The 144,179-nt window shown below is 41.7% G+C and overlaps 3 protein-coding genes and 1 long non-coding RNA gene across 4 annotated transcripts; 3 read left to right on the top strand and 1 right to left on the bottom strand.

Moving 5' to 3' along the window:
- Positions 1-18,094: 18,094 nt before the first annotated feature.
- Positions 18,095-20,152, bottom strand: ASCL1 (achaete-scute family bHLH transcription factor 1). Its single transcript, XM_032688362.1, has 2 exons — positions 19,325-20,152; positions 18,095-19,119 (listed from the first exon to the last, which is right to left on the bottom strand). The coding sequence occupies exon 1, from the start codon at positions 20,001-20,003 to the stop codon at positions 19,347-19,349; it is 657 nt and encodes a 218-aa protein (XP_032544253.1). The 5' UTR covers positions 20,004-20,152; the 3' UTR covers positions 18,095-19,119; positions 19,325-19,346.
- A 930-nt stretch (positions 20,153-21,082) lies between these two features.
- Positions 21,083-23,869, top strand: LOC116787142. The gene is made up of 2 exons (XR_004357184.1): positions 21,083-21,379; positions 22,946-23,869. It is a non-coding gene; the product is annotated as an uncharacterized LOC116787142 (long non-coding RNA).
- Positions 23,870-29,034: 5,165 nt separating this feature from the next.
- Positions 29,035-67,618, top strand: PAH (phenylalanine hydroxylase). The gene is made up of 13 exons (XM_032688726.1): positions 29,035-29,169; positions 33,075-33,182; positions 43,483-43,666; positions 50,159-50,247; positions 52,370-52,437; positions 55,211-55,407; positions 55,784-55,919; positions 57,211-57,280; positions 58,976-59,032; positions 60,039-60,134; positions 60,465-60,598; positions 63,582-63,697; positions 64,291-67,618. Exons 1-13 carry the CDS (start codon positions 29,128-29,130, stop codon positions 64,332-64,334), a joined length of 1,341 nt encoding a protein of 446 aa, XP_032544617.1. The 5' UTR covers positions 29,035-29,127; the 3' UTR covers positions 64,335-67,618.
- A 2,129-nt stretch (positions 67,619-69,747) lies between these two features.
- Positions 69,748-100,836, top strand: LOC116787627 (tyrosine 3-monooxygenase-like). The gene is made up of 12 exons (XM_032689392.1): positions 69,748-70,076; positions 70,958-71,132; positions 73,647-73,735; positions 76,306-76,373; positions 77,539-77,589; positions 81,288-81,433; positions 87,033-87,168; positions 87,818-87,887; positions 89,557-89,613; positions 92,309-92,404; positions 98,086-98,219; positions 99,813-100,836. The coding sequence occupies exons 1-12, from the start codon at positions 69,879-69,881 to the stop codon at positions 99,970-99,972; spliced, it is 1,380 nt and encodes a 459-aa protein (XP_032545283.1). The 5' UTR covers positions 69,748-69,878; the 3' UTR covers positions 99,973-100,836.
- The last annotated feature ends 43,343 nt before the right edge of the window (positions 100,837-144,179 follow it).

Here is a 144,179-nt window from a genome sequence, read left to right on the forward strand (position 1 = left end):
ATTGACATTGCTTTTCCTGGAATTTCCTTTAAAGGTTCAGTATATTAACATGATGTCCTGGCCTGGGGACTCATTTCTTAGCTGTACCTTCCAAGCTGCTGTGGTGACCCCAAGAATTGAGCTCACAGAACCATGCAGGGGGCCAGCCTGAGGCAGCTGCCTGTGGTGTGAGCACCATGGAGCCCTTCACAGCTAAAATAAAGCCCCAGTAGTGAAATGTGACTGGTGCTTTCAGATAGCCTCAGGTCTGACCAACAAGGAAATACTTTGCTGCCCTTAGCTACTTTCTCCACAGTAGATGGCCAAGGCTAGAGTTGCCTCTCTTGTTTTGAGCAAGAAACTGAAAATATTGGAGAGATGCTATTCATTCTGTATATGATTTTGGGTTTTGACTCTCTGATGAGCTCTGTCAGGGTTGTAGGAAAATCAGAGCATATGACAACATAGTAGTCCTCTTTTATGACCCATAACTATGGAAGCTACTTGGTCGATGAGAGTGTGTTCTTACTCCAAAAGGACATGCACATTTTATAATAATACATCTGTTCCTGAACATGTGTGCCAGTGTCTCCCCAGAGAATAAAATATGGTATACCCATATATCTGCCACTGGCCCTGGAGCTTCTGCATTCCTGTCTGCCATGGAATAGTTCCTGCTCTCAGCTCAGCCTTCAAAACTCAGTTTTGTTTCTCTTTCATCGAAGTACTGTAATTAGAAGATGCCAAATTTCCTCAGTTGACATATTCCCCTGCAGAGTTTGATGTTACAGTGAATGTAAACGGTTTCGTGAAGTGTGAGATTAGGGCTGTTTAAATAATTGTTGTAATTGAAAATATGTGTATTATTATCTCAAGATGCTTTAGATTAAATTAATGAAGTTCACATCTGGAGATATTAACCCTTTATGTGATTCTGATCCCTGAACTAGGTAATCTGAAGCTCAGATTTCTGGTCCAACCTGTATAACACAACTGTTCTTAGGTTTGAAAAATATGTTGTCTTAGCCCTTGATATTTATTCTATTAATCTCTGAATTACAGTGCTTGGCTTAAAGCAAATACAGCAAAACCCAGCAGCTTGGTCTGTGGAAGGTCAGCCTCATAGTTCATATTACAACCAATAGAGTACACAAGATATAGTAGAGATTTCTGTCTTGTTCTGCCTTTGGTTAGCAATTATGTAGCAAAATATTTCAGAATGCCAAGATTATTATTCCTGGAACATAGACTGTTGTGCTTCTGCGTGAGTAGAGGCAGTGTAGAAAAGAGGCATTCATATTCCTTTCTAAGTCTCTCCCAAGTTCTTAGCTATTTTAGCCCTATGACCCCATTTAACCTATCTTTAGCATATAAGGGTGCTCAAATAACTTTAAAAAAGGCATGGAGAAAAGGATTCTCTATAGAGGGACTGATCACTCAGTGCTTTCTATTTATTTAAAAGAGTTAACTTCTAGTTCCTGTCTTTGCAACTGGCTGACATGCATGCTAAATGGGATTCTGTAAGCTGGGCAAAAATTATGGTTTCCAAGTGAACAGAGCAATACAACTCTGGGCAAGCTGTTCTTTTGTGTCTGGGCCTACCTAGAAATAGATGTGATCATCCCTGCTTGCCTGTCTCAAATTACACAGTCTTGACTTTCAAAACAATCCATGAAAATGGTGTTTGCAACTGTCAGCCACTGTTTGCCAACAGCCAGCATGATTGTTTGTTACACCCATTTTGAATAAATGATCTACTAGCTGAGATATTCACTGTGTGTTAGTTTGGCAACTAGTCATTGATATGTATGTCAATGCTTGAAGTAATTCTGGGTGATTCTGGGGCATATTTTTCACCTTCTGTTGCAATTCATCTTCATCTTACTGACATGTGGAAAATGACCCACTTGTCCACATCCTTGAAGCTACAAAATTCACTTTCTCTTTCATCAGAGGAGAGGCCTGGCTTAAGTCATTCTCAGATTCCAAAACACACTACTATATGCCTTGCAGACACATGTAACAGTCTCAAATTTCCCTAAATCTTGAATCCCAACACTTGAACTCTGGCCCTCCAGGAGTGCTGAGCCAGTACTGAAGACAGAGTCTTTCCTCCTGGAACACCTGGAGTACAAAAAGTTGCCATGAATGAAAGCTGGAGTGATTCGTATTCCTCCTGCGTTGACATGCAAGCCATTCTTGGAACATAAACTGAGCCTACCAGTTAAATTTATTGTGTATGCAAACTGATGGTGGCCTCAGTATGGCATGTCCATATAAACATAGCTTCTGTCTCTTTCATACTGCCAAGTCACCTGGTTTCAATAAGAATGACTAATTTTCTCAGTATTTTCTTTAGTGTCCATCCTTACAGTTGTTGCACACAGAGCACAAATATAGGTAGACAAGCAGTACCTGGGATCTTGCAATGTATGAAGTGCCTTGGCATGAGAAATCAAAGGAAAGAAACCTACTCTTTCCCTGCCAATGAATAGTAATATCTGAGCCACACCTCAGTCAAACTTTTTCTGACCGTTGAAATGGTATAAATTATTTCCCCATCTCTCCTGTTTGTTCTCCTTTTTCTGAGTTGGGAAGAAAAATGCCAAAGTGCTTCTAAAGACCGGGTTATAGCATGTTTCTAGTCTGACTGGATCTAAGGTAGTATACTAAGAAACCTAATGGACAATTCATCTTCTCATCCATATTCCAGTTCAATTTGTAGCTGTACATGCTTCGTGTCAAATGTGAAGCTGACTCACTCAGATAACTGGGATTATGACAAAATTCATGGAAGAGCTTTTCAAAAACTGACTAGTAATTCTGAGTATTGAGGGAGAGATACCTTGAAGGAGCTTGGTTTTTGGAAAACATTGAAAATGTCTTTCAAGAAAATTAAATTCCTGAAATGTTCCCTCTCAGATACCCAGACATCAAACTCAGCCATGTTCTCTGAAAATCTCTTCACCATTAGACAACAGTTCAAACTAAGGTCACTAAACACAAGAGACAGAGAGATGGTGACCACTGTGAAATCAGGCTGAGCTCATCACACTTCCTAGGAGGCCGTTGGTTATCTCACAGGAAGCACATCTGACATTTGTAACAGCTGGTTCCAGTAGAAAAATGAAGGACATGGCTGTTGTGGAGACTCTGTGTCCCTCTTAGTGCCATTTTATGCAGAGGTTGGTGAAGGTCTGATGCCCGTGGGGATCCTTGTCTTATTCCCATCCAAGTTACTATCCATATGGATATGAAGGTGCAGAGGAAGTTCCACTTACACAGGAAGCAACTAAAGATGCTTTTGGATTAGCATTCATTTTTCATTGACTTTTTCATCTTTTTCAGAATGACCTGTGGGCTCCCAGGTCTCTGTATAGACCTGCTCTGGTCCTGTTTTTATTGTGTGGAAAGTGCATACTTTTGCTGTTTCCTGACTTCCACGAAGTCAAAGAAGAGGAGTCACAAACAGACTTGGAGACACCATCCATCTGAGAGGACAGGAACTGATTTTCAGAGGCACAGGCAAGGCTGGGAGCTAGAGGTCATGGCATGCTGAGAGTGACAGGGCTCCTCACTGCTGCCTTTGCTTCACCCCCTGAGTCAGGAGAGTGGTTGTTTCACACAGGCCAATGATGCCCCTGTAGCAGCAGGTTTTTGCCTCTCTGAGAGACAGTATCTTCCAGCTACCAAGGATCTCTGACTGTCCTGCTTAACCTCTGCTTTGGGGCTGATAACCACAGGCTAGCAGAGCACCATTGAAAAGTTGTTGACCCTGATCTAGTCCACTCCTTTGCCCTGAAGGCAGTGTCAGCTACACAACTATTCATAGATTAATAGACTTAAATGCACAGCAACACTATCATGGCTGTACAGCAGTGTGCTCACAGCTGATTTTATTTATTTATGTATGTATTTGAGGGAAAGATTAGTTTAAAACCTACAAAACAGTAGGACATCCAGAGCACATAGCTGTGGGTTGGCTCTTGGCATAAGGATGAAAGCCTGTATGAAGAGAGGGGAGGATAAATGCTGCTTTGTTTGAATGTGTTTATAGCTGGATGTTTCTTATTCCTGTCTCCCATCAGTAGGAAACTGTGGTGGCTCTGACTCTTCAAGTTGCCTATTATATATTTCCTATTTTTATATAGTATTAAAAATGTTTCTTTAAACAGGTGCTCTCTAACATGTTGAGCTCTGAAGCCAGAGCTGGGGGGAGATTGCAGTTGCCTACAGTGGAATCAGAGAAAGGCTTTCTTTCCAAACAGCTTGGAGACATCTCAGGCTTCACTCTGGACATGGACTAAACTGTGACACAGCTGCTTAAGCCTGGATGCAGAGAATCACTTACACTTGTACTTAAATATGGAACCATAAAGGCTTTCTACAATCAGGATCTCAGAGCATTACATACAGGACTAGAAGATATCATTCCTCATGAGGACTCAGTGTTATTATGAAGGTTCAATATTATCACAGTGTTTAAAGCTTCCAAGCATTCAATAATAATGACAATAATTAATAATAATAATAATAATAATAGTAGCAATAGCAAAAATAATAATAATACCTATATGATGTACAGGAGGGACATGCAATATGCCCTTCTAGTTCTCATCCCCTCATGTCTACAACAAAATGGAAAACGAAACTAGATGAATTATTTAACTGAATGTGATTGCAACCTGCTAATACCCAAAATCTTTTTGGTCATGACTGAATTATTTGGACTGCGTCTAACAATTAATAATGGAAACAGGGACATAGTTAGATTATTCTAAAATTATTTTTCATAAGAAAACTTCTATCTGGGAGACAGACTCCATCTGTAACTCTGTCCTTACTTCTCCTGTTTACACTTACTTGTATTGAAAAAACTCATAAACAGAAACTAGATTTCCTAAGATGAGTCTCATCAGAACCAATGTTTTAAAAAAAAAAATTTATAAGGAGGTTTTTCTACAGACAGTTTTTAACTAGGTACAGACCCAGTTGAAGTCTATTAATAAATCCTCATAACCTATTCCTGTATAGAAACTGAAATGAAGACAAAGCTTCCACTACAAAATCTGCTTAGATTTTCAGATTTCATTTATGGCATGGGTTTCCAAAGATTAACTTTTCTCTTTCAAACAGCATTAATAGCATTAGGCCTCAATTAATCAGATTCAAAATTTGGAAACAAAGAAAGTATTTTGTCCCTATAATCACTGAGAGGCCATATACTGGGATCTTTTCTTACTGGCCTTTTTAATGATTATTTCAGTCCAGAATTTTTTTTTTAAAGGAACCACTAAAATCTAGGCTTTGAATTTTGTAAATGAGCCTGCTGCCCAACGCACTTCTCAGCAAGATAAGGGCAGAATGGCATTTGCAGAAATGTTTAGCTATCTCTCTAACAATCCTGCTTGGTTGTGGGCCCCTTGGTAACAGCTTGGCAAATCTGCAAAAGGAATGCGACTATATAGTTTGTGTGTGGATTGTTGAGTCATTATAGCCTCCAAATTGCACAGCAGATCATTAATCATAGGCCAAGATAGGCAATCACTGCAGAAACCTGATGAAAAGGCTCCAGAATAATGCCTGCTAAATCATGTTTAACATGCAGACCTTGCCTGTGCAGATATGGAAAGGGGGAGGTAAGGAAAAAAATTATTCCGCTTTTAGGAAAGAAAACTTCTACTTATCTTTGATTTGCATTCAGCCCTCCCTCAATAGTCCTTAAGCCTGTTATTTAATTCATTTTGGTGCCAGGTCCCATCACAAAGCAAAAACCCTAACCAGGACCTATGCAGTCTATGACCTCCAAACCCCCTGTCTTTTCTTGTCAGTTCTATGTCATTTGTGCAGTTGAACTCCACCAATTTGAAATGCTGACCTCTTCCATAGACAACCTTATTCTCCTTGAGTGAAAGAAAGGGCCAAGGCCTACAAACCACTCAAGCGAGAGATGGCAAGAAAAGAGAAAAGTGGTTGACTCGTAAATCAATTTCCACAGCCCACCCAAAACCCACACGAACAATAACGATGGTATTTTTTAAAACTTGTGGTGTTGTGGTTTTCTTAATTGAGCTTATTCTCTTTAGGGAAAGTTTGCATGAAGTAAAATTGTTTGTTCAGAGTTGAAAATTAGACTAGATCCTGCTCATGACCCACTTCAAATCAGGGTATATTTATATCAAACCTCCCTTCCCACCTGTCATCCCCACAGAAAAGGAGCACAGCCTCACAAACAGGTCTTTGTCCATGCTGGAAGAGGTGACGATATCTAAAGAAGGGGAAACATTTGGGGCATGGATGTGAGCTCAGTCCGTGCAATACCAGTATGCAGGAAAAGCGATGGTACCTGTCTTTGTACCACACAGCCTGCCCATGTGGAGGTAGGCGTGCAGCTTTGTCTTTGGGCTCTGCCAGCCCCACATGTGGGTCTGTGGCCTGTACCACATGCACAAGTATGGTCTGCATTAAGCCAAGCACAAGCATTGAGCAGTACAGACATGTAAGCGAGCATGCAGGCACACAAGCCGGCTAGAAACCTGCCACCACACAGTAAGATAAATTTTTAAAGACCTATATTCACTCCCTGGGGGTCTGATTCTGCTTGTGTTGCTCTCTTAGGAAGGTTTCCTACTCCTCAGGCCGTCTCACTGGATTCAATAGCTGTGTCTTTGAAGAGCAGATGCAGAAATTGCCTGGAGCACATCATGCCCCAGGGCCCCATCCCCACTAGCGGCTTTATGTTTTTCAGAGGCCTCGATCTGGCTGTGCTATTCCTTACTGCAGAGTCACATCTCTTGGTTTAAGGCTGGGACATCCTTAAAGAATATTACCCATCTTCCCAACAGGAAATAGCCCCTGTCCCCTGCCAGGCTGGTGTTTCTCAGCCCCATTCTCTCAGGATCATAATCCTAGGGCACATGGGATGACTAGTTAGTCTCTGTCAGCAGACACAGGTCTGACTCTTAGGTTGAACATAACAAATGAATCTTTTAAGTTTTCTCATTGATTGGGCTGAATTTTAAATACACACAAAGGTTAGAGTCACAACATATTTATACAAGTCCATGGTGGAAAAAATCTCTGAGAGGAATTAAATACCATGTAACTGCCTTTGGCTCCCCACATATCTGAAGGTGGTATCAGCATGTGTTCCCCTTTTCTTATTTTTTTTCCATCAACCTCTGACATTGTTCCTTTCTGAACTACTCAAACCTTCCCTTCAGCCTCACTTTCTTGAAACAAAATGATAGTACTTTGTGATCTGAAAATTCTTGGTACCTTACGAGCAAAGCACAGTGTGATGTTATGAAAGTAGGAAAGTTACTCCATCAGAAAAGAAGTACCCACAATGGCAGACTAAATCCTCCAAAGAGCCTGACCTATTGCATTGGATTTTCTCTAAATTACTGTGAAAATGCTGATGGGATACAGTCAGTGGGAGGGGCTCCTCATCTGGGAGAGCAGATGCTCCAAAGGTATTTGCCTGTGGAGCCTGCTCAGCCAACGTGCCCCTGTCAGGTCTGTGCCTGCTTGCCCTGGGGCTTACTGGCTCCAAACCCTTGGGCAGAAGGAGATTTGGAGCTGTTTATCCCACTTGACCCTCCATCCAGATGACCTTCCATCATCTGGGGCCAGCTGATGCTAAGCAGTAAATTAAATTCAGAGGCATGCTGTCTCAGTTCTCAATGGTGTTTTAGTGTGAGCGCTGGAGTCCATAGAGCAGAGCTCATTACACGCTGCTACAGCAGCTGGAGCTGAGGGGAGTGTCAAGCTCATTACCTTTCATAATATGCCCACCGATGGAGCTAGGTGTGCTGTAGATGGATTTGTCAGAGGCCAGCACTTTTGTCTGGGGGTGAAGCATTGCGTTAATCTGACAGGCAAGACTCCACATTATGCAAAAGGAATAATTCAACAGGAAACAGATGCATGTGGATAAAAATTAGTCAATGTTTTTGCAACCTGCGCCTCCAAGTACAGCATCTGTAGCGGTAGAAAGAACATAGCCTCTCCTTCCTCATCTCTTTTCCTCAGCAAACCAACGCTTATGGCAAGCAGTTTGCAAAGTTTGACTCTAGTTCAATTAAATCCTTATGTGTTACTGAAGTTTTCAGCAGTAATTTTGTTGGCTTTCTTGTTTAGCTCTGTGTACGTTGTTGTCAAGACCAACAATTCAGAGATGATTGCAAAGTAATGCACCAAAACCTGTATTTGACTACTCACCTTAGTATTCTAGCACACATTTCCATGCAAAGTTAACCTTCCAAGACCATTTTCTTTGGAATGTATTGCAATGTGTTTCAATAATCAATGTGCACTCACCCAATTTATTCTATTGCAGAAAAAAATGTCACATGCCTGTAAGGGAAAGAAAATGGCAAAACTAGAGAAAAAAACTGGTGGTGCCCAGGCTTCCTGGTTAGATAAGGCATATCTCAAATCCACCCATTAAAATATAGATCGCTGGGGAAAAAGAACCTCAGATGTATAATGATGAAGCCAGAACAGGGTCTGCAGGGAGTTCCTTGCTGGTTACTGTCCATACAGTATAGCAGTGGACAGCTGAACTGGCAAATTCAAGAACAGCCCATTTGTCAACACAGACTCTCTTCCTGGGAATTTCATTTCTTAAGATCTTTAAGGATAAGAAGGTGTTTCTGAAATTCTGAGCTCATTATCACTTATTATTTATGGCCACTGAGTTAGTGATGGTGTACAACATCTCTGCTAGAGGATCAAGAACACTTTACAGAGATAGGAGGAGCGGGGCTCAAGGGAATGCACCGACATTGTACACCTTGTCCTTTCAGTGCCCCTTGATTCACATTTCACACATCCCTGTTAGAAGAAGTAGGCTGCTGTATCACAGGTGAGAACCTTACACAGGCCCATCACTGAGGCCCACAATTTTAATTTCCTGTTTTCTTAGAAAGGTAGATGGCCAGGATATCTGTGAGTGATCTCAATTACAGCAGTAGCAGCTAGCAGGCATGCATTTAACAGTGGTGTTAATAAGGCACATGCTCCTGGTTGTACTTCTCACAGAAGTAGTTGTTCAGTTCTTGTTTCTTTTCATGCTGTGGTGTCATCTGGCACAGCTAGATCCTTGTTTGGGTTATTTAATTGCTTCTTTGCCTGCCTTATGCAAACTACATTTGTAGCTGGGTCTGACGTGGGCTTTTGGGCACTCGGACCCATGACTGCACTGCATTTAGTAAGCACTGTTCTCTCTGTAGGCAGTATTTCACATAGTCACCCAGTGACTTTATTCAGTTTGCTGGTCCCCAACGTTATTGTCACTCTGCATCATTTACCAATACAATTTTCACAAACAAAATTAGTCATTGCAATGTAGGTGTATGGAAGCTGTCCCATTCTGGAAGTATTCATTAAAATTCCCATAATAGTCTCCTTGTCAGGAGTCTTGCCTGCTGTCTGGGAAGTATTTCAACAAGTCTGTCCTACTGTTGTGTTAATTAAACATTGTTCTATTTATAAATGCTCCATTGGTCAGTAACAGTTCCCCACACAGAGAGAGAGGAGTACTGGTAACTAAAATGAAGTGCCAAGACAGGCTTTGGCCATGCAGATAAGCCAAGGGACAACCCAGACTGAGGAGACTGCCCCTCGTGGACCTGTCATTGTCCTCATCACCTGCTCATATGGCTGTAGTGATGTTCTGACATGAAACTTCGGAGCAGGGGAGGAAGGGAGGTGGTTTACTCACCACTTTCTCCAGCAGCTGTTTTATTTCTGTTTGTCTGTACATCATAATCTCTTAACAGCGATTGCCACAGGATGTTGTAGGAAGTGAAAATGTATCTGGGTTCTGAAAGAGACCAGATAGGTGAATGAAGGATAAAGCCATCATCCTCAAGCCACTTGCATGAACATTTCTCTTCCGACATATGCATTAACACAAGGAGAGGGACCTGTGGGAGCCCCGTAGTGCTGCTGGCTGCTATGGGATAATCTCCTGGGCCTGACACTGCTTGGGTCTCAGGAATATCTGCCCAGCATTGCTCTTTCTAAACGTTTTCATTTTGCTCATCAGCAACCCTGCTCTGTGCTGATATTCTGCCCAGCAGTACATGGCACAGCTGTTTGGTAGGGACCTCTCTCCCTTTCGTGATTTCTGTGACTTTTTGCCACAGCATCTTGCACTACATCCTGTGACACTGTAGGTCCATGCCATCCTCCCTTCTGCACATATAGAGACAATTGCCAGCATTTTTACCCATCTTCTACACGCTTGCTGGCCTTGGAGGCAGGAGAAGTTGTCCACCATCCTCACCAGCAAGTCCCTAAGAGTCAGAAACCCAAATTTTCAGTGAAGACCATGGGGATTTATATTCAGGTAGGTAATATCTGCAATTAGATGTTTCTGAAGATTTTGTCTGTGCTTTCTTCTTGGTTTGCTGGTCTCCTTCCAATCAACATTTGTTCGCACATTGTGGTAGTGAGAGATGTGTCTGCATGAAGATGTTTGTACCTGGGTGTTTACCCTGGAAACTGCTGCAGCCCCAGATAGAAGAAGCAGGAGGCCAAAGAGGTCAAGAAGAAGGAAGCAAAAAAATTGAGAGCAGAAAGCAGTGCTGCCAGGCTCATCCATAGACTGTCTAGAACCTTAACTGCTGCTAAATCACAACTTCAAATCATTGAGCATGTAAAATCTGTGAGAACCACATGAAACTCTGGAGTTCATCTGAGGGACAACACAGCCAGGAGGAGATGGAAGAGATACAGCTGAGCTTTTTTTTTTGATATGGCACTGTAAATGTCCTTGCTATCTCAGGGCTCATAGGTGGGTAGGTCCATGTGATGTGCATTAGATCTAAATGTGGTTTTCTATAACAGTTAAAACAGGATGAAGCAAAGTGTGTCTCACTGCCTGTTTTTCAGACTTTTGGATCAACTGCTCCAAATGGAGTTTGTATGGCAGGGAAGTACATATATACAGATATTACTTAGAAACTTCAAGTAAAAATCTTGAGTCTTTAAAGAACATCCTTTATCTGAAAGTCTCAAAGGATGGTTATTAATTACCAGTCACCCTTTTCTTGTAGATCAACCATCTGGTATTATTATATTATTCCATTTATTGTTTTACGGCTCTTGCTGTCCGACAGTGACACAGTAGTGGATGTAGGCAGGACTGTAGGTTCTATGTCAGCCGGTTCTACCACCATTTGCTGCTGCATCCTCAGAGATGAAAAAGTGAAGATCTCTGATACAGAGAGACACTAAAGTATGGGTTTAATTGTGACTGACATTTAAGCAGGCAGGCTGGCTTCCTGTCTTGCTCAGGGAAACCCTCCACCACCCTCTTGCAAGTCCCTGGCAAAGCAGGGTGGGGAAACTCTCCGTGCTATTGCCCAGGCTGTGTTTGTCCTGGATGTGATGCAGGACTTTGCTCTCTTGTGCTGTCAGTCGGGTGCCTTTCAGGAGCACCATGTTCACTTCTACAAGTGCACACATGAATTATTGTTTACTCAATAACAAATCAAACAAATTCCCTCTCCTATTCAAAGCAAACCGCAATGATAAAAGAGGGCTGACTTCCACTGTTATCAGCACCGATTAATGTCTTCCCTTCACTTGATTGTCTTTATTTCACATACAGATAGGGTTTTTTTCTTTTTTTCTTTTTTCTTTTTCATTTGGAAATGTCATCACCACTTCATTAGCAATGCGTTGTTACCTGAAAGTAAGAGCAAGCCTATCTTAGGCCATATGGCAGGGTTTTAATCTGCACTGTCACGGTATAATCCTGTCGAAATGGCTTCCCTTTTCAGTCAAAACTGCATTTCACACTTTACTAATATAGGGCTTTTCCTTTCCTGTTCCAGAGTAATATAGCCCTGCCAGTGCAGCAAGTGCAAATTAAAATAGCCCCAAGCTGTGACCAGCAGGAGGAGGGGAAAGTGAGCAAGAGAATGGTGTGACCAGTGGGGAGGGAGGAGGACCCCATCCCAAAACTGGAACCTGTGCTCTTTCTGTGATCTGCTTCTGTGAAATTGGACCAAATGAGTTTGGGCTCCATTTCAGAAGACAATCCCCACCCGTATTGCAAAGGTCGGGATTATGCCACTGGGGCTGGTTATAGGGGTCTTTGTGAAGTTTACCTTTCCTTCCCCAGTGCTATTGGGAGTTTATAAAAGCAGAAAGCAAGAAAGCTACATGTTGCTGCAAAGTAGGAGTGATCAACAGAAAACTTTGCAACTTGACTGCCGTAGTTGTTTACAGGGTCTAAGAGAAGATGTAAGCACATGACCTGGTGGGTGACATTTTCAAAGGAATTTTATGCCAAAGCAACTTCCAGGTAACATACAGATGTATACTCTGATGTCTTAGGATACATAACTGTCCCTTTCTAGGTAGCAGGTGAAGAACAAAAACTGGATTGAATCTTGTTTGAAGTGGGATAAAAGGAAACATGGATTGTATGTCCCCCAGAAAAACAAGGCAGACTATTAATATGCACTGGCTCTTCCCAGAGCACCTTGCACAAGAGAAGAGTCTGGATCAGAGATTCCCTCTGTTTTGCCAGTTTTCTCATGTTTTCAGAACACTGCATATCCCCAGGCATCTGAGAGGAACTACTTATGGTCTCTGTTTAGCAGTTGTGGATCTCAGGCTAAAGTGGATTGAGTCAGGACCAAATCATAGCCAGTAATGAATCTAGATGGTTTCAGTCTATGATCAATGCCCTTAGTCTCCCTTCTCTGCACTTTTACCCATCTTTTCCCTCTGTAATTAGAATTAGGCAGCCAGATAGAGGAAGAAAAGGGATCTCTTGAAACTTCTCTCCTACTGGTTGCTTGTGTTTCCCCAGGAGAGAAGTGTCAGAGCCAATGAAAGTCCCAGTGCCCAGTGGGGCTTTTCTTTTGCTTACATCCTTCTGGGGACACACTTGGCTCCAAAGCCACCAGAAGCACATACGTTCTCTGAAGGAGGGCAGCAAGTATCTGGATGTTATCTGGATGTACTGTGCTGCTCCGAGTGTGCATGTCATGGAGGATTGGGGATCCCATCCCCAAGGTTAGAGTTTCTTCCCCATGGAATATGTAGGAATCACACAGCTCTCTAACCATAGGCAAAGTCTGAACCGTGTTGCCGTATCCCTTTACAGATTTAATCCCCTAAATACCCCAGATGAGGTTTGGAGCTACTCCTTTTCTCAGTCACTTCGTATTTTGCTGGAATTTTATTTTTTTCAACACACACATGAATACTACAATACACAACAGTATACTGTTGTATACTCTCCCCCACTCTTTACCACCCAGCAAAAGCCAGGCTACAGAAGCTGCACAGTGCTGATGCGGTCCTTATCAGATATTAACATATATATGTATTTGCAATGAGACAACAAAGGCAACAAGAGCAAAAGAAAAGAACTATTTAAGTGATGGTCTGAGGTTTTGCTTACAGTAAGAGAAGGACCAGAGCTCTGTTATTTAAATAACTGGTAAAAATCTGTGCTTCAGCCGGGAAAGTCAGTCTGAATGTTCACTTACAGAAATGAACATCAGTGCAGGAGAAGCTTTAAATATTGTAGTGTCTTTGTCCCATAGGTATTTAATAAGGGAAAAGGACTTGAGCATGTGGGTAGTGGGTCTGGCTAGTTAAAGGTGTACATTTGAAACACACTTTCCTAAAAAAATCCAAAGAGTAAGATAGCTCTGGTGTTATACATGAGCACAGCTTCTCTGACATGAGGTGCTTTAGCCCAACTGCAGGTCAGCCACACTGGACATCTGCATGGCCACAGACATGGAAACTTTAAAAGTGAGACTTTGGAGGGAGAAGGAAGTGAAAAGAGGTAACAGCTCTGCTGTGCTGCTGTTTCACCAGGTAGCTCGTGTGCTTTGCAGGACTGATGCAGGAAAGGGCTGAGGATGCAGAGAGACAGTGTGAGTGTATGTATGCGATGGTCCTGAGAGAAAATATAATTCTGGAGCATGAAACAGAAGGATGAATATCAAGTGAGAACATCCAGCTGCAAGTCCTTTCGCCTTCTTTTTCCAGCTTTTGGATGAACTGCAAAGCCGAGGGGGACTGTTAGCTGCCTGGGCCTGTCCATTTGTCTCTCTCTCTTTACTCCTCTGTCCCCAAACCCCCCTCCCTCTCCCTCCTGCAGCTCTGGAGGGTGGAGGTGCGATTCGCTATGCCCGTTTTTTATTTCCAGCACGCTTGACAGGCTGGGCGAGGAAGGCGTTAATGTTTTCTGACAGGCCCCCTCTAATTGTTGGAGCTTTTCTTCTCTGCCTTTTCTGTGAAATTCTGACTTAGGCGAGCAGCATAACAAAATGCTCTGGCATTGAAATGTGCGCTTGCACTACACTGGGCTCGGGGAAACAGCATTATTCATGAAGATTTTCAGCTGTTTTTGTCTTTTAACTAACCTTTGAGTTTGATCAGAGGCTAGCCGGGCTCCCTTTCTCAAAAGGCGGTCTTGGCAACCCCACAATGGAGCCAAACTGTTTTCCCTGTTAAAGAGATAACTATGCCGTTGAGTTGGTACATGGGGGAAATTAATCTTCAGGCGCGTACAAATGATAGCTTTACCTCGGTCTGCAATCGCCTGCATGGGATTATTAATAGGACGGGGTAAGGAGCAGAAGAAATTCAGAGAGGGGCAGGGAACTAAAAAAAAAAAAAAAAAATCCCAATCCCAAACCCATCATCCCTTTTGATTGTATAAAGCCTGCGATTGATTCTTCACCACTTGCCTTTTGCAGCAGGAATTAGCCCCGCATTGTGCGGGCTGCCACGCTAAGAGCGAGCCCGCTTGGGAGCAAGAAGTTGCTGCGCGCTGGGACGAACCGGGGTGGCGGCCGGGGGGGGGGACACGCTTCTCCCGGCTCCTCGCCTCTTGGAAAGGGGAGCGGGGAGACGCAGAATCCCCCACACACTTCAAGCCGGGCTAATCCCTGAATGCACCGAGTAACAGGCGCTGCATTATGGAGCAGCGCGCAGCGGCGAGCCAGGGCGTCCCATGTGTGTGTATGTCATCCCGCCCTGCCGCGCCCGCCTCGCCTTGGGCAGGTGCCCGCTGTCCTCGCGTGCGGGCCGGGCAGCGCGGAGCGGAGCGGGGCGGGCGCGGAGCGGGGCGGGCGCGGAGCGGAGCGGGGCAGGCGGCAGCTGTGGAGGGCGCACGCCGCCCCCGAGCCCGGCGGGGCCCCCGCCGCGCCGCCGCCGCCGGGATAAAGGCTGAGGCATGACACGCGCGGGGACAGCGCTGCCCGCTGCCTGCCCGGCCCCGGCGGCCCCCCCTTGTGCCCCTGCGAGCCCGCACACAAAAGGCAGGACCTGCGCCGAGGGGAGGGGTGGGGGGAAAGAAAAAAGGAGAAAGGAATGGAAGGGGAGGGGGGAGGGGGGATGAGCAAATAAATAAACAAATTAAAAAAAAAAAAAGAAAAAGAGAGTAAAAAAAAAAGATTTTTAGAGGAGGGGTAGAGCCACGGGCTCCCCAAAGGCTGCTGCTGGCGCCTCTCTCCCAGGGGACGGTGAAAAAGACGGGCTAGGACACCGGGAGGCTCTCCGGGGTGCGCACATCTCTTTCCGGGGGCAGGGCCGGGGGCGCTTCCCTCTCCACTCTTACCTGCGCGGGAGGAGGGGGGACAGGGCGCGAAAGCTCCGCGGGGCCGGCGCTGCTCCCGCGTGCGGAAAAAAGTTTGGGCAGAGGAGGGGCCTGTGGGGAGTGGGCAACGGCGCAGCAGGCATGAGGAGTGAGGGGATACCCCACGTCGGCTGCCCCCCGGCTCCGAGGGCGCGGATCTCGCACCAGAGGCGGGGGCAGCGCTGCCCATCGCCCTGCCCAGTGTGGCCGCCGTGGGTGCCTCGCCGTGCTACCCCATCTCTGCCCGAGGGTCTTGATTTGGGGGAGCAGTGGCGGGTGCACACACTCATAGAGAAGCATTTGTTAACGGGGCACCTTTCTAGCACTACGATAAATAAGTACATAGGTAGTACATGAAATAATAAATCCGTGGCCCAGCAACCTTCATCTGCACACACCCCTCTCTCCGCTTCTCTTCCCCCACCCCCCACCAAATCCTGAGTAGTTCTAAAACTTATACTGCACCCAAAGAAGTCCCTGATTTATGGAGTTTACTAATGCTAACTGAATACTGTCTGTCAGGCAGCGCTGAAAGGCTCTCCGCGCTAATACAAGAAAAGGCTTTGTGTTGCTAAGCGATTAGAGCAGATGTAATGAGATTTACCCCAATCCTGCTTTGCCCTTTCCCTATCTTCAGTAAAATTGTGTGTGTGTGTTTTCTTTCTTTCTTTCTTTCTTTCTTTCTGGAGGGGGCTGAGGGGAAAAGGGAGGGAGGAGGTGGTGAATTTCTGAGCCTGTCTTATACATTGTAGCGAACAACAGCGTAACTTTGCCTTTAGTTTAATGAGTCTGGATATTTACTATTCAGAAGTGAGCAAAAAAGAACACCTGTCTACACAAGGAAGAGAAATTTCGCCTTTGTAACAGAATGAAACATTATCCTAATGTTATATTCATAGCTATAAATTACTCGCTACACTTTCTTTGCATACCTTATCTGTACACTTGCAAAAGTGGGTAAATAAAAAGGGAGATGCTGTAAAGGGAGAGCGGATGGCGGCATATAACGGTTATTATTTTCATAACTAAACATTAGTTCCACGAGCGGTTAAAACAAAGAGTGTTTGTGCTAAAGTAATGAGGGATTTCGTGACCTCAGCGTGTCCCGTCCCCTCCCGTCCCGTCCTTCCTCCCCCCCCCCCCCCGCGATTAAATCACGTATTGATCATTTCAGGGCATGAGGGGAAGAGGCGAAGGGGCAAATGTGGGTACACTTTTAAAGCAATGCAGGAAGGACTATGCATTGATATACACATGTATCAATGTCCGTGTGTGCATATGCATCTGTACATATACATATATAGTGACACATACACACACATACACACACACACACACACGGAAAATTCCGGGGTCCTCCACCAAAGTTTTTCCCTCTTCTTTTTTAAAAATAGCGCATCCCTCGCAACTCGATGGCGCATTTGTAGCGGAGCTGGCTAGATTATTTTTTTTCTTTTTTAGCTCCATACACCACACTGGCTCTCCCCGCTCTTTGTTGCTTTTTTTTTTTTTTTTTTTTTGTAAGATGCATTTTGCACTTTGCTTTCCGCTTGGCTTGGTGCACGCAAACTGAATTTGCAAGTGATGCAGGAGCCAGGCGAAAAGAAGGCGAATTCTGGTCACGTCCTTGCTAACTGACAACAAGCAGGCTAGCCAAAAAAAAAAAAAAAAAAAAAAAAAAAGCGGGGAATGGGGGGAAGAGTCCAATTTCTATTTGAGTCTTGGTAATTGGGTACTTTTACAGGCAGATCACGCTATTTGGGTAGAATAACAAGCTTAGAAAGACCAATGTCTCTAAGCTGCCACCCATTTCTACTACTTTATTTATTTATTTATTTTTATCTCCTTTCGCCTCTCGCTTCCCGTCTTCCCCGCGACGGTTTTATTTACCCAGCCACTATCTTTGCAGCGGCAACACAGCAGCCCGTGTTTTGGGTGGCAGCGACTGTGCTATCCCCCGTGTTTTTCAGCCCCGTTGGGTCAGAGCCGTGGAGCAGGATAGGGTCACATCGCCGAAACGCGGGATGGAGCGCCCTCTTTTTTTAATACTTGGGCTTTCGGGGGAATTCTTTAATGTGCAGTGATTTCAGGAAGCACAATGCAATCATTAATCATTCCCTCGCCTTTTGAATTGGATACACATTTGCAACACAGAAGGGCAAGAAAACAATGGTGATACCGCTAGATCTTTGCATATTTATATAGAGATAGATAAAGATATATATGTTACATCCATCAGATACAAACACTTCATATGCAACTTAGCTCCGGTATAACATCAATTAACATTCTGTCCTTACATTCATGGTTGTCAATGGCAGAAAGAAAAAAAATTGCATGCGGTAGGCAGCTGATAATTTTAATTAAAAAAAAGTTTTATTACGAAACTAGTTTATATAAAACAGAGTTATACAGGACCTTTGTAAGTTTGTAATAAAACAGTAAGAAAAGGCAGTGATGTAGGGGTTTTGTTTGTTTGTGTGGTTTTGCTTTTTTTTTGCTTTTTTTTTTTTCAAAAGGCAGCATATAAAAACAAATGGCTACCGTTTTGCGTTTGGACAATAGCTGCATAAACTTTGTTCACTTTGAACATTGTTTAATAACATTATTAATACATTAACAAAGTTTCTATAAAGTAAGACACGTTGGTGCTAAAGTACATCTGGAGGAAATCCAAGTCCTTTACAAAACCACATACAAAAATGGCAGTTGTAAGGTAACGTCGACTACAAGTCTAAACATGAAGAGGTAATAAGCATTACATATTAAAAAAAGTATCAAGATATACACATTTTAAACCATTTGTACAAAACCTCTATAAATCTCTCTCTCTCTTATGTACAAAAATAGCTTAATATATCCCCAACCGGGTTAGGATAGATACAAATAGATTTTCTTATCATAAAAAATTCACAAAAAAAAAAAAAAAGATTGGAAGCATTCTATGATGGAAACGAGAGGAAAAGCTTGGAGCGAGGGGAGGGAGAGGCGCAGGGAGGTGGGGGGTAGACGGAGCTCCAGGGACTTCTTTGAGTACAGCATAGCTTAACTTCAGCATCTCCACAAACATCGGGAAACTAACTTTGTCCACAGGTGATGAACGCCAGTCTCTGAAGGGCCGCAGCGGCGGCGAGGTGCGGGGGGGCCGCCTTTCTGCTGGGGAGGAGGAGGAAGAAGAGCTCCTCCGCCGGCCGAGGAGCGCAGCGCCCTTCCCGCGGCCCGGGGCTCCCCCGCCGGACACCCTCTCCGCCGGGGCGCTGTCCGTGGCAGTGCGACGGAGTGCAAAGGCCGGCCGGGCTCCGGGGGCGGCCGCCCCGACCGCCCCCGCGGCGCGCAGCGCTGTGCCCGCCCGCCGAGAGACGTGCCCGCACCGCCCTCCGACGGCGGGGGAGCTGGAAACGCGACAGGTTCTTTTTCTGGGTGGATTTCTGTCTCTCTGTGTGCGATCTGTGTTTGTGTCGGGTTTGTTTGTCTGCTTTTTGCTTTGTTTTTTTTTTTTCCCTTTTGTAACTGTCCTGTAACAATAAAAGAGAGAGGAGATCAGAGCCGCGCCGGGACCAGCGCAGCACCGGGCCGCGGCGCCGCCCGTAAGTACCGCGGGACACGCGGAGCCCGCCCGCGGGGACACCCAGGCTGCGTCCCCTCCCCCGGTGGCTGCGCCCCCGCCGTCCCGCGTCCGTCCCCTGCTTTCCCCCCGGCCCTCCGTGGGCGCGTACCCACCTGCCGCCGGGGCGGCCGGAGCTCAGAACCAGCTTGTGAAGTCGAGCAGCTCCTGCTCCTCGGGGCTGAGCGGGTCGTAGGAGCCCTCGTCGGAGGAGTAGGAGGAGACGGGAGAGCCCGCCATGGAGTTCATGTCGTGGGAGTAGCTGGGCGAGATGGTGGGCGAGAGGACGCCGGCCTGGAAGGCAGCGCTGACGGCGTCATGCTCGTCGAGCAGCTGCTGCAGGGCGCGGATGTACTCGACGGCGGAGCGGAGCGTCTCCACCTTGCTCATCTTCTTGTTGGCGGCGCCGTTCGGGACGTGCTCCCGCAGCGTGGCGAAGCCCAGGTTCACCAGCTTCACGCGGTTGCGCTCCCGCTCGTTGCGCCGCGCCACGGCCGCGGGCTGCTGCTGCGGCAGGCTGTACCCGAACCCGCTGAAGTTGAGCCGCCTCTTGCAGCGCATCAGCTCCGGCGAGGCCGAGCGCTGCCGCTTGGCCGCCCGCGGCGCCGAGGGCTTGCCGCCCGGGGAGGGCTGTCCGCCCGCCGGGCTCAGCTGCGGCGGCGGCGCCCCCGGCGGCGGCCCCGGAGGGGCGGCAGCGGCAGCGGCGGCCACGGCGGCGGCGAAGAAGCACGCCGGCTGCAGGAAGGGCGGCTGCCCGGCGGCGCTGGACATCCTGGCGGGGCTGCCGCTGGCCATGGGCGCGGGGGCGTCCTCTGCGAGGCGGGGGCGCCCGAGCGGCGGCCGGTCCCGGTGCCCCCACCACCAAAAAAAAAAAGAAAAAAATCGAAAAAACGAAAAGGAAAAAAATTTGCGACGTTCACTTAAAGGAAAAAAAAAAAAAAAGGAGCAAGGCGACGGACGAACGGCAGGGGAAAGGGACGGCGGCGACCGAGGGGAGCGGGCGGCGGAGCCGGGCGGGCGGCAGGTACGGCGGGCGGCTCTGCCCGCCCCCCTCCCTCTCGCCCTCCGTGCCGCGGCCGCGGGGAGGCTCGTGGCGCTCGCGTGTGCGCAGGCTGCTTTGCAAAGCCCCTTTTGCAAAAAAGTGGCTGAGGATTGTGTCTCTTATAAGGGGCGGACGGGGCTCGCCCCCCCTCCTCTCCTACACACACACACACACACACACACACACACATACACACACGCACGCATGCAGTCTCCCCCCGCCGCCCCCCCGCGCTCACACACACGCACACCCTGCACCTTGCGCCTTCCACGCTCCCCGGCTTTGCCGGCCGCGAGCCGCGGAGCGCCGCCGCCTTTCCAGCGCGGGGGGAGCTCGGAAGGGGGGGGCGGGGGGCGCGCACGAACACAGACATATACGCACACATACACACACACATATACACACACACACATAGACATACACCGCGCACACACCGCACCCCCCCCCCTCCCCGCTGCCCCCGCCACACACGCGCTCGCCGCGGCGCGGCCCCGCCTCCCCCCGCCGCCCCCCGGGGCCGCTCCCCCGCCCCCGCCCCGCCGCCCCCGCCGCTCGCGGGTTTGTTGTGGCAAGTGCGTGCGCCCGGCGCGTGCCGCGCTCCCGGCCCTGAGCAAACACCCGCCGGGGCGCCGCGCGGGGCGGGAGGCGGCGCGCGCGGGCCGCCAGCGGGGGAGGGAATGTGTGCGGGAGAACGGGAAAGGGGGGAGCCCTGCTCGGGGACGGGGACGGGGGACGGGGGGGGGGCCCGAGCGCCGTTCGCTGCCGTGTCTCGCCGCTCCCCGCGGAGGTGGGGGGCGAGCCGGGGCGCTGCTGCGGCGGGATGAGTGAGAGGGAAAGGGTGGCTCCCGGGGCAGCCGGGGGTGCGAGCGGTACTGGGACGTGCGGGGCATCCTCTGCGCCGGCTGTCGTCGGGGCGCTGTCGGGCTGGGGCCACCTTAGAGGCACCTGCCGGAGTTTGGAGAGGAGGGAGAGCCGCGGTGCGGGAAGAGTGGGCGCGGAGGCGGCCCGTGGCGTGGGCAGGCGGGCCGGTGCGTGCCCACGGGAGAAGCGCCCTTGCCATTGCCGGGACGGCTGGGAAGAGAAACTCTGCGTGCGGGACCACGGAAGGGCGGTTTTCCCTTTTCCCTGGGTAGCACCGGGATTTCTGGTATCGCTCCCTTGGCTCACAAGCCCTGCCAGCCTGCTGCGACCCTCCGCCCGGGGGCTGTCGTCCCCCCCGCTTCCAGCGGCCGGAGCCGCGTGTGCCCGGCACCGCACACGCCCCGCGGACGGGCTGATGGCTCTATTAGCCAGCAACAACGGCGGGTGAGCCCGTGTGGGTGTTAGGAGGAGGACGGCTGCGGCTGAGAGCAGAGCAGGGCAGAGCAGGCTTCTCGACCCAAGTCACCTCGAATTACCCCTCTGGAATGCTGAGTGCCACGGGGCGAGCTTGTCTGGAGAGAAAGAACAAACCCCTCTTGGGCGCGACCCAAGTGGATGGTCCTTGCCAAGGTCCGGCACGAGAGGGAGGAGGTTTGTCTCGTAGGGCAGCATAAAGTATGGATATGTTGGGCAGAGCAAGCAGGTGTGAAGTCAGCTCACCCTTCACTACCAGATCCTATTCCCAGGACCTTGCTGGCCCCGGGGAACTCACGGAGCCCCTGCCCCTCCCCTGGCACCCTGCAAAGTGGAAGCAGGTCCAAGCGGAAAATGGCATTTGCTGGGGAGTCAGAATGGACCTGGCATATGCAGGGGACATTAGCCCTGCTTCCAGGTGAAGTCTCAGTTGTGGCTCCAATGTGGAAAAGGGACAAATGTGGAAAAGCGGGGCTGAGGTGCTGAGAGCTTGAGGCTGTCAGGACTTGGGGGTCACAGCGACCCTGGGGGCTGTGGGAATATAGGCAGCCTGGGAGACGCGGTGAGGCTGAGCATTGAGGCGTGCTGGTGGCCCTGCTTTTGGCAGGAGCAGCAGTGAGGACCCTGGCATGGCCTTCTCTCTTGCCCTCCTGCCTTTCACATATCCAAGTATTTCTGGAAGCTTTAACATGTTTTCTGCCTTCAGCTCTGTCTCATCTCCACTTCTCTCTGTACCTTTCCATTCTGTAAACTCAGATGTGTATGCTCTCTAACCAAGTAGCAAGAACAGAGCCATGATATGACAGTGTCACCATGGGTAACATTATGGCTCTAGGAAGTCTCTGATAGGAGGAGTTAATCCCTGGTGCTCACACCAGCTCTAAAGTGTGGAAGGAGGGGACCTGCACAGTCCTGTTCAGGTTTCAACGGAAATGAGTGAAAAAGTAAGCCCTGCTCTGCTGCTGACCTCAATTACAGCAGCCTAGAGCTGTAGAAATCACTTCTTCTCATCTGCCACTGGACCCCTGACCCTGGTTTTGCCCATGAGTTTAAACAGTGATGCACATGAGTTTAAGCAGCAACATTATACAGGAGAACCTTAATGTGCACCTGTTAGCTAGTATTTTAGTAATTTTTTAACATGGCAGCTTCTAATGCACTTGTGATGAGAAAGGTGAAGTAGTTCCATATGGTCTAACCTCTGACACGCTTATATCAGAGCCCTCTTCACTGGCCACTGAGTTTGACTTTCAGCCTATTGTCTAACTGCATGTGAAATGTTTCAAATTATTTTATTCTCTCTTAGGCAGGACAGCCAAATCTAAACAGGATAAAATGTTTGCTTTTATTTTCTGTTTAGGAAGATCTCCCTCTTCATTTCGGAGTCTTCTGAATGGTTTGTTCAACATCCCTTGTCTGACGTCAGAATTGTCTTCGCTGGAAATAGTTGTTGCATTGCCAGCTCCATGTTGTGACTTTGGGAAGTGGTAACAGAAAAATAATTGCAACCCTGTAAACTATATGTATATTTAAGCCGTGTAATTATTCTGGAGCAGCCCACTTCCAGACTGTGTGGAAATACCACGTAGAGACATTCCTGCCCTTTTTCCCTGAAATGGCAGAATGAGAATGGAGTCTCTGGGTCCCTCCTTCTCTAGTCTCAGAGTTCTCTAAAAAAGACAAAACTCATGAGTTCCAGAGGTCATGAAGTGTAACTCCCATGTAATTTTGCCTCTGTGGTCCTGTACCTGCTTGTTTACCCCGACTCCAGGTACATTTGTGTGTAGGGAAGGATGGGGGGCAGAGCCTTTTCCTCCCTTGGCTATGTAGGGTCCTTTTCCATCCACTGCCACCGGGGAACAAACTTGCTCCTCTGAGTTGTCTGAGGTAATACCAATCTTGCCAACTCCCTTATTTACTCACTGTGCAGAGTAAGGGGTCTGGGGCTGCCAGATTTAGAGATAAATATTGTTTCAATGTTCCCCGCCTCCATCCACTCGTATGCACAGTCCTGCACCTGCACTTTGAAATTCTTAATTCTAACATAATGATAAATAGCCCTTCCCCTTTTCATTGGGCTTTTTTTTTTGTCTCTTTTTTATTATTATTTTTTTCTAATCTTGAACTGTCGTTACTATATAGTGACTTTTGTGTGCGCCTAAATCGTAGCCACACTCATGAGGTCTTTTGAAGTCCTTGCCTTTTTTTTTTTTAAAAAAAAAGCAAACCAACTTTGGTATGCCTTTTTTTTTTTTTTCCCTCCACTTCTTTTCTTTTTTAAAGGCCATTTACGTTATGATTAAATGCTGTCTTGGAAAAGCAGAACGAAAGTCGTTAATCTATATAGATCTTCAAAGAATCGATACATTCGGGACTTCTGTAGGATTTGTTACACTCCATTTTGTTACAGTAGGCAGCTCGTCTGGATTTGGGCACATGTGTTTCTCTCTCTCCCCTCGCCCTCCCCCTCCCTTTTCCAGCTTCCCCCCCAAGAGTGAAAATAAAGTAAAAGGTCTTTCATGGTAAACAAAACCAGCTTATTCTCCACATAGAACACATGAATAGCTGGAAAAAAAACTTACAATAAATGGTGCATTTTTTTCTCTGCTGGGTATAGCATTCAAGATCAGTCCAGTATTCAAGAAGCAGTCCATTTTTTGCTCAGCAAGAGAGTTTAGAAAAGAAGCGTGGGGTCTATTCAAGGATCTTTTCCCCCTTCACAATTGCTGGGCTTTATGAAACCTATCTTCCATGCCTTGTCAGAGTATTTCTGGGGACCAATTAGTGCTTTGTTGCAAGGCTTCTTTGCTGAATCTTTGAGCAGCAAGAAAAAGCTCTCTTGAGTCTCCCCTTATTTTGACTATTTCAGTCATTACTCAGTGTAATAATTAATATGACAACTGGACGCTGAAGTTTGTATAGAAACACCTCGGCTGCAGGAGAGAGCGTGCAGTGGGTGGTAACAAGCTACAGATCAGACCGAGAAGCCACACACACAAGGAAAGGGGAAAAAAAAAGGAGGGAGAGAGAATAATGAATGAAAAGAAAGAGAGAAAGAATAAAGATAAATAAATAGTTGGTGCAGCTCGAAGAAACATAATACAGACTTGTAAGGAAAAAAAAAAGGCACTTAGAAGGGGGGGAGGAGGGAGGGGTGGAGGGGCGACCCCAGGGAGGTAAACTTATTTTGAAACAGTTTTTATGTGAATATAATTTTCAAAACTTTGTTAGTTTCAGAAGTCAGGAAAATTATTTTCTCCTGACAGTTGTTCCTTCGAGTAAGTAATTTTCAAGGAACATCTGTTTACACTTTTGCATACTTGATAAACTTTAACGCCTCTTCCTAAGCGTCCCCTTATGGAAAGAACTTAGAACATTAAACCGTATTCGTGAGTAATTGTTGCCCATCCTACCCAGGGTGGAGGGAGGCTGGTTCTCGGGATAGCAAGTTGTTCGAGTTTTCTTGGCGTTGTATCATCTATAAGAGGAATAAAGCCTGTGCTCCGACGAAGAATTAAAAATGACGTTTGACCAGGGACACTGCTGAATTCTCCTCGAAAGGCGTCTTGGGATGAACACTCATCACTTTGCAGACATTTCTTGGGCTGCCAATTAGGGCATAATAAATAATTAGAGGTTTTAAGCATATTAGATACAGCTCATGCTAATGAGCTACATCAGGTCTTGTGCTAACCTGAAGTGACAGTTTGCATATAGGGCTGCAAAAAAAAAAAAAAAAAGCTATCCGCCGAGGCAGCTTTTCCCCCCGCCCGGGCCCACTCGCCTCTCCGCAGCTTCCGCGGGTTTCCCCGGGCGCTGCCGCCCGGCCCCCACCGCCCTCCGCGCCCGCGGAGCGGAGCCCTTCGCCCGCCGGCCCCGCCGGGTGGTCCCATTGTGCGGCCACGAGTCCCGCGTCCGTCACAGCCCCGGGGGATAAATCACACCGCCTCCCCCCAGCGCCACTTCTTGGAAGGCTAAATTTTGGGACCTAGGGGGAAGGGGGGTGTTTGTTTCCGGCGCCTCCGAGGCGGCTGTCCCCTGTCGGGGGTGAGAGAGGGTTTGGGTGATGCCTGCGGCAGCCTGGGAGGCGGATCCCCCTCATTCCCGGGGAGCGCAGGAGCGGGGACAGCCGAGGTCCCCCCGCTCCCGCCAGCGGTCTCTGCCGTGAGGACACAGTGCCACCTCCCGGCCACTGTCGCCCCGGAGGGAAGGAGCCAGGGGAAATCCTCCGGGAAGGGCATAGATGGGGTACATCCAAAAAGCATTAACGTTTTGGGCAGCCTGGGTCTGTAATGAGAGGGGATATGGCCGGGCGGTTTTGCAGCCGCGATGCAGACTGGGGTGTGAGGACATTCAGCCTGTCTGGGGAGTAAAAGGAGAGCTACAGCACCCCGAGACCTCTGGTAAACGCATATAGGATATCGAAAAGGGGGGCTGCCCCCTGCCATGCTCATACACAAATCGCCTGAGATACCCACGGATTCCTAATCTGGGAATGTTTCGTGAGCTTCTGTTTTCATAGAAAATGTCCCCTCCCCCCCTTCCCCATTGCTCTCTCACATCGATTGGGACATTCTGAACCAGCAGGGAGAAGACAGATTGCGTCCTTGCACAGGAAGGGACATCCCTGCCCACATAAAACTCACAGGTCTAGGGAAGCCACCACTGTGCAAATACTGGCTAATGGCAAAGGCAGGAAAGAGCAGTTTGAAAAGCAGCCAGAGTCCGTGGCCCTTTGAACTTGCATTGTGCTGGCCAGGGGAGCCTGCCAACTTTCAGTGCAAAGAGCCCTGTTAGGCTGAGCAGCATATCCAGGAATGGATGCATGTGGTGTGTTTGTGTGTGTGTGTGTGTATGTGTGTGCAACCAAAGTGTGTGTTTCTGAGGGAAAATGTGTGTTTTTAGGTAAAAGCAATGTGGGACATCAGTGCATAGCTGAATATGGTTGAAAGGAGTGGGGTTGAATGATGCTGCAGCAAGAGCCCAGAGCAGGATTGGTAGACTCAAAGCTCAAGTGCTCACACAGGGGCCACCGCAACTTGAAACCCAAGTGGGAATTCACAGTTAGCAATGTCATTGCAGGGGGATGAACCTGTGCTTGGTGTGCTGAACTTCAAAGTACTTCAAAGAGGACAGGGAAGCTCTAGCAGTTTGGACTCTGAAATGGTCCAAGGTAACCAATTCTGATGCAATTACCTGTTCCTACTGGAACAGCACTGGGCACACACTCCCACACCCCTACACACACCTCTTTGCTCCAGAAGAAGAGAATTTGGGAATTCCTGTTGGCAGGCAGGAGCTTTGCTTCTCCTAGCCAGTGTCTTTTGCTACCAGGTAGCCTCTGATAGTCCAGACAGATTAAACAGTGAACTGGTGGCTATACACTGGTGATACTATTATGACTATGTACCAAAAAGGGATAAGATTGCAACATAAGTAGAAAAAGCAGGGGGTAGAAGGAGGCAAAATAAATAGTTACCATAAGCTGGGAGGAGCACTACTTTGCATACCTGATGTTTCACTTTTACTTGTCATTACCATCAGGTAGAGTGAACATATATAAGAAAAGGAATGGAAAAAAAAGGGGGGAAAAGGGCCAAAAGCATGTAGAAGCTACAGAGAAGTAAAAGAGATAGATCGAAAATTAGTGAGAAGAGAAGGAATAAAGAAAGAGGAAGGCACAAACAAATGACAGAAAGAAGGGTTTATGATTTTGGATGCCACAGTTACTTTGACCAGCCAAAGGACATGCATTTGATTTTTTTTGAAATCTCACTGAAAAATATGCCGAGTAGGAAGCTTTCTCAGGGTGGCCTTCAGCATCCCTATAATGGATAAGACTGTGTCTCAAACTGCACAAACACAGGACACAAAATATGGGCTACTGTAGTGAATTTATTGGCTGAGTAGTTAAAACCCAGTAGTTTTATACTGCTGGCAATTACTGAGGATAATCTCCCTTTCCCCTCCTGCTCCATCTTTCCTTGTCCCCTGCTGCTCCCACAATGCCAACAGGGCCCAGTGTGTTATATGTGCTTCACATTTGGCTCTCTACCCTGACCTGCCAGCCCATACCATAGGCTTGTTGATCATTTCAGAAATTAACTTTCTACCCCTAAATGCAACTTCAGGATGTAAAAAGAAGCAGCTTTCCTGAAAAATGTAGATATTTACATCCAAAGAACTGAGTTACTTCAGATGCATGTTATACAGTTGATAGTTTCAGTAAAATGGATTCTGACCCCACTGTCATGGGGTTCAACATGAGTTTGGACTAAGATCCCTGCAAATGGCTCTGCTCAGTTTCCCTACTGCAACACTGATTGGATTTAGCAGTTATTGGATTTTGTAAGTACTAACAATTCACAGTAAGTCTTTTTTAGTGTTCACCAATCCGAGTTTATGCTGGTGCATGCAGTAGAACTTCCCTCAAGGCTAAAATTACTCTGAAGAGAATTTACCTTCATTACAAAAATATAGCAAGATTACCTGCCTTGACATAGTTTGTTAGACTTGATCTTCCCAAATGGCAAAATAGATACTTGCCCAGCTACTTAATTTTTCCACCTACTCTCCCATACTGGGGTACCACTTTCCAGTATTCCCTTTACACCTTTGATGACTCTTTCTAAACCAAATCTGGGCTCTTTCATATCAGTACTTTACTAACATTTTCTGAAATAATTTATGTCCCACACCCTGTCTCCCTTGTTGCTTTCCATGGCTTATGCTACATATAAGAGTACATACATCTTCTACATCCTGCTGCCCTAGAGCTCTGACCTAGTCTTTCCTTTTCCTTTTCTTCCTTTACCTTCTTCCCTTTCTCCATGTTCAGGCTCATATTCCCAGTGTGAGGTTCATGCATCTAAATCCTATCTCATGCTTCCCTTACATTGGCTATCTCTTTCCAGTGTCTAATGAGTGATGTCTTCTGCTCTCTGACCTCCTGGAAGCACTCCAAAAAGCCCCATTAAAGGACAAATCCCTCAGCTGCTGTGCTGCGGCAGAGCCTAACGTGCCTGGCATTTGACATCCAATGAATAGATCCTGGAGAACATCTGATGTCTGTTCAAGCAGAGAGACATCCAATGGGAAACCCACCTGAGGCTGAACACACACGCTGCAGTGGGAATGGATGGGCTGAACCGAAAACGATGTGTTGAAGTGAAGAAATGAAAACAGCTGATGTTGATCAGCAGAAGGAAGACTGTTAATTCAGAGCATGCTGCTCGTCCACGTTGGGTGCAGATAGAAACAATATGCTGGAGAGCCGCTGTGCGCAGGCGTGGGACTCACAAGGGGTGGCCGCGTGGAGCGGCTTGTTTGTGTGCCGGGGGTGGGTGGGGTGGGTGTGCAGGGAGAACGCCCCCTTGGCATGTTGTCCAGGGGAGGGAGCTGGGGGAGGGGAGGGATGGCTTTGCCTTGCTTGCTCCACTTTTAATACCTTTGCACAGAGTTCTGTCCGCTGCAGTTAGGTCAGAAAGCTTCACCTGCTGCAGTGAAGGGGCCTCCCAGTGTGGGCATCGCTGCCTCTGCAACATGGACTCACAGCACTGCAAAATGAATGGTGACCCTTTCCAGGTGGGTGATGGGGTCTGTGTGCCTGCTTTTTGCAGAGGGGTGCCTGTCTGCCTCAATCCTGTTTGCAAATCTTGTCCCCCACTCTCTGAGAGCCAGTTTGACACAAGATGGGAGGAATCGACATGGATTCTTTTGATGCTTTGTGGTGTCTGGTTGCCACTGTGCTCTCTTTGGGCAGCCCCCATCCTTGTCTGTTGTTAATTGTGCTCACAAAAGTGCAGTAAGAATGCAAATAGACATTGCAGCAGTATCCTTGCATACATGGCAAAGAGAAGAAGAAGCAGAAAAGACCAGCAGTTATTAGAAGTCTTAAACCTGCGTGATGAAAGAAAGCTGTCTTCTTCTGTTAAAGAAAAACAGATGAAGTTATGTGTCTTCTAGTGGAGCTATTTGTTAAATTTTGGGACTCTGATGTTCCCCTTTTTAATGTTTACTGACTGACTTTGAACCTTTTGCTTTGGGAAGTTCAGGAAAGTCCTGAAGCCCATGCCCTTCGATTACCGGAGCTAATGTTACTGCAGGGACAAGTGACATAACCTGAGGCCAGCATGGTTAATTATTAGGACCAAATTCAGCATGTGTGTGTCCTATGCAATGCTCCTAAAGCCAGAGAAAAGCTGTATGAGATGTGCAAAAAAGGGCTTCAATTTATACAAACCTTTTTAAGAACTGCCAAGGAAGCCTGTTTTTCTACTGCTTTGTGTGCTGAGGCTGAACTCCCACAACAATTCTATAGGGTCTCACCTTGCTACTTATCCAAGTTGTGTAATTGCTTGGTCCCAACAACATCTGTGGGAGATCAGCATTTAAATGCCTTAAGAAACCTGACTTGGAAAATAGTTCCATTTTCACAAGTAACTTAGAAATATTATTTCATTTGAAATTATTTTTCACTTTTTTTCCCCTAGAATTTTGTATATCTAGTAAGTCTGGACTTTACAACACAGAGGTTAAAAATTTTGTGTCCCTGAAATTGCAAGAAAAACTTTCTCTGGATTTAGCAGTGTTGGAATTCACTCTGAAGGGTTTTATCTAAACATCTCATAAATGGATTAGAAGACTGACGAGATTACGTTGTTGAGCTCCAATACTGTCACAGGTGTCAGAACAGCAATGTCAATCTATGTGCAGAGTGGTTAACTAAAATGAAGATATGCATGGTGCTCAGGTAAGCCTGTCCTTACATCTACACATCACTTATCTTTGTGGTTGTACTGGGTCCAGGAATGGTTGTTCATGCTCATCAAATGATTCTTATTTTACTGGAATAAAAAAGGATCTAGAAGAAAATTAGAGCTTAATTTATTCCATTCTACATTTGTATATGTGTTGTTTGATATTGTCCTCAGTGTGTATTGATGGACATTGCCTCTATATGTATTGATAAGAACTGGGTAGCAGGAAAACAATCATTTCAGTCTTCTTTCCCTTTGAAATTAAAGCAAAGAAAGCCTGTCTGTGGGCAGAACTCAGGCGTGAAATGATGCTTGTAAAAGACCTTCCAGTGAACTGAGTGCATATGGGGGAGAAGTTAAGCAAGTATGATGCTGTTTACAGCATTGGTGCCCACTCTCACTGCGGTGTGTCTTTCTTTTAAGCACCAATATAAATCAATTTACAAGAGTGGGAAAATAACTTGGGATGGATTGAAAGCGGCTGATCTCAACACATGAAGACTAGTGACCAATGAGTTTTTTAAGGCATTTTTGTGTAATCTTATCATATAAAGAGATCAATTATCATCAGAATTACCTTGCAGGACTTAAACCTTGCATTATATCCCCTGCAAGTATCCAAACCACAAATTCTTCATTTGTCATGCAGATTCAAGTCAATCTGTCGTATGAGTTGGTCCTCACAGCATGACTTGGCAAGAGTACTTTAAATATATAACTGCATGTCTTTTAAAACAGTTTCATTTCAGACCATGAAAACCAAATTCTCAATCCATCGGGCAGACACTAGTGTAGCGCAGTTTTGGCTTTGCTGCGTGAAAACAGAAGGACAAAGCAATGCACTGACAGTATTTAAAATTACAGTTTTGGTTACATTATCATAAAATTTCTGTACTACAGACATTTGTTTTGACTTTTACCAGACTCCTGTCATTGTTTTCCCTTGTGGTTGCTTGAGGTGTAAATGGGTTTCATTAGGCAGCTGACACACCACTTCCAGTTGCTTTTCCTTTTGGTCCTCACCATGTAAGAGCTGGGCTGGTTCCCTGGCTGGGTGAGGACCCAGGAGACACAGAGATGCTGTGGTAAGTGTCACAGCTGAACAGATGGAAATCTTCTTTCCGGTGCGTAAGGCCAGTACTTCTACTATAGTTCCCAATAGAAGTTCCCCATAAAGGTAAAAAACATTTGAAAAACCTTTGCAGCCTCTGGAAATACAGCCAGATAGAAAAATGTGTTGCCAGTCTCTGGAAACAAAATCTCAGGTTAGCAGCAGCCTTGGAGGCAGCCTTGGAGACAGCCTGAAGAATCAGCAATTATGTACTTTACAAAAGAAGGCAGTTCTCCATAGCTCTGGAAATGTAGTCCCACCAAGAACTTGATGTCTTCAGGGCAACTGAATTTGCTTATTAATTTGTCTTCTACAAAGGCTATTTTTTCTGAGGACAATATTTGGGAATTGAGACTCTTTACACTCTGATTTATATGTTCAATTAAGCAATAGTTATAACGAGGACAGGCTCTGACTGAAAATACGGATCTTCATAAAGTAAAATTAATTGGGTACCTTGAATCAAGTTTTGGCCCAGGCCTTGTTACACCAGGACCCATCTGTGTTGCAGATGTCTGGTGTGATCTTTGAAATACCAATCAGGGGCAATTTGCCCAAGGCCAGTAGAAGTTAAAAATAAATGAAACAAACCAGCAAATAAGACATTAATGTGACTCCCAAAAGTTTGTGATGGTTGTGCATCAAATTTACTCTGACATCAGAAAAATTAATTGATTCTTGAAATCTCAGCAGGCCATGTCAAATACCCAGATAGTTTTGAAAATCTGGCTCCCCTCTAGGATTCAGTTTTCTATTTCTTAAGTGATGAAATAACTCTTCCCTACTTAACAGGGCTTTTGTGAAAAGAAACACATGTACTGAGGCATGCAAAGACATTCTAGTAATGAGAACCATGAAAATAGTTAAAATAAACATTCTTCTTTCTTGAGAACACTGGAAATTGCCTTTTGTAATTCGCAGAGCAGAAAATCAATAAGAGAAAGAGAACAAACATAAATGAAAACACATCTTGACTTAACTGAGTCTTTACTGACTGTGGGATTTAGGGAAGATTTAAATGTTTGTTCCAATATTTATTCCTTTTTTGTTTCTTTTACTTTCTTTGTTTGATGTCATTATCTTGTTTTTAAATCACCTTCTATATACCTCTTGTGCATATGTCCTCTCCCCTGGGGATACCTGGAAGGTACAAGGAGAAATGAAATGAATCATAGATCATGGTCTGCACCTCTGCACAGAGCTTGTCTACATTGCTCCACTTAATCCTGAGTGTTAATGAAAAGAAAGCCTGAGGGAAGGACTTTCCACTGTAGCCGAAACCGAAGTGCAGTAATGTTTCCTGTCATCCCTGAGCTTGATATACCTGACAGATGAAGCCAGGCAGAGATGATATTGGGTTCTTTTCATGTCCTTTTTAACTGCCTTGCTCCCACAAGGACCCAAGTTTGAGAGAAGGGATTTGTGTCTCTACCATCGTGAATCGGAGCAGCCTCAGAGCTGCTCTACTTCTGGCACCAAAGGCACCTTGATTCCCACTGAAAGCTATTGTATATCCTCTTTACATTGCTGATGCAGTGCCAAAAGGAAATGGAGAAAAGTAAAACTGACTCCCAGTGTAAATCTTTCTTGTTTGCGTGTTTTCTTTTCTGTCCTTTCAGGAATCTATGTACATTGAAGAGTCCCAAAATAAAAATGGTGTGATTTCTTTGATCTTCTCTCTGAAAGAAGAAGTCGGGGCATTGGCTAAAGTCCTGCGCACATTTGAGGTAAATATTTTCCTTCAGGAAACCTGACTAGGTCTTTACAATTTTGTATTACAGTAACATTTTTTCAGGGTATTTGAGATCACGTTTGTTATTCTATTTCATTACCATGCAGCAGCATACATTTCTTTTCTGGGCTTAAAATCCCTTAAAGTCTTGGAGCAGAAGTAGCCTTTCTAAGTTAAAATTTGATTTCAAACTTCTAAATTAAAACCTCTACCTTTGACATGAGAGTGGAAAAAATATTCCACTGTAATTGCTTGAGTAAGAGGTAGGAGTGAATTGGCCGCGACCTAAGATTGACTTATAATCAAATAATTTGCCTTATAATTTATAAGGCAAATATAATATGCATGTGAGCCATGTGACTCACACTACATGTTGCATGAAGCATTTCTACTGGGGGCAGCTACTGTCCCCCTGGCTCTTGTCCACCTCAGTAAATCCGATATAAATAAACCCACCATCTCCCACCTGTGAGAAGTACCTGTACTTCTACAGAGTCAGTAGAGGGTACCTGCAAAATAGCATCAAAATTACAGTACTTTGTTTACACCAAAGAGATTTAACTTTTACTGACTGATTTGGAAGCTTTTGGGGAAACAAGGAGCCATTTACCTTTCAGGACATTGTGTGCCTATTTGTTCTTGTAGAAATATTTCCCAGATGTCACGAATGCTGTTTAAAAAGCACGAAATCCCTGCAATTCCGATGGTTGTGTTGCAACACACACAGCTGTGTACTCTGTGCTCCCAAACAAATACACTGTTATATTGGTTCTGTGGCTTTTTTTTTTTTTTAGATCCTCATATAATACTGGTACCTGAAAACAGCAATTTCTCTAGAACACTATAAGAATGTGTGGCTTGCTTATTTTCCATTCGTAAATTGAATTTACTAGGAAATTAAAGATTTGTGTGTTATTGGTAAAAAGGAAAAATAATTATGAGTAATAGGACATATTTGATTCATTAGGATGAAAGGAAATTCATGCCACTGACAGCAGAGCTAGTGTAAATCTGTGAATTGACCACTGTAATACAGTCCTGTAAAATGTCTGTATGTCAATGATGTGCATGTCTGTAAGTGAATTAAGAGACTGTTGATATTTGCTTATTTAATGCATTACTGTCTAATAACAAAATTACTGTCAACTCTAAAGAAAAATCTGTAGGAGAGCTAGTATAAAAAAGAGAGAAGTAGGCAGTTCTTGGATGTGACTTTTCTTGCCCCAAAGCAGATACCTAAACTAGACTGTGAGTCATGTTTTTTCTCAGTGACCCTGATGGCAACTGAGGAGTTGGGACTCGGCTAAAGGTGTCTGCATTGTTGGCTGGGTGGTTTTCCATCCCAGTGAAGCTAACTCTTTCTGTGCTAACTTTTAGTCTCCTCTAGCACCAAGGGTTGACAAGAGACCTGTACATATGTGCTCTTGTATCAGTTTTACATGCTGTTGACAATGTAGTGGAGAAGTGGATATGTGGCTGGAACAAAGGGATTTAATGGTGCAAGCCTGACCTGCCACTTCAGCTCCTCAGGGCTATTGTTAGTGAATTCCTGTTGTGTAAACCAGAGCGGCCCTTGGGCTGTTCTAACTCAGTTCAAAGAACCTCACCCTCTGCACAGTGGTGCAAGACATACACATGCACAGGGTAACCTCCACCCTTTTCTACCTGGGCCATAACTGTGGTGCCTCAGAGACACAGACTTTGTGCTCATTGACATCCTCAGCAGAGACAGGGAAAGTTGTAACATGCAGATGAAGAGTGGGAACAAGAAGGAAGAGCTTGAGAGAATTTTTTCTTCTTGTACTCCTTCACTGCTTTAATAACATCAATTGTGAGATGCTATGGGAATTCAGACTCTCTGTTGGTGGGCTCCTCTGAGCAGGGAGATACCTAGCCCTGTCCCCAGGTTTCTGTCACCAGCTTATTTGCTGGCCTGAGGAAATGCAGTGGGTTTGTCCCAGGGGGACATCACAGGGAGAAGATGTGAGGATGGCTGCTGTCTGTCATTGCTTCATGCAACCACATGAAGTAGGCAACAAGGAAAACAAAAAAGCCACAAAATATGATCAGGCTGTTCCCTGGAGCAGATGTGGCTCTGCAACTGTTGACCCCCATAGAGGGGGTTCACACCTTGTGCAGATGCTGGTGCCAATGACCATGTGTGGCATGTTCAGAGACCCTCTGTTCCTTGCTGGGGCTGGGAGCTGCCCAGAATGCTGAGGTCTCTCTGGGCACTCATTCATAGGAAGGCAGGCAGAGAGCACAGCTCAACTCTCTCCTTCTCCCAGCTCAGATTTGAGAGCGATTGAGACAGTGCCTCCAGCACTGGCTTTGAGAACTTTGCCTCTTCTTGAACCAATCTATAAAACTACCCGGGGACATAAAGGGGGGAGAAGGTGGGTTGAGTGAGCTGTAAATATGAAAGACTTGAAAATAAACCCTCTCTCATGGGGAAGGAAGCATGGAAGCAAGATCCAGACTGAGATACAGGGAATTGAGGGGATACCTAAGAAAGGAGAAATCTTGAGGTGCCATCAGCACATGGACTGCCTTTCTGAAAAGGTGGTGTCTATGTGGACCTGGAGAGGTTCATCTTCTCCTTGGTTTAAGAGCTGAAGAAAAGAATTCTGTTATTCTTGGTGGACTGTCCAGTCACTCTTGAGTCCCTTCTTGAGATGCAGAAGCAGTTTTTCACTCCCAGGTTCACATCCTGCCCATGTTCTACTCCTGTGTTGTGGTGAAATTTGGCCAGATTTTAGCTCCTGTCACAGCTTGTTCTACACAGGCAGCAAGAGCCCAAAGGAGCTGTGGTGTGCTCTAGCCTCAGTGTGCCCCTAGATATCATGAGGTCCAGGACTGCTCGCTCATCAAGCATCACAACTGTTTCCCAGTCCAGATGTAATCTGGATTTATCCAAAAGTCACATCACCCAGGGAAGGAAATAGTGTCCAAACACAGACCAGATGAACTGGATAAGCCCCCATTGTGGAGGCAAGGTTGAACTGAAGGTAGGGGAGACTCATTCATAAAGGGCAAGGCCAATGGCTACAGAGTGCTCATGGCACAGAATTGTGTCCTTTAACTGAGACACCAAGTTTAAGAGAATATCAATGTGTTTTGTGGAAACAGTAATATTTGTCCTACTGAAATGTCCCTCAGGTTTTCTCATGCAGTTGACAGAGTATTGCTCACTCTCACATATGACTTTTGCTCAAAGACCCAAACTCTAGTTTTCTGTTCAAGTCCCAGTTGCACACAAGTATGTGGCTACAGTGACAACTGTTGTTTTTCCTATGTAGGTTGAAGACTTTTTTTTCCTGAGGAATCTCCTCTGTATACTCAGCTCCTTATGTCTGCTGTCTGAATGCCCAAAATGTACTTGATTGTTTCTACTTTTTTCTCATGTTTGTTCTCAATTCATATTCTCTTTCACACATTTCAGAGTTAGGTCAATGCACAATGTCCAAAAAGGGCAAACAGTCTGCATAGAAGAAAGACAGTCACATATTTAAAGAAAGACTATATGCTGAAAGCATTTCTGTCTCTAAAAGCAAACACAGACTCTGTCTATGGAAGAGTTTAACAACCATTTTGAGCAGGCGGGGAGTCCTTTCCCAGTCTGACACGCTAACAAAAACCAGTACTTGGGAAGACCCCTCCAAACACAAGACCTCAGCAGGCACCTAAGCTTTTCTGACCCCTGGTTCTTGCCCATTCCCTGGTTTGCAAATCCTTGCCTGACTGCATGAATCTGTTCCTCCCAGACTGCTCTGTGGCACTGCTGACAGTACAGTCTCTGCAGTCTCTTCACCTTTCCTGTGGAAAGACGTGTCTGCAGGACCAGACTCTGACATGTGCTGTAACATAATAGCAGCTCAATCATGCCCTGCAATAAGCAGATTTTTAAAACTGAATCCACTTTGCTTCCACGCTAGATGCTCTGTTTCTATACTGGGATGTGGCAAACATTCACTTTTTGCTTATCAAACCCAATTATTTTGCACTTGAAAAACCTATTTGTTCATAATATTTATCTGTTCCAGCATGCATACAGCTTCCTTATGGGCTCTGCTGGGGCAACACCTGAGTCCTCATTACAGGCTTGAACGTGGCTGTCAAGACAGCATTAACCCACCAGCAGGGTGTTTACAACAACATATTTTAATAGGACCTGCTATACACTGAGGTACTCTTTGGTGCAGCCATGTGCTGTTTATTTGTGTCATGCTGTTACAGAAGATGATAGCTAGGCAGCCTTGAATAAATACCTTAGCCTGAAACAGAACATCACACATAAATAATATATCATGCTTAAAATAAGGAAGACAGAATAACCATTGTGAATTTATGTTTCTTTTTTGATTCACATCAAAAACTTATGGAGTAAAAGTGAAGGTCAAGAAAAGACAGAAATCTTCCACGTTTCTTGTTGAAACTGAAAAAGCAAACCTGATCATTTTGGGTTAACCCTTGGTAGAAATGCTTTTTTCTCTGTAGTGATAAAAGCCTATTGAAATCAAGATCACTTTTTCCATTCCGAAAGAAAAAAAAGTGAAGAAAAAAAAAGTTGTTCTTCCTAAAATTGGCTTTTCCATTGTTAAATTCATCATTAAAAATATCAGAAATAGGCTTTTCCATATGTAAAAAGGATTACTTTCAGTCTTATCTGCAGATTTTCCACATGAATTTGTGAATACATTAATCTTCTCTTAAGTTCTTTTTCTGATGGAAAAAGTAGCAGGAGATCATCAGCTGTATTAAGTGGCAAACATTGGACTACAGTACAAGTTTGCTCAACTCATTCTCAGAAAGGAGCCTTCTATCTTTTCTTCACTGATGGGACCTTCTCAAATACAGAGCAGGATTCCAGTAGAAGGTCCAGCCATCCGTGGTTAGGGCTCTAGCTCAAAAGCAGCCCCATTGATTTGCACAAAGTACTCCTGCTCCCAGAGTAAGTTACTGTTTCACGGGAGTAAGAGTGCTCCATGGCAGGACAGGATGGGAATAACAGGCTGGACTAAATGAGACTGCACTTCAAGAGCCAGCAGAGATGACTCTGCTCTTTTTCTGTTTAGGAACTTCACTAAACAGAAAGTCCAAAGTGACTGTTATCTCTTTGTCTCTTGGGAAGGTATTACCTCTGCAGTGGTTTGGGTTGTTTCCAAATCAGGGGAGGAGAGCAGTCACTTTGGCCAGAGGGTGTGTTAGAAGTGTCTACAATGATAGGTGAACAGGCCAGGCATGCCCCTACCACGAGACCTGTTTTTTCATTATATTGTACATATGCACAGCTACGATCATTTTATTACACTGCTCCAAAGGCTGGTCCTCAGTCTTATCTCTCCTCTTCCTAGGGGCAGGAGAGCAGGACTTCTTGATCTAGCAAACCAACGTGAGTTTAAAGAGAGGAGTACCCTCTTGGTAGGTGCATGTGCAGTGCCACATATTTTTGGTTTGTCCTGCTCCATGTGTTCAGCTAGATTGTGCTGAAAGCCTCATACCAAACTTCAGGGTTGGAACAGAAGTGCTAAGTGATGGACACCAGGGGCTGCTCTGGGGCCAGCTGCCTTCTGGAGGTGTTTGCTGGCAGGGATCTGCTCTGGGTCACTGCCTCCACAAGCTTGGAAGGAAGACCCTAGCAGATGTGAAGAATACGGAGAAGTGCTGTCTTCATCTGAGAAGCAGCCCCTTGGGCAGTAAAGCTGAACCAGATGGTTGCCTTTGGCTTCACTTTGGGAATCCATGGCTGAAGGCATCACTATAACTTCCTAAAGTTCCCTGATCTCCTGTGAAAATTAGGCACTGAGCTTCTACTTGTGCTTCTGAAAGTGTCCTCCTCCAGAAAACCCTGAACTACCCCATGGCAAGGATTAAAAGAATGTCACCTTTTTTTTGGTACCAGAAAGTACCAGCAAGTCCTTGTTTTGGGAAATTTCACCCAAATTCTCACTGAATGTTGATTAGTGGCACCACAGTGTTGTCAACAGTTCTTCATCTGGTAACAACATGGGGTCTCCTGATGAAACCAAACTTAATTAATGGCAACAGTCATGAAAACAAGCTACAGCTGGACTTAACAGCTGTATTTAGTTTTAGAACCATGTACAGGAGCATTTAGTAATGCATAAACAGAAGGACATATAAATGGCACGGAAATTAGTAGCCCATTACTTTCCCAAAGAGGATCCATCCCTACTGGAAGCTTTCCCAAGTAGCTATGAAAATGCAACTTTCCTTTTCCAATGACCTGGTCATTAAACTCTCTGGGGGTGTGACTAAATTCTCTCATGAAGTGGCCTCTGCAAGACTGCCTATGTAGTGTAACACCAGGCTGGTTTCATCCTGCTGGTGTGGGGCAGCTGCAGTGTGGAAGATGCTCAGGATGGCATTACTGAAATAACTGGGGGAAGGGGCTGGAGCTGCTTCACAGCCTCTGAGAGGGAACCAAGGCTGAGATGCAGCACTGTGAGGTAAGGCAGGCATAGGCAATCTCCCCCCTGCATCCATCATTGTCCATGTTGTAATTTGATTTCTGTATCACTGTCCCCTTCTAACTTGCTTAGAACTAAGTTCTAACTTGATTTTTGAGCTCTGAGAACGTGTCTTGAGACTTCTTTCTATAATCTCAATCCATAGGCTCATGTGACTCCTACCAGCTCTAAAATAGGAAAGGCAGAAGAGACCAGTGTTACCTAGTTCAGATGTGAACCCAACCTTAAACATATGACATCCCAGATCTTCCAAAACCAGTTAGGTTAGGAATTAGGTTCCAGCAGGAAAAAATAGCTCAGAAAACTGTAAGAACTTTTATTAACTGACTTTCTCAGGTAGCCATTTATCTCCAGAAGCTGGAGCTTTAAATAAAGCATCAACTACTGTGAGAAACCTGACGCAATTGCAAGATTTGCCAATATCAAGGATACAAAAAAGTTCTGAACAATGTGAAATTATGAAGATTAAACACTAGATGGAGTAGTTGGACTAGAATGAAACTGAGATTTGTAAAACAACTCTAGTAACAGAGTCACTGTAAATATTTTGAAATCAAGGGCTTAGTAGCAAGGCACAGCATATGAGAACACATTTCTCCAGGAGTGCCAGTTCAGGGAGTTGGATGTACGCTGCCAAATTCTTGCTCTGAAAACAGTCACCAGAAGGGTTCTCCCTTCGGCTTCTTCTGTTGTGAGGTCCTGAAGTCTTGGCAAAAAGAGGTAACAGGTTGGCTCTGCACATTGTTGAGTGGCAGATATCCCTCAAATAAATAGCAAAGCATCTTGACACTCTACATGAAGATGTCCTGCTTATCTCAGGCGTAAGAAAGGAGGTCACTCTCTCCATGAGCTACTTCCTACCTGTCTTCCTTTTCCCCCCTTTTTCCCACTGTCTTAGGTTGTGGTCATAGTTTGAGAGACATTAGTGGTTCTGCTGCTACAAGCATACCTTGTGCCCTCCCTGCAGCTTATCTCTTCATTCCCAATCTATGCATCATTCCCTTAATTTTGTGGTCACTGCTGCCTGTGCAACTGCTCACTGAGCCAAATTGGAGAGCTGGTAGAGAGGAAAAGTCATCTGGTCAAAAAAAAAAAAAAGATACAGGTATCTTCAGTCTGGAGAAGAGAAGGTGCTGGGGTGAACTTATTGTGGCCTTTCAGTACTTAAAGGGGGCCTATAAGAAAGATGGGGACAGACCATTTAGCAAGGCCTTTTGTGACATGATATAGAATAAAACTTTAAACTAAAAGAGAGTAGATTCAGACTAGACATAAGGAAGACACTTTTTACCATGAGGAGGGTGAGACACCAGTATGGTTTGCCCAGAGAGGTGGTGGCTGCCTCATCCCTGGAAAGATTCAAGGCCAGCTTGAATAGGGCTCTGAGCAATCTGATGTAGCTGAAGATGTCCTTGCTCATTGCAGAGGGGTTGGACTAGATGGCCTTTAAATGTCCCTTCCAACCCAAACTATTCTATGGGTCTGTGATTCTATGATCTCTCAAACAGCTCTGCTGTCTCTGGGGGAGGGATGTTGAGGCAGGGATGAACAATTGTGGGTGGAGGAGGGAAGCAGGGAATAACACTCACTGAAGAGGGGTCCATGTTATCACAGCTCTGCAAGATGTAGAAAGCCCAGTCAGAGCTTAGGACCCCATTTCCCTGTGAATCTACACAGAGACAGAATACAACACCCCTACACACCATTGCAAAGTGAAAGTAAAGCAACACCTCAGTGTGCCTGCGATGAGCCTTTGGCAGGTGGAGGTTTTGCAACCACTCTCCACCTTTCTGAGTGTCTGTGCAGAGCAGCTAAATGCCCCAAGCTCCAGGTGCCAGACCATGCCGACACGCAGTGCTCCACACATCATGGCCATGGCGGAGGGGCCAGCAGCCCCCTGCGCCTGCTCTCTGTCAGAAACTCCCAGTGCCTCACCAAGCAGAGGGTACAATGTGCAGTCTGTTTGTGAAATGGGGCTTTGGAGGCCTAAAACAAATTGTCCTCGGGGCCACGGACAGTGGCAGCCATTCTCCCTCCCAGGCAGCCCCTTGAGGAGGGATCCACCCCCATCATCTCTCTAGGGCAGCGGTTGGTGAATGCGTTTTTGACCTTTTCAACTTATTGTATTGGTATCTAGCCAAACAATTTAAGTTCATCTGTAGTGTGCAATGCTCAGAAACAGAGGAATGACATGCATGTTTCCTACCAAGGAATAAACTGCCTTTTGTGGTGGAGTAAATGAGGCCTTTTCCGCTGATGGCCAGATGCCCTCCTGTGCTGTGCAAGCACTGAGAGGAGCAAAGAAAACCTTAAAGGATTTGAAAGGCTCAAAAAGAGGGTCATAGAGATAAAAAAGGTTCCCTCTTTCTTCCTTGTAGGTCACAAGTAGATCCTCACAGTGTTACTTCAGGGATGAAATCCTGACCTCTCTGCAGCAGGGGGTTGACATTGACACCACCAGGGCCATCACTTCACCCCATGTAGTTTGGGGTGTTCTTTAGCTTGAAAGAAGCAAAACAAAAGCTTCTCCAGGGCTGCTTAGCACCATGTGTCACCTCTTCTGACTCTTCTGTGGTAATGATTCTATGATTCTGTGATCTTCAGGCCCAGATTTCCTCCAGGGATATGTATATTCCTCTCGGGGGACAGAAGCCCAGGCCTGACCCTGTCATTCCGCGTCTTCAGCTTCAGTGTGAGACTGACAGGATGGTTGGTTGGCAAAGTCAGTGCCCACTGAAACCCGTTTAAAAGGTTTTTCTCAAAAAAAAAAAGTGCAATATTTTCATATTCAAATTACGATGCTCAGGAAAACATTTGAGTTCAGCTAAACTGATGTAGATTGTCCCACACTTTTGCTTAAGTGACTGGAAAAGTAGGATTTTTAGCTACTTATTGCTCACACAGCAGCATAGTGGCGTGTCTGAGGTTGGGTTCCCACTGTCTATAGTCATCAAGACTATACTTGCCAATGAACTCTTTCTTCAGAGCTGGAGGACACTACTGATGGTCAGACAGAATTCCAATTTCCAAGCTAAAGAAAATATTTTCTGTGATTAGATCCTGGAGCAGTACCAGAGATACTGAGGAGTCTCAGAACTTGACTGGACACAGCCCTGAGCAATCTGCTCTAGCAGAACCTGCCTGAGCAATCTGTAGGACTAGCTGATCTCCAGAGGTCCCATCCAACCTCAGCAACTCTGTGATTCGGTGACTTAAAACACCCATGTTTTTATTTGCACAAATGTCTGCTGTCTTTTTTTTTTGGTGCAGATCCATGTTTCCCATTGGATCCCTGCCCAACAGCTGCTCACAGCCCTGGAAATTGTGCAGGTGGCTTTGCAGGTGACTGTGCAGTGGTTTGGCAGAAGCTCATCTCACAGGGTGCACAGCTGCTTGCCTTTTCTTTCAAGATGCTCATAAATACAGCATTTAGTTTCTCATGAGAGGGTACTCTACAGGTGGAATGCCTGCTTCCTGTGTTGATCCTTGGGAAATGTCCTTGTCGACACAGACCAGACAAGGTACTGGAGTCACCATTTACAATACAAAGCCTGTTTACAACTTGTATCCTGCTTCCACCTTCTTCTAACCTTTATGAGGGAGAATCCCACATAGTTTTCATTCTTCCTTTTTGTCTCTCTCTCTGTTGTGAAAATCTTCAGTTCAGTAGCCCCAAAAGGTGTCTACTTTTGAATTATTTGGATTGCAGAGTATGGTTTGTTGACTGACACATGTGTTTATCTAGCCTTTGTGTCATATTCCTTCTCCCAAATCCTGTGGTAATAAAATTTCTTTTTCTCATAGGAAAAAGGTATAAACTTGACCCATATTGAGTCCCGACCTTCCCGTCTCAACAAAGATGAGTATGAGTTCTTCATTAACTTAGAAGGCAAGAATATCCCAGCACTGGATAAGATCATCAAGTCCTTGAGAAGTGATATTGGAGCAACAGTCCATGAGCTTTCACGAACAAAGAAGAAGGACACTGGTAAGGATACACTGACAAGGTTAACGCTGACAAGGAATATTTGTGTCACATACTGAAATTACTTATTTTTCCCATAGTAAAGGAGATCCTCTTGGATCTTTGTGGCTACATTTCCCTGTCTCTGCCTATTTTGCCTATGCTGCAAGCTTTTTCATCTGGAGATTTTCTGTCAGTGCAAACTGCCATGCTTCATCTTTTGCCATGCTTCTGACTAGGTCTCCTGGGAAACTAAGGAGACTCTGCCACCCACTTTAGTGTGAGCAGGACTAACTCTCTATTACGGTAACAAATCCCAGGGAGGTCAGTTGCAATTCTGCTCTTGGAGGGAAATAAGGAAAATTTTGTGAGTTGTTCATGCTCCTAATTCTCAGAGATTTGCTAGAGTTGAGGCTGCCTGGTAAGGTGGTGGCTGCCCGGCAGCTAGTCCGAGACATACTTAAATGCCTCCTCAGATAACAGATGTGATTTTAATAGGATTTCAGACTTTAAATACTTTGGGTCTGGATCTTCCTCTTCCTTCCTAGGAACAACATGAAAGGACTTTAATACCTTCATGAGATCAGTGCTGGTAATCCTTTTACCACTTCCTTTGTGTCCTAGCCATGACATTACATTTGAAGATGAAAAAGAAGAAGTCAGATACTCTTTGGAGTCAATTCTCTCCATTCATGAGATGAAGGGACAAAAGGTTGATTAGGTGATTTATGATCACGTCAAATCAAAGAGGTTCACTTTTGGGAGCTTTTTAATTTCCAGAAGAAAGCTACAGGACCTAGCAGGGCTTAACATTACTTTTATTTTTCTAGTTATTATGAAGAAGTAAATAATAAACCTTATTAAATAATGAAGTTGTGTATAAGCATAGGCCAGAGTCAGATGGAGATACAGCTCTAAATATCATCCAAGAAAGTCTTGTGTGTGTAAATTCTGACCTCACAGAAATCAAAACTCCTGTGGTCAGCTGTAGGATTAGGATTTCACTGCATATTACTGAGTTGATCAAAGGGTTTTTTGAGTTAGATTATCCTGTCAGTGCTTCAGAAAGGGACTTTATCCCCTTCTGTCTGAGAGGATAACTTGTGTTTGTTAGTTTCTGTAATTCAGAAACAGTATAAAGTGGGAGCAATTTATTGCTGAGGAGACAGAGGAAGATTGATATTTCTTTTTGCCCTTTCCCTTTTTTTTCAGTTTCAACTCCTCTCATGAGTAGTAAGGGTCCAGTCAAACTGAAATCCCCAAAGAACCGTATTTTGAAAGGTCAAACTAGCCCTGCTTAGGGGATGAACTGTGGGTGGCAAATTCTGGGCTGAGGCAGCTACAAGGGCAGACTGAGATCAGAACAGCCCAAACTGTAGGAAGTGTGGTAAGATGCTGTCCTTTATCAGTGATGACATTAACAAATAACAGGCCTTGTGGTGCCTTTTAGGCCAGCTTGCCTTTCAAATGTGTCCTCCTGGCAAATCTGGTCATAGTCCACGGATATGCTTATGTGAAATCATATTCCCAAAACATAGAACGGGAACAGTATGCTCCCAGGGAGCAAAATCTCAGAAATATGGTTTATGGGGATATTGCCACACTCCTCTCAGTGGGCAGGTAAAGGCTGGGAATATTTTCTTCTGGAGGCAGTCTGGGATCCCATGGGACTGATTCTTCTACTGCTGCCTAAAGACGCTCTCATTCTTTCCCTGCTAAGTATTCATTTTTCTCATACTCATGATTTGAGAAAGAAAAACCCTATTTTGCTGTTTCCTGTAGGAAGCACACAGTACCATTTTTGGGGCACTGCTTTGTGGACACTCAGAGGAAATTTCTGTATTCTACCCCTTCTGTATAGTTCAGTGTTAAACACGTGTGTGTGCTTTATTGGGCAAGAGATAAACGAATGGCTTTTTCCTTTTTCTTTTTCTTTCTATTTTTTTTTTTTTTGGTCACTTTAACTGCTTTTAGGTTTATTTTTCTTTAAACTAAATGCAAAGTATAATCAACATATTCAAATAGTCACAAATACCAGATTTGGATCAACAGTGTAACTTTAGCTGAGAGCAGGCCAGCAAAATGCTCTAAATCCAAACGTAGCTTTAGAGTTTCAGATGAGAAGGGTTGGCAGTTCCTGGGCCAAAAGCCCTTTCTACAGATGGAAAGATTTGTTGTGCAAACACAGTGCATCTCTTCATGGCTCTTTTTGGAAACAAGCTGGCTATCTGCAGTCCACTTGGAGCCCATGAATAAAAAAAATTAAATATTATTCTGTTGCAGCATTAGGGAAATGTAGACAATTTATTGCATTTCTAAGACAAGCTGGGAGCTGAGGTTCTGTAGGGGCCTTGTTTGCTAAACCCCGAGGCTGGCTAAAGCATCTGAGACTGTTTAAAAATGGGCTAAACCTGGGCCTTGAACTGCTATAAATTGCATAGACCTGTCTTTGACCCTCCTCACAATGGTCCAAATGGAGGAGTTCTGCAGAAGTCCTCTCTGCCCCTGCTTTGCTGCCTCTCATATAAATGGCTTATTAGCATTCTGCTAAGCATTTGACCCCACGATAATTTGGTCACCACTTGGGTGTCCAGCATGGTCCCATAAATGCTGCCGTTTCACTTACAGACAAATCAATATTTATTACTGATCAGCCCACGTTTGCTCCTCAGACCTTCACAGAGACCCAGTGTTGCAACAGCTTGCCCTGGCAATTCATTAATCTCTGTGCAGACAGACAGTGAGTCTGGCAAATGGGCTGGAGGAGGATGTTGCAAACAAAATATGGGATAGAATCAGCCAGGGGGTAATTTGATTTGATCTTTTAAATAGTTTCTGGGAGGGCTAGGGACATCTCCTGGCACTCCACAGCTAGACAGAAGACCCAGTAGCCCTTTTGCACCCTGGTCCCTGATACAAGGGCTGTATGGACTTGATGCTGTGTTTGCATCAAGTCTGTGCTCAGAATCTTTGATTTCCATAAGAGCTGAGAAGGCTCAGGACTTTTCAGGACCCAATTTAACATCAGTTATACCGGTGCATGTAGCACTAAACATCCTTGGGATTTCCCTTTCACAATCTGCCACTTTCAGCCAGCTCTGCAAGCTCAGAGCTGCTTTCTTTTAGCTACTGCTGATGTTTGGGTAGACAGGATCAGTAGATTTCCGCCCTGTAGGAGCTGCACGACAAGAAGATAAGGTGTTGCTCCTGCATAGGTGAAAAACAAGTCGCCCATCTCCATACCCAGAACTGATACCAAATCAACCTGGAGTCAGTTTTTTGTAGTTTATTGTAAGCTCCACACAAAGTACTTTGGCAATCTTGAGAAAAAAGTGCATTTAATGAAAGTAAGCCACTATTTTACATCCATTTGAAGTTTCAATGATTCAAACCCTACCCCTGAGACCTTTCTGATTCAGGCCAGCAAAACCCTGCAGACATCACTGCCAAAATCCACCGCAGACTTCAGCCTCCGCCAATTTGTCTACACAGCTTGGACCCTTCAGTTCATGGTGTGTCCCTGAGAAGAGTGGTTATTCACTCTAACACTGACAAATCCTTTACTGTGGGAGTGCCAGGCAGCTTTTTTCCCAGTGCCTAATCTAAAAACATTTACCAGTGTGCCTCAGCCCAAGCTGATAGTGGAGAGTCTGAAGCACAGTGGAGCGAGTCCCCCACCATCACACAAAGCTCAGGGATAGAGCCAGGAGATAAACCCACATAAAAACCAGGCTCAGGAAGGCTACCTGTGCTCACCCTACACATGGTGTAAGTAGTGACCCCTCTCTAGGGATCAAACACACCTTTTTCTACTCCCCCGACTAGTTTAACTCAAGGGGTTGGAGGTGCAGGAAAGTTTCTAACGACAAGGCGAGAGAGTATTTCTTGAGCGACTAAGAGAACTAGCGGTACATCCAGCAGCAAAGAAACGTATGTGGGGAAGATCTTCCTGAGTCTGCTGCTGCCATCTAGTGACTTGTTCAGGTCTAGTTTTTAGGGTAAAGCAGAAGGGTGCATCTTGGAGAGAGTGGACCAAATCCCACTTCTGCTGAGCGGGAGAAGGAAAACACAGCTGGAGCACCGCTGAGCACCATGACGGGTCTCCGCAGCCCGGGGAGCTCAGGAATCTTCCTGGCCAGCAGCCACCAGCTGCCTGTTTTCCATGGCCTGCCTGAAACAAATATGAAGGCTCCCAGGTGGGAGTGCTCATGGAGCCAGGCTGGCCCTGGGACAGTAGGTGAGGGACAGTGGGCACTCTGCATGGGGCTGAGCCAAAGTGTGACCTGTAAATGCTGTTGCTGCTCCGGTGCCTCTGTGCAGGTGACTTGTAGAAACTCAGTGCCACAAGTGCCCTCCACACTGTTGGGCTCAGCAGAAATCACGACTGAATAGTCCTGGAGACAGAGAGATCCTCTTATCCCATAGGTGGTCCGTCAGGCCTGGGATGAGCCCCATCAGCAAGTCACTGATGGGAAGTCCCATCAGCAAGTCCCCATCAGCAGGGAACTGATTCAGCAGTAGCTGGCTGGGGATCGAGTTCACTTGGCACAACATACCAAATAAGATGGGGAGGTATCTTGAGTGACAGTGCTCCCAGCTAAGCAAAGAGCCACAGAAGGGAATGAGCTGTTTTCCAAGCTCTGGCTGAGCAAGCAAGGCCTATTTGTGCAAGAAAGTCACTAAATTAATTGCAAAAATTTTATTGATAGTCTGCCCCTTGTCTTGGATCAGAGGATCTTTGGGTCATGTTAGACTTTAAATATGTGTTGCTGACTTGTACTCAGTGTGGGGAGCATGTGGGACATGATTCCATGGCCTGAGCATGGTGTACATCCTCAGATGGAGGTCTTGTGCCCTTTCCACAGAAAAAATAGAACTGGAAATGGTGCAGAGGGAAGTGATGAGAGTGCATGAGATAGCCCATGGTTTCTGTGCCTAAAATACACAGGAAAAGCCAGGAAAATGGAGAGTAGATGGAGGATCTGACAGAGAGATATAAATTCCTAGGTGGCCTGGAAAAGGTGAATGACAACAAATACTGCTTATATGCAGGATATTAACAACACATGAAATAATCAAGTTTAAAAAAACCAGGGTAGTAATTTTTAATGTCACATGTAAAGAAATAATAGATATAAGTGCTGCAGAGTTTCCTGGAGACAGATGTGTATCTGGGCTCAAAGAACAACTAATTGTATTTGTGAGAAGTTCATCACAGTCTATTAAATTCAGGCTTGACAACTGACTCTGACTTGGACAGAAGGAAAGGGAAAAGATGCAGGCAGCTCGGATCAGAGGGCCGAAAATGTAAGAATGAGGCAACAGAAGGGAGACCCAAGCAAGCTGAACACAGCAGAGCTGGCAGCTCCCAAGATATGCCCAGTCGCCAGTGCTACCTAGTAGTGATACTACTGATGCACTTCCCAAAGCAATGCCTGGGCAAGGGCCCACAGTTACTGTGCTTCCTCCACTGAGCTCTCCTGCCTCAGCATTGCAGAGGGATGGGGTGGCCAGGCCCAGTGGTGACCTGGCTTAATATGCAACTGGATCATCTTGGAGGAGAAGGAAGAGAAGGCTGCAGCCTGGTAGAACCACCGCACATGTGGTGGGCCTCTTTCTCTCAAGGGGATATGTGTCAGGAGTCTACCTAGACCACTGGGTGAATGCACTCCTGGCTCTGGGAAGGAGGTTGGACCTGGGATAACTGCTCTATGTACCTAAGAGATGCAAAGAGCCTTTCAGTGTTGCAATTGCCATGAAAACATTTGACTTCCTCTTTTCTCTGTCTCAACAGGCCACATCTGAAAATCCTTGTGATTCTTCTTTGTCCTTCACCTTATGTTCTTATTTAAGGGGAGGGTCCCATGGACATTGCATGCCGTGTAGTCAATGTGGTCCCTTTCCACATTCTGGCTGTGCCACAGGCAGCATGTATAGTGTATGAGTTACAAGGCAATAGAAGACAGACCAACAATGTTAATCAAGTGAATGCATTATTGTATAATGACTGTAGTAATACAGTGCTGATTTGGAGTATTACAGTGCCATTTATCATTTTATTTCAGAATCCTTGTTCAAGAGAGGTCACCACATGGGTCTTAGAAAGAGATTTTTAGAGCATCAAATAATTCTGTACCCCTGTTGTGGGGTTTCTTGTTGTTCCTTTGAAAGGGGGAAAAATTCTAGCTATTGTGAAAAATTCGTACATTTTGGTAAGCCAAGAGACCAGAAGTAATAAACAGAAAATCATAAACATTACAAACCATCTCTGCACCAAGGGTTAGATACTCTTGATGTTCTGTATTCTTCCAACAGTGCAAAACAGCCACAAGTTCAAGACAACTTGCACAGTTTGTTCTTACTTTCTACTAAAGGAAAAAGGATTGCTGCCCAAAGAATTTAGCCCCTTGCATATATTTCTTTATGTTTATGGTGAATAAATAGAAAGATCAGAAGATAGTCCCAAACCAAATTACAAAGAAGCATACCAGTCTCTATTTTGTTTTTGTTTTTCAGTGCCATGGTTCCCAAGAAGCATCCAGGAGCTGGACAGGTTTGCCAATCAGATCCTAAGCTATGGAGCAGAACTGGATGCTGATCATCCTGTAAGAGCTTTATTTTTTTAAGCTTTTTTCCTAGTTACTGGGACAGATATCTCTCTCATTTACATTTGTTCTGCTTTAGTACAGATCTAGTAGACTGTGTCTCACATGGTACAGGACAAGGGTGGTACCACATTTCTAAGGTTAGAATTAACCTAATCCCTGGTTATGCTTTAATTGAGCAAATACCAGGAGACCCTAAAAGTCATCAGTGGTCATCAGAGCACAGGGCCACCAGAAGGGTACATCTAGTTTTCCCAGATGAGTCTGGTGTGGTCACTTCAGACTCATTTTGTGTATCACTAACAAGAAAAATTTAAGAAGCAAGGTATCATAGCCCAGAGATGGGAAGACTGGTTTTTCATCCTTGATTACATACACATGATTTAGCTTAGTGTCTTCTTATGCGGTTGTTAAATCTGATGTGGTACTTGTATAGTGAGACACAACAAAAGAAAAGGTTCTTGGTTCAAAACGTTTGTGGTTTAAATGGTAGCATCGGAAAGTTTTGTTCATTGACTTAGCTGATAAAAAAATTTGTTTTGTGGTTTTTCAGTTTTTTCAGATACAAGAATATTTTCTGCCTCTATTCCCTCTCCAAGCAAATAACAACTTGTTTTCATTGTCAAAACACACTGACTTCCATGCAGTGCACCAGAAATTGCTGCTATTAGTTTAATTGAGATAGGGTGATTATAAATAAATTACATGCAGCGCAACAAAAATTGCTGCTATTAGTTTTATTGAGATGGAGTAATTAGTCATTCACTACCTATTGCTTAATTCAAGATGTGTTATGTACCATGTACAATGATTCATGATGTTCAGTGTGGTCATATAAAAGGCAGAATGAAAGGATGTACACTGAGCCAATGGCCCCCTTGTGTGTCATGTGGGAATAGACCAAGACTGTATTTGAAAAAAGAAAAATATATTAAAAGGAATGAAGCATCTTTCCTCCAGTTCCTAGAATTCGTTGGTGAGCACTCCTGCCTTAAAAAAGAAATCCAGCTACTGGGGTAAATAGGTGTGACAGTCCACAGAGTGCAGGAGAGAAATTAAAGAAGCCTGTGTTTTTAGTAGTTAAAGTGATATATGATATTTAATCACAGTGATCTCTATGAAAGGTTAATCTTGGCCATTGGCTGCCTCTTTTTGATTCACGCTGAGATTTACACTCTGCTTCAGCCGTCTCCTGTACTTGGTTGTGTTTCATGGCCTCTCAGTCCAGTTGTGCTGTTCCCCACTAAGAGACTCATTTATGAACGACCATGGTGCCCAGTGAGCTGTTCCCATTTGCCCTGTGGAAGTGCATCCTAACGTGAAAGGATGTTTCTATACTCCGAGTGCTAAAGGCATTCCTAGCACTGAGGAACTTTTAGTCTAAAAAAGCAGGCACACTGGGGTAGGAAAATGGTTATCCTAGATGAAGATTTAGAGGTTTTATTTCTTATCCTTGGTTTTATTGGTAATTAGTTGCAAAGGTCAAGCTCCCAACCACGAGGTCTATTAGACATTCTTTGTAGTCATCAATTCCCTTCGAATGATTGAATTTGAAGTACAAATAGGGCTTTTTGGCCTGCTAAGTGCCTACTGTTCCTCTAGCAGTTTGAAAATGAGCACTTTTAAGTGTGGTTCATGCTGAAAATCTGCCTAAAAATCTGATTGAGTTGATGAATGTGTTTCTAGTGTGTTTTGATTCTGCTCCTCTGGAGAAGCCCAGCTGTGCCAGGAACAGCAACAAGCTTCAAGAGAAACCAGAAGGGCATGGTTATCCAAGTGCTGTTAATTCTGTGTAATGCTCTTGCTGGGAGCGCCTTGTTGTTGCTGTAAAGGAGCATGTTTCCCTATTTTGTAGCAAGCAGAAATGGGAAAATGAAAGGACCTGTGGGGTGAGAGGTGCTGTGAGACTGTGACTGAATGGCTGTTCTGGTGGCTCTGCAGACTGGGAAGGAGTGGTGCCCTTTGTGAGCAGAGCCTGGCAGAACGGAGGCGGCTTTCCCACTGCACTTCCTGCACTTCTCAGACTACACCAGCCATGCCTGAGGGTGCTCAGTGGGAGGAAGGCTGTTGCTGTTCACCATTTGCACTTATGCATGGATTGACCGTCCCTGTTTCTCTTCAGGGGTTCAAAGATCCTGTGTACCGGGCCCGGAGGAAGGAGTTTGCAGATATTGCCTACAACTACAGACAGTGAGTACCCAGTGCATGGGCAAAAAGCAAACCCACATCTCTTGCCCTCTCCTAGGGTGCTCACTCTGCTGGCAATCCCTGTTTTTCCGTAAAAATCCTCCTGGTGTTGGCTTTTCTCTACCATGTGTTTAAATCTTACTGTTTGTGCATTTATCCCCAAATCATGACAAAACAAAAGTAAATTGTTCCAGGCACATGTTCAGAAGAGAACATCACCTCCCTTCTTTCCCCTCAACACCCCTCTTCCCTGGCTTTGTTGTCTAATTGAGCAGCAGAGTCTGTTGCTACTACAAAGACCTGATCATTGAATAAAGATGCTTCTGGTATTCTCCCCATTAAACCAGGGCTGGGAGAGGAGTGCCTGTCATTAACATTAAAGCAGGAGCTGCATACACTCTTAAAATAATGAATAACTTACGGTTCTGATGCTAATCCAGTGCCTGATACCCTACTTTTATCATGTCTGATCCAGCTGCAGTCAGCAATTTGGGCTCTCATTTCCCACGAAAAATGAATGGACGGGTTAAATTCAGTTAGAACAGGCTTGGTTGATTGCTTTCAGTGATCAGATCTGGAGGAGAAAAAATTCTATTCCCAGAACCACTTGCACATATAGATAGATTAGTATTACTAGGCCTGATTCTTGCTGGGACTGGTAAAAATTGTGGTTGCAAAGAAAAAATAACTTATATTTTACATTTAGGGCTCCACTTTACACAGGATGAAAAGATAGCCCCTAAGCAAAAGAGCTAATAATCCAATCACAAAATGAGAAACAAAACTGAAGTGATTCATGGAAAGTACAAGATATCAGGTAAAAAAGTCAGGACCTCAGTTCCCAGCTAGGAAATTTGAATAAGATATTGTGTCCAGATATAAATGGTTCTAATGTGTGCTGATAGATATCTCACAAAAGATATACCTTTCTTGCACAGTAGATAGCAAATTCTATTCTCCAGTTTGTAGGCTTTCACCAAATCGTACACTGAAATAAAGCAAAAAAGTTAACCACCCCTCCCTCCAAGATTTGAACTAAACCAGTATGTTCCAAGATGTAACTTATTAATATTTAGTCTGTTATTCAGATCTTCAGTTACTTTGGAAACAGAACCTGTATAGACCTAGACTTAAGTCCCAAATGAACCTTTTATGTGAAGTTCTCAGACTTTCCAATTAGGTCTTTCAGTAAATAGGGTGTCAAAGCCCATGTCTGGGCTTCTGGGGCTCATGGAAAGAAGGCATGTGGGTTTTGTGACTTTGTGTGTTAATTCAGGAAGGTACAGATGGATCTATGATGTCTTTGCCTTGAGTGCTACACCACGACATACCTTTCAGGCTCTCCAGTGGGTAGGAGAGGTCAGAGGTTGTCTCCAGCATAGGGGGACAGAGATACAGAGAAGCAGGCAGGAGGAGAGGCACAACCAAAGTTTTTAGGCTACATGGGAAGTATATGAAAAGGCAAATGTGCTTAGCTTGCGAAGGTGCTACCCAATTGCAAAGGTGAGATGGGTCAGCAGTTGTTTGTGTTGTACTCTTCTTCCCGTCTTCAATTCCATTCTTTTCTGTATCCCTTTTTTGCACCTATTTTATCCTCTTTCTTTATTATGTTTGCCTCTACTTTTCTTTGCTCTTTGCCTGCTCTCCTGATAGATTTACCCATTGTTTTTGTTGAATGCCTAATTTCCCTGACTTCTCTTTGCTTTTAGCTTGCCTCTTCCTTCTGCTTTCCTTTACCTCCAGCCCCACTGATCTTAAATTTTTTTAATTGAAATTAATTGAAATTGAAATAACCCTTGAAGGTGTTTGAGGATTACTTGGGAGTGCTATAGGAACAACAATCTCCCAGAAATCCTCATAATTCAACAGGATGTTTAAAGCTCCACAGATCAAGGAGGGCTGATACAGAGTCAGAAAATTATGGTACTCCAGAGGAGCTGCCCTCAGGCTCAAGAAAAAAAATGAGGGAGTAGGAGATTGTAGGGTATCATCAAGAGTTTAACAATGGGTCTCTGGGGTTTGGAAAACTCCAGCATTATTCCAGCAGTGATGTTAACCCTATTAAGTTCCTTAAAACCCTTTGATTTTTCAAAGCTACTGGATTCACCTATGGCCCTAACATTATTGCTGAGGAATTGGCTATTCACAGGAGGCCAGACTGCATTGCTTGTGATTGTATGATTCCTGTTAGCTTCAGCATGAGCTAAGCACATGGAGGCCTGAGGGTGGGATTTGACTCAAAATTGCTCATTACAATTATAAAAAGTCAAGTTAGCTGGAGTCTGCATCTGTTACAGCATAAAGCACAGATCAGAATTTCTCTGCCACTCCAACAGAGTTTTATTTAGCTGATGGTTTCTCTGTTGCTACAAAAACAATTAATATAATGCACATTAGAGCAAGAAATAAAGCAGATACTTCATATCTAGAAAAGCAAAAAAGAAGAATACCTTGATAAAACAAATAAGCACTGATTTATTTTTAACACAATAATGCAAGGAGCTGTCTAATGGCCAATATCTCAGCCAAGGTCAGTAGAGTCCTTTCCAGCCAGTGCCTAGGGACAAGTGAGGCTCCTTTTGCATCTACATGTCAGACCAAAGGCATCTTCCCTCCTACACCAGCAGCTCCTGGTCAGCCCAAGGAAACCTGCAATATGAAGCAGAATAAGAAAACTGTTTTGAAAATAGCAAGTGTAAAAGGAGAAAGAGTGTTGTGCTGGTGGCATATGACATCTTCTGTGTCGCTACTATGGAAGGTACCGTTTTCTTTCTAGTGGCCAACCTATTCCTCGTGTCATCTACACGGAAGAAGAAAAGAAAACATGGGGCACCGTCTTCAGGGAGCTGAAGAGTCTCTATCCAACTCATGCTTGTTATGAACACAACCATGTGTTCCCACTGCTGGAGAAGTACTGCGGCTACCAAGAGGACAATATTCCCCAGCTTGAAGATGTTTCAAACTTCTTGCAGAGTACGTTTGAAGCACCTAAAAGAACCAGATGAAATTAAAGGCCTCAGCTATCAGTGGGGGTGATGCTTCCAGAGATGTAAAAACAGTCTCTCTGCTTTACCATAGGCTCCCTATGGTATGACTTAACCTGTGTCCCAGGTCCCTCTCTAATGCTTCCAGGGGTACAGTTGGACAGATGCTCAGACACTGTGCTGGTGGTATATATGAGTAACAAATTCCCCGCTCTTTCACAATTAAACTCTCTTTAACATAGGGAGAGAAAAAAAAAACCCCAACCAATCCCAAAACAACTAACAAACTTCCCCTGCGAGAAGTCTGGATATGGATAAATTGAACACATTAGCTGCTTTTAAGATTCCATGTTTTTTCCCTTCAGGCTGCACTGGATTTCGCCTGCGTCCTGTTGCAGGCTTACTGTCCTCTCGGGATTTCTTGGCTGGGCTGGCATTTCGAGTATTCCACTCTACACAGTATATTCGCCATGCGTCCAAACCCATGTACACACCAGAGCCGTAAGTACTTTGGCACAAAAAGTGTGTAAAATTGCAGCAGACTAACAGCAGGGGCAGTCCAACCGATAATAACCATGTGGGAATCGGGAGCACTCCTGGGAACAGAGCTAATGGAGAGCAGCCAAGTGACTACTCTCTTCTGAAAACTTTTCCAGAACATTTCTAGTCTTTTTAACAATTTTCATCCTCTTCTGCAAGTTCTTCTGGGGCAAATGGGATGGTTTTGCTACTGAAGGCATGCTTCTCTGGTGGCTGGGATGCAAGAGAACAGTGTACTAACACATTTAGCTTAGCTATTAACACCCGAATAGTGATGTGAAATCTAGTGCAGGAATGACTCAACATGTTGCAAGCAAGGTTCTGGCAGCAAGATAGGGGAAGCCCAGACCACTGAACCCATCACTTTTTCAGTTTTACGTTGGAATGTTTCTCTCTGTCCCTGTCCACTGTCCTTTTCCACTTGCCGTTTTCAAAACAGTTTTCTCATTCTGCTTCATATTGTTGCAATTCTTCCTCACCTCCCTTACTGTTTCTTTTCTCCTTACTTCCCACAGCCCTCCTCCCTTCTTTTTTTCTAGTTTCATTCTTCTGATTTTACTTCCTGCTTTTGCTCACCCTCTTCTCATCCTGCACAAAGCCAGGCTGAAATGTTTTCCACAGTCTGGCCTTCTTGAGAGCATCTTATGCCTCTCCCTTTTCCATCTCACCAAATCACTTCTCTGTATTTGAAAAATCTAACAGTCCCTAGGTGAGACATTTGCCTGTCCAGCTGCCAACTTCAACTAGTGATGAAATAATCCTACCTATTTCACCATATGTAGCTTTCACCTCTCAGTGGGAGGCTGTGGGCCTGAACAGGGACTGGAGTTGAACTCTTGAGGTACATGTTGACATTATGGTGAGTTGTCTTAGTTGCCTGAGCTCCATCTAAAAATGTTTCTTGTCCTTGAGACTGAAACATCTATGTTCTCTTTAGTGTGGTGATATCTTTCTGGGCTTTCTTGAGCTGGGTAGGCAGTTAAATGGATGGTTTTCTTCCATAAGGAAAAACAGACAGTGTATCATCCTTCTGCTGAGGGATGTATGATGAAAAAAGCACTGAAAATTCTGGAGTTTGCAAGTATTTCCATTATGAGAATAATCTTAGAGCAAAATGTTTTCCTTGGAGCGATATTTTCTTGCAGGAGCAAATGCACTACGCTCTTGCCTATTTGCTGACTCTAGGGCGTTCATCCAGCATTGCTGGACTTTTCCTGTATCACAGTAATTCAGATGTCATCTTTTCCTGCAGTGATATTTGTCACGAGCTCCTAGGACATGTGCCTCTTTTCGCTGACCCCAGTTTTGCTCAGTTTTCCCAGGTAAGTTGCTCAGTGGTTATACTATTTGTATGATTGAACACATGAAAGACTAGGTAATTCAGAGAATGATCCAAGAGCTATGAAGGGTGGTGTGGATTCACCTTTAAGCATACTGTTTAAGAGTGTCTGATATTATTTATTTATTGCTCGAAACTTAGGTGAAATCAACTCCAAATATCGTCTTGTGTGAATTGGTTTTTTACAGGCAACCCCTTTGTGAAGCCATCTTCTGAAAACCTTTTTGCAAATGTTGATCCTTCTGAGCAAAGTTACTTTGAGCAAAGGAGAGTTACTTTTGAGCAAAATAGCTCTTGAATCAGATGAATTATTATCCCACCATGATCTTCAAATATTAGGGAAAGTGAGGATTTTTTGTTTGTTTTGTTTTCTGTCGAAGCCACATAGAAGGCTGAGTAAAGTGAGGAATTGTCCCAGCTGTAAGCATGGGAGAAGGCTGGAGAGGAGCTTTCTTTTGATAGTGTTAATGTCTCTGGAAAAGAAGCCAAACCTTGATGGAGTAAATTTTTGCCTGCCTCTTACCAGAAAACATGAAAATGCACAAACATAGAAAGGCAGAAAGGCAGAGTGAAAGAGGGAAAGAGAGAAAGAAGGAAAGAAAGAAAAGAAAGAAAGAAAGAAAGAAAGAAAGAAAGAAAGAAAGAAAGAAAGAAAGAAAGAAAGAAAGAAAGAAAAGAAAGAAAGAAAAGAAAGAAAGAAAGAAAAAGAAAAAGAAAGAAAAAAGAAAAGGAAAGAAAGAAGGATGGAGTATAGAGGAAGGAAGGGAGGGAGGGAGGAAGGTAGGAAGGAAGGTAGGTAAGCAGGAAGGAATGCAGGAAGGCAGAAATGTGGAAGGAAGGCAGGAATGAGGAAGGAAGGCAGGAAGGGAAGGCAGGAAGGAAGAGAAAATGGACTTCATGTAGCATCTCAGAAGAGAGAAGTTGCTTTGATCTAGTTAGTAAGTTCACAGTATTGCCTACAGGTTCTGCCCTTTTCCAGAACTGGGGTTTCCTTCAAGACAAGTCCTCTTATATCTTGGCTTACTAGGATTTGACATGGTGACAACTGCTCCAATGTCTTTGGAGTGTGTGTGGGAGGCCCTCTGATTTTGCACTATGCAGTCCTCACTAGATAAAATAGAGAAAGGAACCTGGTCATATATAGTCTTGTGTGTCTGCCTTCTGGATCTGACTATTACATGCCTCCTGGAAAAGTCTCCATTGTTTCCCAAGGTATGAATAAGCTCTTTCAAATCATGCCCTGTCATTCAGACAAAATAGCTCATTCAAGGCTCCAGGAAAAGTCCTTTAATCAGGGCCCATCAAAACAGAGAGGAATATATAAGGTGTGTGGGTGTGATTGATTTACCTCCTTTTGTCCCTATCATTCTCTCAGATGTGCATTTTAGATTTGATCAAAAGCCTGTCAAAGCAAGAATAAAATATTATTTGACCTCAATGGGCTTTGTACCAGGCACAAAGGATCATGCCTTGTAAATGACATTTGGACAAGACCCTTTGTTCGTTTTTGGAGAGATTTCTGGTTTAAAATTGATCTTGCATGATAGGAACATGTCCTGTAAACATTTGTGTGTGGTAGTAAGCAATGGTAACATTTAAAATGTGAGCAATTACATAATATGGGACAGGAAGAATGTTTGCAATAAACAGCTTGAAGAATAATGGTTTATTGTTACAGGAAATTGGACTGGCATCTCTGGGAGCTCCAGATGATTTCATCGAGAAACTTGCTACGGTAATTTAATAAATGAGGGCTCATTTTTCCAAAGCACCCTGTGTTGTCTTAATTCTGCTGCCACTGAAGTCACTGATAGAACTCCCATAGAGTTGAATGAGAACAGAGTGAAGACCATGATTGGAAAACCCCACCCTGAAACAGTTGCATTAAAGGAAAATAGCTTTGGCACCCCTTATTCAAAGTGACAGTTGTGATTAAACACAGAAGCCCAGACAAGATTTCCTCCAGCACAAACATATTGGGCAAGAAAAGATGGTACGTTACTACATCCCCACAGGAAATTTCAGGAGGCAGCTTCAGTAGCTGTTCTAACTGCAAGCATCTCTTCCCTTCCACTCTGCCAGGCAGATAATTTCCTCTGCAGTCAATGTCACTCACCTGAATGCTACTCTGAGACTACTGATACCCAGAGTTGCAAAGTTCAAATAAAAGCAAGGGTATTCCTGTGAGATTAGTGTCACCAGTGCAAACCCACCTGGGCAAAGCATTGCACAGCTTTGATGCTTCTGATAGATGAGGTAGTTCTTTTGAGCCAGGGCAGGCATCCCTTCAAAGTGACAGACCAAGGAGTCAGACTAGACCACACACATTCTTCCTTCACTATTGCACTAACAACCTGCTCTTCCTCTTGTTGCTGCAGTTAGATGTCTTCTGTGCGAAGCAGGACACAAACTTTTATAAACTAAGGTTGAAACTTCTACGGGGTTGACCAGCCAAAGTAAAGCTTTATTGCTCTGATTTCTTTGCCTCTGCTGACAAAGACAAACACAGTAAAATACAACTGTGTTTGTCAGGGAACTGAACTGTTTCTCAGGCACATGGAGTCTAGCTCTGTGCCCCTCCCAGGAGAAGAATTTCAGTTTGAGGGGACATTTATTGCATTTATACATTTGAATTTGACACATGACAACATTTTAAATAGAAATTCAAACTCCAAATGTATTTATTTAGACATACCAGTTTTGATCAAGGAATCATAATTTCTGTCTAATTTTTTTGCTAGGTTTACTGGTTTACAGTGGAGTTTGGACTGTGTAAGGAAGGTGATTCACTGAAGGCGTATGGTGCAGGGTTGCTGTCTTCATTTGGGGAGCTTCAGGTGTGTTCTAGAAAACATTCCGAATATGTTTATAATCACTAAAATTTCTCTTCTAAATATCTTCAGATCTTCATTTTTGCTTCATACTTTGTGCATAGAAATAGCATGAAATGTCGTACTTCATTGAAGAGCTCTGCTAAGTGTGTAGGTGTATGCAAACACAGGGAACTCATACCTGTTTCTTTCCTAGTAGGTGGCATTATCATTATATACCACAGAAGCAACTCTTTCCTGTCTGAGGTGGGATGGCATTCAGTGGGTCTATATTTCTTTCACAGCACATTTAAACACTTTTAAACAGAAATAAATTTATTATCTTTTTGTTCATAGTATTGTTTATCAAGTGGACCTGAGATTCAGCCCCTAGTCCTGGAGAAGACTTCTGTGCAGAAGTACCCTGTTACTGAGTTCCAGCCTATCTACTATGTTGCTGAAAGTTTTAAAGATGCAAAAGAAAAGCTAAGGTAAGCCAGTCATTCCAGAGAAGATCCCATTTCTTGTCCATTGCAAATACAGTGCATCCCATTGCCATAATGGATCTTGGGTTGACAATGTTTCAAGAGGCATTAGAAAAAGATGGTGCAAAGCTTAAAGAGGCTAATCAGTTGATATCTTCAGAATCTTGGGTAAAAATGAGCAGTAATGGGAACATACCTTATACATGAAGCCAAGAATTTGTTTTTAGTGTAATAAGAGTCTCATCTAACTAAAATGCAACAAAAAAAAAATACCAGTCCAATTGCAATGATACTAATACTTAGGGTCAAAGCTGGCTAATTAATGCAAAACAGGTTCTTTTAGCATTACTAGAGTTAACAGTTCTTGTAAAAGAAAAAAATCTCCTAGCATCTACTCCTTTACCTCTGAGGTTATGCTCACCCTTAAACTTTGTGTTGTGTCTTAAGTCAACAGTTTCAATCTTGTGGTGCGGGTGGCGTTGTCAAGTAACAAGCACCTTGAGGTCTTCAGAGCAGGACTGTGATATTAATGAATGGAGTTCCCCTCTCTTTTGCGAGGAGATGGGCAGTATTGGTGCTTCTTTGCTTCTTCCTCAACCTGAGGACCATTTTTATGTTTTCAAACATGCTTTATCTCTTTCTTTCCCTACATTGGCCTCCAAATCTGTGTTACTTCTGCATTTACTATTTATGCTAAATATTTTTGTCTTTATCCCCTTGGTTTCCTCTAAACTGCTTTTTCTCCACTCCTAAGTTTGCTTTACTGTGAATAATTGACAAGTGGGAGTTGTTGTTGATAGCCCGGGGACCAGCAGCATCATGCTTGAGCCTTTAATGCCTCTGTTATCAGCCCATGCTGATTCTCCTTTATGTTGCATCATTACTTGAGGGTCAGACTTAGTTCACTATATACAGTATAACTATTTGTTATTTCTGCCTATATAAAAATTATTAACAGTAGGCATTATAGCTCACAATTATTCAGAATTAAGCAAAACTAAAACAAATTAGGTAATAGCTCCATGGTCATTAGACAATTGTTATTACAGATAAACAAAACTTCAAGCAAGCCTAATATCCCCAATCCTGAGGCCTCTGTGGTTAGCTTAATACAAAGCCTCCAGCTTGTTACCAGCAGTGTGTTTACAAGACTACAAGGCTACGCAGTAAATCTTTCAGTCATCTGTGACTCAAATACAGATTCAGTTCCAGTTCAATAAGATTTTGAAATAGTGGTCCAGGTTCAGTTCTGGTTCTTGAAACAAGAATGGCTCAGACTGTGTTTGGAGTTCAGCTTGGATTTCACCTCACAACAGTATTTCTATTCCTGTTAAAAAAACCACCACCATATTTCTGGATGTTAGTCAAGCCACTGGGGGGTTAGCCTTGGTTCACACTCAACAAATTTTTCGTTCGGAGATGCCACACAAGGACTTGTCCCAGACCTGCAGTTTCTTATCTTTCTCTCTACCATTCATAGATAAACACATTCTGCTACTCCAGAGTCCTCAGCTCCAAGGTCTTCCTAGCTACCTCCCCTGCTGCTTCTTTAGTCATCGTAGGCCTGCAGCTTCCCTTTTGCCCTTTTCTCTGGGATAACATCTAAGAAAGATGTCCTTCTGTTCTGATCTATGTTATTAGCATTCTGCAGGTAGTTTCTATCTTCTCTATATCTATCTTCTCTGTTTCTATCTACTTCTATCTATTCTGAGTAGGAAGTTCCTTGAGGAAGATGCTGCCTTACTTAGTAAAAAATATCTTGAAGCTTCTTTTATTTGTTTCAAGGACCAAATTGAAAAAGTGGTTAAATTGAAATAGAGGCTTGGGTGTTGGTCGAGCGTCTGTGTTAGGGGCTTGCACCTGGACATGTTGTTTATGTGTAATAGAAATCATTTCTGAAAAATTATCCTGAGATTGACCTAAAACTTTTCAGTTTAAGGCATTCATCTTCTGATTAGGATCTTATCTTCAGCTGAAATTTAGGAAGACCATTTTCTAATGTGATCTCCCCTCTTACAAGAACTAGACTGATGCCATTAAATTCGTCATAGTCAACATAGAATTTTTTCGCTGTCTTGCCTTGTGGCCTGCTTGCACTGAATTCTGTTTGAGACAGTGCCCTTATCTGATAATAATTAGGTCTAAACTGAAGAAACATTGTGGGGGTATGTAGCATATTCCACTGTTCTGGGCATTTGAGATTTACCATGCTGAGTCACAATCTGTATAGTGCGGCTTCATAATCAACTCCTGCGTGCTTTCCTTCCTCTTTCAGCAATAACTTCAGTAATCCAAAGCAGATATATAAGCCAGTATCCTGCTGGGGTCTAAAAGGAGCCTGGAACAATAGCTCTGACTGTCTCATTCCATTCAGAGTCCTTCTTTCCACAGTTCTGTGGTTATGCAAATTAATATTTTCCCAAGATACCAAGATCTTAATGCTTCTGCCATGGATTAACTATTTTGCAAAAGAGAACACTGCAAATAAGGGGTGGAAAGAACGCTGCTTCACTCCATTGACTATCTGCTGTCTTTGAAATTACCTGGAAACTTCTACCAACCATGCCAGAAGTTAGCTCTCTGCTTGCTCCTTGGTATGCCAGGATGGCATAGGCACTTGACCTTATTTTCCCAGAAACTACAGACTTGGATCAGAATCTCTATATTTTACATCACTTGAAGGAAAATGAGGTTTTAAAGTTTGGCAGATCCCAGTGCTACATAGTTGGCCTGTACCAGGAGCAGTATTGCCATGCCAATAACTTAATTAGTCCTGTTCAGGAAAAACTAAAGGTGATAGGGACAAATGCAGATTCAAGTGTGTTGCAGGATGCTGTAGGGTCTCAGATCACTCAGCAGGAATTTCAGTTATTTCCTCTGATGGATTTTCTTATCCCCCTGATCAACAAATTCATACACCAAGAAAAGAGCGAGTTAGTGAAAAAAATAGATTTTCAACTTTATATTTGTTAACGTATTTTTTTCTCAGGAAATTTACTCAAACAATCCCTCGTCCTTTCTCTGTTCGGTATAATCCCTACACCCAGAGGATTGAAGTCTTGGACAATGCAAAGCAGCTGAAGAACTTAGCTGACACTATCAGTTGTAAGCAATTACAGATTTGTTACCTTGAATTCTTCCAAACTTGGGTCAGAAATAGGAACTGCAAAGCAGATTCTGTCTGTTTTCATTTAATGTTCTGAGCCTGACCAAGATAAAGCAGCACACATCTCCTTTCTCAGGCAAAAAATAATTATAGACAAACTTAACAAGCATTTCCACTTGACTATAGCTTCTTTAATCTGAAATACCCAGTTTTAGTGGAGGTGTTAGGAAAGGTCAGATGGCCTTGAGATGAATTCTGATGTGTGGCTCCAGCTGTTTTCAGTAAAGAAGGAGAAGCTGGGCTTTAATCACACTTCCTTTTGCCATTCTAGCCTTTTTCCTGATACATTTTACCCCTCACGTTGGCTAGCCTGCCAAGAGCCAGCACCTCTGATACTGTGAGCCAGCCTTTTATGGCTGATGAAGGCAAAGGGCTGACTCTGCAGACCTTACTCCAGCAATAAATGTGTCCAATCCAGCACTTCTTTACTCACCATATTCTTTCAGGGAATGGATATGAGGGGCAAAAATATACAGGGGTGTTAGAAATGTGCTAGCTCTAGAATTAACTACTCTGATTATCTCTGTTGCAGGTGAGATTGGACTCCTTTGCAATGCCCTCCAGAAGATAAAATGAAGATTTGTTGTAACTTGCTAATTGCTGACTACTGGCTAGAAGCTGCCATGTGCAAATGTCAGTCTTCATCTAGCCTCAGTCTGTTATATTCCGGTGTACTGCATGAATGCTTATGTTATATATCTTAATTATTATAGATTAGCAGAGATATAGGCATCTGCATGTGAGCCTTGACTTTTTTGGCCTTCAGACACTAATCTATTTTTTCTCACTAATGCATAAAAATTACCTTATTTCTGGGAATCTGGGGAAAGCCTCCATATGTCTTGTTCCAAAGATTAGCCAAAGGAGATCTTCGCCATGCAGATCTATAGTCTGCTGCACCTGTGAGATTGCATTACCACTCTGGGACCAGGGAGAGGATGTCAGTGATGAAAAGATTAATCCTCCTCTCTTTCTCTCACAATCACTCTCCCCTCAGTTCCTCACATTTGTCCAAGGTTCCTATGGAGTCTCAAACTCTATACCTTTCAGGGCATATACATGTTCTGCTTGGCCCTCTGTACTTTTACTTCTACACACAAACACGTCTATACTGAATTGGGTTTTTTTCTAAAAATATGATATTACCATTGATCCAAAGCACAGATGATAGCAGAAAAGATAGTAAGTATGGTGCAGCCTCATTAACAAAGATTTATCAGCTAGTATAAATATACTGTATTTACACAAGCACCAATCTCAAAAGATCTGTGCAAGTCAAGAATACTGCATTCTGTGATGTGTCATTAGTCTGCACAGTGGAATCCCTTTGCTAGCCACTGAGCCTGCTTATCCAGAACAGTCTGTGCCTCAATAGAGTATCCACAAAAAAAGCCCCTTCGGAGGGGAGTTACCTAAAGGCAACTCTGTGTGGCTTTTTGCAGTTGGATGTGAGGTCAGTTCTGTGCAAGGAAGAAACCATGCAGATGTTTTAACAGGGCTTCATTACTAGTCCAGTCTCAGAGCTGTGCTGGCTGTAATGTTGTGCAACATCATGAATTCAGAGCTGATTCAGGAACTGTAATTTTATGGAAAGGAGAGATCTCTCTTAATAGACATACTCAACTACTCACTGTGGAAGGCTGACTGTGAAGGTTACCTTTTTCTGTGACTGTCCTTCTCTGAGACTACCTTATTCAGTATGAGGTGCCTCCTAACTTTCTGGACTCATAATCTAGAAGGTAGATTACCAGCACGCTGATACCAGCACACTGGAAATGGAGAAGAAGTGGTTCTTTCACTAGAGTCCCCACCAAAGCCATGGAAAACCTGGGTTACTTGTTTCCTAGTCTGACTGCATTCAAACCCAAATGTCATTTTTCAAGACAGGTCCTAAGTCATGATACCTTTTTGAATCTTAATGTCCCATTTGAACTTTAATCTCCCTTTTGTTGGTGAAAGCGGTTTTATTTTTCCTGGAGTACATCTCAGCTGAGTCAGCAAATGGAACCAAAGGTGATTTCAGCTTAACCCAATGGCTGAGCATGGAGAGAGATCTTTGCTGTTCAGGAAACCATTTCTACATTTATCCAATAACTTTCGCTCAAATCAGCTAAAAGACTTCTTGAACTGGTCTACATTGTGTAATGCGTCGTAGCTCCCTAGTTGAAGGAGGGAGATCAGCACTTGTAAGTTGGAACAGAATGGAGCAAAGCAAAACTGAACAGTATTTTTCACTTGAAACAATTCTGCATTATGATACTAACACAAATCAAGGGTCACATTTCTGTTAGAAGATTCAAAGATGGAGAGGGATTTGAAAGTCCATGAGTCTCATACCTTCTGTTGTACTTGTTTTGTATTTGTAGTTTGAAAATCAATAGAACTTCAATGTGAGCATCATCCTTTAGGAAGATAGAAAGTACAGCTGTTTTCATTATATTTATGGTGCGTAATAATATCAGCCTAAGTATACCAGCTGGAACCCTTTTCAATTGACATATACTTATGCAAAATAGTATAATTTTGATGCTTTGAAGTAACCTTTTTTATCTCTGTATCTTTTTTATTCCTTTTTTTTTCTCATGACAATGTCTGTATAGATTTTTCAATCCTGCTTGACATGTATTTTCAGTGTGAAAGTAGCCCACATTTTTCTCTTTTAATATAATAGGACCCATAAAGTGATTGTATGCCACAAAGAGCCAATTTCATCCCACAGGTAAAGACTTTCAAACTAACCTCAGACAGCTCTCCAAGTTTCTCTGCTTCTGGCTGTTGTTATGAGTGATGGCAGCAGTAGGTCTATAGTGATATTGAGAACCCAGGATTCATGATTGTCTTTTATGTGCAAGCAGAATAGTTAAAGAATATTGATGCCACACGTCTGATTCTGTGTCCCTTAATGCAGGTTTAAATGATCAATAGCTCCAGCCAAAGCAGCATAACATGGCTGTTCAGCAAGACTGAGAGATGAGAAAAAGTTAAATGTTCGGTATTTAAAAAGCAAAGGAAATGTACAGAAAGCAGATTTTCTCACAGAACAAATTAACTTGTGCATACATGCTTTAAATAGTACTCCTTAATGTATGACTTCTTATTTCCATGCTTAAAGAAAATTAAAGCTGTGTAGGAAAATGCCTTTTGCATTATCTGACCAGTGTAATTCCCCCTTGTAAAGTAACCACACAAGTCAGTCAGAATTAAATACCCAGGTAGGAGGGAATGCCCATCTGAGGTGTGCTCCAACACAAAAAAAGGCTCTCTTGCACTGTTTGACTATCACTCATCTGGAAAGATCATGAAAATGATGTAAACAAAAAAACCCTCTCTTAATGCGTGCAATTACCTAGAAATGCACAACAAAGCCTAACTTGCTCTATATTTGTATACTCCATAAATCTTTGAATGTTACTCTAACTAACCTATCCAAAGCTAATCTTTTAAGTAACACTTTCTCTGTTCTGTTCTACTATGATCACATTTCTTGATGTTCCCATCTCCAGCTGTTTCAGGTGATCAAAGAAGCCCTTTCATGAGGCCCTTTTCCTTTACAGTGACTTTGACCAATGTCAATGATTGTGATGAAGGGGGATCTTGTTGGTACAGGTTACACAGGGAGGTGGACTCCTCTGGGTGTCTTAAGATGCCTAGATCTGACAGCAGCTTGGAGAAGGGTCACTTTATTCCCCAAAGAATGCAGAAATTATTGAAAGAGGGATTAAGCACGGGAGCACTCTGCAGTAGTGTGTTCTTTTTAAACCTGTCTCTTTGTGGCTTCAAACCATGCTGACAGTTGTCAGAGATGATGTTCAAATGTAACCATGTAAATTTATCTAAATAAACAGAAATATTAATGCTGCTTCTGTCTCAAATGAGTGGCACTCTGCTCATACAGGGTGGAGATATCTGCAGTGGTAACAGATGAAAAACATACAGGTAATTTGTGCTGATCAGACATGGCCTTTTAAAGAACCGACTCAGGGGTTCATGAGAGAGGGTGAGCCTACTCTTGGGGTGAGAGAGTTTCACCTTCTGCAAAGAGAAGCTGCCTGTCCCCACAGGAAAGGGTGACACACTGTACTCCAGTCCATCTATAGCCCTCTAAACTACAGTATTCAGCCTGAAACCTCTTCTCCTGCACTCCTAGAGGTCCCCAAGAATGCTGACAAATGAACTCTGGTAAGCTGAGTTACATCGCTGGTGAGGTCTTCCTAGACCTGTTCAAGGCACAGATTTGAGGTGTTATTGGGATGTCCACTGGTTGGGCAAGGACTTTTCACCACCTGGAAAGCCAAGCCTCTCTGTCCTACTTCTACAGAGGGATACAAAGCTGTGTCATAAGCTGTGCTGCTCCAGCTGCCACTCTGGCTGATGAGTCCAGTCTGCCTCTATAGAGAAACCTCGATTCGTACACAGAACCTGATCAGTGCTGTGCAAACATACAGACATGGGACTCTGACACTAGAGCATAAAGACAGCCACGGGAGCCTGATGTCCCTGCTCTGACAGTATTTGTGGCCAGTGCCTTAAACACACATCTTGAGCCCTAGGGCTTTTGCCTACATGTCCACGTGGAGCTGGAATAGAAGACCTTGTGCCATTTCCTGTTTGTGCCATGCCTGTGATCTGGATGTGGGATGCATGTACCCACTTTCACAAGGAAGGCCCAGTTTCAACTCAGATAATCAGACTCAGCTCGGTTTCTTCTCCTGTGCCTAGCCTTGCCACCACTGCTGGGGAAACATGGGAGTGGGAAGAAATTTTTCCCCCTTAAAGCCCAGTTCTTCTCTGCCCAACTCATTCAGTTTGCAGCTGCTTTTCAACCCCCTCCCAGGCTGGCACTCACCACACCCTGCAAAAGCCACAGTGCCCAAGGGTGTTCCTCAGGAGGATGAGATATGCCTCCTGGGCACAGTGCTGCAAATTTCACCTTGGATTTGCCTGTCAGCTGGGCAATAGATGGGGAAATCAAGACCTTCCCAGTGCTCTGTCTTGCGTCAAGGGGAAACATGGTGCTATCATGGTCCCTGGAGAAAAAAATTTTGTTATACTCTTTATCTTCCTTGGCCAGAGAGAAGGCAAGAGCACTATAGCACTTGGGAGGTTGACCAAGCCAGGATAAACTAGGGAGCACATAAAACATTACTCCATCTCAAAGGGAGGACAGAGGTATGGTCTTATCTCTGGACCTGCAAGATGATTTTCACAGGAGGTCTGGCACACTGTAACTTGGAGTATGAATATATGGGTACTCATATCCAGAAACAGGTTTATTGATGTCAAGTGTTAGGGAAGGGAAGACATCCCCTGTTGAGAGCAGAGCTGAATCCCCCTGGAGTTTGCCCTACCACCTGTGAGAAAGATGTGACCCTGGTCTTTTTGAGAGTCTATTTCCCTGGAGGTAAAGTCATGACAGAAACAAGTTCCAACAGGGGTACCTAGCCTGGAGGCAGCACTTATCTCTTGTAGGGCTAAGGTAGAAAAGTTCAGATCCTGAGGGCAAGAAAATCTCATAAGTAGGCAATGAACTCTGACTCTGGCTGAGGTCTCTTTGTCACTTCCACAATTATGTCAGTGCAGAGGTGACAACTCTTCAGTTGGGCTAGGGTTTTGGGGAAGAGCCCATTTTATCACTGGAGGTATGGACCATGCAGACAGGGTTCCAGTGAGGTAAGAGAGAGTGGGGTGGAAGGACAATCTCAGATACATTGTGCAGGGCAGTCCGGACTGGGAGATGTAAATGGAGCTCAGGCTAATTGCCTCTCCACAAAGAAGCCTATCTCCAGGGTTGAACAGCTTGCAGACACCTTCAATCAGAGCGGTAGGACCGCTCTTTGAAGCTACCTAGGGGAGGAGGGTTATCCTGTGCTCTTGCGCACATCCTACGCAGGCGGTTTCCCTTGATGTGTCTGGCATGGCCAACATAAATGTCCCTACACCTAACACAGTAGCAACCAGCGTGCCTCACTGCTGTCTGGCAGCTCTGATCTCACCACCCACATAGACACTGCATCTCCAGTCCCACCAATTCCCCAGGCTATTTCTCTGGGAGAAGCATTCACACCCTCAGGCAGTTTCCACTTAACATCTGGCAATTACAATCCACTCCCCTATCTTCCAATGAAGACTGACTTGGTGGGCATTTCAGGCCTGAAAGAAGAGGCCATCAAGGAGAAGGAGATGTGTGGCATAGAGTCATTGAACAGCCAAGGCAGCCTGGACTCCAACAGGGAGGATGACAGAGCCGCTCTCATCCTGACCTTCACACTCTGCAATGTGAGGAAGATTGAGCTCTCTAAGGCAGCCAAAGTCTTTGAGGTACAGACCTCATCATTCCCTTCCTTCACTGAGCCCTCTCTTCTACTTCTATTGCTTTCACATCTCCCACTCTGCATCTCTCCCTCTCTCACCCTTCTGCTTCCTGCCTGACTTATGCCTTGTCCTGCCTTCCCCCTTTTTCTCATTGTCCTGGTTTTGTTACAGCTGCTAAGAGAAGTTTTCTGGTCTCATGGGTGAAGAGGGAGAGTGCTCTGGAGGGAGGGAGTATCTGGGCACAGTCCTTTAGAATCAACATTTTATGTAAGGGTGGTTTAGAGGACATACCAATCTATTATTTCTTTCTAGCAGTTGTGGTGGCCGGCAGAGGGGTGCGCTGTGGGGATGTTAGAAGCCAGTGAATTTTCTCTGCATATTTGGCAGGAGATACAAAGAATATAAAAGCTGTAAACCACATAGGCGTTATGTAGTCTGGGCAGCTGAAGTACCCCTACCAGGTGCTCACTCTCATTTGGGAAACTGAATAACTCAAAAGAAAAGTATTTTATTTGTTACTTATTTTTAATAGTTCACCATTATTTAATGATTATAGTGTTATTATACATCAATAGATCTGCTTTCATGCTGCCAGGGTTTTGAGAGTTACCCAGCCACTCCTTTGTTATTTCAGCACAGATAAAATTCTACAGTCAACAGTATCTCATCTTTCATCTCCATCTGTCTCTGCTCAACTCTACAGTGTCTAATTTTTAGCCCTGCCTGTGTTTTAGCTCTTTCTAAACCAGATATTATTGGACTTCTTTGCTTAACGTGCACTTCTTGTTAATACCTCTTTTAGTCACCTTTTAAAGACATCACAGAAACGCATGTAGACTTACCTGAATTTGGAGAAGCTTCATCATATGAACATTTGTCTCTTGCAGATGTTTGAAACTCAGATCTATCATTTTGAAACCCGACGAGCCAAAAAGCCCAAGAAGTCTGCTGATGATCTTGACATTTTCATTGAATGTGAAGTTCACAGTGCTGATGTTAGTATCCTTATCACCTCCTTAAAGAGAGTAGCAGAGGATGTGAAAACTAGCAGAGAAGAGAAAGGTAAGAAATGTATGCATCTGTTAGTGTCATTCTTTTGGATGAAGTTGTTTAGATTTAGCTTCCTCTTCATAATAGTAATTTAATTTGTCTGGTAAGCAGGTGAATGTGCATTCATTTTTTGTCACTGCATGACTATTTTCCATTCTCATTGATGCAGAATTAGAGGTACTTCATCCTAGCCAGTGGAACTGAGGTGAGAAAAGTGTTCCAGTGAAAAGGGAGATGAGGAGAGACCAGCCAATCAAAAAGCTGAGGAGAAATGAGAAACTCCTCAATGACAGGAAGATTGTGTGCTGAGAACTGAGAGAGACTGTGCAGAGAGATTGCAGAGATTGTGTGAGAGAGATTGTGGGCAGAGAACTGATTGCTTCAAGACAGACACATACACTTGATGGGGATGCGATGACATAGCAAAGGGTCTGAATGCTTCATTTGCTTGTAGTGTATTGCATTGGTTTTGATAAAATAGTTTATGCCTGTTTATGGTGTCCTGGCTACTGCTGTCTGTGTCCAGTAGGACTGTCTGGAGGCACATTGTTTCTTCACTGGAAAGACCTAGATGCAACAAGCTGTGAGAGGCTTGTAGAGTGCAAAAGGGAAAGGGCCAACAGAAAGTCTGGCCGGGTGCCAGAAGGTACCGGTCAGGTTAGGAGAATCAAGGAATGAGTTTCTTGAAGAGAACAGCCCTGCTGCCATATCTGTAGTAACAGAGCATCAGGCATTTTTCCAGGTGCATGAAAAGCTTGGAGGTTTGGAGGTTGTGCAGCTTCACAGGTTACACTTCAGGAACAGAATTTCATCTGGCAGAGTGCTGGAGTAACAAGCGGTTACTGCACTGCCTGTGGTCTATTGAGCCACCATCCCTACCAGTCATCAGGGTGTTAAGTGAGTTTGCCAGAGGCAGACGGGCATTTTTCCTGTTTACAGGCAGGCAGAGGATGGGTAAGTACAACAAGCTGATAAGAGACCTTTAATACAATTCTGAGGATGACAGAGGTGTCCCTGGCAGATGAGAAGGCTGAGGGTTCAGCTCACAAGTTGAGTTCTCTGAATACAGAATTAGTATGGGTTTTCCTGTCCTTGACAAGGCCAGACAGATATTCCCAGAGTGCTTTTAACTAATGCAGTCTTGTTTGGGCATCTTTGAGTGTTTGAAATTCAACTTCAGGCTAGTGGTAAGAGGCAGCCCATGGCAAGCTGTACTCTTGGGACTGGGGGGATATCAAAAGGGCATCGCTATTATCAGGGGAACTAGAGAGCCAAAGAGGGTTGCGGAGATGGAGAAGCATTTCTTTAGGATTTCCTTGTGACTTGAAAGGTTTAAGGCATGCCAGGACTAGGAACTACAATCAAAAGAAGGAACTGTTAGAAAAAGGTGTGTTTATGTTTAGTTCCATAGGGAATAGGCAAGATGTGCATGGGGACATGGGATGGAGGAGATATGTATGATCAGGTGTCGGTTTTGAGCAGATATGACTATAGATGGTAGGATTATAATCTTGCATGCAGAGCCATTGATACAGCCAGAGACAAAAGCTCAGAAGAAAAATTCTGGGTAGACATAAGAAATCTTTCAGACTAATATTTCTGACTTCTTATCACAGAATTGGCCATAATGCATGGAAAAGCTGTAATTTCCCAAACCTCAGTGAGTATCTGTAGCTTTGTACTTTTCCAAACTGGTTGTGCCTGGGTATAATATAATATGGCAAAAGTTAAATTTACCATTAAGTATAGAGATGTCTGGTCTCTTGTGAAGTATGAGGTTAAGATAACCCCAAATAGACCTTTCTCAGCTGTAACAGAGGAAATTTGATTACAGTCTCAGTCTGACCTCAGAAAGTGATATTAACCTTGTCTTTTTTCGATACTTTTCTCAGTTCATTGGTTGTAAATGCTGGTACTTATGTTAAAATTATCAAACTTTATTTTTATTTTAGTCACTGGAAAAGGTCCCTACTTCATGGGAAAGAAGCTGTTTGGAAATTCAACTAAAGCTAGAATAATGTTGCTAAAAAAACAAAAACAGCCAAAAGGAAAAAACTTGAAGTCAGGATACTTTTTGGTCTGTTTTATTTCTAGGAATTTTAGAAATTTCATGTTTTCCCTTTAAAATATTTTTCATTTTCAAAGGTATGAAAATGTAAGACTACTTTTTAGACAAGATCAAAACATAGAAATAAATTTGTTGTCTTCTGTCAAACAGAACATTACATTTGCTCTAAAAAAAAATGTTTTTGTCTTTAAAAATTGCATTTGCTAAGTAAAACTGAGAGAATATCTGCAACTTAATTTCAGATAATTTTTCATCCAGTCTGCTGCTTTGGTCAGCCAACAAAGTCAACTAGTGGCATATATGACAACTATAGTGACATGTAAATATGAATATTCTTAGATATATTCTTAGATATTGCTGAAAAGAAAATTTGTAATCTTCAGCACAACTTTTATTTTCTGTGTCTTTTAAAAATTATTTGATCCTATCTCATTTAACTCTCCCTGCTTTCTCTCCAGTACCCTGGTTCCCCAGAAAAATCCAAGATCTGGACAAGTGTCACCATCTGATCACTAAGTATGATCCCAGTTTGGACCATGGTCACCCTGTAAGTTTAACATTACTGTCATTTCATTTTTAAAAAAGAAGTTCTCTGTAAGGAGATTTTTGTAAGGAAGATTTCAGGAGTAAAGAAATACCCATGAAAGAACAATAAAAATAAAGGGATAGATAAAGGCTGATCTTCAGTGAATTTAGAGACTGTATGAGTCCCTACATGAATGGACCAAAAAAAAGGTTTTACTCACAAGCTTCATGTATGTACTCTTAGCTTCATCATAAGCACAAACTCTAAGAGAAGGAAGAGGAAAAATGCACTGTAGAGTCCTGTTCTAGTGATAATAATAGTAAGGCAAAATACTGAGAACAAACTAACAAACAAACAAACATTTGTTTCTCATCAAAGTTTTCAAGCTTTAGTACAGATGAGATATGAGTTAGATGCAGACACAAAACGGGCTCCAAAAGGCCATTTGCAGACTGACAAGGTAGGTCCAGAAGTGTTATGTTCTGTCAAGCATCACATAGAAGTGATGCATGGCAAAGAAAAAAAGCACATATTTTGCTCTGAAAAATGTGGGAAAAATTTAGATGGGTGTCAACAGAATCTACAAGAAAGATTTTGTCATTCCCTTCTCTACATGTCTGAATTCTACTTAGGTCTTATTGTTAACATACACAATGTTATGTTGTGAATTATGTACAGTTATGTGTATCACAAAAAAAAACCCCTTTTAAAGTCTACAAGTGTCTCTTCTATTTTTGAGAATCACTTATTACACTATAATTCTCTGGCAGAGCTTCATAACCTCCTTAACCAGGACATCTTTCATTCTTCCTCATATCTTTCTGAAACAGTCAAAGTATTTATAGTTTTCCTGAGCTAGCTCTGAGGCTGTTTCTCATTAGATAAATGAACACATATTGAGAATTCTTTGAACTGGACTAAGCTCCCCTCCTACTTTGCCAAAGAGAAGGTATGAGCACTGAAGAAGATGAGAGAAAGCAGCAGTGGTGCAGAGTTACCAAAATATTGACTGGGGATAAATTTGAACTGCAGAATGCAGTGCAATTTGGAAATCCTTGAGTTGAAACAAGTTACCTCAGGCACTGAACACCACTTGTCTGTGGAAGGAGAGAGCACAACGTGGGCTGATTTACTGTGCTTCTGAGCAAGGCTCAAAAATGGACAGGTTGGAGGAAAGTATCAAATAAGCTGAGGTAAAGGTAGCTCAGCAAAGGTTTTGCATATACATTTACTATCAAATACACATTTTGGGCTGTCTATATCCAACAGCTTCATCATTTCTTTTCTTACTTTCTCTTTAATGGCAAAAAAATCAAACTGTTGTAACTGTGACAGCAATTCCTCGGGCACCCTGATAGTGGCTGCAGTGGCCTCCCAGAGAGGCTCCTGCTGCTCAGAGGGTGGGTACAGAGCCCTTGGAACAGCAAGGGCAAAGCTGATATGTCACAGCATCTACGTGAGTCTGTCCCAATGGCTTTTCATGTGTTTTGAACGGACTTGTTATGGTGGCATCTGAATGAACACATTATCCCTAACACATGACAAAACAAACGTACTCTCAGGATCCAGCTCTTTCCTCAGATTCACACACACAATACTCACTAACTGCAGCGTTACTGGTATTATTGCTGCACTGAAAATTATGTGAATAAACCTAAGGGACATATTTGGCTTGTAGTACGAAAAGTGATTCCAGTAAATTCTGAATATTTTAGGATAATAAATATTTGCACAGTGATGCTGAACAACACTGTTTTATGAGTTATATTAGTATACAGTTCCAGATTTCAGATTTAATTCCTGTTATGAATGATGTAAAGTTAAAAGGAACATGATTCCACAGCTCTATTCATATTCAATAGCTGGCAAAAATTGCTTGAAATTTAACTTCTAGTAAACACTGAAGGGGCAGAAAGAAAACTCTGGTATTTGATGGGTAAACTTCCTCTTTAAACAGATATCACTGAATCCATCTTTATCGTAACAGAGTAATACATGGGCAAGGGAGAATTGAGTGCTCAGCCTGTACTTCTTACAGACTCAGTGGTGGTTTTAATGATTTCTAGCCAGTGAGGGACTGTTCTTTGCCCAAAGCACAGGGTATCGTGCAGGGGCAGTGTACCTTCTCTGGCAAGTTTGATAGGCTTGGTGCCATCATGTCCATCACAGCCATATATTGCAACCTTCGTGCTTAGTGAAGGAAAGAAGTGATTCAGATTCAGCTCTTGCCCAGTGTAAGCAATAGCCCTCTTTCTGTCCCATTTTTAATGTGATTTGCATCTAAATTGGATGGTAAGTGTGTGATGGTAAGTGTGTGATTCTGCAATGAAGTGTTTATATACTCCAAAATCTTCCCACCCACCCGTGTTACTTTCCTTTCTAGTCACAGCCCGCAAATCTCCATCAAAATGTTACAGATATAACTGATTGCAGACTTTGGCTTACCCTGTACATGAGGCTCAAGATTCATTGCCTCAGAGAAAACAACCTATTTGAGGCCTAGATTTTCTGAGTGCCTCTGTTAGCACATTTATTTATGACCACAAATCTCTCTTAATGTAAAACTTTTTTCAAATTATTTTCTAACTCAGGGGTATGCTGACCTGGAGTATAAGAAACGGAGGGCATTCTTTGCCGATCTTGCCTTAAACTACAGAGTGTAAGTACAAGGCTGCTGAAGAGATAGTTCAGTGTGTGCTTTCAGACTTCATGTGGAAGAAATATCAGAGATATAATCTTTTGTCAGTGTATCAATGAGGCCACTTTTTAGAGAACAGAATTCAGCCACAAAAGCTTTCACTCCATGTGAAATAGACTTTTGTCACAACACAGCAAATGTATCTTAAATAAAAATCTTAAGATTGCATTCATATCTCCTTCAGTGCTGCATTTTGTCTTAGCAGAGGTGATTTCAATATGACTCTTTAATTTCAGTTTTGCAGGTCCTTTCAGGACTAGGTTCTGAGCTGAGACTAATCTTTTTCAAGGAAATACAAGGAAAATATTTAGGAACATATTTTTGACAATGAAAAGCAATTTACTATTTTTGTTATTTGCTTTACTAAATGCCTCTGTCTATGCACATTAGCTACCTAAAACCCTAAAAACCTCTCAGTTCTTATGTAGGTGATTGAAAATGTTTCTGCCTTTGTGTCTAAACAAACCTTCACCACAATTACACTGCTGTCTGACAGAGTAAATCAAATGTATATGTAGAACTGGTTGTGGATTATCAGCCTCATGATGTCCAAGAACTGGTGAAATCTCCCAAGTCTTGTGTACATTTGAGTACAGTTTTCTCTCCGCTATCAAATATCACACCCAACACAGCTCAGAACAGCACAAAACCAGACACTGAACAGACTCAGAGCTACTGAAGAAGCAACAGTGAGGAAGAGGAGGGAAGACCACCTCTCAGAGAAGCCAGTGATAACCACACAGTATATGCCTGGGCAGCTCTCTGCTAATGAGTTTATGAATGCTTCTCTGTGATGGTACTGTGCTGGTGACATCCTCCAGGGATGGACCCTCCAGGCACACACTGCATTTTGGCAGGTAGATTACCTTCAGCAGAGGTAAGAGAAAGCCTGAGAGTCTCTTTTGCCTTCTGTAAAGCAGAACACAGCTCCCTTTCTTACCATATCCTTCTGTTTCTTCCCCTCATTGTAACAGAGGAGAGAATGCACACATTAGAACCTACCAAGACAAATAAGTTGTTAATTATTTACTATTTTGCTGTTTCTGTCTTCATTACAACGAATATCCATATATCAATTATACCTGGACCTTTGTTAGACATGTCTTATTTCTTCTCTTCATTACAGGGGAGACCATTTACCTCTCATCGAGTACACAGAGCAGGAGACGGCAACTTGGTGAGTTTGGTACTTAGGGTCCAACTCCTGGACCATTCCACTGCAGTCCCAGGAAAGACATGCAATGTGAGACAGTTACAACGTCTTAAGACTGTATTTATCCATCTCAAATTTTACTCCTCGGTCAAAAATCATCTTCTGGTCATTTGTTTTGTGGAAAGCCCTTCTCGGGGCTGGTCTTAATTATTCACTTTCTAGAGCAAAATTCATTTTCCTCACCTTCTCCCAGCCTGCTGATCCCATCAAGATATCAGAACCCAGAAAACACTTGGAGCCTATAGCATAACTTCTAACTGACCTCGAATCTACCACAGCTGTGATGCCTACAGAAATATCACCTTTCTAAGCCTGTTACCAGGAAAAAATGCCCACTAGCAGTATGGAAGTTTACTCACAGGATGTGGCTAATTCAATATTCACAGGACAGGAGAGCTTTGCTTATTATCCTTCAAGTATTCATTCCTGTTAACCTGAATATATATAATTCTCTCAAAATGAAGGTAAATTCTGAAGTACCTTTCCAGGATACTTCATTTACACTGTAAAAGGGCCTTTGATACCATATGAAACGATGGCAAGTTTTTTACAAGGGTGCAGCATTTCTTTACTGGGGCTTTGTTTCTCCTGAAGATTCGCCACTCAAAAAAAAAAAAAAAAAAAAGACCCCCAAATATCTACCAGAGAACTAAAAAAATTAAGCCAATTCAAAGTATATTTGTAAATATTATGTGAAGTATATGGCAGATTTGAAAGAAAAGAGTCCTTATTTCACATCCTTCTGTTTCCTCTTTCTCCCACTAACTAACAAATCTCAGTAAGCAGTAATAATTACACATTTGTATGATACTACAAAGCATAAATATGTCCAAAATCTCAATTAAAAGCAGAGTCCTGGGATTGTGCAAGGTGCCACATGTGCACATAATAAGAGAGAGTCTTTGTTCAGAAAAGTTTACAATTTAAATGGAAAGACAGCCTAAAGGTGGGGAAAAGAAAGAATGAAGACCCCATTTCATAAATGTGCAACTGAAAACACTAGAGCTTAAGTGATTTGCCCAAAATTATGTACAAAGTTTATTTCAGTGCCAGAAATTAAATCCATAGACTAGATGTCTCTTGCCAGAACCTCAACGACGCTTTCATTCCATCTTTTTCAATGCTTACTTTATTTTAAATAAAATCTACTGTGCCATAGAAATCCACAACCGCATATAAACCTTGCATCCAATTCATTCAGGAGGTCACATTTTTATTAAGCTCGAATAGCTTTTTATAGCATCTTTCAATAGTCAAAGATTGATGGTCGGTGTCATGTTCATGATTGCTACCACCAGCCAACAACCTTGGCATGAAATGGTGTGTGTGAATGTCATTCTTAAGAAAATTTAATTTTGTGTTCTTTCCTGTTTTGGTCTTTTTTTGCCAACCTTCGTCATTCCAGCTCTTCTCCACCTAGAATTAGACCCATTGTGGTAACTAAATAGACCTTCAAAGGAGTATCTGCCCATTTCCCCATACAGCCAGCCTCAGCAACCCAGGTTGTCCTGTTATGTAAAACTGTTTCCAAAATTAGAGTTCCCAGTTGTTCTCATGGTCCCCTGAGGCTGTGCCCTGAGGTCAGGCTGCATTACAGCACAACTTAATTGAGCACTATGCAATTGAACAGGAAATTTGTACCACAGACTAAATTCCCTTGGTGTCACTCTTCAGAGTTGTTGGATGCCTTAAGTTTGTAGCAACATGGTTATAAAAATGAAAACTAATCCAGCGAAGAAATACGACTTTCAGAAAACAGAGGGTACAGATGATCTGAGTTTTTGTTTTCAAAGCAACTTCTTGGAAGGTCCTGATACTAAGTAGTCATAGAAGACATCTTATGGGTAACAGCTGTATAAGAAAAATGGAGAATTCAGGACAAAACTATGGGGATGCACCTGTCACATCTTCATAATAAAGCTGAACAGTGCCACTTTTTTCCTAAAAGAGCGATGAAATTTATGTTAAATAGGTTATTACCATCAAAATCTTTCCAGTGGCTGGCTTCATGCTTCATTATGAGGCTCCTTTCTAGAGTACTTCATAGACTGTGCTTTCAGCAGTTCCTCTTTCCATCTCTGAACTGAAGTACCATCAAGTAGCAGATTAATGGTCCTTTGAGTGAGAGCACCTCCTTACAGTAGGAATTACAACTATTTGAGACACTACATTAGGGCAAGCTAAGTAATTGTCTGGAAATATCTGCTACTCTCTTGACTTTGGAACATCCTTAGATGATTGCCTTAGAGGTACTTAGAGAGGAGGAACACTTAGCTTTGGATAATTCATCACTAATCTCTCAGACTGCCTACATTTCTGTGGTAGTCAATGTTTGGACACACAGTAGAATGACACTTTGATAAAGGGGACCATATGTGCAGAATTGTAAACAAGGCTGCTCTCTCTAGACTCCAGAACTGTGTACTGGTTCAAATCCCATGCAATCCCACTGAAGCCGGTAGTATTCTGTGAGGAAATAAGCCAGGGCAACACTTGAACTTTAGTCTTCATTTTTTCCTAATTCTTCCATGGAAATGACCCAGTCTCCTGTGGTTTTTGCAATAGTGACAGCAGACAGCAGCCACTGTTCCCCTCTGTTCTTTTAAACTAAGGGGGTTTTCCTCCCCCCCCTTACTTCTGGTTCATTACTCCCACACCATGTAAGACATTCATACAAATTAAGAGAACCATTACCAGGGACTGGCTATCACCTCCATAGCAACAATAGCATCACAAAAAAACCCCCCAACAATACAAAAACAACAAAAGGTCATTTCCCGTAGCCAGCATTTCCAAGAATGATCTCAGTTTTCATAAAACAATGTTTATAAAGTTGCTAACACCCTAGGGCCATGTGTGAACAAAAATAACCATTTCTATAAGGTTCTTTGCCATCCTATTACTACTTGTTTATTTTGCAAGATCTAAATATATTCCAAACCACAGCTCTAAATCCAAGCACCATCAAGTTTGGGACAAACTTAAAGCCCATGCCCAAATCTGGTTACATATATTTTATTTTGGCTGGTCTCTTTTTGCATAATGGGCTAAATGCTTCAAGAAACTTGCATATCTTTGAAATACATAGCCTGTGCCCAGGCATTTTGAACTGCAAAAGCATGAATCTTTTTGCCTGTCCAGATACTACTCTTCAGTATCAGATGTGCTTTTTAAGGAGGAGGTTTACAAGCGACAAACATAGGCTAGGCCTATGCATGGAGAAAGAGGGACCAGCATTTCAAGTTGTACCCCGAGGCAGAGAGGGAGGGAATATGTGATTCATTCCATTCCTAAACTGAACAACAAAGTATCACAGGCTCAGCTCTCTCCCTGGGATTTCCCTGGTACCTCCAACACTCTGAGCAAGAAGCAAGAAACACTTCTGTCTTGGAATTAGAGTTCTGTTACATTAAAGGAGGGTGTAGGAAGACATAAAAAAGGATTTTCTGAACAGAATCCACCTTCTGAAGGAAAAGTGAAACAAAAACTCCTTCTGGTTTGCTATATCCATCCACTCATCATCTTCCAAGAACCAGGTGTCCCAAGTGCAGATTTTTAGACCATGACATGTACTGAGGTTTTGCACCTCTCTAGACCTGTAGACAGGACAGATAATACTGCTTTGTTAAGGTGGGTCATGCTATACAGTTTTTACTTTTCAGGAGGGAAGTCTACAGGAAGCTGAGAAGCCTTTACCCTACTCACGCCTGTACACAGTACCTGGATGCTTTCCAGCAGCTGGAGAGGTACTGTGGCTACCAGGAAGATAACATACCTCAACTTCAGGATGTCTCCAGATTTTTAAAAGGTTAGTCATTATAAACCATGGTTTATTCTAGGATTTCCTGCATATATCTGTACATCACATACAGGCACAAACCATCTCCTAGGACACGAGCTGGTGTGCGGAGCTGATTAGTTACAACATTCCCTCATGCAAGATGAGCTGTAGCACAGGACATTCCTACCAGGCGTATCTGGGGACCAGGTGGTAAGTAAGTTTGTGCGTGGCTGCAGTTGGTGTGGCACCAATCAGTTGATCCCAGTGCTAGCAGCGGTACAGTCACAGCTGCACACTGCTCAGCATGACTTCCACACACAGGGGTTTTTTATGCATTTGGCTGTGTTTTATGTTTCTAAAAGCCATGCTGCTAGTGAGAGCCAAACACAAGTACAGGTACATACCTCTTGAGTATATTTTTTTCCAATGCACGAGACAGGATGGCAATGTATGCTAGAGAAAATTATTTCCAGGTGGTCCTGCTTACCAATCAGCAGCTGCCTTGAAACAGCTCTGCTTCTTTCTGTCTCCACAGCACCATTTGCCACACTGACCTCTGTGGTACCTACTAGGTGGCTGACAGAAGAGCACAAACGCTGTGGTGGTGGTCTGTAAAGGCATAAAGAAGGAACTTTAGATCAAAGGACACACAAGATTGCTAGGCTGACCTGCCTGCTATTAGCTGGGGTCTGACTAGCAAAGAGCAGAAGAGGAAGGGAGCTTGTATTACTTTTGTGAGGCTACATGCTGCATAGATTCCCAAGGCCAGGTACTCTGTGCAAATCACTTGATTATCAAGAATGACTAAAGAAAGGTCACCCTTAAAACCTCCTTATTCCTTCTTAGTGAAAAGAAGATGTGCTAGAGACAAGACAGCTAATCTCTATGATGAAATAAATAATAAAAAATATTGCTTAACTAGCTTTAAATAAATTATATTTAAACATACTATTCAGGAGATGAAGTGACCTGCTACATACAACAGTAGGGGATGCTAGTAAGCTTGAATAAGCTTTCTGTTGCTGAAGAGTTTTCTAAGATGTTGCCATTTCTAGAGAAGATTAAGCTGCTCAATGGTAAGGTTTTAATTGTACCTCTAGTGGAAGGGAGGGGAGGGTTGCCATATGAAAAGCATCTCCCATGAGCACCATCTCACCCAGCTGTACACACATTTTTATGTGTATACATTATGTATTTTCTCATATGTTTTCCCTTCTATTCAGATATCCATCTTACTCCTCTCCTATAGTAACTGGGCTGATTAATATTTTTTCTCATGAAGTAGTTGATTGTGAAGGACCAGGAATCCTTTCGGACCATGAGAGTTGGTCTCATCTCTTTTCATTTACACAGTAGGTGACAGCAGGGAGCTCCAGAAATCATGTGATCCTAACTTGATTACCACAGATATTCATATTCTTTAAGTGAAATAGATGATTTCAAAGTGGGAGAATTTAGGGTAATGTAAGACTACTCTGTCATAATACTATTTGTATTGTTCATGTTGGCTGACAGGATTTGATTGTCTGGAGTCTGCTCACTTCTTTCATAGGTTCTGGTTCTAAATTTTACCTGTGTCATACAAGTTGTCATCTGAAAAAAAAAAAAAAAAAGCAGCAATTCTCAAAAATCTGCCAATAATGGTTGGGAAGATGTTCACAGGTGACTAGTGTAAGCTAATCGTCTGAACTATTCTGATCGGGAACAAGAATGAGGCATTTCAGAGGCATTTTATTCCATGCTGGAATGGATGTCTAAGGAAAATGGAAAGAATGGCTCTTGGGGCCACTGGTCCTACCCTCCTTAAACTGTAGATAAAACTTGAATTAGTTCAGCCTACAGATTATGCATAAATAGAACAAATTTTTTTCAAAAGAGTTGTGTTAACAGCTAGACACAATTAAAGTGAGGAAACTATTTTAGTCCCATTATGTGAGGCTTTGAACTGATATCTTACCTAGCTTTCTTCTAATAAGGTCATATCACTATGTAGAATAGTTTCTAGATTAGTATGAATATTGACATTATTGCAAGGCCCCTTTGTAACAAACAGGTTGAATCAGAAGCATTTGCAAGGTCTAAAAATCTGTGTTAAAGACAACCTCATGCCAAGTAGTCACTGGCTGAGGCATATGATTTATAAGGAGTTATAAGTAGTGATTTATTACTAATTTGGTTGGCTTTTACTACCAGTGTTAGCAAGACCAGAATTTTTGCTCCTTCACAAGTCGTAAATCAACTGTGTGCTTAGGCTCTTTCCTGTGTTACAATTGTGCAGTGCTCAACCAACCATAGCTTAACCAAAAGTCCTTGGCATACAGTGCACATATTTCAATTATAACCTATGTGGAGATGCATAGTGCAGTTCCTCCTGTCACTGGTGAACTCTGAACTGTCCCATGTCCCATTCTCCCATTTAGGAGATAAATCCCAGCACGAATCTCTGCTAAATACTGCCTTAAAGAACTGGAATATTCTTTAGCATATGTGATGATAAGATGTAAATAGAATAGAGTAGAATAGAATAGAATAGAATAGAATAGAATAGAATAGAATAGAATAGAATAGAATAGAATAGAATATTTCAGTGGGAAGGGATCTACAGTGATCATTTGGCCCAACTGCCAGGCCAATTCAGGGCTGACCAAAGGTTAAAGCACATCATTAAGGTCATTTAATAAAACACTGACAGGCTTGGACCATTAACCACTTTTCTAGCAAGCCTATTCCAGTGTTTGACCACTCTGCAAGTGAAGAAACATTTCCATTCTGAAACTCCTCTGGAACAGCTTTGAAAATAATAAACTACAGGAATGAAGAGAAAGAGAGAGAGAGGGGGACAGAGAGAGAGAGAGGGATATAGCAGAGAGAAAGTGATCATGTTACAACCAGCTCACAAAGCCAGATTAAATTTTCATCTTCTCTTTTACTCAGCAATATCTGTGAACCTAAGAAAGCAATTGCTTTTGTCTTCAATACAAGATCTCTCTAGTGTTACCAGGCTGTTAGTGACATTGGTTTGAACAGAAATGAACTGTACATCATAAATATTTCATAATTAGTTAAAGAGGATTTAAATGGTTAACCATGGCAAGTGGTTTGCCATTTAACATGGCAAGTGTTTTTCTAAAGGGTTAAGTAGATGAACCTAGGCACATCTTTCTTTCTAGGAAAGATGTTTGGATTTAGGCAGTCATTGTCCTCCACAGCTGGAAGACATTACAGTCAGTGAACTCAAGCAAGCTCATACTACAATGCACAGGCTGCATGTATACACTAGTTTTTAGGCCAAGAATTAAGCCTTGCAGATCACTTTAGGTCAACTACTCAAGATCTTCTTTTCAAGTCATTTTGATTTCACAGATCTTTGGGCAGCAGGTTCTACCAGCCACACCCCTAATTTTCTACTGATTGCTTGTTTTATTGTGCAGTAATGAAATAGAAGTTCAAATTTTGCAGATATTACCTTCAGCAAATAACTTTTTCCTATGGTTTTCAAGGCAACTGGCCAAGTCTGTTCCATCAGCAGACTGTCTGATACACTGGCCTATATTTAAAAGGGCATCTCAAGGAACACAGGCTGTAATTTTCATTTTCCCTCCTGTTCCTCCAAAATGGATCCTACAACAATATAAATTTCCCTAGATTCTTTCATAGTCCTTCCAAAACTAAGTTACTTAGATCTTGGTTTTCAGCTAGTGCAGTTTTCAGTTCACTCAGACTCAGAATTCAACTGAAAGATTACTGCATTCTGAGATTTTCACATTCTTCTGGATTGGCTTAGTATGGCACCAGCAGCAAGGGATTACCTACCCTTCTTGTGTCAGTTCCTGGCCAGTACTTAAGGAGACATAGTTGCCAGTCTATTTCCCCAACCCCCTGCTTTCTTAATTGAGGAGGGGGGAGAATACAACCACTTCTGATTCAGTAGTTCTGTACCCATTACCTTTGAATTTAGTGGAGTAACAGAAGGTAACTGTGGCAAATGCCCACCATCTAGTCCATCACAATGTCAGGTAGAAGCACTCCTTGCTGTCCCCTCATTTGTGTATTGCTTCATATGTTTGTCACTTCTAATTCTTTGAAGCATCCTTTTTCCTTTTTTTTTCTTTCTCTCTCTACATTTTTTCTTTTTTAATGAGAAATAACCTCATAGAGTAAGACAAGAAATTCTGAAAGAAACATTAAAAACCAAATCAAAACAAATCTTGTAAATGGCTTGGTTTCTGGGTGGGATTTTTTGTTTGTTTACATAAAAAAAATTAGGTTCCTGGCTTCATGACACAATAGAATATGGGTAGAGAAGGGAGAATAAAGCCATTTCTGTTTTTTTTTAATGTAGTTTTATGCTTTAAAGAAGTTGAAATGTCATTTATGGGAGCTGAGAATGCAACACAGATTTTGAATATAAGACTTCAAAAAGATTATCACTGGCTCACTTTGAAAGCAGTGATTTTCAGTTTTCTGAGCTTTGCAGACCACCAACATGTTTCCCATGGAAATGTAGATTGTGTGTTCTGTTGACTATCAGACCTTTCATAGTAATGCAGGGTGTCCTGGGGTAACACTGGTAGCACAAGCTGAAATTGAAGTGCAAGACTATGGCATTGTTCTGTCCTGTTCTATGGACATATGCAAAGCAAAATGCATATGATCGCATCACTGGGAGGCTGTGTAGTTCTAGACAAACATCATGGTAAAACAAACAAACAAACAAAAAACCAACAAAACAAACAAATAAAAAAAACCTGGGAAAAATAAGTGAAAGCGATCTTGGAGATTCTGATATTAAATGGTTAAGGGCTAAATTCCAGGACCCTTATCTCTGATGATGACCCATTGCTCTTTCTCCTGTGTGTTCCCATTCTAATGAAGTTCAGGCAGAAAGACAAAATTGATACCAGGTTTTGACAGTGCCCCACTAGTTATGTGGAGCATGCACTGACAAAGGGAAATTAAATGGAATAGTATGTTCCAATTCTACCTCTGGGTTATGTTGAACTATACCAACAGAGGAACAGAAGAATTACCCTAACTAGAACAGACCCATGATCCACCTACTTCTGTCTTCAACAGCGCAAAGTACCGGGGGTTTCAGTGCAGGGAAGAAGAAAGTTTTCAGGAGAGGGCTAAACAGTAACCTAGATTCAGGGAAGAGCCAGGTGCCCTCAGACAAGGGTAGGAATGGGTTGTGTCACTTCTCTAACTCCTGTTTTAATTTTACATGTGCTATACAGGAAGTGAGGGAGATAATCCAAGAATTAATAGACAAGCCAGAACTGAAAATGCAGGTTCCGTTTCCTGCTTGATCATAGGGATCACGTGTGACCTCAGACACACCACTGCCGTGTGGGACATAGCACATAAATGCCTGTAAATGTGCTAAAAAAGTGAACTGGGATAGGCAGTACTCCCATACCTCATATCACGGCTGTGTGTATGTATATAGGATGGATGGCTAAGTGATTTGATGCTGCAGTAACTGGTCCCATAGCAGTACAGGGGCAAACCAATAACGATAAGCTAGGGTTTACCTACCATGCTTGCTGAAGGGACATATTAGGTCCCTATTTCTAGGGCAGTTAACCCTAGAAATGCCTAAGTTTGGTCTCCCTTCCCTTTACAGAGAGAACAGGTTTCCAGCTGAGACCAGCTGCAGGACTGCTGTCTGCTCGTGACTTCCTTGCCAGCCTGGCATTTCGTGTCTTCCCGTGCACACAGTATATAAGGCATTTCTCTTCTCCTATGCATTCCCCAGAACCGTAAGTTTGGTGCCCTGGAGTAATCCCATCCTTCTGAATGTGTTGGGGATCATTCTCTTGGGAATGGCCCTGGTGCTCTATCCAGTAGTCCACAGAATGAAACAATTTAGGAAACTGGTAGCTGGAGAGTTAGAAGGGGAAGTCATGCATGAAAGGGTGTGGTTCTCTGTCTCTCTTGCAAAGTTGTCTGGGGAAGGAAAAGACTGGAGAATATCTGGTTTAATCTTTTCATCCTGCCTTCAGTTACCATCTGCTGGGGTTTGATTTCCTGCTGTGAAACTCTCCCAGTAAGTGCTGGCCAGACAACAGCAATAACATTTCATGAGAAATTACAAGTTCACACAGACGCTTTTGTTGTATCCTGGGACAAAATAGGGGCCTTTCAAAGATGTTGTGACATAGAAGGTTGGTGTCCATGCCATCCCAAGTGAAACAATAGACAAGGTAGCAGGGGCAGCTGGCTTCCCATGGCAGAAGGGAATGTTCTGTCACACTCCTTGTAGAGCCAAGACAGGTATGGAGGCATTCACTGCGAAGCAGCTCTTGTACTAGCTTCCTTTGGGGTCTGTTGGCTAAAGTTCTTCATGGGAAGTTAATGAAAGGCAGAAAAAGAAGCCTTTAACAGACATGAAGGTCACTTATTTTTCAGAGACTGTTGCCATGAGTTGCTGGGTCATGTTCCCATGCTAGCTGACAAGGAGTTTGCCCAGTTCTCACAGGTAAGAAGCTTGTTCTGCTGGCTGTTTAAGCAACTGCTCTGGATAGCAGGCCAAATGTGCCTTAAATACATGCAATTTTAAGACTGGATTGTGCCTGAATCACAACCTCCAGGGGTGGTGGGCTAGCAGCACTCTGGGAGACATTTACTCCAAGGGAGTGGTAGCGCTGCTCCCTACGGACATGGTGTAAAAGGAAGGGCAGGGAGTGCTTGTGGGACTTCTCTGTGTGGGAGGGCTATGTCAGTCCAGAGAAGGATGTCTCTGTGGTGCTGATGGTGGAGCTTTACTGACAATGTTGCTCTCCTGGCTTCCTGTCCTGCACCACATGAACCTAAACAGCAACAGCCGCTGAGCCCCCAAGCTGGTTCTGTCTCTGGATATATGTTTTTATCTCACACGAGACTTTAATTGTGTCCATCACCACATCATTCATCAGAGCTCTTTTTCCTTTTACAACTCACCAGATTCTCACAGCATTGCTCACACTGGAGAGGAGGCTTCAAAAAGCAAACCAAGCTTATTTGTACAATAAGGGAGTATTTAGTATGAGGAGTCAGTGTCAGACCCAAGTGAACTCAACAACCTTGCATAATTAAAGACTTCAGAACTATGAATGTTGCTCAAAACCATAATAGAGGGAAGAAGGTAACTCATTTTCCGGGCTTATGGATCAGTGGCTAGTGTGGAAACTGGCAATAGGATCAGAGGGGTAATGTGATGAAGGTTCCTGTCAGAATATTTTGAAAAGAAAATCAGTTCAACTCATCTAATGTGGTTTCCAGTTGTATCAACTTGAATACATGGCAGTCACCTTTTTGATCATAGATATTGGTTATTATCAGAATCAGAGGAGTAGTGCTTTAAATATCCTAGACCTCTATAATTTATTCTGGAAGAAACCTCTTCAGTTTAGTTCAATACCAGAACTCAAGACACATTAGAAATAGAAGTTTATAGCAATTTCACAGCTTTCAGTTTTCTCCTTTTCCCATCAATAACACAGACTATACAACATGGGATCACATTAAGTGAATTTTCACATTTCACTTTATTTTTCCCACAAAGTGTTTTCACAGTTGAAATTCACCCCATGAAAATTCTTTTTTGTTCCATTCAACATGAGACGATGAATGGTAAAAGTGCCCTAATTTTGTTTGTTTGCTGCATGATATGGCTTCTGGGACAGCAGAAAAGAGACATCTACAGATTTCTATTGTGAGAATAGCATTTAACTGGAAGCACAGATGAAAGTAAACAGAACCCTCCCTACACAGATCTGACCCACTCATAAGGGCTCGCAGAAGGAGTGAGAGACAGAAAGGTAATGACAAAGATAAAACCCACCTTGCTGTCCTTCCTTCTCTTGCCTCCCTATAAATCTCTGTCTGGGATAGACAGTCCAGAATTAAGCCAAGAGACGGTTAATTTTACACAGAGAACACTGAGGATTAAACACTCATCTAATGTGGCTCCCAGTGGTATGTAGCTGGGGGCCAGGGAGAGGTAGGCATCCTGGAAGCCATAGAAGGTCATTTTGGGTGACAAAAACAATGAATAGTTCATGCTATTCATGCTCAAAATTATGTGGTCCTCCCCCTTCCCCTCTTTCTCTCCCTTGGGCTGAATAATCACACTAGTGTAACACTGCCTGCTTGCTTACTTGCTTTAGGATATTGGACTGGCTTCTCTTGGATCATCTGAAGTGGAGATTGAGAAACTGGCCACAGTAAGTAGAGATGGCAGTTTAATATTGGAGACAAACCCCAAACGATTCACTGCATCTCCCTTACTATGCAGGGAAGGCTCTTCTTGTGTCTCGGGTTAACTACACAATGGGAGCATCAGCAGGATTATCTCCTCCTCCTCCACAGGTCGGGAAAGTTCTGGAGCAGAGACTGGAGTCCCTCTAGGGGAGCCCAGAAGCATGTAATTCCACCTGAGAACACACTTACACTTCTTGATTTTATAAAAACATATTTCTTAAGCTGAGTTTTTACAATTTCAGCCACAGGATGGTCCCAACTCACTTTCCAGATTTACCCAATAGACTAGATAACAAATGTGATACCTGAATTTTCTCCTACACAAGGTGCAGAGAACCATCAGAATTTGATTCACCTCATATTTATTAACCTCACAGAATAGGTGAGCACTTAACAGCAATTTTAGAGTAGGTACTGTCATTCCGTTCTTAGTCACTATACATCTGTCAAAACAACTCATGAAGTCCTTTACTGACATTTTAAACTGTTCTGAAAGTCCTCTGGAGGCCAGTGATTTTTTTTGAATAATGACATCGATTTACCAGTCTTGATGACTTTTTCAGAGGAGGAATGGAGCCACCCACCTGGGTGAGATTCATTTAGAAAAGGTAGTGAATGGGAGGAAACTAACTCCTGAAATTCTCCCAGTCCACAGCCCCACTCAGGAAGGAGATTGTGGCTCACCTAAAACCCGTCTGCACAAAACCATCCTTAGGTCAGGACTAGGTAAGACTAGCCTTATTTTTAGAGTTTGATGAGCAAAAGGTACCAGTGCTGAATTTTTCATAACATCATACAGGCCCTGGGCTGGTGACAGTGACAGTTCACATTTCCACTGCAATTTCCACTCTCTGGGTCTAGAAAGGCTAGAGTGAGATTAAGGTCATACCTTTGCTAGGGTGAAAAGAATTATGAGTCCCAGAGAGCTATTTTGCATTGTTACATAGGTCTTGGTGAGATTGGGTTAAGGCTGGTGCTTCATAAAGCATTTCCCTGCAAGCACCCCTCCCTGATCCTGGACTGAATAGGACTAGATTAGAGATACGATTTAGATTAGAAGAATAATGGGTCTCATATCTGAAATTGTCATAGTATCTTCTAGGGTTTGAGGAGGTAGAATAAAGGCATCTTTCTGAAAGGACTACCTGCAGTTCAGAGTCTGTGAGAATACAACTTTGTGTCATTTAAGTATTCTGAACAGCAAATATATTCTGGAATAACATCTAAATCCTCAAATGTTTAAAATTTATACATCTGATCTAGGCTCACTGTTTGAGTTTCCTTTTCTAGAAAGTGGAGATAGAGAAGAATCTAGTGTATTCATTACCCTGACATAAAAATCTAATGTGAATTATCTGATAATCTCTGGAAGTCCCTGTCATTCTCTGTTCATTATAAAGAGAATGCAGGCAACTAGGTTGGATGCTATGACAACATTTAAGATAAAAGTTCCTTTAAAGAATCTCAACTTTGCTTGTTGCTATGGTCGATAACATTTGTAACACAAACTTTGAAATGCCATTATTTCATTCAGCCCCATGACTTCACTATGCAGGTGGATCCACGCACCAGAGATGAGAAACTACCAGTGTTCATGTCATCCACAGAGTGCCGCTAGCACCATTTCTTGTAGCCTGCTAAAACAGTGAGAGCTAAAAGAACCTCACTAACTGGAATTCAAATACAGGATATCTAAAGAAACAGTAAAAAAAAATTCCTCCTCCTCCCATGTCTCATTCGGCAGTCAAAAAGGCCTCCTGCGAAATGAGCAGATACTCAAAAGACTTTTTGTTGTGAAATAATAAGAATCAACATTATTAACACAATAAAAATGTGTAATTATTAGCTGAACTGTAGAGAAAACAGCTCGGGATTCTGCAAAAAGAAAGATCCTATCATGTTGTTTCTTTAATGATAAATTTTCAGGCTAAAAGCAAGTCATCAAAATTAAAAGGTATATGAAAAAGGGTGAGAGAAAGAAAGAGTATGTAGAACGAAGAATAGACAGAATAATACGGAGTTTCACATTATTTTACAAATTCTCTGCAGTTCTTTAAACAGGGTCCTGAGAATGCAGTACTTATGGCTAATCCAAAGCCAAGGTCTATCCCTGTGTATGAGGCAGTAAGTGCTGTGTGTCTCTAAAGGAACCTTGAAGAGTTGTGATACAAAGCCATATTCTTGAAATGCCTCATTTACCATGTGTCCAGAACCGTTTCCTTAAATTTTATAATAAGGGAAGGACTAAAAGTTTGATAAAGCCAAGAGTTGCTTTTATCCCACTACTGTCCAGCAGGTAAAGAAGTATGGTCCTAAACATGCTTTATCACAAGAAAGGCACAGAGAAATGTATCTTTATTTTCTACTGGAGCATGACAAAGATGTAATTGGTGTAATCTTGAAGGGTACTTTGCCACTAATGGATAAACCATCCTTTTCTTTTTTTTTGGAAGTGCGACAAGTTCTGAAAATATATGTGTAACATTTAGTGTGTTTTATATGTTAAGAGAAAAATAATTTTCTTAAAATATACAGCTATAAAATTCAAAGATACAAATATACTAAAGAATAAGGATAAAAGACAATTAAAGGAAAAATGAGAAGCTTAAAAATCCCTCCTTTTTCAAACTGTTTTTCACAAGCTGTTCTTATCCCCAGCTCTATTGGTTCACTGTGGAGTTTGGTCTCTGCAAGCAAAATGGATTGATCAAAGCTTACGGGGCAGGACTGCTTTCATCTTATGGGGAGCTTATGGTATGTGTCAAATGCAAAGTGTTGAAAGATTTATATAATCCAGTTTTCTGAACTCTCTGGTAAAAGCAAATTATGTTCTTCTGCATAAACTGGTACAATTTATAATTCAGATTTTTCTTTTGCAAAGAAATTAATTCTCCCTTCCCAGAAGCTACTGAGTAGAGGAAAAACTACTGTGGTACCTGTCTTCCATCTAGAAATGAAATGCAATGAGAGCAACCATCCTTTAAAATATTAGACCTGCAGTAATGCAGTTGACTTGAATGTAAAACTCACGTACCTTTCTGAATTACTCACTAGAGGGCAATATTATGCCTACTATGAACTCAGCTGTTTCATCCATGCCATTGACATTCACACAGATATGAACCAGAAAGGCACTGACTGACTGGACGAAATAAAGTGCAAAGAAACTGTAAATAGCATGGACACTTACAAAAAGAAAATGCTTTAATATTTTACATTCCTAAATAAATTTCAAAACTAATTTCAGCTCTGTTTTACATAGATGAAAATCTGTGTACACAGGTTTGATAATGCCCTGCTTGGACAGATTAGCTGTGGAAAGAGGAACTGTACACCTTCACAGAAAGTTTACGGATTTCTCTTCCTTTGGACAAACAGCAGTTAGGAGAGATATTAACTTCTTAGTTTTGCAGAGCAATGAAGCAGGTAAAGATTTTTTAATTGCAAAAGCTCTAAACTGGTATCACTAGGTCTCAACTGCTTCAGGTTGTGCAGGTACTGGATGATTTTTTTAAATTTGGTAAGAACCAAAGGAAAATAAATAAGACTCTTTTGAAGCATTTTTATAAATCAGAAACTTTTCTTTCTTTTTTTTTCATGGGAGACATATCTTAAGCTTAACACATAAACCAGCAGCCTAACAGGGCTACATTCACACGGAACAATTGCTGAATTAGCATAGCTTGGACTCCCATAACTGGAGATCTTTGGATTGTTATGACAATAAACATATTGCAAAACTGTCCTAATGGTGTACAGTCAGCCCACTTCCCATGTCAATTCAAGAATTTCTTTCCAGAAAGGGTGATCAGACATTGGAATGGGCTGCCCAAGGAGGTGGCGGATTCTCCGTCCCTGGAGATTTTTAAAAAGAGACTGGATGTGGCACTTAGTGCCGTGGTCTAGTAACTGCAGCTGTAGTGGATCAAGGGTTGGACTTGATGATCTCGGAGGTCCTTTCCAACCTGGCTGATTCTATGATTCTATTATTCTAAGACATTTAAAGTAGGAGTCCCAACAGAGGGGCAGCTGAAATTAACACAGAGAAAGGGGAACTCTCCCAGACATCAGCCGTCATTTTACCACTTGCTGAGTTAAGCATTGGTTTTCTCCCAACACTTGCAATTTGGAGATTTTTTGTGAGCAAAATCTGTAGAGAGCTTTCTCTCTTGAAAAGCTGAGAGATCTGCATGCTCGTTAGCCCTCCAGAGAAATAAACATGACTTCCTTTCTACACAGCAGCCTGATCTTGGCCTGGTTGCTCATGAACTTCAGTGTGCTAGCACTACTGTAGCTGGCATCTGTGGAACAATGAAGCGTATTGCTTTGAAACAGCAGATCAATAAGCTCCCCTAACAATTAGGCTCCAGTGCAATTCCTTTTTGTTTACATGCCTGTCTGTTCTAGAATAAGGCTGAAGCTACTGTTTATTTGAAAATCCTTCAGTACTTGCTATTTTCACTACCAACAAACAGGAAAAATAAACTTGCATTTATTTACCTGGTAGAACCATAAAGATCCAGTGTCAAAGCACAGTTCAATGCAACATTTATTATAATCTGCTTATCTTAATATTTTATAGTTTTAAGTCAAATTTATTTACATGTTAAACAGGGTACTAAAGGGCGCAGGTAATCATATTGCTGATACTTATGTAGCTTTCATAGCAATATGCACCCCAGAATCTATCTGTATGATGTTGCCTCTTTTTTTCTGTGTAATTTTGACACAGATGAAGGTAAAAAAGTCTCATCATAAAATGCTCGCTTTTGGAGAGTCTGGATTTCAGTGCACCAGATTTGTGCTCTCTCCCCTCTTTTTCCATCCTTTTCTTCCCCAGACACCAACAAACTCTTCTGCTTTTGATTAAAGCAGTAGGCAAGAACTGCTTGTGCACAAAACTGTGCTATATAACACAAAACTACAACTGCATCTCGAACTCCCTACCTCCGAGGCTGACAATGGAAGTCATAACTATCCTTGGGTTGATAAATGGCAGTTTCCTTTCATTACTTGTATCATTAGTAGTTGTTGGGTAAAGCTACTGGATAAACTTTTGATAAAGCTGGGTCCGCCGGGGTCTTCATCCATCATATTACTGAAAATACATGCAGATGTGATGGCATTGATATTCAGTACGTAATGAAGAAGAATTATCCCCCTTTCAACAATGTGTTCATCTTGTACATAACACCTAATTCTGAAGATGGGCAAGTAGTTAACCAGCAATGCTGTTATGCACCCTGTACAATCCCTGTGTGAGCTCTGCAAGTTCATCACTGTGTAGCTTCTGGGACAATGTCTTAGTGGTTCTGTGCACTTCACCTTGAGCATCTGAAACTTTTTATGTACAAGTTAATTATATCCATGGCTTTAGGTGCTGAAGTTTCCTTCTGTGGCTGACTGATTCATCTTTTTATTTAGAACCAAACTGAAAAATAGAAATATTTCCATTTCACCCCTGTATTCTGCATAAGCGTCTGATTCTAACTTCAGTGTAGACAGTGGCAGTGCGAGTAAAGCAGTGAGGTCCTATGCTAGCAACCTGCAAATGTATACCAACTTTTATACCAACTCTTTTATGGCTGAAGAGAGGAAATATGTGTAGTGCAGTATCTATTCATAGAAGATTTTTTGTTTTTTAGAAATAAAGCAGAGGCTAGACAGATCTGTTTGAGAAGATGAAGACTGGACTCATGATAGACTTCAGTTTCTTGCAAAACACAGTTTGCAGTTTTAGACTGGCACTTGGGAAAGCTCTAGATAAGTTTTGTTGCTGCTTGGGAGAAAGCCATTTTCCATGCTAAAAATTATCTGCCACTCTTCTCAGTATGGGCTCCGAGGTAGGCTTCTGCATGGAGTTCCCAGACTTGATTCCCTATCATTCAGCTGATCGACATATTTGGCACAGGTAGTGAAGTTTTTGGCGCTTTGTTAGCAGTGAATATAACAAGTACTGTAGGATTATCACTGCAGGTCATGTGTTGGAGGAGACACACTGCAGCAGCCTGTGCAAAGGAGGGTTTTCCTCATCACTGAAGGCTTCTAGACCAGGAATAGCAGGATGATTTGGTCATTGAGGAGGCAATAAGGGCAGGAGTTACTGAGGTTAAATGGTTAGCTACAAGAAGAGAACACCTAAGCAGCTGAAGAGGGTGAGCACCAGTACATCCAGCTAATGTGGTATGAGAACTTAGCATCACCAAGAAGCCTGGGAACATCCCTGAACTGCAGCCTGGACTGACTCTCTGTGGGTGTGTGACTGCAACCCAGGGAACCACATCCTGACTATGAAATCTTCAAAACATTTCCCTTTGCTCCACAGCACACACTCTCAGCAGCTTAAACTCAGCTTCAGGTAGATATTTGCTTTGGATGAACTGATCCTGCCCAAACTCAGGGCAAAACCTGGGGGAAAGGCAGAGGATGAGAGGTAGAGCTAGACAATATCTGCATGAGTCTTGCACTTGAATCCCTGTTATCTAACAAATGATTTGGTAACAGCAGCTATATATCAGAGGGATAACCATACCCGAGTCTAAACTGAACAGTTGTAATGGGTCTGACTGCTGGCCAAACTTGCCTCCTCTGAACTGTAAGAATTCCTCCCCGACAGCTCTCAGTATTGCACTGTTTATTTCACTATATTCTGTCAGCTGTTCTACATTATCCAAAATGCTTCTTCTGTTAACACTCAGCTGGACTCTGTCCTACATACTGTAAAATCTTATGGCTCATACCGCACTTCTGGCAACACTCAGTGCTACATATGCTTTTCTTGCAGCACAACTAGTACTTAACTTTTAGAGGCCTTTAAGGCCATCCAGTTTCAAGCTGAACTTCCACTGAAATCAATAGGATTTCAGTTCTGCTTCAACACTGACAGCATAGCGGGACCCCTGTCAGGTTTTGAGTTTCTGAAATCTTTTCCCATTAGTCCCCAGAGGTTCTAAGATTCTAAGAGCAGCCTCATGTTTGTGTATGCACCAACCATCTTAGATTGTATGAGTGCTCTCCAAAGTTTATTCTTCAATTACACACTGAAATGAAGAGCAAGAAAAACACTGTCTTTTAGCATTTTATATTATTGTTCTTTTTTTTTTTTCCTTTAAAGCCATGTATGTATTTCTGCACCAGTTCTGCAGCACATCGGTCACCTGGTTAAGGCAGGCCTCCAGTGATGGAGAGTTCAGGCCTGGTTCAGTGAAATATCAAAAAATAGGCTTAAGGATACTGTCTGAATTTTTCCAGTTAGCAGACTGAACTGAAAGTCTTCTGCTGTGTCACCCACTCTTACCAGTTATTTACAAGTACCATAAGAGTTGGCATTTGGATTATAAAATAGCGAAGGGAGCCTTCTGAAGGCTGAGGAAGGAGAGAAAAAGGCAAAGAGGCAGATATGAAAGAAGGGGTGGGTACTAAAAGACTGTCCTAGGTGGATGAGACAGTCTGAAGGTGGACAAAATGGGTTTAACATTGACTGAGATGGGTTGCCTTTTTCCTTTTTGTTTGCACCCAGGACACTTCACCACAGTGTCTGTGGGACACCAACCTGGCCAACTAGAGGCACAACCAGCTTTCAGGCACATCTATGATGCAGTTTAAATGTCACTAGAGCTGAGCTAGCTTTAAAGGACCTCATTTGGGTTTCAGGGGCAGACAAACTGTCTAGGAACTCACTTTAAGCCTGACCTGTGTTGCCTTCCTAGGATTCTGTGATGGTATTAAGCTGGTGTCTGGTTTAAAGGTATCTCCAGTATATGTAAAAAAATGATAAAGATGTGCCTGTGGAATGCAGTGTCGACAGAAGTGGCTTCCGTAATCCTCCTGTTTACCTGAGGGACAATGTAAAAGAACTTGAGAAGAACATATAAAAGAATCTCTGTGGGTCCAAAAACACAAACACACACACACAGAGGATACTGCTTATTTATATTTTGGGCTTCAAGGAAGATTTTAGGCTGCTATACTGACCTAGGAGCTGTGCATAAAACACAGAAGCATTCTATCTGTTCTTCAGTACAGGAAATGGGAGATTTGTGACAGGGACAAGGGGGCTTTGAAGTACTGCTGCGCAGGACTGGGAATCTTCTATGATACTAGTTGAAGAAAAGTAGCATGATATTATTTTCTTCCAGATACTTGTATTTTGGGAAGTGCCATAGGCTTTCCCTTTCGTGTCTTGGAACATGGCTCTGGTATCCAGTAGTCCAACAATATAATATAGAAAATACATATTTCTCTTTTTTAATTTATTTTTTAATATTTATTATTTGGTTTATTATGCTAATTATGAAAATCAGCTTTGACCTGTGAAAGAACAGGACTTGATATTACCCCTAACTATTCCATGAAGAGAATTTCACAGTCCAGCAGGGACTAATTCTTTCTCTGTTCATTCACCTGCTCTAACCTGTGTTGTTCCTGCTACAAAGTATGCTTTGTCAAACAAGCCAGAGTACAAGCCTTTTGATCCAGAAGTGACTGCAGTTCACCCCTATCAGGATCAAGCCTTCCAGCCTGTCTATTTCATAGCAGAAAATTTTGAAGATGCCAAGGTCAAGCTTCAGTAAGTAAAGTGATTGTGGGTATTTTCATTGAGGGGGTCACACTGGCTTGAGTCTTAATCTCAGATACATCTACCACTCTTGCAATAACCATGCCAGGCTAACTCATTGCATCTGCTTAATGGCTTTTTTGCAACAAAATTAAACATGAGCTTGTTTATCTCAGAAAAGCTTCATAAAAATTCAGAATTATATCTTGCTATGCCCTGTCCCATGCTTAATCTTAACAATGCTTCATTTTAGCAACTTCTTAAGTAAAGTCTGTAACTAATAGTGAGAGTGCAGTCCCACCCTATGTGCTAGTCCATACAAATAGGAGGCCATGAAGAACTGATTTACCCAAGGTCACACAGAAATTTTATAGCAGTCTCAGGAATTAACATGGATCAGCAGGGGGCTTAAAAACAAGATTGCTTTTCTCCTCCGATTATATCTGCACAAGAATGCAGAATCATCATTCACAGGCAATATAATTTCTACACAGTAGCTGACTGCAATCCAAATGACATTATTTCAAATTAGCTCGAGGTGGTTCTAAACATATTTCTTTAACTGTATTATGCTATGCAGTAAGGATTTTTTTTCTTTTTTCTTTTTTTTTCTTTTTTTTTTTTTTTTTAAAGTAAGCAGAGTTTAAATTCTGGCCTTCGTCTCCAACAGTTAGAACAACATGACCAATTCTGGCTGGAGGCTGATTGTAGAGCTACTGGGGAGCATGTAGGAGCTGAAATGAGGAATTTATTAGAAGAAAAGAACCTGAGCCAGACTTCTTCCCTACTGTCCCCACCTCTTCCCCAGAAGCACTGTCTGCTGGGGCTATACCAATGGCTAATTAGGCTCCTCATCTTAAATCTGAATGTTCACATTAAATTTTTAATATGTGTAAAAACGTAGGTGAGAACTTACTGGCAGAAGAGAGAGGACTTGCAGAGCATTTGACTCAGGCAAACCTGGAAAGAACATACGAGGACAAGGAATACACCATTCTCAGACTTGAAGCTTTTTAATAAGTTTTTTCAAGACAGTTGCACAGCCAAAGCTGCTCAAAATAACCAAAGGCACAAGAATCTGTCAGCACAGAAAACATATGGCAACATCAGTACAGGGGGTTCCTACCAGCGTGTACTTAATGAAAATATTGTCAAAAATGGCAAGCAATCATGTTTTTTTTTCTTTTAATAGAGACAGAAAAATAGAGGATGCCTAGTATCAACAGGTTTTTAGAATTTTACGCAGAAAGAGCTACTCCAGGTTATTTCTTGGAAGTGAAGGCGGCAGACATGCTGTGCTCCTGCATTCCTCAGCTTGTGGTTGTAATAACTCTGAATTGTGTTAGTGTAGAACTGTGAGAGCACAGACAGGTCTAAGCCAGCCACACTGAAAAGAAGGCACTGCAGATCTTCAGGGCTGCAAGTAGTTCTGCCATGGGGAGAATGTACTGCACCAGACAGCATTAAAGAGTATCGTGAGGATGTGTCAGAGCAGCCTTTGCTCCCCGATAAGTCCATGACCATGCAGTGAGAAATTAGGTCCTGCAAGTTTTACACTTAAGGAAGTGCCTTTTGAACTAGAAGCTCTGTCTTCTTCCCCCACAGAAACTACACAATGAAGATCAAGAAGCCTTTTGCTCTGTACTATGACCCCTTCACCAACAGCGTTGAAATTATGAACACACCACAGAAAGTCAAGAAGGCACTCTGTCAGACGAAAGAGGAACTAAAAAACCTCTGCTTGGCCCTTGAAAACATCTCTTAAAACTACAGCAGTTCATCTCACCTGTCACTGAGATACTTGAAGGTGGTTTCAGCACTTGAAGAGTTAGTGATGAAGCTGTAGTTGTATGCAAAAATCTTTAATGTGAAAACCAGCTCAGTTTATCTAATCTTTTCACTGTAATTTATGCTGCTGACTTAAACACATTAGTCAGTTCCTATTTAGTAAGTTCCTATTTAGTATGTTTCAATGACACGAAAGACCAAATATCACCTACCAATTTTTGGTAGGTGATATGAGCTACATCTGTTTGCAGTGTATTTATTTGTTATTGGACTTTATTGGTTTTTTTATTCCCCTGTCATCTTTTCAAGTTATCTATCACAAAATAGCACAGTAACTTTTCATCCACACAGTCTTTTATTTGCTGCCTTCATGACATGATCACAACCACTTAGGTTGGCTAGCTGCCTACAGTTAGCAGTCCTTGCAGCTAGCTCATTGCTGCTAGCAATTATTATCAACTACTGTGCCCGCAAACTATGAATGGTTCCCTTACAATGTGCAAATACAAGGCTTTGTAGGAGGAACACTTTACTTCTGCTCACTATTTATTTTTTAAAATACTCATCACATTCAGTAGCCTTCAAATAAGACAAAAAGATTTCCTGTCGCATTTCAGATCACAGAATATTTGTACTTTGGCTAAAAGAAAAAGCAGAAAATAAAAGGCCCAAGATGCTCTGGCCCTGTCACATACGAGGGTGCTTAATTTGAATAAGAAATTTGAATTCTGAGGAGAAGATTTTTGTGTAAGGAAAGATTTGCAAAGAGGTCTTTAAGAGATAGGCTTCTGTTAGTTTTTTCATGGGATTCAGATTCCCCAGGATACCTTTAAAAATCTTTGCTTCTTATTGATGTCATGATGATTGTAGTAATAATCGAAAGGTCAAATACATGGAACACCTAGTGGAAAACCTGAGATCAACCACTAGCAGCTGTATAGCCTTGCTATGGAACAAATATCTGATATGTGCTCCAATTCATCTTGTTTGCCTCTCCAGCCCCTCTCTGAGATGTTCCTGAAATTTATCTACAATCTGCAGGTCATGTTTCCTAGAATCAATCTAATAAGTGCCTATTCCAGAGTTTCATGTTCTTCATGTCCCCTTCCTTCCTCTACTATTCACAAATAGAAAGTTTAGGAAAAGAAGACAATGCTCAAGACAGGAAGGATTCCATCTCCTCTTAGCAGCAGTACAAACAGATGGGGTTGATGCAGGCTACAGGTATGGCATAAGCAGGCAAAATGTGGATCTCATGGCTCAAGCTGGGTGATAGTGATCCACGAATGTGATTCATCCTGTGCAGCTTAGAAGCTCTACTCATTTATTCAAAAGTGTGTTTAGCAAGTGGCAGACAGCTACCCTGTGCACTGCTCCCCACCAGCTGCCAGTGTACAAGGTCTGAACTCTGAGGTAAATGTGAGGTGGTTTGGCTCTTGATGGAAAAGGAGTTATCATCCCTTCCTGAACTGGTTGCTGTGGGATAGGAGCACGTACACAGACAGTCACAACAGAGCAATCCACATGCTGTTACTTCATGCAGAGCTTATCTCACTGTAATTTGTCCATGTGCCAGACTCTAAAGAAACTGTCTTATTGAAAGTTAACGGAATGCTGTCTCTTAAACCTTCATGTCTACAAGCACTTCAGCAAACTTTCCCATGGGTAGTAATACTCAAGATCTGGGGAGCTGTTGCAAATGCTTGATTTTATTAAAGTGTGGTGATGCCTGAAAAATTTGGAAGTATCTTGACAAAAATGGTTATGAGACTCCCTTTCTCTCAACAGCAGGAGCATCCCAAGCTTTTTTTTTTTTTTTTCCAAATCCAGGATTCTTCTATTCTATTCTAGAAGAACACTTGCATATCATAAACCCTGTTTTGCTAGAAATTCAGCCAAGGACAGAGCTGAAGTGAGTTCCTTTCCTTCCAGTATATTTCTGCTGTGATGGAGGATGATCTCTCAGCATGCTTTTATGGATTTAATTCTACTTATCCTGCTCATAAACACACACACACAAATACCATTTCTCCTCAGAGCAATTTCTTTCCTTACATATTGTAATAATTTATCTGTCTGCTTCCTGCCAATTGGTGCATAGGCAAAAATGTTTGATAGCTCACAACAGATTGTTTTCAGAAGTATTATTTTCATCAATCAGTCCTTTTACAGTGAAAATTGAATCATGTGCTCCAGCTCTGTGTATTTTCTTTTTCTTTCTTTTTAAGTGGAAGATAATGCCAGAGCGGAAGAGCTATCAAAATATTTTCTATAGACGGATTCTGTAGGCCATAGGGTCTTTTTCATGTATTCCCTCTGAAATGGTTGAATGTGGAATTTAGACTTGAGTTTGGCTATTACTCAGAACAGACCTATATTTGGAAGAAATGAGAGACCTGATGGATTTGTTTTGCCCAAGGCCTCACACTTTCCTTGGAGGGACTCCAGGCCCGCCCACACACCCTTGTCTTTTCCAGTTCCTGTAGCAAGGAGAGAAAAAGAAGCCATTTGGAGCCAGATTCTCCCACCCTTACACACGCTGAGTAGTACCCAATCTCTCAAGCAATCCCAGTGACAGTACTGAGCTTGTCTAAGGTGCTGTACACAGACCACAAGAGTGGGATTATCAAAGCCACTGTGGGTGTACTTGCATTTTTTTATTGTCTTAGTGATAGTCAGCTGGCATATTCGACTAGGGGAGGCTCCTCCAGTGAAACTTAGTGGAGCTGCAAAAGTAATGGATTTGGCTACTTGAACTTTTAAGATGTGTAAATGTTTTTCCAAAGGAGGTAAATCTTTCCCTCCTTCCTCAGGCAGAACCTACCCTAGGATAGCCATGTTTGACACTCCCCTCTAAGAAGGTCCAAATTCTTTTCTTTTTATTCAATGTAGTGACAAAACAAAAGTCTTCAGGGTTACATCCTTATGAGTTACACTAGTCATTCTGCTCTTCCAATAGTCATTCTTTCACTTCCTCACAGAAGCCAAGAAGTACCTCATACTCCTGTCAGCCTAAAGCAGCAGTGATGGGAAAGGCAGCAATGGGGCCTCCTGATGAAAATAATGGCACAGAGGAAAAAGCACCAACCAGTAAAAATATGTCTTTTTGTCAGTTTGCATTTCAGCAGTTTTGTATTAATCTTACACAAGAAGGTTCCAAAGCCAAGTAAAACACATCTTGTGACTTGAAACTGAACTGATGAACTCCCCATGGGTCCTTTGCTTATCCTGATAAACTTATTTTTCCTAGATGGAGTGCATTTAGAACAAAATAGTGTATGTTATTAAATCTGTACTGTGTTGTTCTGTTATACATGGGAGAGTTAGTAAATTCAGTTTGTGGGTTTGGGTTTGTTTTGTTTTTTGGTTAACCAAGTCTGTCCTCTACCAATTTTGGTCCACCTTCAAGTCTCCAGCTGCTTCACTGCTTCCCTGCAGATTTGCTAGGGATGCCAAGGGTACCACTGTGTAAGGAGAATACAGAGTTATGCAATTTGGGGAATTTGGCAGGACAGGAAGAGGAAATTTAGGCTGGCCTCCCACCCACTCCCATGAGAAACAGCGTTGTATTACAATGCAGAGCTGTCATCCTCAGAAAGACCTTCTCAATCATTTCCCTTTTGTTCCCTTAACATTTTGATCTTTATAGTACCTGGTGAATGTAAACCTTATTTAACCACTTCAAGAAAGGCCAGCAGGGGGAGAAAAAAAAAAAAAAGAAAAAAGAGAAAGACTTTCCAAGAAGAAAAACTTCATTACCCTAAGTCTTCCTTATCTCTGATGATCTGTGAATGAAGAAGAAAACAAATCAAAGCAAGCTTCCATGGAAATGATAGCATATTCCTGAAGAAACCTAAAACATTTAATTCTTCCATGTACAACCACACGAATGAAGATCTCCTTACACCCATCACTGAAATGTCATCATTTACCCAGTAAATCATAACCATCAACTAACCATACATAGAAGTGTTACATGACTTCTTGAGTCAGGAAGTGAAGCTACCAGGAAAAACCCTCCAGTAGCTTTGCCTTAAACACATACTGCAAAAACATAAGGCTCTCTGGAGCCTGCTTCCGTAGATATCCTACAGCATGGAGAAATTCCAGTTGGCATAGAAACAGAGGGGTATATACATACATCCCTGGTAATCTCACCCACCACTAATCAGGAGTTTATACATGGGCTTTGAGATTCAGTTAGAAGACATTACTTTGCAGCATTCTTCAGCTGGTGCATGATCAGAGGTTGGCAGAAAGGGTTACTGGCTGTATCGTATTAAATATACATTAAGTTTAGGTAATGCTGGTGGCTGAGGCCCAAAGTGAAAGCAAATCTCTGGCACCCTCTCCCACCACAAAAATTCCTCAGGGGAAAGAAAGACAGACTAGAAAAAGAGTCTGGCTGACAACTGGCAGAGCAAAGGGATGAGGAACCTAAAGCACCGGTGGATAGGCCTGAAACATGTTTGCTTTGCATATGCTGTTTCGTTATACTTGAGAAACGTTTCTGTCTGAAAGGGAGCTTTTTAGTGTAAAGGAAGAAATTTGGAGGAGTTTAGGTTAGTTAAGACTTTTTAATCATGCCTGAGGAGTGCTATCCTTATCTAAGGCATTTACTTTTAACATGGGGTGCAAAGCTTGGAAAGTAGAAAAGGCATCTTTGGAAAAGAGTTTTTTACATGGTGAGTGGAAAAGAACACACCAGAGAAGAGCAACAAGACTTGTGAAGGGTCTGGAACACATTTCTTGTGAGGAACCACCAGGGGAGCTGGGTTTATTTAGTCTAGAGAAGAGGTGGCTCAAGGGCACCTCATTGCTCTCTACAATTACCTGAAAGGAGGTTATAGCAAGATGAGGCCAGTCTACTCTGCTGTGCCTGCAGTGAGAGGACAAGAGGAAATGGTCTTAAGCTGAGACAGGGGAGATTCAGATCAGATATTAGAAAAAAAATTTTCACTTCTAGGGTAGTCAGACATCAGAACAGGTTGCCCAAAGAGTTGGTGTTCAAGCAGCACCTGGATCTGGTGATATGGTTTAGGAGTTACAATGGTAATGCTGGGTGGGCCATTGGATTGAATGATCTTGAAGGTCTCTTCTAAACTTTATGATTTTATGATTCTATGAAAACTGAAGCTGACCAGGCCTTGCTGCCTTGCGAGACGTCAGGGTCCTAAATTTTGAGAAGGCTGTCTTAGGAAGGAAAAGGGAACAGCTGATCAAGCACTGCCCCTCAAAATGAAGACTGTAAAATTTTTATTCCTTGAACCGTATACTAGGTGCTGTCTTCTACCCTAACTACTTTGTCAAGAGTTTGTTTTTAACTTTAATTTAAAATTTTATCTATTGATCCCTTCAATTTGTGTTTGCAAATGGGGAAAATTAAGCCACTGAACAGGAGAAAGTTCAATATTATTTTCGCAGGGGTCAGGGTGAAACTTGAGCACCACATGGACACTTAATTTTAAACCGGGCCCTTGCCGAAGGCAATTAAGACCTGGCAAAATGGTTACACTTGGGTAAAAGAGGTGACAGCTACCATCTGATGTATCAAAACCAAACCTCTACTCCCATCCACAACCAGTGGTGTTAATCTTCAAGGTACATCTTTCACAACATTAACTGTGATAGATTTAAACATAAATTACTGAATATAAAACATAGCACCTAACACCTGCCAGGTACAGTAACTAGAAGAATTCTCCAGTTTGGAAGTTGAGTGGCTGTTTTATAAAAATTTTAGATACCATTTACAATGATGTGGCTTATTTCATCTGTCACTGAAGACGTGGAGTTTGAGCATGGTGTGCAATAAAATAGAATACACTGCTGACTTTAGTGAAGCCAGTTTGACTTGATCCCACAGAATCAACAGCTAAATTTCTGTTAGCGGGATAATAGATAAAATTCGGAAGTAACAAATAAAGGATCTATTTATAGTTATACCACTGTGCAGCATTTAGTACTTTCCTCTTATATTTACTGACAGAGAAAAAATCACCAACTGTCAGTATGATGAAATATTCCTTGAAGTGGTAGACTGGCACACTTTAAAAACTCTGATATAAACAGACAATTACAATGAACTTGCAGAAGGAAAATATTTATTAATTTTTTTAATTATCAAATGTTGTCTTCAATAACATCTCACAAGATGACACAGATGATCATCATTATGTTTTGTACAAGACTGTTAGAAACAGTCTCAATAGAACCCATTAAAAAAGCCTGCTTTTAAGTATTTCCTGAATGAATCCCAAAACTGATGGGTTAGAAATGGAATGTGTGTTGGATGACGATACGAATTTTGTACAGTGTTTAAGTCTTGTACTTCAGACATTTCATTTGGTTCTGACTCTTGCATTAGTTCATATTTCTTGGTTTAAATCTGAGTAAACAAAATTATTTAACTTGATTCCTGCATCTCTAGTATCCTACAAAGGCAGGCTTTGCAACTGAATCTGAAGTTTTGCCCCTTTATGAAACATTGTGTTAGCTGCAGAGAGGTTGAGAAGGAAGGAGTTTTTACAAATGAAAGTTGCTAGCCAGTGTTACTTGTTATAACTTTCTTTCAATTACCAGTCTTTATCCCTGGGCAGAAAGCAAGTCAGAATTTACCAGAATGGACTTTCCATTACCAATCTATCATCCAATATTGCTACCATGTACATACACAGTTTGGGAATAATTCCACCCCATCACTATTTTGGTACTGGCTTTCTGATGATATTGCCTGTTTGGGTTGTGGGCAAGCCATTCAAGCACAATTTCTCTGTGTTTTGTAAGTACACCATTTGTTTCTATATTGCTATATTACTCGATTAAATGGAGTTAAAGATAGATAGATAGATAGATAGATAGATAGATAGATAGATAGATAGATAGATAGATAGATAGATAGATAGATAAAAATATTTTCATGGAGAAAATTGACTTTCTATTACCTTGACATCTCTATTTGTCCAGGAACCAGACTGAAAACACAAAGCAAAGAAGCAATGATGTCATTATACATAGAACTAGAGAACACATCACTCTTTACTATTTAAATGGAAAAGATGGTCTGTACAAAGTCTTTCCTGACTAATTTCTAAAAATTGCTCCTCACATTCAAGCAGTTTACCAAAACCTTTAAGTGCTAACAGCTGAAAAGACTAAATTTATTACAGTGGACTGCAGGGCCCGTATGCTTCCTACTGATGGCTTAGTTCTGTATTCTAAGCTGCTAAAATATGTAGTACAACAGAGTTTCAGAAGAGCTATCTTAGGCTGTGCTTCATGGTGTACTATGTCGCCTGAGAATTCAGGAAAGGAAGTTCAGGTTTTTTGCTTTCTAATATATCAGTTTTGATATTGTGGAACCCTGTTTATATTCGTGTGCAAGACAGAGCAAGGTAAATTATATTGTTTAGGAAACATGGAGCAATAGGAAATATTTTTTTACTTAAGGACCCTTGTTCAAAGAAGTGAGGAAGAATGTACTCCTGTAGTTGAGGGCACCACCAAAAAACACCAAGAACTGTTTTACTCAGAATTCTTCCTACAAAACCATCACAAAGTCTTCTGCTAGCAATTTCTCTCCAGAGAAACAGGTTCAGAATTTGTCACATTTCCAGACTTCCACCCTCAGTAAAGAAGTTATTTTCAGTATTACATGAAAAACATTCACTAGCAAGATCTTGGTAGATGAAATTAAGACTAAGTTCAATAGTACACAACATGTTACTCCACAGCAGCTCTGCTATTTCACACTATTGGTCAGTGGAAGAGAAAAGCAAAAGGACAGTAGGTGAGAAAATATGGGGGAGTCCTGGATTCACGGCAGTCCTGTGTAGCGATTTTGCTGTGTTTGAGACAGAATAAGAGGTGAGTGATCTAATCCTGAATTAAAGGATCGCTCTTACACAGAGCTGGAGTGGAAGAGCACCTGCAGTGCACTTACTGTTCCTCATGCCCTTGGCATATCCTGTGCTTATGCCACACAAAAAGATAATATAGACTTTGGTCTTTTCCATGTCCTTGTAAGACAGAAGCTGGGGCTTGAGGGGAGCTGTGATGTTTCAATAAGTTTCTTTGGAAAACAGTAGAAGTAGGGCAGGGAAAAGTGCTGAAGAGAGCATGAGGACTCACGTCCCACAAAAACTGTGGGCTGAATGTTATCCTGAAAGTGGAATCAAGAGACAGAAATGTTTTTCCTCTCTCTGCCAAAAAGGGAACAAGAAGTTGTATGTAGGAGCATTGGAGGATTCTGTACATGTTACTGTACAGAATCAGAGAGTTTGGAAGGGACCTCTGGAGATGGTGTAGTCCAACACCCTACTCAGAGCAGGGTTAACTAGAGCATGTTGCTCAGTATTGTGTCCAATCAGGCTTTGAATATCTCCAAGGACAGAGACTACACAACCTTTCAGGGCAGCCTGTTTTAGTGTTTGACCATTCACAGTATTAAAAAAAAACACAACCCTTTTCACATTTAAACAGAATTTCATATATTTGATTTTGTGCCCATTTCCTCTGTCCCAGGATACTGATGAGAAGGGTCTCTACCTTCTTTATTCTCCCCATCAGGTATTTATACACATTACTAAGATCCCACTGCCTTCACTGTCCCAGGCTGAATAGTTCCAGCTCTCTCAGTATCTTCCTGTATGTCACATGCTCCAATCTATAAATAATCTTCACATTCCTTCATTAGACTTGCCCCAGTATGTCTGTCCTTGTCCTTGTGGCTGCAGCACTTCAGGTGTGGGTTCACCAGTGATGAGAAGAAAGGAAGGATCACCTATCTCCATCTGCCTGCAACAGCCTTTCTAATGCAGCCCAGGGTGCTGTTAGCCATCTTTGCTTCAAGGACAGATTCCTGGCTTATGGTCAATTTGTTGTCCACCAGTTCTCCCTAGCCATCTGGCCTTTTCTGCCAAGCTACTTCTCAGCTGGTGCATCGCCCTACTCTGCACTGGTGCATGGGGCTAATCAACCTCAGGTGAAGGATTTTGCATTTCACTAAGATTCCGGTTGTTCCATTTCTCCAGCCAAGAAGTCAGTGAGTTCTTCAGTCTTTTTCATGATCCCATTCAGCAGCATGCCTACATTTCCCCCACTTTTTTGCTCTAGATACACTTGTAGAAGCCCTTCCTGTTTTCCTTTACATCCCTCACCAGATTCAACTCCAGCTGGACTTTGGTTTTCCTAACCTCATCCTGTAGGATATAATATGTCTATATTCCTTATGGGAGATCTGAAACTAAACTCATCTCTTGCATGTTTCTTTTTTTATGTTTCAGGTTTGTCTGGAGCTCCTGTTTCATCTATGCAGGCCTCCTGCCATCTTTCCTTGGCTTCCTGTCTGTCAGGATGGATCATTCTTGAGCTTGGAAGAGACAATCCTGGTAAAAATGCTCAAACTGTCTTATGAAAATGTAGAGGATGGGGGAGGTGAGACAGAAGGAAAAGCAGAAAGAATGCTGCTGCCTACCACTAAGGCAATCTGTAGTCATGTTAGAGACCCAAGTTCATGTGCTTACTCCAGCAGACATGTAACTTACCACATGAAGAGAACTACTCTAATAGAAGAACAACTGAGAAAGGCTTGTTCTGTAATGCCAAATTAATTGGGCTTTTTGGATATGTTCTCTGGATGTAAAAACCTTGAGTAAGATTTTGCATCACATCAGACCACAGAGAGAATTTGGTATTAGTGCAAATCTGGATCTCTAGCCTGTTGACTAACAGGAAACTCAGTCCCCAGAAGCTTTTACCTTCAGCCAATCATAGAGTCATAGAATCATTAAGGTTGGAAAAGACCTCCAAGATCATTAAGTCCAACCTTTGATGAAAGGCCACCATATCAACTGAAGAGTAGGACTAAGTGCCAGGTCCAGTCGTTTCTTGAACAATTCCAGGGAAGTCTTTGGCTTTTAACAGAGATGTCAGAGCAACACTTGTTTTCCAAATCCTTCTGTATTCCTGTGTGAGGAGGCACATCAGACAGTACTTGTAATTGTGCAGAGTTTCAGACATGCAGGGAGATTCCTTCAGTTTTAGGGAAAAGGAAGACAATGTTTCAAATACAGCTTTTTCTCTTGCAATCTATTAAGTGCGGTGGGGCACTGAATTCTGACGGGATGAAGAGGTTGCCAATAATATTCTTAATTATAATATACTCAGTAACTGAAGTTTTAGGTGGTTCTCTCATTTCTATTCTTCCCTGAAGCACAGCACTGAAATGCAAGAGAGTTGCTGTAATCCCACCATGTGGAGAGAAGAACAGAGAGGTGTTGGGACTCCAAGGTAATACACTGCCACAGGACTTGTCTGATGAGTTAGCAGGTGGAAGACAGTCAAGGAACTTGTAAGTAGCTCTGAGGTTTGTGGTTAGGAGCAGGCAGATCAGAGGAATTTCTTATATAAAGGCATTGGTACTCTAGTATGATAGGAACATGATTTCATCCTACTTGCTTATTTTTATACCCTAGAGGAGAACCAGACTGTCACATCTCTTTGAAGGGTACCCTTCACCTGCTATCACGCTTCAGAGCTCCAGCAGATTTCCACAATCTGTTTGACTTCTGCTGGCTGCCCAGATCTCCAGCTGTCTCAGTCTGGAGGATTCAGACTGTACTGTCCTTATCAAGTGGACTGCCCAGTCACCTTCTCAGCCAGCGCCGTGTTTACTCCACGCGGACCCTGTCCCTGAGTGTCGAACAGCTCAGCGCTATTTACCTTTTGCCCACAAGGTGGTAGCGCAGCATCAGCATTAATGTAAACATGGTGCTTGGCTGAGATCCTGCCCTGTAACCCGATAGACTCTTGCTGCTGGACAAATACTGACAATTTTCTTCCTTTTCATTAACTTTCTAATTAAAGAACAATGTGATATATTAGGCCAAAGGCAAATACACCGGGAGAGTAAATATTTGTGAAAAGAGAGATACAGATTCCATGCCCCAAAGGACTATGTGGAAAGAATGAGTGATAGGGATATAATCATGTAATGCCACTTTGAGATTTTTAAACCTGTTTCCAGAACTGGGGAGGCCAGATATTATCAAATACTGCTCAAGGGAGATGAACTACTCTGGGCTGCAGTGGTCCCTATCATCACACTCAAGTGAACCTCTGGCTGCAGAATATGGCATGGTAGAACTTGTCCTTTCAAAGCCTACCAGAACTCATATTTAGCAGCTTGTAGAAAAATATGTTAGTCATCTCTTTAGTGAAATATGGGAGCTCTTTTCTGAAGCTGGTTTAAGTGACACTTTTACCCTTGGCACTACTACTACTGCTTGTGTCAGACAGTCCTATCTAAAATCTTCTCCCACTTTCCACCACTCATTGCTGCTCACCATACCTGGCAGCATGACTGACAGATTGGGAAACTACTTTCCATTATTATTCTCTCCCTTACATACTGCTTTTCCTCAACCGGATTTCAGAGGTCTAGTTCAAAACGCAGACTCATGAACAGTTGTGCTGTCACCATCAAGAAGGCATTGTGCTTGTAGCAGAGGGTTAGGAGTGAGAAGGAACACATTAAATGAGAGTTAAGCCCATAGATCCATTTTATCATGGACCTATGCTTAGTTTCCCATGGAGAATGAGCTCTCCTGCCAGGATTAGTGTCTTATCTTTCAGTCTGTTGTACCAAATGAGGTAAAATTTCCTTTAAAAAATGTAATTCACCTTAATGTTATGGAGATAACTACTTAGAAAGTTACTTAATAACAAAATATCTCTTAATTTTCATACCATTATTAAAATACAGACAAGCTAATGAACACCTCATGTGGATTCATACATGCTCAAATCCTTTTCATAGTATTAGGCCATAAAATAAAAGTCAGTATTAAGAGTTATTTTTGGTAGTCAGTCTTTTGTTCAATAGAAAATCAGAGCACACATATAAACCCTTTCAGCTGACATCCTACCCCTAGTGAATTGTGCTCAATCCTGGGATATGTAACCTAATCAGGTAGTGACTTTTGCTGGAGAGGAAGAGGTAGGAAGAGAGCTTTATCTCCTAATTAGTATAGTCTCGATCCTCATATCACATAATAGTTAGGGTTGATTAATTGGGGCACTCTCTAGGCGGCCTAAATTGATATCTCTTCCAACAGGTTACCAAATGAAATGGCTCTAGTTTCAAAGCCAGGCTGTTAGGCTTCTTACACAGGGCTGGAAGGACATAGTGTGTTAGTGTCAAAGAGATTAAAAGAAGGTTTTCAACCTAGTTGGTACCAGAACCTAGTACTGGAACAAAATTCCCTTGTTTGAGTTTATTTACCAGTAATTCTAGGTGGTCTCCCATCAAAGTGCTGGAAAGTCCTCCTTAGAGTCATAGTGACAGCCCACAATCCTTACAACCAAGACAAAATGTTGCACAAACTACGCAGGCTCCTAGTTCCCAAGAGCATTACTACATACCATGGGTCTGACTACAATTCTTCATCTGTTACTGTAACTGTAGTAGGAGGCCTTTATTTATGTCAGAGTACCCTTACAGTGTGCTGATAAAGTATTATGAAGTATTCCAGGGAATGGACATAGCTGTCTCCAAGAAATGGAACTGCTGTTCCAGCCTAGTGAAACTATCTAGTTGAGTGAAAATACTTGTACTGATAAAACCAGTTTTGTCAGTATGCTCATGCCACTGTTGGAGATCTCATACTCTTGACAGACAGAGCCTGGCAGGAATTTGGAGCGTAGATGGGGCCTAGATCAAATGAACAATTTGGAGTTAGAATCATATAGCAATGATCATTTCAAAATGCTTTTATTTACAGAAATCCTCAACTGAAATAAAGTCTCTTAACAGGAGGTCTTGATTACTTTTCCATTTCCAAACCACACATCATAATGGGGATGGAATGTGGTTACCATAAATTGTTGGTTTACAAATCATCACTGACTTGTTAGCAACGGCTAGGATGTTAGAGTTAGAGCAACAGTTTGGATGTGATAAAATAGCAAGAGCCCATTTTTCATGGCGTCGTTGGAATGAATATAAATGAATTCTTCCCAGAGATTCATTGTGGTGGTTGTGGTAAATAACAAACTGCATATTTCCTGCTGATGTTGAAATCAATGGGAGTTTTATTATTGGCATCAGGAGAGGCAGGATTTGACCTTAACAGAAAAGAGAAGAGGAAAAGAGAGAAAGATGAGGAAAAGAGAATAATGAGATTGAGAGTTCTAAAATGACTAGAGATACAGTTGCCTGGGTGGAGGTACTTCAAAAGGAGTCTGAAAAGCAGAAAACTGGGGCCCCTTTTCATTTGGATTGTCTTCCAAATTTTCCTTTGAATTCTCGGTTTGCGAACATTGAAACTGAGAAATAACCAATACTAGTCACTGCTGAAAATGCAGATTTTCAAATTTTCCTTTTTCTTGGAAAAGCTTCTTTCTCTCTAATGGCACTGAAGGGTTCTCTTTTTGGGTTTTGGATGAAGCTTATAAAAATCAGCAAAGGCATTCTGTCAGAGAAGCCAGCACAAACTTTCTACAATACTTATATTTGTGTCATGACATAGATCACTATCAGACATTTAACCTCGCTCAAGCAAAATCCACATCTGTTAATAGACAGAATTAGCAACCTTGCCTCTGTCATACACGTTAATCTTTACAAGAGAAGTTCTGCATTAAAAATAGGGAAACTAAGATGTAGCCCAAAAGAACTTACTACTCCTGCTCAACTGAAAGATTAAACTACTCAATTTATGTATTTCTCCTCAAGTACTTTAATAAAATAGACTAAACCAAACAAAATAACAATCTTTGCATTCTTACCACATGGAACAACACATCACAAGCTTACTTCCTTTATCATACGTATTTAAAGCACTCACCAAGGTCACAATTCCTAAATATAATTGTTTAAACATTTGAAAGATCAAAACCTGGTCCTCTAACAATAAAATTTTCAATTTTCAATTTCACAGAGACTAGAATAGATAATTAGCTGAGTAAATCAGTGGTGCTAGGCTGATCTGCATTAGCTAAATATTTAGTATTTGCCCACTTAGATTTGAACAAAACAAACATATAAGCATCATTCCCAAAGCTCAGATGCCCTTAAAAATAACTACTGGGGGTTGTCACTAAATATATAAAGAGCAAATCCAAACAATAACTTTTCTGCCCAAAAGAAGTATTTGTCCATTTGATTGATGTTCAATACCCCCAAACCACGTCCTGGAATACAAGTCTATATCCAAGGACTCTGATCCTTCAAGTTCACAAAGCTATCTGTCATGCAACAATGCAAAGCAGGATCAATTTAACCCTTGCTAACAAAAGACTAAAATCGCTGTATACATTAAATGGACTGTAAAACATGGAGAGAGAGAAACCAAGTCCAAAATCAACACAATTTTTTAAGAATAAAGCGTTAATGGAGTTCATTATTTCCTATCTGACAGTATTTTTTTGTTATCTATCCAAAAGTCTCACTAGTTGCAAGACAGTCCTCTAAGCAGCATATGCTGTCCCATTCATACGAGGAAGGTTTGTAAAAGAAAGTTGTGTCTAATAAATGTCATTTTTCCTTAACAGACTCAGACATCGTTGAACTCTAACATGTAAGAGCAGATGATCCAACTGAGATTATCACAGGAAATCCAAAAGGAATTTAATCCAATTCTTTGAACTTTCAATAAGATTACTTAACTGTGAAGTACACAAGGAATTATGTTGACTATTGTCATATTTGGCTAGAGACTCCTCATTTTACCAGAGCATTCTCTAGAAAATGATCCTTTATCCCCAAAGTGTTTCTGATGTTGCCTAAAACAGACAGCAAACACAGTTGAGACTGATTTTGAAGGAAGTGCTCTTCTTAAAGGAAATGTTATGGTCTAGAAAATCCTAACCTGTCAAAAAATTTCCCCTCCCCAGATAAAAGCTTGTTGGAGCTTTTCAAAAGATGCACTGAAATTTATTAGCTCCGTTTTTCTTTTGCCTGGACAACTTATCCCAAATCTAATCACTGGAGTACACAAGGTCCCTATTGAAGAGGTAGCCATTGCCCATTTCACTCACGTAATAAGTTTGTTTTTCAGTTCCCCAGAGTGGAACAGAGGTCTTGGGATGAAAATAGCAAAATACATGCATTTCACAACAAAACAACTTCATCAGTGCACTGCTCTACAGAGGATTTCAGAAAGAAGCACTTCAGTTTCACTGCTTTCCCCTGACAACTGGGATGTTTGAAAGAGAAGCATTCGAAGTGGTGTCTTGGAGGTGTGTGGTCTTCCTTTTTTGGAAATGGATTTGATTGCACTAGTTTGAATTAATTACTGTGACTATTTAAACTCTGAATAAGTCTGGACTATGGTTTTACTAGGTGGTACAACCTCCCAGACTCATAATGAATAAAGGTACTGCTATTAGAAGAATTTCAAAATGTTTCAACATTTCTCTACGTGGCAGACAGAATGGTTTTGCAATATAAACTTATCTAACCTAAGCTGCCATGCTTGCACACCGGTAGCTGACTCACAGCGCCAGCAAGGAGCTTAGTAAGGGCTAATTTGCCCATCTTGGGAGAGTTTTGCAGCCTCTGCTGAATTTCCTACTCCCATGACCAGACTCGCCCTGCTGGCAATCATCTGCAGCTAGAGGCCAAGTCTGCCACCTCCACGTTTCAGTGGAATCACAGCTCACTCAAAACTCACTCTTATGATGTCCTAGTACATGCCATAGTAATACCCTAATAAAGTACTTGCCTGACCTACATCAGTTTTGATTAAGAGCAGAACAACCCAAAAAACAGACTTGAGACTCCAGAAATCATGAACCAGAATATTTAGAGGTTGTGCAGACCTTCCATGGCAGACCAAGTTGTCTTTAAGTGTACTAAAATTCAGGCATAACAAAGTAATTTTCTCTATCATGGTGTTTACATCCAGTCTGTCCTAATTCTCTACTTTTCATGTGTGTATTTACCAGTAACAGAGCAGTTCAAGTAATGACATTATTTCAGAATTACCCTTTTATCCATATGCACTTTCGAATCCCCTTTTTCCTTGGACTCAATTCTAGGTTAGAGACCTTTCATATTTCAGCATTCTGGGGCTTAAGAGAAATGTCTAAGTGCTTCCCTAAAAGCCACAGTTAATACAGAGAGCTACTCACAATCAAACAGTAGACTGGGAGGAGGGTTCACTGAGACCTCACGTTTGGGATATGCCCAGAGAGGCACTGAGGGGTCTTCTTAGCCAGCACAATCCTAAGGATGCCCAAGAAGCTGACAGACTCTGTAGAAACTCCTGTGGAGATCAGAAGATGCTTCAAACTGAGTGCTTCTTACATCCTGCTTGATGGATATAATAGCAAATGTTCAGGCATCTGGTAGCCTTTGGCTATGTGCTTCCAAAAGAGCGTGTAGTACTGCATACTGGTTAAAGAGCACAAAGGCTGCTGGGTCTGTGGTTTATAAACAATACACAAGCCAGAATGTGGTATTTAGTAAACTGATGTGTTTCTAATGTATGTAGATGTTTTTACTGATATTTAAATTATAAACCCATCACAAGCACAACCTTCCAAGCTGAGTCCAAAACACCTATCCTTGCCAGGGACAACAAAGTAACCCAAATTTGGAGTTTCTTGGTCAAGATAGTTTTGAGTCATGACATTTCTTTAAAATAAATATCATGAAATTGTCCAAAAAGTGAGATCACCCGAGTTTTTAAAATATCTTTCTATCTCCCAAATATTTTGCCTAGTATCAGTCACATTTTCCTGGAATATCGTAGTCTAATGTAGAAGTTTGCCTGTGCAATTTCAGGTGGATTAATTTCAGCTTGAAAAAGTCAGGGTGGGGTTCAAAATCAGCCTGATAATGGAAGATCTTGCATCAAACTGAATTATGGAAGAAAAACCATCTCCATTTTGTGTTTTCTCTCAGCCAGCTAACAATAACTGTGCCTCTGTGACTGAACATCTGAGCCAAAAAACCAGAAAGACAAAAGCTAAAGACAAACCAAAAGACAAGAAGCAGAGACAGCAAAGAAGACAGAGAAAGAAAAAAAAAACTACCTCGCATACAAACCTTGCTTGAAAGCTCGAAGATAAGAACAACAGCCTCTGTAAAAGTCAGTGTCAACATTAGGAGATGACAGAAGCAGCAGAGACGGCAAAGCACCTGACCTGACCTACGGTCAAGAAAAGCTAATGAAAAAAAGATGTGAAATATATGGGAAGCTTGTCATTTAAAAGGAAAAAGCAATTTTTAACACTAACAGTATGCAAACCAATAAAATACTCAGATGTTGGACCAGGTCCATATCAAAGTAACTCAGCCTATAATTACATGAGAGTGAAAAAATGTCAAAACAATAATAAAGATACTGTGCAGTGCTTTGTCTTTTGTGAAGCAAGCCCATTCATACCGCCAAATAAGGGGAAAAAAAAAATAGGAGTTTGGCATGATGATTACAAAAAGGGAACCATAATGGATGGGGATGGGCAGAAGCAGGAAGGAGATAAGAAAAAAGGTCGAAATTAACAACAGCAATGAGTGAAAAAAGTGAGGGAGCTCTGTACTAGACACACATCTGAGAAAAAAACTGTAACAGATAGTCACATTTTGAAGAAATCCCCATATCTAATGTTTGCAGAGAAAGATAGTATCTCCCAGCAGTCCCACTAATACCATCAGAAAAAAAAAAAAAGCCTTCAGAAATATGGACCAACCTTCAGATATGATATGGAAAAAAGGATTTTAGATGCCCCAAAGTTTGTTTGAATTTCCAGCGATATAAATTGGAGTAACAAACATTCCACCACTTCCAACAATATTGATTTTGCCTGTATACTTAGTCTGTCACAGCCATATCAATACTGCCATCTAGGAATTCCCATAACAAAGGGTCAGATATAAACTGATCCAACTACACTAAGTAAATGCACATCTATTTTAATGTTGATAATTCACTTCAGGATCTAGCCAGCAGCATGTTTAGCAGCACGCTTGGTGGGGAATGCTCCGAAATATGCTCATCATGCATCTTCTATTGCTCCTATTAAAGAGAATAGAAGCTTCAAGTTGTCACTTTGGTGGAAGCAGGATGAGGCCAGCAACAGGTGCGTTGAAAAAGCTTACCTTTTTAAAAGAAAAAAATTCTCCAACTTGTAGATATATCCCATCATTTAGAAATCAGACAATAGAGTGCATGAATTAACTACTTTTTGTGTAGAATATTTCTCACATTTCTTCATTATGCTTTGAATTGTATATCAAATGCAAAGAAATGAAGAACAGGAAAGCAAAGTTATCACTAACTATAACAAAGTTATCACAACGGCAAATGGAAGGATCAAAACTCCAACCAGGTAAAACCTCCTATGTTTTCAGATTACACATTTATACTAAAGGTGCAGCAACCTTCTGTCCCCCAGAAGCCAGTCCTTTTTCTTCTTGCAAACACCTCATTTAATCTCGGAACATAAATAATAATCCTGACCTTCCTGCATTTTGTCCTAGGTCTACTAATGCCGTCAATGTGAGTTTTGAAAGTGCAAGGAATAGGCACTGGGTTAGAGCTTTAGACTATAAGACCCAAGTCCAAGTCTATGCCTTTTTCTATGTCTGAAAAGTGCCCACAGTTTTATGGGTAAGATATAAAAACAATTGAAGTAATTGTGGTGGTCTTACATTGTTTAGGTTGTTTTCCTTCCGCTCCCCAACCTCGTAATATGAGCAGAGCTATTACAATGATCTATTATAGCTGGGGCCAGACTCGCTATAGAAAACTTCGTACAAACTGAGAACCAAAATGTAGTCACAGCTCCAAACAGCTTAGGGATGAGATGCATTCTTTGTCTAGCCTGTATCCTATATATGCATCCAAATTTTTCTAGTATCCATGTATCTACATGGACCACTTAACTCCCTCTTGAACTCTCCTTAGTGCTTTAAATTGCTTGTCAGCCACATATGAAAATATCTACCTCATCTAAAATTTACATTCCAGAGTTTGCTATCATTGATTTCTCTCAGCAGTAAGGTTTCTTCTGATCTCAGTGCCACTGGAATGGTGAGATGAGCTGCTCCTGTCTTTTGCACAGAGTTGTGTTTGGAGCAGAAATGTAATGAGCCCTGGGTTAGAATTTCAGCAGTCCCTTATTTAGGGCATCAGCATGGGGGAGGGTTAACTAAGATAACAAGGTAATATGCTTGCTGCTGCTGGCAAGAGGACAGATGTCAACATTGCCTCTCCTTTTCACGGAAACATACCTGGCTTTATGAAGAATAGGTTAGCAAATATTTTAATACAAATAGCAACCTCAGCAGAGCTGCCAAAGCAGGCTCCAAAGAGACTGACTTGTTTACAGTCTGGACCAGTGCCTTAAAACCTGACGTGCTTATTCAACAGAAAATTAACCCCAAAACGTGTATCATCATTACTGCAGGGAGAAGCTCCAGAAAGATAATATCCTAACTCTCTCCAGCTGAACACAGGACATTGTCCACATTTTATCGCATCAAGTGCCCTTCAGAATAAACAAGCAAATAAAGAAGTGAGGTATATCACATGTGATAGCTTGGGTCACTAGGACTGCATGGATGTTTGGATCTGGCCCAACCTCCTGCCTTCACTTGAATTACTACTGGAATCTAACTTCTTGCATTGTTTTAAGAGACTAAATTGTTCTCTCTATGTACTTTGGTCATCCCAGCTCAGATGTTATCTTTTTCTTTCCCACTCTAGTTTTTGGCTACAAAAAATATACATGGAGAAGAGTTCTGAGAAGAGCCTTTTTTCCCAGCTGCAGAGTGTGTGTGTCTGTGTCTATGGTACTGCTCTCCCCCAAATGCCTTTGACAAAAATTGCCATTTATGAGGTCATTTGTTTAAAGAGGTTACTAGTGATCCTCATGAAAATGAATACTGCTATAGATTTGACCTTGGAAGCAACACTGGTAATATCAAACTGATGTAGGCAAAAGGGGATAGAAGAAATTGTTTCCAAAGTTACTGCAAACATGTAGTGACAAATGAAACCTTCATAGGGAATGGTCACTGATCCAGAAAAGTCACTCTGCAAAGGTGTCATAATCTTTAGCTATCTAATTTCTTGGAAGACGGAAAGAAAGTCTGGTCCTGGAAATATTATGCAAAGGCCTGTAATACTGGATTTACCAATAAAGATCTCAGTCAACATTCATTGCATAAGTCAGCTGATTCTAAGCAATCCCACGGGGGAACAAGAGAGACAGCTGAGGTGAGACAGGTATGAGCCAGGGCTTTCCTAAGTGACCTGGTGCCAGAGCTCTCTGTGAGACCATGCATTGCCCGGCATCCTCTGTGGAGGCAATGGCAGGCACTAGTTTGGCAGTTTCTAGGTTGAAAAACACGCCATTTCATGGCATGTCGAACTCTGCTTCTTTGGGAGAAACTTATCTCAGACTTCTATGTAACCTGGCAACTAAAGTAACTGGATTTGGATTTTCATGGGTCATGAAACTTTTACTGAAACTAGAAAAAAAAAGGATTTTTTCTGTCCCAGACTATTACCATTGGGATCCAAGCTGAAATAATTAATGAGATGTTAATATTAAGAGACTGCACTTGTGATCTAGAAGAAAGGGTGAACAGAGAGAGTTATTGCTTGGGGTGGCCAAAGGTGATATTTATTTATGATGGCCACTCTTGATGACCAGCATGGAGGTACAGGACTTACTTCTTTGTTCAACTAGTCTCTCAGTAAACTTGTAGTTGAACGCACAGGCTTCCTGAGGCTGCAGCAGTATGTCATTTCTTGTATGGATGGAATAACAATCCCTGTCAAAGTGGTGGACTGTTGTTAAGAACGCAAAACTGAAGCAGCCTGCAGTATAAGGTCACAGGAAGTTTTGGGAATTAAGCACATAATCCAGCTGGGGTCTAGTGAAAACTGAAAGCACATACTCACTTCCACTGAAAATACCTGACAGCATCTCCTTTATACTGAAAGTGTAGTAAAATGCAGTGAAAATAAAAAGGTTTCTCACAGTATCCTGTAAAACTGTTTAAAAGAATTGTATCCCTCTTGTAGAATTCTATAACTGTTTAAAAACAAAACCAGAAAAAAACAACACTACTTCCTCTTATGTCTGTATTTTTAGAGTACTATCCACAGAAACTTATTAGAGCCAACCCTACTAAATTCCTTACAACTGTCCCACAAGGGTGGTTCTCAAAGTGAAAAGGAGAAAAATGCTGGCAGTTTATGTAATGTCTTTTTCACTTATACAGTCTGAGAAGATATCTAAGAATTTTAATGGTATACAAGTCTCTGGTGACAATAATCAAGCTGTACAGCCTTCTTTACAAGCTCAGCCTTGTTTATCTGTGTGTCTTCTTGTACACCCTTGTCCCATCTCTCTCTCTCTGTTCCTGAAAAGGCAAAGAAAAAAATACATTCTCTTAAAAAACTACAGACTGAACTATCATGCAATATGTGGATGAGTGGAAAAAAAAACTTATACATTTTACAAGAGCTGCTTCTGGCTCTGTTTCGCTTGAAACAAATATTTGCCTACTGAAAAGTCTGGTTGGGTTCAAGTGGTATACTAAATTGTTCCCTAAATAATCCTTACTCTGTTCCCTGCCTTTCCTATAAGTAACCCAGTTTCTCTAATCTTTTCTGTCAAAACTCAGAAAGAGACAGAGTCGCCTCCTTTCTCCCTTCAAGGAACACTGTACCTTGAAATACCTGACTTGTACCCTTCTTAACATTTAGTGCATTAACAACTCTTCTCCTGTGCTATTTTTCCTCCTCACGTCTGTACAAAATGATAAGCATCCTTGTGACCTTTAAACATCCTGCACAGCTCTCCATCTCCTCTTTACATGATCCAGACTCATCTCCACCTCCTGTTAGAAAATCCTGTACATGCACCTGGCTTGATTACATCAGCATATATGCACACAGCTGAGCTAACACATTTCAATGAATCTACTGCAGAAGCAAACGGAAATGAATACCTCTCCTTCTGTCTGCAAGCCAACAGTTGCTCTACCATGGTATTAGTTTGGCCTCCTTCTGTCTGCAAGCCAACAGTTGCTCTACCATGGTATTAGTTTGGCATAAAATGACAGCTATCAGTAAATCTGCATCACTGATACCTGAATGTCACGATATGGAGCTAGAAAAGAACAGTAAGGACAAGATTCTAATGGTGGCCATTAAAAACTGAAGCTATTTCAATTCCTTGTGCTTGAAATATTATCTCCTATTGGTATTAATTCTTTTTCTCCTTTTCCATTAGATGAAGTAGCTACCTATTGCAGGAGTAATGTGTGAGTAAATTGTACAAGAGATCCAAGACACGTCTCCCTCACTATAAGCTACTACACAATTTACCTTTTATGCAGACAGCCCAGCAGTTGTATTTCTCAAGATCACTGCTAGAGATATGGTATCTTTTAGTGTTATTTTACTGTACATAAGTGGGTGATGCCTCTTTCTTTAACCTGGAAAACGAGCATGCAGGAAATATCAGGAAGAGTCACAAGGGCCACATAAATGTACATGCACAGCAATAGATTTGATCTGTAATCCAGAGTTTGACTTTGCATACACAGTCCTTTTCCCTTCAAGGGTAGAGGGCTAATGGATTGGAGGGTTCTGTAAATAACTGCTGACTTCTGTTGAGCAGGATGGACCAGTGAACAGAAGCGTGGGCTCATCACAGGCACCAGTTAGCTGAAGGAGAGGAGCAGTATAGGAAAACAAGTGTTACTAGGAATAAAACGTCTGCTCCAGACTCTTGTTCTGAACTTGACACCAGAGTACCAGGAAAGTCTCTCTGTGGGAGAGTTTGGAAGACTTCAATTCATGTCTGGTGGAGCAAACAGCAGTTGTAAAATCTCAAGAGATGAGGGCCACCCAGAGTGTGTCAGTTTATCAACTGGACAGCTGCGGTGTGTCTACAAATGCCAAACCATAAGCATATTGGCAGGGGAAGCAGGAATTGTGGCCAGCACACAGAGAAGTGGCTCCTGAGTTTCTGAATTGCCTGCCTCTCAGAGTACACTTACAGTCCAGGCCAGCCTGCCAGCTCCAGCAAGACTACTGTGCAGCAGCCCAGCGACAAAATCACGCCTCACACCTGGCTTCACAGCCTTCGGGAAGGTCTCTGTATTATAGAGGATGGCAATTTGGGAATATTGTAGCACTCGGCTCAAGTGCTTGCCTTGGGTAGGGTAGTGAGATAATAGCAGTGTAACTGGAAAGACCTTATAGTCTTGTTGCACTTCAGCTAGAGAAACAGCCCTTTGGGAGCTATAAACAGCATAATACAGGTAGAGAAACCACTGAGAGACTTTATAAAATCCTCTAGGATCACAAGACTGTGAGCATAGCAGTTAAACCACTTTTACACACCACAGTGGTCTTACCACAAAATAGAGTCCCATGTCTCAAATGCAAAAGAATCAGTTGTTGCTGATGGTTGAATTTTTTCCCACACACACAAAAAAATTGTAAATCAAAACAAATTACTAAGAAGAGGAAGGCAAAGAATTATGCCTCGAAGAACAACTTAGGCTACAGTGACAAGATAACCAATGTCAACAACAAATGTTCAAGGAAAATGAACATGAAGTAGTTTAAATATTGAATGAAGTGTTATCCAAAATATACATGATATTTTATATCAGTCTTAGGTGTCCTTCAGATACTTTATAAGCTGTAATATTTATGATTATTGGTGTTTATAGCAGGAGCAGTAGCAGCATTAATATATCAATAGGCTCTGAAGAGATAAACTCTATTCCTAATGAATTCCTAATGGAGTTCTAGTGAATCCTAATGGATTCCACCTAATCCATTCTGAAAACATTAACTAAGGCTTATTTTGTCAGGAGTTTAAGCTCCTAACACTGGAAGCAGAGGCAGAGGATTATCCAGGCTTCTTAAAATCCTTTAACTGCTGAAGGGTTAGGCAAAGGCAAGGGAAAGTAGATGCTGTTGTTCCCAATTCTCTGCTATCCTCAGGCCTGGCTTAGTGGGCTGTTAGATATTCTGGCCTGAAGTTTCCTCTTGTTTTCCTACACATTAATTGGAGAAGAATGCAAACCAGCAGACTGAGATGCACCCTGGAAATGCCTGCAGATGTTCCGAGTTTAAGGAAGAGAGGAGAGTGTCTTGAGAGAGTAACAAAAGATCCAGTCTGTCTCTCCACCGACTTTGCTTTCCTTATGAAGAACCAGTGTCTCCAGAATCCTTGCAAGTAACATGGACACTTCTTCCCTGCAAATATAGGGAAACTGTCTCAGGACATTATATCAACCCGAGGAGTCAGGGACTGGTGGTAACGTTTCAAAGGACCTATAGATAAAAGTTTGCAGCAGTTACTCAAATGAACCAGACTCCAGCTTATGGTGACTGTCATGACTGCAGAATAGAGAACAACATAGACTGATTTGAATTTGTTTCCCAGATATGAGATGAAACAACACACGGTTGGGTTAGACTAGATGACCATTAAAAGTCCCTTCCAATCCAAATCTCTGCTGTTGCATAAGCATTCTGGAGCTATAAACTTGAGAGATGGGCACAAGGGCCCATTAGGAAGCAGATAGTCATTTGGGATAGCAGGTGACATTGAGGTGTGTGCTAGTGAGAGAATAAGGAGACCCCTAGCTGTTGTTCCACTTTTCTGTTCCTCCATGCCTGTGAGTTTTTGTGTGCATTCCTCAAGAAGAGCACTGATGCATGGCCCAGACAGCTCCTTCACATTGATATGGAGGAAGGCAGGCAGGGGCTGAGCAGGCTCCAGCTGTGACCATATGCACAGTTGCCAAGTGGCACTGCTAAGGAAAATGTCAATCATCTAAATAATGTGGTCCTGTTACTCAGCTGGTGAATCCTTCAGGCTCTGAGAATCAAGAGGAAATGGGACCATCTGTCATAAGCTGACTCTACTAATTTTACTCCCTGGATCTTTTGTCATAATCATGGCAAAGAATGAAAAAGGGTGAAAAATCCAGCCACAAAACCTACCTCACTTGTTTGACTCTTTACTTATGAATGCTACACCTTTTGGCTACTGAGATCAGAGTGAGCAGTGAATTTTGCCTAAAAAATGAAGAGAATGAACTTCTCTTTTGAAATTTTTATGGCAATGCCCAAGCATTGTCTTGCAACAAAATCTATCTTACTAGTTACAGTGCATAGCTACAGATCTTATTAGGATAGCTCTAACAGGACAGAAAAGGGAAAGGGTTGATGATTAGCCATTAATGAAATGCAGCCACAAAGAAAAGGACAGCTATGACTCTACAATGGCTTGCTAAAGAAAGAGAAGTATTAATGTCCCTCATGAATACAATACAATTCTGGCCACCCATGTGTTACAAAGATGTATTGAAAATGAAGCAGGTACAGTGAATGGTCACACAGCTGATCAGAACCTGCTAGTAGAAGAGGACCTAAACCAAAAGGTTGTTCAGCCTAACAAATCAAAGGCTTGTGGATGTCCCAACGATCGCAAGTTCAGCAAAGATAAGGAAAAGTATAAAACTAGATACAGAGAAAAAATTTGAAAATCTGAAGACAATAACAGCATCAGTGATTGCAAATTGGCTAGGATTAAGTTAAGGCTGTAAATTAAAAGATTTTAAACTTCTAGAAGAATGAGTGGAGCTTTGGTGCTCCTTTCCCAGTATCCCCTACTCTCTGTTGTTCATGGTCTTATCTAGTGGCTATTGCTATTTCTCCTATGTAAACATGAACCAAGGATACAAACTGGTTATCAGACTGATTGTGGCCTCCAGCTTCCATGGCTCCCAGGAAATTACATTCCGTGAGTAGCAGTTGTCCTGTGCACTAGAAGTGAACAAGTTTTGCCCTGTATGCTAATCCATAGTAAAGTCAAAGGGATCACATTTCATCTCATTTTGTTACAAAGCAAAACAATGCCTCCTTTTTTTCCCCACAGATATGGTAAAAAGAAACTCCGCAACTCTTAATGGTAAAGCCAGAATATTTTCCCCATAACAATGAAAAGGACATAAGGAGAATCAGATTTTTAATAAAAACATATAATTCTACAGAATAACTGAAGATAGGCTACATGTTATAAGATTATCCACCATCCAGTACAAAATGGGTTTCCCACTAACTGCTCCATACCAACTACTGAAATATCATTCATCTATAATGTGCCCTGCTTTCATCTCTACCACACATTACAAAATGTTATACTAAAGATAAGAAACCATCAACAGCACCTCCACTGCTTTCAATAAATCTTCTTTCTACTCCTGTAAGAACCAACACCAACATCTGGATTAATAATTAATTATTTGCAGTAGCAAATCCTTATTGTTAGTCTGAATTCTGGAATAAACTCATATAAACAAAGCCTAGTGTTAGAGTATTGAAATGCATTGTAATTATCTGCATGGGAACATGCTATTTTGCCCATAAACAAGGGAATAAATATTTCTCCAGTACATCAATAAATCTCTCATAAATGAATGTCTGAGTCTAGCTCTCTCTTTGAACTTTATCTTGCCTTTATGGAAATGTTGTCTACAGCTCCTTGTTGTTTTTTTTTTTGTTTAGTTGTTTGCTTGTAATTTTGTCTACTGTCTCTCTTACAGTTGTCTGCGACTTGTCGAGTAATCCTCTATTTCACACAAAGACACTATATCTACAAGCATAGGTTATACAAGGAGTTACGCTGGAAATATTGTATACTCACCATCCTGATCCCAGGTCCAGTGAAGTCAGAAGCAGCTTTTACCCACTTAATTTATTTTCAATTAAACCTTCTAAAAGAGATTGGCCTTCCCCCTACCCCCCCCCCCACCCCCGTCCACCCCCCCAACTATAGAGTTGAAATCTAATGGAAAACTCAAGAAAGTTGTCAGAATGTGTTCCACGGCTCTGGTGAAATGCTTGTGTCTATAGCTCAATGCTATAGGAAAGAAAAAAAAAAAGGAATTTCACTAGAGTCTACTGGGTCTTGAAAAGTTAGTACTGGAATCCAAGAATTTCACTCATTATGTTGTGGTACTATTAAAAAAAACAGCAGAAAAAAAGGTAAATTGTGATACAGTGCCACTTATTATATACTGCACCAATAACAAAAGCCTGGGAAGCCAGCCAGTTACACAGGAAGGTTTTCCTCTAATCCATATATTCAATACATCTTCTCCCCTGAAATCTCTAAAATTTCTATAGGGAGGTTACATTTTCACTTTCTCTTCTACTGTTCATAATCAAATGTTCTCGTGCCAGACATCATTGTTGGCCTATGAAAGGATCATGAGAGCATTCACATGTTCATAAAGTGAATGGATAGTATTGCTATGAGACAAAAAGCTGAAGGAGAAAAAAACTCTATTAACAGCACCAGAGAAATCAAATTCTCAATAGCCAGTATCACTGTAAACCCTATTTTACCATAGCTTTTCAAAGCACTGTATCACAAGCCACTAGTCTTTGCCAGAGACAATCCCCCTCGTTATCCAAACCAAAACCTGTGGGGAAAGGTTGTATAGACTCTGCTGGCTTACTGAGGTAAGTGCCTTGTTATCCATTCTGACATAAAGGAAGTGGGAGTGATCCCCAGGAGAAGAGCTCCAGAAGACAGGCGGAAAAATCTGGCGGAAGGAACCCTACAACCAGACAAGCCCGGGGAATTGGCAGAATATATGTGAAATTATTGCTAATGCATGGATAAATAACAAAAGCCCAGAGCAGATGGACTCTTGGGATCCAGCTTCAGATCCAATAGGAGTACTGTCCTCCATCCTCTAATCCCATGCCACCCATCTCAGGCACTTTGAGGGCCAGTAGGGTTCTCTTCCGATGTACTTGAAGCACATCCAGCCATTGTCGCTTTCAATACCTCTTTGTAATGTCTGCAGCCTTAAAGTTGCCCTGTAGGAAGCAGCTGCTGTATGAAAAGGGAATGAGCTTCCACTGGAAAAAAAAAAAAAGAATTCTGTTATTGAAAATAGTCATTACTTCACCACTCAGCATGCTAAAACATTAAATACAGGAAATTGCCTCTCTCAAATCTAGTATTGCTAGACATATCAAAAAATATACAGTCTTCGCAGGACTCCATCTTTGCTACTCTCAGTTTAAAAATCAGTTTGGACCCCCTGTGGAGGAAGCAAGCAATTCTATTTGCTTATTTTCAGAATAGCTGTGAATACACCTAATGACATGGACACTAGCAGCAAGACCGGTGTTACTGTAGTCTGCGATGAAGAAAATTACAAAGGTCAGAAAAGCTTCTTTAAAGGAGTGGGTCATTCCAATGGTGACAGTCATGCCACCTACGGAAGACCAGAGCCCAAGGCAACTTCCACTTACCCATCTGTGTGGGTCATCAGAAAGCACGGTATAATGCAATGGAAAACCTAGCAGACCTGGATCATCTCAAAGGAATGTTGTTCCTACAGTACTACCAGCACCTGATCCTGACATGGAGATGTTGCCAGTCATGCTCTTTAAGGAATACTTATCTCAGAATGATTATTATAAACTACCAGAAAACACAAGCCAAAAGTTGTGAAAAAATGTCAAAAAGAATTTACCCAGGCACTAAAACTTGGGTAATACTTACAGTTTTCTTTTCATCCTTTTCTTTTGCCCATGTTTCTTATGTCTTTTCCCTGGACATGTACTATCCTATCCCAAAGCCAAAGAATAAATAAATGTATGCACACACATATGTAGTAGGGTCACCGAATGTTGAGGAGGGAAAGAAAAATCTATCAGATCAAGTCTTCAAATCAGAATTAGATTTCCTTCTAAAAGGTATCATAGCAATCCAGAAGAAGAAATATGTTAAATAAAGCAGTTCATAGGGAATAATTCATGGCTGGGGTTATACAGGAAGCACTTGAAATGAAGGGGGAAAATTATTGATTCAGTACAGGTCAGTAAAAGGGGGATCCAAAATAATTTGCCTCTCAAACAGAGAAGATTCAATCCTTACGGGAGTTAGGGTATATGGTAAACTTTTAATTCAGCTGGAACCAGGAATCAGTACCATTGCTGCCTGAGGCAGCTGCTCCCAGTCCCCAGGTTCCTCTCAGGTATCAATCCAGTGAGACAGGCAGCCAAGCTGCTCCGTGCCATACTGTATTGCAGCAGCTCTTCTTTTGGGCTCAGGGGTTTTGAAGTGATTTTGCCATAAGGGAAACAAAATATTGCCTGCTAGGTTACTGGGCTTCACATAAGTGTGTTAAGAAACACAAGAACAGGCTCAGAGAAGCTCTGTCTAGCCCAGTGGCCTGTCTCACACAATAAATGCCTAGTTAACTGTTTAAGCCCAAGGGAAAGCACATAGTATCAAACTCCCTTTTGAGCTCAGCATTTGGCAAAAGATATTCCAATCAGTGTTGCTCCTCAAAAAATGTAGAGCACCATACATGGGAAAAGCAGCATATCTGAGCCAGCATGTGTCACTTCCTATGTATAGAAGGTCTTAATGGGAGCAATGATTGAATTTCTGGGGTACTGCAAAAAGAGGTATTTCCACAAATACTGGTAATACACTTACATTAAAAATAAAAAAGCAAACCACAAACTTCCATATTCCCTTGAAATACTTGTAGGAAATCAGATTAAATGAACAGCAGTTGTTCTTTCTGTTCCCCTGGCATTAAAATCTGTGAATTTCTATTACTTGTTAGCCTTTTCAACATAAAATGTGTAGAGGGGCTCAAACCTCAGAAACCTCAGGAATATATTTTTATCAAGAGTCAAAAAATGGTTTCCTCATCTTTACATGTAACACAGTAACTCATCTCAGTCTTTCTTGCATCTGATCTCTATCACTTCTAAGTAAAGGGCCAAGTCTGTAATAGGAAAAATAGAAATCACTTTAATCTATACTGGAAGAATGGATATTTGTTCTAGTAGACAGGCTGGCAGGAACTCAGGAGAGCAATATATGAGATAAATCTCAGAAAAAGGTTATTTATTCTCATTCAACTGCAGCACAAATTTCCTGATGAAGCTGGAGTTTTGGAATGCTTGACCAGATCTCTGTGAACTTTGTTACCAAGGCTGAAATTATCATGAATTACTGTTGTACGCATTAGTGGAAGTTCTTAGAGACAGTAAGTCACCTAATGGCTGACCTTCAAAGTAGTAGATTTACATTACCCAAGACTCAAAAAATACCAATAGCAGCATTTAAACACAGAAGATTATTATATAAAGTCTGCAAAGTTAAATCAAAGGATTAAATGTATCAGTCTTGGAGACCAGCAATATTGATTATTGATTAAGTTTTGCTAGCTGGGTTTTGTTTTAATAGATTTATGACAGATTAAAGGTGACAGTGATCCCAGATGGTATAATACAACTTCAATGACATTTTAAAAGGCAGTTCATTGTTGGGTGCAGGCAGATGGCCAAAAAGAACTTTTGAGTAAGGACTGGAGGCATTTGAAGCATCAGTGGCTAGGTCTTATTTACATCGAGGAAATGACAGTTTAGGAAAGATGAAGAATGCCAGGGATAAAATCTCAGCCATACTAAGGTCAAATGACACCAGAACTTCAACCCTGAAGAAGTGTTTTCAGAAAAATCTCTCCCAAGGTTTTGTAAAAATTAAAGTTGTGTGATTATGACAGTTACGTACATTTTAATAGGCAAGAAGTCTGCATAAATGTTTGAGGTTTTGGGCCAGATTCATTTGAAAGCAAGTTACACAAAATTGGAACAATTAGTCCCTTTTCTTCCAAATCCCAAAAGTTCAGGCAGTAGTTGGAGAAGATCAGATCTGACCCTTGTTTCCACCTTCACATTGTAAGTTCTAAGTGTACCAAAGAAAACAGCACTGCTCTTCGTTATGGCATCTTAACAGATCCTTTCTATAACTAATTACAAACATTTCCCAGTGATTTTCCTTTCCACTTCTTTTTCCTCAAAACGCCTGATGTAACTTCGTCTTTAACTTACCCATACTAAAATAAACATGATTCCTCTTCCCTGATGTCTTTTTTTAAAATTCTGCAGCTTTAATCTCATACAGTTCTCTGGATTTCAAGATATCAGTTGAATTTCTCTAAATGTGTACAGCTATAGCTCCAGTATATTTTGTTCTTCATTTGTGTTGGACATGGAATTTTAGTTTGGTGTTATGCATTATGGAGAGTCTGGAAGGGAAGGTTGTTCTCTTTGCACTTGGCCCCGAGGGTTGGCAGCAACACTGCAAAATGACTTTATCCCCAAACCAGATGTTCAAGTTGTTTTAATAATATCTTATGTTTCCTTCACAAAATAAAACAAAAACTCACTGTATCAGAATGTTCCAGTGCTACAGTGATGCGATATTTGCTGTCTGCATTTTGCCCACCAGATGGTAGCACTGAAATGAAAACAGGAGGTTTTTTATCAAAGCACTTATCATTCTCATAGGTTGGACAAAATTCCTCCTTTGTAGTAGTTGTAGGACCTAATTGCAGGTAATTCCCTATGTCATCTGTATCCTACCAGCTACTATATTATCTGACACAATACAAACATAAATAAAATGATGTAAGGTGGGCCCTCTCCTTTCATGGTTTAGGTGTGTTATCTAGTTTGCTTGCAATTTATATCCTCCTTACTTTTTCTCTTCCATTCTAATTTTGTTTCCCATCATTATAAAAGAGACTACCAGAAGGAATGGTATTCATATAATGTGACTGCTACTGCTAACTTTAGCAGACTTTAAATTCAGTAAAAATGAAAACTGTGTTGATTTTCTATGAAAACCTTGGTTTTGGTTCAGAGAAGGCTAAAGGCAATCAGAAGACTACTAAAAACACACGGAGAATAACTACTGTGTTGTCTTATTCAGAAGTTACTTTTCATCTCTGTCTTATCGGCTTTTGCGTTTTATTCCTGGACTAAGGATACTATCCTGATTCACACTTGTGACAAGAACATTGTTCAAATGCTATGAAGAGTAGCTTTTCTTGGCTCAGTATGGATAACAGGTAGCACGGGAACCAGAGGTAATAGAATTTCTACCCAGAATCCTTCAATTATGTCTGTGCACACAAGTTTTCTTTTAGAAAAGAGCTTTTAATCACATTTAGTGAATTCAAATTCTTACTTTTTTTTTGAATGCTTCATTCTAGTGTCATCATTAGTAGCTTTTCCCAAGAAGACAGACTCTTTAGCAATCATAGTGATTTTTTTCACTTGACTTAATTCCAAGCTAGTGACTATCTAGTTTGGACCTAAACACAGTACTCACATCACATGAAGAAAAAAGTGCAAATATTTCCAGTGAGATGTGAACCAGGACCCTTTTCTCTCAAGAGGTTTGTTCTTTTCCAGGACTCTTGCTGTGCTTAAGTGCCCAATATATCATTGTTTGCAGATCCTTACCTAACACCGTTAAGCTTCAACAAACATATTTTTAGTCCACAGAAAGGATTATTGTATCTCATTTCACCATGAAAACAAGAGTTTCATACACTACTGAAGCTGAAGCTGACAACTGTCAACTGCTGCAAAAGCAAGACTTCCTGAGCTCTGGCTTTAAAAAAATACCTGATTTACTGCATTTCTAGAGTCTTGTCTTTTTACAGGCACAGGCTGATGGCTTGTCGTTAAGGAGAACTCTCCGATTATATTTAGTTTATCCCTTAGCATCTTCTCTCCTTTGTTGGGGCGGACCTGTCTGAAATTAGAATTCTTGAGAATAAAACTCCAAGGAAGAGTGGAAGTCATGCGTTTTCCGTCAGGATCAACACAAGTCCCTCAGGTTTAAATGTAAATGCCAAAAAAAAAAAAAAAAAAAAGCTTAGCAAATGATTTAGTAGCAAAGACTACAAATGTCTGGTAAGTATCTTGGTACTATACCATTTGAGGTAGCTGTTGGATTTATGCCAAGCTTTGAAAGTGAAATGAACCTAGAGTAGAGCAGGTTTAAAATATTTTGAATCTGTGCCATCAATCTGGAAGTTGAGAAGTATTACTCAATTTTCCATACTTTCTTTCTGAACCTGGCTGCACAGTAAGAAAATTTGAAGTGGTTTTCTATAAACTTGGGTGGTTTCATGTTTTTTTATATAGAAACCATCTGAAGTGTTGTTTTCACTAGGTTTTGACCCCAAACCAGGCAAAAGTTGGTCATTTCAGCTGAATTTCCTTTTGAGGTTTTGGATTCCTTCCAACCTTAAGCTCTCATTCAGGCTGCAGAAAGTTCATATATGCCTTCTTTGTGAACCTGCTGAGTTTACTCATCTTGCACAGTCAGAACTCAGAGGTTCTACCAAGAGGTGAAGGGAAAGGACATAAAAGGGACAAACAGACCAAGCCTGTAGTCCCTCAACATGCAAAACTTTCATCAGTTTTGTTGAGACATGCATGCATTGAGCAGCTCTAATCAATACACCTCTTTGTCAGGAAGGGCAATGTCACAGGACAAGGACTCAAAGTTCAATTCCTGTCTCTGATGCGGATTTCCCCTACAGTTTTGGGCAAGTCAGCAAGGGAAGAAATCCAGGTCTCATGGAAATGAATGACAAAACTCTCACTGACATGAGGGCAGGATTTCATCTTAATCTGCTTGCATTGTAGCTCTTAATCTTCCACCTGAAGCCCTTTACTTCATCCTTTTATTGCCATAACCAGTTGGACTATAAACTCCCTGAGTCAGTGTGAGCCTCTGCACAGTATCTAGAATTGTCAGGAGCTGATCTCAGGTGGGGCCTCTCAGTGTTCCTGTCATGCAGATAACAGACAGTAATAAATGAGAAGCACGTGCACCTGACCTGAATGGAAACAGATGGAGAATACAAGTCCAGAGGATTTCACTTGACAAGATCAGAGCACTGCACTCCGTTGCTAAACTCTCCAAAGTCCTGCAAACGTGCACAATCTTCCTGTAGACTCTCCTTGTTAACAGAAAAGCAACACTTCCAGCAAAACAGAAGGCCGTATTCCTTGACACATTATTGACACTAAAAGCTGGTTTTACTCAATAATTTCTTTTAGTTGAGTGGTTGGATCTAGGTACAAAGGCACAAATTAAATAAGCCAGTAAAATGAAATAATTTTTCAATACATTAATTATAATTTTATAAAGCATTTTTCATCTTCAACCTGTTGTGGACTTTAACTAATGCTAACAGGAGGTGAAGAAAGACATGAAAGCTGTGTACTTAATTCTAGGTCTAGTTATACCTAACTTCCAAGTATCTCCATCTGATCATCTGCCAATTTACAGGTTCAGTGTTTGCAGATTTCCCACTAGATTCATGTTGCTTCTAGACTGTGTGTTCTGCCTACAGCAACATAATTCACTACATGTACTTTCATGAGCATAGCCATTACAGAAGATGATAAACAAGTAACACTGTCCACTCCCATGTATAATATTCTGTCCTAGTGCCCACACATGTGGGTGCAGACAAGACCCCTCATGTTATCACCTGAACAAATGCAGCACTGATACTTTTCATCATCGTAGGCAATAGTTTCAGCATATCCAGATACAGCTGTATCTTTGGTTTAGTTCCCCTCCCCACCCAATACTTATACATGCACTTTTAATTTCATAGTCTCCAATTCTTCCATTGCCTGGAGGTGCTTCTTCTGCTCTGTGTGTATCTTGCCTCTTCCCTTTCAGATACTTCTTCCAGCAGCTTTTTAACTCTTTACCTTTTCCTATCTGAAGGAAAGTGACCTTGTTCTAAGCTAAGGAGTAACTGCATCCACTCTCTTAAAGAGACAGAACAATGCACTCTTTGCCTGCATCCATTCTAGTAAACTAAATGTGCTAAGGAATGTTTCCTGGCCCACAGCAACATCTGGCACAAAATAGACTGCCTCAATCCCATTCACTTCCCTTGCCCGCCAAACTGGGGCGAGTGCATCCAAACTGCCTACTGGGAGCTGCCCTTGGCATGCACTAATTCCCAAGCCATATTTGGGATTCATCTAGGGCGGTGCTATCTGACCTGGGTCAGAGTGTTGCCAGCATCCCCGCTAACAATTTAATAGCAAAAAGTGGTCTTCAGCTCTCAGGAACATTCCCTGGCATTGCTTAATTTGCTAGAGTCAATCTAGGCTTAATTCCTGTACTGTTATCTAAGCACATACAGTTGACAGCATGTACAGTCATATTATTCTAGTTTCTATATACTAAGTCTTCCAGCAATAGGTATGGCTACCAAACCAGCAAAGCTAGAGCTTCAGCAGCATTGATAGAGAGAAAAAGATGACACTGTCCACAGTGGGATATAAACAAACAACAGAGAAAAAATAAAGGGAAAAAAAACCCGCAAAACCCCTCCCAAAAAAGGAAGGTTTCTTTATATGTCCACATCAGCTTGTCTTTTACCCCAAAATACTCCTCCTCACAATTCTTTGTTATATTTCTCTGAACTCCTGACTCCTTCCACATCTCTATGTGTTTTCTGCATCCCCTGCCACTTCCTCTGTGATCTTTTTTCTTCCCTTCACACCTACTCAAAGCAATTATTTCTGAATCAAATTTGACACACATTTCTCAAATCATTACTTTTCTTTCCTATGTTATGTTTCTCTACTTTAAATTCTCTTCTCCTACATATTTTTCCTCCTTCCTCAAAATTACAAAAAGCTCTTCTGCTTGATTAACTTACTCCTTTAATTTTTTTCCTTTCTTTAGCCTTTAATCTTTTTCACATACTGTTTAAAATCTAGGATAATTTTTGGATGTCTTCCTAGTCTCACAGTTACTTGTTACCTTCTTTTGACATACTTTTCCTGCACCCATCCTTTAAAATTCAGAATACGGCAAAAATCTTTCCTGTTTGTTCCACAACCATAACCCCATTCCATTGCCTCCTGTCTCTGTGTCTTTTGATTCTTCTCTCAGGCTTTCCACTATCCATTCTCAAATAAAAATAACATGAAGAGTGAACACCTAAGTTAGTCACAGTCAAGAGAAGTGAAATAGAGTACGTACATCAATACCAGTGGGTTTCATCATGGTGGAACCATGGCAATAGTGCTTCTCAACTGGCAGGTTACAAAACTTGGTGAACCTTGAAATTTGTAGTGAGACTTCAATGAGAGCCTGACACATCCACAGCTGACACCTATTTTCCCTCAGGAAGCTCCAGCAGTTATTTGTTAGCCTTCGTTGGGGGCCTGCTTCAGATGTTCAATTAGCATTTGTGTTTTATTCGCTCTTAGTCCATGGATGATGCTAATTGATTGTGTTCCCAGAGTTCCTGGCTTCTCTGACTGATATTTTACATTAACTAAGGTCTAGAGTCAATAAAATATTTAAGCTTATGTCTAAAGATAATTCTGTTCAACAGTAAGAATGGTCATACAGAGACCTGAGGTGCCTCAGGCCGGAGTTCATCTGCAGCAAAGTTAAGCATAGACAAAATGCCTAAGCACCTATCCAGATCCTTGGGTTTGTTCTGCAGCCACAAATCCTGGTGTCAAACCCAGGTGTTTCTTAAGAAGCCCAGGCACATCTATACTGAAATTCAACTATTACTGTGAATGCATCTGTTTGAGAGAAATATGCAACATGCTTGTAGCTCTCTAGTCTTTGCTGGCCAATGGCAAGGTTATTAGTCAATTTTCTAGTGGTAGTCAACAGCATCTGCCAACCTTGGAAGGCTTACAAACAAAATGGAGGTCTGAAAACAATCCCAGAATTCCCACATTTGTTGGGCACAGTTACTAAGCTCAAGCAGCAATAATTGGTGGTATGGTATGGCCTGAAATCTACAGAAAAACTGATTGTCTGGAAAAAACATTTTTACAGAAGATATTGATATTGCTATTTCATATGTGGCTTGAACTGTGAAGTTTTTGTCAAATTTTAAATTAAATTTCCATCTCTGAACCCATTCTTGTTCTTTGGAAAATATTAATTTTATTCAGCAGAAAATCTAATCTGCAAATTTTCAAAGTTTTCTTTATCCGTAACTCCGAAACCTTTTCAAAGTATATTTCCCTCTTTTGTTAATCATTGGCATTTTCAAAGTTGAGAATGTTTTGGAAAGTCACAAATAAAACAAACAAGTAAAGAACAACACCCCCCCCCCAAAAAAAAAAAAAAAAAAAAAAAGAAAAAATCTTAAAGGAAATTATGGGAGTGAATAATCTCTAGATATTAGTTTTTAAATTCCATTGAGTGGCAAAAGAAAGGGTGCAGGAAGGAAGGGAAAAAAAAAAAAACAGAAAAAGAACAAGAAGATGAATAGAAGACCAAAATATTTGTTTCCAACTAAAAAATGGAAATTTAGAAGAAAGTGAAAGCTTTTCCTGAAAGTTCTGGTTTTGGAAAAAAGCCATTTTATATTGAAATGTTTCACTCCAAGTATTTTTTCAGTCAGCTCTAGATTAAACTGTTTTAGTTGAACTTTTGCTTCATTAGGTGTTTAGCAGTTTCAGAACAAGTCAACAAGGCACAGACAAGTCTTAGTAAACCCCCAAAATATTCTTTTGTGATCCAAAGATCTTTACATTTTCTTCTTTTTTGTAGGATTTTACCTCTCCTGTCAATTTGAAGAGCACTTCACAGATTTAATTTGATCTCTTGTCGACTTTGGGCACTCTGAAAAACTTTTGTTGAAACTATGTGATAGAAAATTGGGGATTTGGCAAGGAAAACAAACAAAACCAACAACTTTTCACAAGGATACTTGCTTTCTGTAGGGAATTTTTTAGTGTTTTCTTAAAAAAAAAATTAAAAATGCATCCAGTTTTCTGGCTGAAATCTTTAAAGAAAAATATTTCTAACAGAACTACTTAAATAATTTCAATGACGAGTTCTTCACAATCTAAATAAGTTAATGGATGTGTATAGGAAATGACAATTTTTGTTTAAGTAATGCTTTCTTATTTTTATAAGTTGCATAGTCCTACAGAGAGCCACTGAACACACTCCATTTCAACTTAACTGGGGGAGAGTTCACAGTCATGCTACTACTCCAGGCATGTACAACAACAGCTACTGGCTTAGCACAAATGGTACTTTCTTTGCAAAAGAAAGTACTTTGCAAAAGAAACTGCTTCTGTTGCTTGTGGGGATACAAGCATGCAATGGAGGAGTGAGCAATACAGGGAGATTGTAACTGACTTGGAGGAAGCCACTTGAGATAAAGTCAAACACAACTTTTGGAATCATGCAGGTTATGCAACCTATTGACTGCATAGATTGGACACTAATTTTTGGCAGTCTTCTGTTGCATTCCCTTCATCTTGCTCTTGTTCTCTATTGTCATTAAAAATTTTGCCAAAGAAAATTTCCAAGGAAGCTGGGAGTCTGGAGGCTGTGTGAAATCAGAGGAATTTCAGGGTGGAGTTAAATAATTTACTTATTGGGGCCTAAGATCTTATACTTTGCTGGTTATTCTTACAGAAGTGGTCCTCTACAAGATAGAGGGAGCTGAGGAATAAACCTATATCCCAGTTTCATCACTTTCTTCCCCTTCATCTCCAACATACAGTTATTGTGTGTTTATTTACTTTTCTCATACTAGGGCATTTTTGCCCAGAGTTGGATACAGCTGTAATACAGTGGGGGTGGGTGAAACACAGTGGCTCAGTCTTTCTTCCCAATAACTTCAGACCAACCACAGCCAGGATGATACTAGTGAATGGAGCAAAGCATCAGTCTTCTCCCTCAGAAAAAGTTATGAACTCCTGCTTCCTTTGCAGATACACAAAAGTTTAAGGAAATAACAGTTATGTGCCTTTCTTGCCTTATCTTCTCATTACAAACACCAGATACTTATGATCTCTTCCCACTTGCCTACAGGTCTTTTGGGATGGTAACAAACTAGTGACATACTCCAGTACCCAACAGGTAAAGGTCTTTTCTTTATACCTGTGAGAGAGACCTTCCCTCAAACTTGGTAATCCCTTTTTATCAAGGGCATGGATTTGCGGAGTCCCATCTTGCTGATTACTTTGCTTGTGGCAAGAAACCTTTTCTGGCTCCCTACTCAACGAGCCAGCACTTATTCTCTCAACAGTAATAATCACATCCAAATTAGATTTCTGTTAAACAATGTCCCATTTCTTTCAGAAACAGGAAAAATGAAAACGTATAGGAGAACCTTTATTCTCATTCACAGCAACAGGATGTGGGGTTACAATGGGTCATGAAAGCATATGGTGCAAAAGGTGAATATTTGTTGAGAACCTCTGCTGTTGAGACCAAACTCTAGAAACCGCATTTTCTCCATATGGGTTTGAACATTCCTACTGGCAATGACTATTTGTTTCAATTCACACAAAAATTTGATTTTGGGCTGACAGCAAGTTCTTATTTATTTTGGGTTCAACCACTGAACCTCCCCGCTCCAGCCACAAGTAACATTAAAACAAAAATAATTAACAATTTCAACAATTCTAATCCAGAATGTACTTCTTAGGTCAGAGTTTCACATTGCTTTCTCCCTCTATATTAAGGAGTTCCTGATCCTTTTTTCCTTTCTATACCCAACCAGTTTTGCCCTGAAAAATGCAGGCCTACACAGTGAATTGGGTAACAGAATTGGGCTTAGTCTATACTACAGTCATTTCTGACAAAAGAGCTATTCTGTTACTGAGGTAAACTCTAGGCACTGGATGAAGAGTGATTCTGTACAATAACCTTCCCTAATGTACTTTTCTAAGCATTTATTCTCAAAAACTAACCAGAAAACATTATGAAGCCACCATACGGTTATGGTGACTTCTCATAAAAAACAACAACAACAACAACAACAAACCCACAAACAACAAACAAAAAAACAAAACAAAAAAACCAAAAAAAACCCACAAACAAACAAACAAACAAACAAACCTAGAACGAGAAATGGTACAAAAAAGGTATGAAAAGTGTGGGGAAGCCTATGTTTGAGGAGAAATCTCCCTAGACCTCTTCAGCCTTAAAAAAGAGACAAATGAGAGCTAACGACATGCAAGACCTTTTATAAAGTCACTGTTGTCACTATTCATAATGAAAAAATTAGAAGTCATCAAAAGAGTCTTAAGTAACGAATTGAATTAAAATAAGTATTTTAATTAATTAAGTAATTTAATTAGGGTGCAATTTAACTATGAAACTGTTTTATCACTTCTATGCAGAAAATACCATCTGAACTACAGTTCTTCACTCGAATGTTGGGCTTACACTTCATTTAATATTAAAGGTTTCAGCAAGGATGAATGTAAAGAAGGAAAGTTCAGTGCTCTGCAGTAGACCATGAAGACATACTTTAAAAAACAAGTTTATTGGAAAAGACTGCAGCTGTCTCATCGCATTAAAAATACAGATCGATAATCCAGAAATATATGATATGAAATAATTATGTCCAAACACATTTTGAAAAATATTTTAAAATATTTATAGGCAAAGTTCTTTAGTTCTGAGAAGTGTCACAGACAGAACACCACTGAAGAGTTAAAACTGGTTGGTTTTTTTTCGGTACATGGCTTCATTGAAAAGGGATGTGATGTGCCAGAGGAACTGCTAACAACTTAGAGTTCATTCACACAAATACTTATGGTTACATGACACCAGCAGCCCTCTACTAGTAGGCACAGGTAATACTTGGGCAACAATAGTTTACCCATGAAAAGAGCCCTATTACAATTGAGAAGTCAGGCAAATATTCTGAACTGCGAAGCGAGAACCTCAGCCCTTACTGCAGAACATAAAATTGCTGCTTATATGACTTACCTGAGAAGCTGCTGAAGAATTGTTTAATCTAATGAAAGACAATATTCTTTCAGCATTTTAGACCTTGTAATGTAACACAAAGGAGTGCTGCTATTTCCTGACATTAGCCATATTATCCATAGCATACAGGTTGGATCATAAAAGACCCAGCCACTGGATTTAGTAGCCAAATTATACCCCCTTGCCCTCCAGACATTTTTTAATCTTAAAATTAGATAAGAAAAGCAAATGTTTCAACCAATACTAACAACTACCACAGAAGAATTCAAGTAGTCAGTAAAGCATAAATCAATAACTATGGGAGAGAAGACAGAGTAAACTCAGAATTCACCACAGCAACAAGCAGACTCTACTGTCTTTTGGACCTCTGTTAGCAATAATCACCTCTGTTCCTCAGTGGTTTACCATTACAGTGTCACTGTGCACTCTGAATTTCGTGACGCTGCCCAACCATCTCTGGAAGTGGGAGCACTTCTGGAGGTTCACACTGTTCTGTGGCTTTCCATTTCTAATGGCTGCATTGGCTTCTTTACATCTGTTCTCAAGAAACAGAAAGCCAGTGACTCCTGGTGTTCTCTTCTGAGAGCATTCACCATCATGAGTGCTTGTCTGAAAGGGCATTGTTAAGATCATCAACTTTTTCCCTTAGCAGAAGTCCCACTGATTTCTTGAAATATACTCAGACACATTAATTGTAACTATTGTACATTCTTGGAGTTAGTTTTCTGTCCTATCTGTCATTCTTGATGTATAGTACTTTTGGCTAACCACAGTTAACCACCTTTGGTTCAAGAAAGCCATTACATTCTGGCACTGAAACTTCAGTTCTTCTGCACTTAAGTCTCTAACATCATCTTTGTACAGCGAGACGTATGATATGTTTTGCAATAGTGCTCAATGTGAATAAATTTGTTAAACACTCCAGAATATATTCTCATAACCGAACTATTTCTGCTAACCCATGCAAATATTCATAAGAGGTTGGCTGAAAAGAGTAGAAATTTATGGACTGCTGAACACAATTGGTTATTAATTCATCTGGAATCCTGTATGTGGGGGGAAGGGAGATTATACTACAAATTCGTAAGCGGTTGCTTTATGAAATTTAACACACAGCAATTTAAATTTAAACAAAACCTTTCTCATTAAAAAATAATGTAATTCAAACTTGTTACAGTTTGCTTCAGACAAAAGCAAGGAAGATCTTCCTATTGTTTTGACTTCTTGTTTGTTTATCACATTCTGTTTCTTAGAAACATGTTAATGCTTAAACACTGATAATGTACTCAGGTCCTTGGAGTAAAGAAAGCTACACATTATGAGACCTAAGGAGCAGAAAAGATTATTTAAAATTCCATTAGCGCTTCTCCAACAGTCAGCACAGGGACATTTTGACACTACCTAGTGACACCCTCCCGATCTCAGCATGTTCCATTTCACTTCCAATACCTTTGCAAAAATCTGTGCTTAGGCAAGGATCTCCCTGAAAAGAGCCCTCATAGACCACTTCATGCTTCCTCTCATAATCATAGATATTCTAATCATGCCCTTTTCAAATTGAAGGCTTTTTTTAAAATCAATTTCATGGACATTTTCTGAGGGTAAAAGGGCGATCTGTAAAGTAGTTTCTATTATATAGATTCCCATGGTAATATGGTCTGTTTTTACCTCAAGTGATTTATAAACATATTCATGAAACCACTCATAAGTCAATCCAATAACCAGCAGTTGTATTTTCCAAACTGAGTATAGTTCTATTGCAGTCAAACCTGTGTGTTGAAAGGATATGACCCCGAACATCAAGAGCAGTCTCTAATCCACATAAACTTGTATAATTTTGGACTCCTTTTTTAAACTGAAAAAAATGAGTTTCAGCTCCTCTGTGACTATTCCCTGAGTCTTTCCCCTTGTGATCACAGGAGCATTTGCTATCATCCCCTAGCATTATGCTCAGTGGAATATTTGTAATAAATCAGGGAATAGGTTTGCTTAGAAATAGTAATGAGTCTGTGAGTCTCTGGGTGGCCTTTTTCTTTTGAAGCCTTTCCACTTGTCCAGTTACCTTACTGATGTTCAGTCAAATTCCTTTGTCACGACGCACAAATCATGGTAGGTTTCCTAAATAACCAGTCTTACTCATCCCAATTGGATATTAATTCTCACTCAATTTAAGGCTTTTTTTGCTTGGCATGCATTACATAGATTTTTATAACACATAATATATTTCTGTCCCAAATAAGCACATCATCAATCATTATTTCCAGTCAAAGAGATTTTGGTACATCTTATGTGTCAGTGGAATCTTGCAGTGAAAGCACTTCAACTTATCTGCCCAAGGAGGAGATTGGAACTCAATATGCCAAAACCATAGGCTGGAGGAAAAAAAAAGTTACAAAATAAAATAATTTGAAGAAATAATCTAGAGCCTTTTCTGCTCTTCTTACAGGCTAAGAGATAACTTGATAGCTTTGCCTCCTTTCCTAAATGTATATGGTGGCCATACCATCACTTCAGTCCACTAATATCTGACTCCATTCAGCTCATTCTAATTCTGCTAACTCTTTAACTTCTTCCACAAGGCACTGAAAGGACTATTTGCACTGTATGTAAGTTTTGGCAGAAAATTAGGATCTGAATCGTTGTTGTGTTACATCCTTAGTACATTTCTCACCATTAAATCACTCAAACAGTTACAAGACCATCCATGCCCCATTCAGTAGATCTGCTAAACACCTTCTGGTTATCAGAATGGTATTCAACTATTTTAAAAGCTGAGTGCTGGTCATTTAGTTTTAATATGTTTGTATTTTTGTCACTCAGGTGCCCATTATCTTTGCTGTGTAAAATAATTTTACTGTTCCAATATTAAGTAACCACAAACCTTTCTGTAAACTAATTGATATTTCAATTTCATTGCTTTGAAATTGACTCTCCAAGCACAGCTGCTATCACAAAACCACAAAACTATTCCGAAGACAGCAGACATTCCATACCAGGGAATATTCACATCCATTGCACCCACAGCTGCTCCACACCCAAGCATCCACCACCTTTAGGCACAGAATGCATAGAAGTAGATTGTCACTCACCTCTTTTTCCTCTGTGCTCTCCCAGGGAGCTTCTCATGCTCGTTCTTGAAAACTTCATGTGCGAAAGCCATTTTCTCTTTTTCCCCTGCATGCCCTAATAAACCCTGCTCAGCAGCAGGAGCGTTCTGTAGTAGGACAGTCAAGCAATGGTGACCTAGAGAGGCTGGAGATTTTTAAGACCAGACTAGATAAAGCTCTGAGCAATGTGGTCTGAGCTCAGAGCTGGCCCTGCTCAAGCAAAGAAAGTGCCCTCCACCCTGAATTAGTCCCCTTTTCTAAATTTAAGATGTGATGAAGTTATAACTGACTTTAGAGAAAAATCACAAATTTAGTTATGATAATCTTCCTTAAAAAACCCTAGAAGCACCATCTTTCTTGGGGTAGTCACCCTTAATTTTCCTTTAGACCTAGTATGCAATCAGCTGTGGATATTAGCAATCTGGTG

The sequence above is a fragment of the Chiroxiphia lanceolata genome, chromosome 5, assembly GCF_009829145.1.
Source record: "Chiroxiphia lanceolata isolate bChiLan1 chromosome 5, bChiLan1.pri, whole genome shotgun sequence".
NCBI classification, from domain to species: domain Eukaryota; kingdom Metazoa; phylum Chordata; class Aves; order Passeriformes; family Pipridae; genus Chiroxiphia; species Chiroxiphia lanceolata.

What these genes read in the sequence shown, in the direction of transcription:
- ASCL1 (XM_032688362.1), bottom strand. Translation starts at nt 20,003, where the DNA reads ATGGCCAGCGGCAGCCCCGCCAGGATGTCCAGCGCCGCCGGGCAGCCG.
- PAH (XM_032688726.1), top strand. Translation starts at nt 29,128, where the DNA reads ATGGACTCACAGCACTGCAAAATGAATGGTGACCCTTTCCAG. An exon ending in TGAATGGTGACCCTTTCCAG is followed by an intron (nt 29,170 to 33,074) that starts GTGGGTGATGGG and finishes CTGTCCTTTCAG; the next exon opens with GAATCTATGTACATTGAAGA. An exon ending in GATGCAAAAGAAAAGCTAAG is followed by an intron (nt 60,599 to 63,581) that starts GTAAGCCAGTCA and finishes TTTTTTTCTCAG; the next exon opens with GAAATTTACTCAAACAATCC.
- LOC116787627 (XM_032689392.1), top strand. Translation starts at nt 69,879, where the DNA reads ATGAAGACTGACTTGGTGGGCATTTCAGGCCTGAAAGAAGAGGCCATC. An exon ending in GTTTGGACCATGGTCACCCT is followed by an intron (nt 73,736 to 76,305) that starts GTAAGTTTAACA and finishes TTTCTAACTCAG; the next exon opens with GGGTATGCTGACCTGGAGTA. An exon ending in CCTATGCATTCCCCAGAACC is followed by an intron (nt 87,169 to 87,817) that starts GTAAGTTTGGTG and finishes CTTATTTTTCAG; the next exon opens with AGACTGTTGCCATGAGTTGC.